Source organism: Anguilla rostrata, chromosome 10 (genome assembly GCF_018555375.3).
Source record: "Anguilla rostrata isolate EN2019 chromosome 10, ASM1855537v3, whole genome shotgun sequence".
Taxonomy (NCBI): domain Eukaryota; kingdom Metazoa; phylum Chordata; class Actinopteri; order Anguilliformes; family Anguillidae; genus Anguilla; species Anguilla rostrata.
This window is the reverse complement of record NC_057942.1, coordinates 588,585-693,748: the sequence shown is the minus strand read 5'-3', so window position 1 is coordinate 693,748 and position 105,164 is coordinate 588,585. Positions and strand designations below refer to the sequence as shown.

General features: G+C 45.7%; 4 protein-coding genes and 1 long non-coding RNA gene across 10 annotated transcripts in view; 4 read left to right on the top strand and 1 right to left on the bottom strand.

The window, feature by feature from the left end:
* Positions 1-4,237: 4,237 nt before the first annotated feature.
* LOC135264566 (uncharacterized) lies at positions 4,238-41,182 on the bottom strand. Of its 2 annotated transcripts, XR_010332737.1 has the most exons (4): positions 41,048-41,182; positions 36,493-36,601; positions 8,557-8,643; positions 4,238-7,892 (listed from the first exon to the last, which is right to left on the bottom strand). It is a non-coding gene; the product is annotated as an uncharacterized LOC135264566 (long non-coding RNA). The 2 variants fall into 2 exon arrangements; XR_010332736.1 differs by having other exon boundaries at positions 4,238-8,643.
* On the top strand, positions 40,995-54,372 carry top3b (DNA topoisomerase III beta). Of its 4 annotated transcripts, none has more exons than XM_064353262.1 (17): positions 40,995-41,134; positions 45,740-45,871; positions 46,854-46,960; positions 47,226-47,300; positions 47,622-47,818; positions 48,005-48,161; positions 48,356-48,469; positions 48,676-48,766; positions 49,182-49,336; positions 49,689-49,794; positions 50,059-50,205; positions 50,432-50,605; positions 50,764-50,892; positions 51,038-51,187; positions 51,671-51,771; positions 52,955-53,156; positions 53,626-54,372. In XM_064353262.1, the coding sequence occupies exons 1-17, from the start codon at positions 41,065-41,067 to the stop codon at positions 54,102-54,104; spliced, it is 2,586 nt and encodes an 861-aa protein (XP_064209332.1). In that variant the 5' UTR covers positions 40,995-41,064; the 3' UTR covers positions 54,105-54,372. The 4 variants fall into 4 exon arrangements, with proteins under 4 accessions (XP_064209332.1, XP_064209334.1, XP_064209335.1 ...); XM_064353264.1 differs by lacking the exon at positions 40,995-41,134 and adding an exon at positions 41,652-41,787; XM_064353265.1 differs by lacking the exon at positions 40,995-41,134 and adding an exon at positions 41,892-42,143.
* Positions 54,373-55,255: 883 nt separating this feature from the next.
* On the top strand, positions 55,256-68,950 carry ppm1f (protein phosphatase, Mg2+/Mn2+ dependent, 1F). Its single transcript, XM_064353271.1, has 8 exons — positions 55,256-55,469; positions 56,232-56,517; positions 60,388-60,500; positions 62,123-62,325; positions 63,249-63,437; positions 65,194-65,337; positions 65,631-65,724; positions 66,085-68,950. The coding sequence occupies exons 2-8, from the start codon at positions 56,345-56,347 to the stop codon at positions 66,420-66,422; spliced, it is 1,254 nt and encodes a 417-aa protein (XP_064209341.1). The 5' UTR covers positions 55,256-55,469; positions 56,232-56,344; the 3' UTR covers positions 66,423-68,950.
* A 1,011-nt stretch (positions 68,951-69,961) lies between these two features.
* Positions 69,962-90,683, top strand: mapk1 (mitogen-activated protein kinase 1). The gene is made up of 10 exons (XM_064297494.1): positions 69,962-70,331; positions 81,829-82,011; positions 83,232-83,421; positions 83,785-83,954; positions 84,040-84,065; positions 84,851-84,931; positions 85,464-85,595; positions 86,266-86,375; positions 86,512-86,638; positions 87,474-90,683. Exons 1-9 carry the CDS (start codon positions 70,186-70,188, stop codon positions 86,626-86,628), a joined length of 1,155 nt encoding a protein of 384 aa, XP_064153564.1. The 5' UTR covers positions 69,962-70,185; the 3' UTR covers positions 86,629-86,638; positions 87,474-90,683.
* Positions 90,684-97,048: 6,365 nt separating this feature from the next.
* ypel1 (yippee-like 1) overlaps positions 97,049-105,164 on the top strand; it is a 21,156-nt gene continuing 13,040 nt past the window's right edge. Inside the window, exons 1-2 of one of the 2 annotated variants that reach the window (XM_064353277.1) lie at positions 97,049-97,774; positions 102,667-102,951. In XM_064353277.1, the coding sequence (XP_064209347.1) occupies positions 97,706-97,774; positions 102,667-102,951 (354 nt within the window). In that variant the 5' untranslated portion in view covers positions 97,049-97,705. Of the gene's footprint in view, positions 97,775-98,989; positions 99,367-102,666; positions 102,952-105,164 lie in introns of those variants that run through there. The other variant, XM_064353278.1, reaches the window with a different exon arrangement.

The following is a 105,164-nucleotide window of genomic DNA, read 5'->3' as shown; positions in this document are numbered from 1 at the left end:
ACTTACCAATTTACTTATGAAGATGTTTAAATGTTACAGTTCAGCACAGTTAAATATAGTTAAATGTTATAGATAAGCACACTGCCAGTTATACTCGCAGTTTGAGGAGGACTGAGGTTGAGTGAGCCTGAATGGCTGTCTTCAGTAGAAACCCCACTCCTGATTCGCCAGAATAAAGAAAATAATCGTCCAATGGTTTACCGCCTTTGAGAAAGTTCCAGAAAGTCTTCATTTTCAATAAAGCCACATGAAGAAATATTATGTTTTAAATTAATTCATAATGCATTACGTTTGAATATGCCTGTTTTGCATACCCTTTTAGGGAAATTCGAATCAAATCAATTTTCCTTGTGTAGAGGTTTTACAGAAAACTTTCCCCAAGATGCTTTACAGCAGAAAAGAGCTAGAAACAGAGCAGAAGGTAAATTAATATTAAGATTACTTTTCTTGCCCAAAATAAAAAAGTGAATTTGCGCATTCCGACTATGTTCTGTCACACAGGCACACTATGAAACATGTTTGCATTTGTTTGTTATAAAATGTTGTATTTACATATGCAATCTTATGGGCCCAGAATGAAAGGAAACAATAGTTTTTGTGGTCCACATCATAACAGCATGCAATTCAGTCTGAATGTGGATATTTTTTATACCATGCTAGCTGTATGAAATAGTTTATACTGAATAATAATTTAAAGGGTTTCTCGCGAAATTAGAAACAGGAAGAAAACAGAAACTTGTCTAAAATTAATTTTTTTTCATGAATGAACTGTCAGAAAATGGAACGATTAGAATTTATTAACAAACAAAAAAAAAGTTGTTGAACTATTACTGAATAAAAATCTAGATATATTTAGTTTCATGATATGGTTTAACAAACAATATTACTGCACAGCTCAGCTGCTTACTGCACACAGATGAGTATCTGTGCAGGAACATGGTCAGAACAGAGCCGTGGTGTCACTGCTGGTGTCGGCTGCTTTGTGCCAGTGAGTGTACTGGGGCAGAACTTCTGATTTGGTTTACATGTGCGTGGATCACATCTTGCCTGTCTTTGTTACAATCTTACTTCTCAACTTAAAAATATAAACACAGTACCGCGAGGATGGGCATTTATCTTGCTAATAGTACCTTAAAAATGGAAAACTATAATTCACAAGGAGTTGTATCCACCCACATATTTGTTTTCTACCTGTGAAAATGAGAAAATTCTGACTTTAAAACCTGTTGCAGGTGTAATGAATGAATTACCATATTTCATGGTACACAGTTTGTTTTCCACAAAGTCCCTGGGTGGGTAAGGGGGGGGGGCACCTGTTTTTGCTCCTGCCCCTCCTGCCATTGTGTGATTAACCTGGATCACTTCAGCACATATACATAGTATGTATGTAAACAATGTGAGCCTTTTTCATCAATTAAATGATCTTTTTATCTTCCTATAATTATTATTCTGCAATTTTATTTAAAATGTTATTTTGTATATATTTTTTTAAAAGTTGTTAAATTTGACAATCACATAAGTGCAAAAACAGTTAACACTCTACAGTACTTTTTTGTATTGTACTAAAACAATATAATAGTGATTCTAAAAAACTACATATATTTATGGGATTTTAATGTATCTACTGCAAGACGGAACTGCATGTTTATCATACAGCATCTCAAAAACAGAAGAAATTGAGCAACTACAGAATGCAGAATACAGAATTAAAAACTTTTAAAGTGAACTACCCGAAGCAGGCTTGCTATTAATGACCCCGCAACAGAACTATCCAGAGCATAAAATAGCAAATAAAATATCTGAGTGGACTCAGTTGTTGAATTAGATCTGGGTCAAGACTACGCAAGTGTTCAAGTATTTGTGTTGGAAGAACATGTTTGATGCATACAGAGTATCTTAAAAGAATCTTGAAACTGTTTATATGTCAAGAGGTGTTTAAAGAGAAAAACTGGTTTCTTCTAGGTTTATTTAAAATATTTAGCAAGTAGGCTACTTTCCAAATACATGTCACATATTTTATCAAGTACTTGAAAGTCAGCTATAAAAACAATGTTTTGACTCTCAATATTTATTTTTAAATTTTAAGCTTTTAAAATATTTTTAGTACGCCTTGCAGCTGATTGACATCCAGCTACGTCGATGTTTTGTGTGGCATGCATGCTTACTCAGCCTATGTAATTGTAAATATGACGGCCGTTACATGTTGTTGTTCAGTAAGTTATAAAGTTGTTTTTACTCAATATAAAATGTATAACATATGTTTTTGAAAATGTCCATGAAACCAAACACCATTTTAACATAGCCAAATACTGAAAATATGTTGCCTGTAATGAAATTAATTCCTTTATTAAATACTCATATTCAAACAACAGTCTGGTAATGTGTGTATACAAAGGACAGAGCGGTTTAATTGTGTATGGAGAGCGTTTCCCTGGGTTCCGAAAACCGCGCCGTTTGTAAGAGAACAAACTGCTCTGGACGTATTACCGACAGGATAAAAAAAAAAAAAAAACCTTTGTCCATGTTTCGTCCGTAGAGTGCGTCACGCTTTGTGTCCGGAAGATGGCGTCCTGCCATTATTTTTCAAGCGACATAAACTATATATAATGACTTCCGCACGCACGGCGGCCGAATTGTTTGACAGTGCTATATTTATATAAATACCCATCGCCTTCCTCCCGGGCGATAATTATTCATCTCGTAGCCAGGGTTAAATTGCACATTTTACGCCCTGCCTTTGCTCAAGTGACAGCATTGCTGCTTTAAGTATTTGTTCTTATAGGGGCGATTTTTATTTTTAAAATATCAAATAGAATTATAATAAAAACACAACACACAATACATTTATTTTAAATAGATCTTAATCTTACATTACTTGGCAAATACGATACTTGAGATAACATTTGATCAGACACACATTCGTTTGTTAGTATCAAATTGCATAAATTATATGAGTGAATATAGGAAATTCAGAAGTTGCAACAAAATCAGTAAGGAATTCATTATGTGTCTCACCGACCGTACATTGCCCTTATTGTGGTAACCTTAACTTAAGAGTTGCGGCAGTTCACGCTGTTATAGGCTACTTAAAGTATAAACCCATCATTAACGGTTTGAGCCGTTAATGAGATGTAAATCATAACTGAACACGCTTTTCACAAGCCCTTCATATAAATCACATTAAACAAGAACATTCAGATTTAGTCTATGGAAACAAATACATTACCCCACACGGCGTAGACAACTGCGTTTTATTCTACCAATAGTGATACCGACAAAGGTGAGACATTGCTGATTAGCCTACTGTGAGTGACAGGCCACCATATTTCTTACTGCTAGCCTAGCTTGTCTTATGTGTGTGCTCACATCATCAAATGACAAACCCATGTAAACATTTACAACGTTTAATCTCACCTGCTAATAATACAAGGGCTGAAATATTATTTTTAGAATGTGTTCTCTCCTTAAGTTTTCAAACCTTTTTTTTTTTTAAAAAGCGGCCAGCTGAATGTGCAAATTCGCATTAGTAGGCGATGTGGAGGAGGAACATGTACAAATATCTCAATTTTATGGGGGGAAATCAGGGTTTAATGATCATTTAATTCTTCTCGAATCAACGTAGTACACTCATTTAAGCGCTGGTCAGACAAACTGATTGTTACTAGAGTTTTACTGATTTTAAACGATGAAATCATAAAAATGTCTCTGTACTTGGGTGCTCTCTGAACAGAACTGCATCACTAAAGACGCGTGATTACCGGAAGGGGGAGTCTGAACCGGTTTTGATTAAGAGTTCCAATTTGATTAAAAATTAAAACGGACGATTATGGCTGACAGTAAATTGTAAAGTTTGTAGTTCCGTATTTTCAAGTGCAGAGATATATTTGCCTCCCATCAAAAAATGTATAGGTCTATTTAAGACCATTCCGGAGTCGTTTTAAAGTGACCCCTTTACCTGTTATTTCATGATGAGCAATAGTTCTAGTTTGCGAACAAGTTAGTAATTTTTATTTATATTAAAATTACTACTACCTCGCCTAATAATAATACTAATATCTGTATCCTATAGCCCCATTCGTCTGACAGCTCAATGAGCCATGTTGGGGTTTTTAGGACTTGGCTTTCTGCGCAGCTGGGCCTCCTTCACGCCTCTGAAAAGGCTGCAAGCGAAAGAGTCGCGCCATCTTGTTTACGTGTGATGTGAAATACAAGAAATTACTAGACTCCACAACTGTCATTTCACCAGAAACGTAAACGTTTTATTTTCTTTGACCAAAGAGTTATGGATATTCGGCTACGACCCAAGCCAGTCATTTGCGTGGCGATTGATGGGCCGCTGTTAACGCATTTTCGGTGATTAATGTAAGTAAATAAATAAATAAAGTGTGTTGATTGCTGTTCAGTCTGATCTTAACTCCTAGATTCACTAAGAAAATGGTTTCAGGATTTCCCCCCCTGAAATTCACAGTCCCCCCACCTTTGCACTCAAGGTTCGTTCAAGTAAACAAAAGATAGCAAAGCGACTCTAGGATATATGCATCATTTAATTCACAGAATTAACTGCCCAATGTGCGTGTCAGCGAGGGGGGAACCCTATAAGATGGAACGGTGGGGTCGAGGGCTCTAGGCGGGGGGTCATAACCTCTTAAATCTTCAAAGGCGTTGCCGCCTCAGCAGCTGTCAGGGCCCGTGCTGACCAGTACTTCAGAAGGTCAGGACACGCAAACAATGCGTCTCTCCGGGCTCCCCTCTGTCGGTAACTGGACGTTTACTCCCACAGAAGCGTCCATTCCTCGCAATACCCGGACTTTGAGAAACCCCAACCCCGCACAGACAAAAAAAAAAAAGGGCGAGAGGGCAGGAGGTGGGCGGAGCCTAGGGGAAGAATAGCGATCTGAGCGAAGTGTTCCGCTCATATCGCCTGTGTGGGAAAGCCAAAAGGACTGCATAGTGTTCACTTGGCCACCCAAGAGTTCGGTCGAACCACTTGAAAAGAAGTTCCGAAGAATAGGAGGAGGGGTTCTCAGAACCTATTGTCAAAACAAAAATGTATACGACCATATGAAATTACAAACGCAAAGCCATTATAAAATGGCTGAATATTGCACAAGCGTGTAGTCCACGTTTGAACTCATTTAAACGGCCGATAGGGAGCTGGGCAGGCTATATATGATTTTGAGATTCACACAGAAGAGATTTAGTTCTAGCCGCACCAGAACTCCCCGAAAATGTATTAATAATTAATTCATTCAAAATGAGATAACCGTTTATGCAACTGTTTGGAAATGGGACAAATATCTTGTTTTTTGTTTGTTTATAAAACAGTCACATTTTTACCATTCATAATTGACGTTACTATTTACATTTGCCTTGACTTTAATGTCACTATTAAAAGCACCACGAATTTTAAAGATTTTAAACAATTTTTAAATTATTTTTTTTAAACCGAGTTTGAAAAATTCACATTGCTTCATCTGGGTGCTCCTGTATATCTACCATGCCGATGGGTATTTGATTCTTGGGGATTTAAATGATCAATGTTACTGGACAAGTATGGAAACACACCATAACAATGAAGACCAGTGACCTGCAATGGCACTGTCCTGGCATGGTTTGAAAAAGTCCCCAACGATAGTTCTTAAAAACAACAGCAAAAACCACGAACCTCCTTTTCCCCCCAAAACCAGACTTCAAGTTTGGTTACTTTGCCAATGAATTGTTTGCAATTTCAGAATAATAACAACAAAAAAAATGTTTACATTTGAGAATTTATTCAGAAATGTGAGAGACTGCACAGTGGTTTACTGAGACACTGCGGACGTTCAGGACGGATGTGACAGACTGCGCAGTGGTTTACTGAGACACTGTGGACGTTCAGGACGGATGTGACAGACTGCGCAGTGGTTTACTGAGACACTGTGGACGTTCAGGATGGATGTGAGAGACTGCGCAGTGGTTTACTGAGACACTGTGGACGTTCAGGACGGATGTGAGAGACTGCGCAGTGGTTTACTGAGACACTGAGCACTCTGGGAACGTTCAGGATGGACTGGAGCGTTAGACGTGCGCCCTGGTGACCGATGCCCTTTCATTATTGCACTGCTAGCTGCTCCAACAGTAGTGCAACAGGGAAAGAGGCTCAGACAACAGGCTAGGGCAGCCAGCCAGGGAGCAGCACCTCCAAACGAGACACACACACACACAGTTATACACACTCACACACACACACACACACAGTTATACACACACTCACACAGTCATACATACACACACACACACACACACACACACACAGTTATACACACTCACACACACACACACACACAGTTATACACACACTCACACACACACACAATCAGACACACACAGTTATACACACTCTCACACACACACAATCAGACACATGCACACAGTTATACACACTCACATACACACACACACACTCTCTCACACAGTTATACATACACACTCACAATCAGACACACACACACACTTATACACACTAAGACACACACACACACACACACACAGTCATACATACACACACACACACACAATTATACACACACACAATCAGACACACACACACAGTTATACACACTCACACAATTAGACACACGCACACAGTTATACACACTCACATACACAAACACACTCTTGCACAGTTATACATACACACTCACAGACACACACACACATACAATCAGACACACACACACACATACACACAACCATGAGCCACACACACACGTACACACATGCACACACACACAATCACACACACACACGCACATGCACACACACAGATTACTCAAGCTCAGATGAATGCTAATGTATAATCTTATCAAGAATCATTCTGCACATTTCACCTAAAAAGCTTTTTTTAAAAAACACTGTTGGTAATATAAAATAGTAATAAAAAACCATGAGCTACAGAAAAAGCTAGAATTCAGGCTTCTGCAGAATTATCCAGAATAAAACATGGCCGTCTCTGTGACTCCAAACAGACAAACACATCCCACACTTATCTGATGTTTTACACATCAAACACAGCTGGTGAATATACCTAAACTCAGCACTTCCACCTAAACTCAGCACTTCCACCCAAACTCTGATCCACGACTGAGGTGTGATGGGTACTACCAGTTACAATATTTAGAGTTTGGCGATCAAGAGACACTTTCAGTCCTCCAATCAAAACAACGGGTCGATGGAACCATCCACATTGCCAATCCAATCAAAAGCAAGAAACTTCCCATAAAACTCCAAAACACCCTGTTGTCTTCATAGTGGAAGAACAGGAGCAGTCACCAAGTGTCACAATTACCTTACAGACAGTTATTAAATACACCCCATCTTCGCACCAAGGGTGGCGTCCCACACATTAAACATCAAGCTCGTTTTTCCCTGTACAGATTATGTCATTCTTCCTTCTTCTCCCAACCCTTCTAGCCTAGTAGTAAATAAATCATATTCACAGTGTACATGCCATTTCAGAGGATAATAATTAGCCCCATATGGCTGCAAACACGTCTTTTTTCATCAGCCACGTAACCGAACAGCATTGACAGCCAACGGGCCCGACAACTGCAACTAACCAGCACAATTTCAGCAGTTCAACCAGCATCAAAATTAAAATTCTGCTTCTCCTTCTCATAAAAGAAGCATCCTTTGAGATTAAAGGTTTATCCACAGAATGTATGCATTCAAGACATGTGCAAAGCCAATTCATGAAGAAAGGCCAGAATCCTTCCCTCTGAGTTTCCTGGAAATGGCTGTACGTAGACAGCAGCCCATCTGGTTTTGGAAAGTGGGGGCCACCCACTGGCTCCCACCCTTGACAATGTGCTAGCGGGTACGCAGAATGTGCTCCAGCTTCCCTGGGCCATCACCTGAGGAGGGAACTCTGTTAATCACACGGTACTGTAGGGTTTGTTGGGTTGAGTCACTCCGAAGCACACCAACGGTGACTTCCTCCTCCACTGGTGCTTCAGTAGCTGTAAACAAGCCGCTCACCGATTGTGACACACCTCCCTCGACACTGGGACAGGAGCATTTTAAACAGTCTCCTCCTGCCCCACTCTGAAAGAGCCACAGCCTCCAGCTCACTCAGTTTTAATAAAACAATTTTGCATGACACTCAGAACACCAAAGAACTGTTGTCTGATTGTGCTTCACAACACTAGAGCTTTTAAACACTAACAGTAATTAGAACACCCAAACAGCAACAAGTACATGGTAACATCTCATAACTTACGTGAACATCTTAGCATGAAAGTTCTAATGAAGCAAATAGCGTGTAGGGCGAAGCAAGAAAATAACTTAAGAATTAGAAGAACATTCCTCAAAGTCAAGACCCTATAAGCAATATTGCACTACTCCATTTATACACAAAAAAGCAGAGGCAATATTGATAGGGTCTCGTCAGCAAGGCACGTAGATATACATTATTAACAAAGCAGCAAATAGCTTGTCTGCAAGTCATTTGAGAGGAAAAACATTAGAGTGGAAAAATTCGAATGATGAAGGTTTCCAATTGAATTGCAAACGTCTTACCACAGCCGTCACGTGGCGAGTTTGCTGACGTCGTGTGAATTCCAGGCTCTGCGCAGCCCTGCTGGTGGGCACGGAAATGGCGCGTGCCTGAAAATCAGCCATTAGTTTAAATTCCACATCTCTGCATTTCAATCTCGAGGGCACTCCACAATGCCATCTTCAATCCCACCCGATCAAATCATTCACGTTTCTGAAGGCGACTAGTTCGTTGCATTTTATGTATGCACAAGCAGTGGAAAAAAAAAAAAAACACAAACCACAATAAACCACAGGTCCTAAAATATATACAGGCAACTATTGCGTGTAACACGTGATAATTCTGGCAATTATAACGAGAATGATACTAAAAAATTAACAGTATACAGAAGCATGGCTGAATCAATTCAACAACACGATCTGACAAATAATTTGACCAAAAGACTGAAATGCGCGCCCATAGCTTAAAAATAGCACATACTGTATATACTCGACGCTACACAAACAAATTCTCACTTACGAAGAAATAATCACTTGACTTGTGTAGTTCCCGTACACATACGTCGTCTTCTCAAACATCAGCACTCCTCTCTGCTTCACACACAAACAGAGCACGAGAGAGAGAGCGAGAGAGAGGGTGGGGGCTGGGGGCTAGGGGGAGTGGGGGTGGCTGAGCGACAGCGAGAGAGACTTCCTCCTTCCTAGGGATTAAAGGAAATGGAAACGCGCAGACAATCCCCCAATTCACGGATTCCTGACTAATTTAAGAATTCCTCATTGATCTGTTCTTTTCCACCAGGATTCCTCACGTTCCACGCGACGGTGGCAGACACACAGCCGTCCCTTGATAAACGTCGGCAGAATGAGTGCTCGAGACAGCGGAGGGAGGGGGGAGAAGGGCCCCAGCTATTTCCCTAGTATATTTACAAACTCTCCATAAACTCAAATGGTTCCACTTAAGAAACAAGATTACTCTTTTTGTATTAATTCTTGTTTAATCTGCATCACCCTTTGCCACTTTTGCCCGTTACTGGTTTCCGCAGTATTCTTTAGAGTGGACTCGCCTCGTGAAAGAGTGTGACGCGCAATACCTGTTCGTTTAAAACTATTAATTACACTTCACATCAGCATTTTGATATATAAAGGCCTCAAAACTTGTGAATAAAAAGGGGGAAAACATTTGGAGGTCCGTGCCTGACTATTTACATTATCCCTACATTACAATCATTTTTGCAGACTCTATCATTCCGATCGGATGAAGCACAATAAAGTTGTAAATTCGTCTTTCCAATTAAATCACAATTGGGACCAATGAAGAATTGTTTTAGAAGTGAAGTAGAATTGTTGTTGGTCTTCACAGGATATGGCGTAGCGACTCGCCTAATATTGTTTTCCTGTATGTTTTCGTAATGGTCATTTGCAAACCACCCATCTTTGCAAAATCATCTAAACAGTCCCATTTTAATCCGTTCTTTTCGTGTTACTGTATCCAATTGTTTCCTCTATATAAACGTGTGTGATTAAAAGCATTCTGGGCAATTTGACAGAGAAACTGTGTAGACACCTCACTGCAGTATAAACGCGGTAAACAGATCAGTGGGGCGACTTGTCCATGTATTTTTTCCATTTAGACTTAGGTCATAAGAGAGACTAAATGTGCAAATCTATTGTTTTGAATAATTAAGAATAGGCTAAAAACATATTTTCCTTTCGGTTTGTGACAGTAGAGACCAGTGTCCAGACGACTTGTACATTTACAGCCCAGTTGAACAGGCGAAGTCGTATTTATAAAGACCAGGCAAAGACGACACACCAAAACTCCTGCATTTAAGTTAGGACCGGGATCCTAACCGCTTCATGGCGGACAAGGTTGTTTTCCCCCTTCGTCTGATGATTTCCACACTATGGGGACGAAAACCCTGAGACCGAAAACACTACACTACAAAAGTAGCCTATTTCCAATGAGTCTGATCCTTCTCTACTTTGATGACCAACGGGTTGGGAAGGTTGCCGTTTGCTCGCGCAAATGACACATTCTTCACAGCATTGGCCTGCACATTTATGCCCAATGGCTATACCCCTTTCCTACGCAGACTTTACGCTGCTGTCGCTTTAATTCCGTGCATTCCAGCTTTTGCCTAGGAGCGCGGGGCAAGCTTCTACAAGCTCGCGCCTGGACTCGGGGATTCCACACTGTCAAGCAAGATTTGACCTGCCTCTGCACTTATCGCATTCCCTTCATTTTCCAGCAACTATTCGAACGGAAACACGCATTCTATCCATAGGTTCGAGAAAGCAGTTAAATATGCTTTCCAAACTCATGCTAAATTCGTGTCGTCGGTCTACCTTTGAACCCTGACATGGATAGAAGACCCTTCGAGAGGTTGTTCGCCATTTTAAACCCACCTCAAAAACAAACCAGCTGATCAGTTTCACGGAGGTGTAAATAAAGCGTTGCTACAACTCGATTTGTATGCACGTTTTAAGCCCTTAGTTGATCTTTTCAGGTCAGGCTAGTGACTGACACGCCATCCCCTCCCTTTCGATGTTTGTGCTTAAATAATACGGTCTGTGAAATAACCCTATGTGATTCACACAGCTGCAAGCAAGCCCCCAACCTGGGGATAGCAGGTCTTTCACAGACACGCTGGGCGCTAACAGGGAGGGCCATCTCGCATTATATCATGCAAATTGCAGCAATGTTACTCATACTTAACTGGTCCCAGAGAAGTTTTCTGAGAAACTTATAGAGACCGAGGATGAAGCTGTCCCTCCCCCTCCCCTTCCCCCGTGGTGTAGGACCTGCCTCCCCACATTCCACAAAAATAGTCCCTTCCCCCACTGACCTGCCACAAATAGGAAGCTCAACCCACCCAACACCGACCACCCCCTCCCCCCGCCGCCACACACATACACACACACACACACAATTCTAGAAATAGTCTTATTTTGTCTAATAGTCTAGCCAACGCACCGTGCGTAAAATATTTTAAACTCCTTGGAAGGTTTTCCATAATGTATTATCGTAACCGAAACGTCAATAAAAAATGTGAATTACATAAGAGTAGTGGTTCCAAATTATGTGTTCAACAACAAATATTAGTAGTTGACTGGTCAGGCGCATGTTGCGTTTGTAGAAAATTAAGGCTCGTCCGAAACTTCCATACTTAACTCAAGCAGCAGAAAAAAAACGTAGGTGAGACAATGAACCCCAATGCTTTCCATGCACTGAAGCAAAACCTCAACACTTATCCAGTCAGGCCTATTTTATTTTGCAAAACAATACAAGCAGTGCGCAATTATGGGTAGATTCAAGAAAGTGAAATATGTTCTGATAAACTTCGTTAATTACGTGCATTGTTTCCAATATCAATAATATTCTAAACCGTTTTCTATATCAGTGTTATTTCAAACAGAACGAGCAGGCTACATATGTTTTAAATTAGAAGGTGGAAAAAATATTTTCCCAAAAATAAAAGCTACTATTGGGCTCCCAATTAAAATGAACGAATGGCTATAAAATTGTCAGTTTCTGCTAAATCCGGTCAATTCTTGATAAGCACTGGAAACCGCTGAGATACGAAATCAAGTATAGGCTACATGTCCACTTTCCGCCCCTCCAATTTAATTTGTTGTTGAAAGCTCACGTTTCTACAGGATTTGCACTGCTATACGACGAATACTGCCACTACTGTTTTCAGCAAATACGAGATGGTATTTAATCTACATCTTTGTTTAAAGTCTGTGTTGTTCGGCTGTAATTCACACACACACACACACGCACGCACACAAACACACACACCAATTTAAGGATATAAGACAAACTCAATTAGGGGGCAAAAACCACCGCGATAATGCATTTTAAAAACGTGTCCAGTACTGGGAATGTGTGAAACTTCAAAAAAGACTGTTGCTCAAATGTTACTCAACCTCACACGTGGGTTTCTAGGAAAACGAAGACAACTTCTACGGTGCTTGTCGAACAAAATGTTCTTTTTTTCGGAGGCGTGGTCTGGAAGGCCTCTCTCTACGAGGAGAAACTAGCATGGTCGGTTGTGTAGAAATGCCTTGCTGGATGAAGGCCTCCATTAGAACGAGTTGATGTTATGAGTTTCGCTAATTGTAAACATTCCAAAAGCACTCGACATATTAAAATACTCGCATCCATGCATTCCCGACTGTGTGAGTGTGCGAATGGGCGAATGAGTGGCCAAGCCCGCTCGGCTCAGCATTAAGGTCCACAGAACTGCAATCACTGTTTTTTTTCCTTCAACCCAAGGCTTCTTAAATGGCGTGTCTCGCGAAGGCCCAATGCTATGACAATACTATTGCACTGCTTGAGTGGGTGGAACAGTAGTGCAACATCGTCAAAGCAGCTGACCTCAGCTTTACTAAAAAGGCCAGAACAGCGCAAAAACAAACAGGCTCACTGGCGACGTAGATTTTCCTGTTAAACACTACGGACATCGTCATTTTCTGCTGGTCCTCGATCAATGCAGAATCTCGTACAAACCAACCGTATGGCTGTGCATAGACACTCATTCTGTCTATTCCTTTATCTCGTTTCTTTATCTCACACACACACATACACACCACACACACACACAATGTGACTGCATGCAGTTCAAAACACGACCTAAAGTATCACTTCATATGTGTCAGACTACCGTTGGATAGATTAAGCTTTGATCATATGCTGAACGGGTAATAGCTTCACTTTTCTCTTTTCATTGTAGACTATACACACTGTGCGTCAAGTTAAACATTTCGTCGTTTATTTCAACGTGGCACTTCCTGTGAAAATCGTTCCAAAGTTATTATTTCACAACATAATTCAGTTATAATGTTTAAGGCCAAGTGAGTGCATTTCATTTAATAACTTTGCCAACTGTTTAAAAATGTTTTGAACCTAAAGCCTTCAGACACCAAAAACAACAGAGAGGTGTATCGAATGCCTGAACCAATACATAGTCCAGGAATTAAAACATCAACAACACTAATAATAATAACAATAGTTGCCTATCTGTATGTCTGGGCCTCAAATGTGAAAGGTTGTTATAATAGCCACTGGACACTAATGCATGCTTGCAAACACACGGAATTGGATTTTACCAGATCATATGGGTACTTAAAAAGAAGACTCAAAAGAAAGAAGCACGTGCTCAGTCGTCCGAAATAACCCGTAAAATAATAGTAAAATCCGCAAAGAGGCGGGAATTTGATGGGGGCTTCTCTGTCACCCAATGCCCTTTTAATATTGCACTGCTCATCTCATTTCCCAGTAGTACAAGAGAAAAAGGGCAACGGACAACAGAATGACCGCTGCCACTCAAGTCCCATCTACGCTCTGGAACCATCAGCACAGGAGCCAAAGTGAATACGCAAAACCAGGCGTCCTTTTAAGGCCTACCTACAGCTCCTATGAAACAGTTTAAAATGCCAAGAATATGCTATATTTTACACGCAGGAGAGTAATCCGAACACGATTCCATAAATAAACAGACTAATTCAAACTAATTCATATTAAAATACCGCGCTTATTATATCGAGAAATAAAAGGTAGGGTCAGTATACATACAGGGAATTTAAGTTCAAAAGTTCAGGAAAAATACAATAAACTTAATCAAATATAAAATATATTACGAATGTTAACAAAAATGTTAACATAAACAATTAGAAACAGAATTTAAAATTAAATTAGAATCGAAGTACGACATTAACATCAACAGTAAGTTAATGGCTCTAATATGTTTTGCCCATTTAAAAGCTTCATGAACAATTTAATTAGCTGCGATGTATGACAGTAAACAAACGACTTCATAAAGTCTTCTCTGGTTATTTTGAGAACTGGGACAAAATCCCAACATTATTTATAATTCATAATCTTGGTTAGGAAAGAATACAGTATCTCACAAGAGCAAATATCTCTTGCCTTATTGTCTCACTACATATATGAACACGATTCTACCAGGAAAAGACGAACCGGAGGGAAATGGGGCAAAGCGCAAATTCCGAGATACAATACCAGAAACCTTAATTTAATACGTACTATTCTTATCCCTTTTGCCAAAGTGGCAATTTGAAACCCTCCCTTCAGCTCGTGAAACGGAATGGGGGCGGGGGCTGTTGTAGTCACTGGCTTCGGTAATCAAAGATTGCAATTAAACCCTCAATCATCAACTTTTATTATACACGATTTCGTTACTTAAAATATAGCAATTTACACGTACAATTTCACAATATCCATTCGTGCCCAACTAATTCGTTTTCCAAAACGTCCTGTTTTGTAGGCACGTATCGAATTACCTTTTTACACACATGCCATAATCAATGTACTTTGACTAGAATTTCTTTTCTATTTCATGCTCGCGATTTTTGCTCTGGTAATAAAATATAGCAACGCCAACATTATTTTAATTTGAAAAATATATATTCATACACATTTTTCCTATAGCCTAGAGGTTACATTTACTGTGCACAGTAATGACACTTAAGAAGCGGGGGTGTGCGTTTTATATTTCCTGGTTTTTTTAGAATGCATTTGATGCAATTTACTTTTCCATAACTTTGCACGTGGCTCGACTAAATACATAACACCACTCATTCTACAAATACTGTTAGTTCATTTACAGTGACACTAAGCAGCGTTTGAAACTACAGTAACATTAATTTGCCTTTCACAGAAGATGGTGAAGCAGCTCTTGAGAACGCCAACAATATAGTTTACATATGGTTATTACTTTCATGGTTATACATTCCCAGCGGACTGAAACGGGCCTTAATGAATGTTCTTATTTGAAATGCATGCTCATTCTTTTGAAGTCTGTTGTAGAGAACAGCAGTATAGTCAAATACAAATGCATTGCCCCCACTCAGTATAACGGCCCCTCGTTCTTTTAAATGACCCCTGTTCACTCCCTCTCCACCCCAACATTCCAGTTTCGCCCTGCGCTCCCGCCATTTCCGCCCAATCACCCGGATGCTACTCACAAACAGAAAGAGGACCCCCAAAATTTCATGAATGGTACCTGGCCAAGGGAGGGTTCAATCCGTAAGGCAAAAAAGAAAAAGCGACAAAGAAGAAAAGTTGCCCAAAGATACGGGGCACGCGCCTTGTTAAAGACTGCAACTCCTCCCCCCACCTTCCTTGGCTTTTACTCCGTGCTGCCTTACATCGAGAGTACCGTTTCAGCTCCTTCTGACAAACTAAAAAAATGAAAACAGCAAATTGTCCATGGCCAGCCTTACGGCCTCTCGGCTCCAGACTCCATCTTTGACTAGTTGACATTCAGCTCTTGCTGAAGCAAATTCCTTATTTGCATGCTCTTTTCCGATTGGTCCCTTCTTGCGCTAGTCTTTGCCGCGTGACACGCCATTGGTCGAATTTCGGGGTCTTTAACATTATTATCAGTTTCAGGATTGGTCGCATACCAGGGAGCGTCACAGTATACTTTTATTTTAACAATGAATACACAAACACCGTCTCCCATTCACAAATTTCTTATTACCCGCCTTTCCTGTCCAAGATTGTCATTATTTCTTCTGTTATGGTTCCGCCAGCCCCCACACATATCGGAAGTGAATTAAGCAGTGCTTTACTCTGCGTGCGAGCAAAAGCGCACGCACACTTGTGAGTAAACCATCTCAGTAAATCGCTCACGTTTTATTCTTACGCGCTTTCCTGTAGTTTCTTAAGAACTGGTTTGATAACACAAAGTCGATCCTATTTCTTCACATCCTCGGACGGTGGCTGTGTTTGTGCTGTAAATTAATTATGCAGTACAATTTGCTGTTTCCCCCCTGAAGGCAGTCAATTAGATTAAGTTGACCGACTGATATTTTCCGTAGTTACATCCGATTGCATACACACATTCGCTGTAACGTCCTCATTTACTATGCTCACATAGATCTAATTGTTTTGGTCTTGAGTTTGTCTTGTTTGAAAGTTTTTCAGTCCCGCGTGTGCCTGTTGCAGGCTACTGCCACTGGTAAAATCTAAGGCTGGGTGACGTCAGGAAATAAATAATTTAGGCGAGTTGGCTTGAAATCAAGATTCTTTTGTTTATTTTAGGCTTGGATGTCCCGTCATTACAGACTGGCCACGGCGCACGTTTTCGTCAGAGGAATCTAGAATTTGAGAAAGCTAAAATTAAACATAGCCTACGTAGCGTAAGTTAAAAACAGAAAATAATCAATTATAGAGATTATTTAACGATTGTTGGGGGCTTGGCCATGTCAAAGAATTACGAAAATATCACGGCCATTTGTATGCCCCGTGGGCAAAGCCGTGTGTGATTGTGACTATTCTAACGATTCCTGCGATGTATGGCAAAGGTAAGCTATAGGTCGGAATAACAGTTAGGGTGGGACCGAGAGGGGCGTGGGGCCGCGGGAAGGCGGCCGCTCTCGGGAAGCGCTTTGGCCGGTGCCTGGAGGTGGGCAGCGGGCTGTGAAATCTGGCATTCCTGGCCAATGGAGCTGAAATAATAGTATTGTCCGGCGGAAAAGAACCCGCCTTTCGCTACCCCACGCTCCCCCTGTTCTGCGGGGATCTGATTGTGCAGTTAATCGGCAAAAACGTTTGATGTAAGGCAGGGCGTGAATTCAAATGTGACCAAAGAATCGAGAGGGATACTTCGGTCTGTCACACAGCCCCTCTCTCTGTAACACACACGGGCACACATACACAAAATTAGTAGGTTATATGCTTGCAATTTACATTAATCGCAGTTTCTGTCGAGCGGCTTGGATTTTACACACACACACACACACACACACACACACACACACACACACACACATATGTGGCAACCCTTCTCTCTGGTGTCGAACATTTGCTATGCAAAGAATGCGCGCGCGCGCATGTGTGTGGAAGGGGCCGTAAGTGGAGGGCGGGGTCGAGCCTATGGTGAATAAATCACTATGTAAGGGGGTGGTAGGTGGGCCCAAGTAAAAGTCGGTGGAAAATATCCATATTAAGGTATGATGCGAAACCACGTCGATGTGATCGATATACGGCGTCTCCCACGGCCCCTGAAGGACGGGGCTGGGGCCTGTAGGCCTCGAGGGGCAGTAAAGTTTTGCATAAGATTGTTTGAATAGCGCTGTGTGACACAAGCACCACTCAAATTCAAAATGTAGCTACTGTGCAGCAAACAACTGCCTAATCCGAGCAAGCCTTGCAATGCGTATGTTTGGTGCCTGTGTGGACAAGCTCACATGCACTGTGCAACGTGCGTTGTTTTAAAAAAAAAAAATCATTCTCGTGCAAACCTGTTTGCTATGGGTTATTAATTAGCCTATTATTATTTCTTTTATTATCTATTTGACAAAATACACAAACCCATCAAAGTTAAGAAAACTAAACATGCCCTGTTTTAAATTTCAAAATAGACATTAGCTTTTTTCTATACAGCTTAAATCAAAAATGCAAAAAAAAAAGCTTACTGTAACGGAAGAAGTTCAAGAAGATATAGAAACGGATATTCACAGCGAAGAAAACAAGGAACACAGAGTGACCCATCTAGTAATTCTCTCTTGTCCGGAAAATTCCTTAGTTAGCAATTACATGCCAAAAAAGGTGTCGATATGAAAGAAAGGAAAAAGAAGAGGAACTTTTAGAAAGGGAAGGGCGGGACGTCCGTTTCTTAGTTCGTGAACTACTATAATGTGAAGTAATGAAGAACCTGAAGTTAATTACGCAACGTAGGTTATTCCAATATTTAATCACCACAAGTTTAAATGCTTTACTAGGACATTTCCTTATGGCTTTGTCGTATATAAATCTTTGGATTTATGTTTGCAAGACTTCTACCTTGCTATGAAATAAACATACAATCATATGCCTCACAAACAATATATTATTAATAGTGGAAAGTCACACGGCATCAGTACAGTCATTTAAATATCACATTAATAAAGCACAGCCTAATTGAAACAAACAGTTAAAGTGAATTTATTTAATTTTGTTAAAAAATTTGTTCAGCTGAATGTTTTATGTAAGTGATGACAGGTAGTCAATCGTAATAAGCAGTAAAAAGACTATGAAGCCATTCTGTTGTGTTCATCTTTGCCGCACACGTATACTGATGACACGATTTTAAATGGTAAAGAAAGTTTAGTCAATGCATCCCAATAATGTCTACTAGGACGCGAACAGAATAAGTAGAAATTCTGATTAAATGACATCCAACACAAACTATGTGTGTAGAGGTTACAGTAGGCTATTTGTGTAGAGGTTACAGTAGGCTACATAGCTACACACTCTGGTGTGTTCATTATTTTGGTTACATTACGAGCAATATCACTCCTATTTTCCTGACCACGCGCACACATGGTCATGAAATGTGTCCGATCAATCTGCCAGGAATCCCCACCACAAGTCTCGTCGTTTTTATAGCATTCTCAGACCTGTGGCGGGCTCCACGGCGCGAGGAGGCCCGGCTGCTCAAGGGGTAGTCCTTCCTCTCCACTTGGTCTCTCTCACCTTAACTCCCGTCTGCCCTGGGGGAAATTTCGGTACGTTTTTTTCTTTTCTTTTTTTTTTTTTTTTAAATAAAGGCTCAACGTTTTCTTCTCTGATTGGCTCAAATGTGTCACGCTTGGCATCAAGATCAGTCGGAGTCTAATGCGTTGCGTATAAATAATTACGCCCACGTCACAATAGACGTTCTCGTCCCTCCCCACAGCACACGTGAGCAGCTGAACACTGGCGATGCCGTGTCTTCAGTGGTCCGCACCGCGAAGATGAGGACCCTGGCCTGAGCCGCCATTCTGCTGCAAACCCCATTACTCAATCAGTGTTTCACTGAATGCTCTGTTTCTCTGCACTAGTAATGAGAAAGATGTTCAGAAAAATTATCCTTTTCCAAAGCGTTAAATTTTACAGCAGGTATTAGACATAATTATAATAATTTGCATTGTTTGAAATGTATGCATTTATATTAAGTATTAACTTTGACATTAAAACTGACAACTTATTTTTAAGATAAAGGAAAATCCAGGCTCTTTTATAAAGCGTTTTGTATAGGCTATACTTTTACACTGTTTAACGTAATAACTTTAGCGTTGTAGAAAATGGCATCCACTGGAATTATGATTTAAGAGATATACTATATTTTTTTTAGAATGAGATGCTTTTTAGATACGTTTAGTTTGTGATTCCATGTAGGTATATTTGTAAATTTCAAAGAGTGTCTTTTACGTTCGGATATGTACGTATGTGTAGTTTGTTAGTCAATAATCCTTTCAGAGAAACACGAAGTGAAGGTTATGCTCTGTGCGTTTAATGAAGGAAATGAGTGTGAGGTAAATAAAGTTATAAGGGTATGCTCTGCGAGGTAAATAAAGTTATAAGCGTGTGCTCTGTGAGTTAAATAATGTTTTAAGTACTCAAAGCAGAAAAAACACACGATTTCTTACTTGAACCAATTTACTTTTCAGCTGTATAGTTTTAGTTCGTGTCAAACATTTATGCCAGATGGGCTTTTAAAATTTTGCAAAATCGAGAATAGATGTTTTGTAAAAATTTAGAAAATTTGTATTAAGCAAAATATATTTGTAAATAAAATAGTTTACGCTTACTATTTAAAAGCTCTTGTGATGTGTATTTATGAATTCATAATGTTTTCTAATTATTGTGTAAGAAGCTCATTGGCAACATAAATAATTAATTTGATAGTATACTTGAGTATACTTGAAATAACTCTTCCTAAACAATTTTCCATATTTAAACTCTAATTAATTTTGTAATAATTATGTCCTTTGAGTAATTCATTTTATATGTTGCACTTATTTAAATTTGTGCACATTACTATATTGTGTTTGCAGTCATCAGAACATACAAAAATAATATGTAATAATTAGAAAATATAACTTTTCAATTCTTCTGAATTTACATACTCAGAAAGCCAAGCATATGAATCTGTGCCTTTTCTTGAATGAAATTATTCCCGAAAACCATAAATTCCTGAATACACAATTTTCAAAACATGACGTTTTGAGAAGATTAAGAAAGCTCTTAATCCTAATTATCCTGTGAAAATTAGGACTAATTTATACAGAATGAAAAACAATAACTTCCAATCCAATTACTCATCCTTTTTGAGGTTAGATACTTATTCCCTTTCTTAATTAGTTAAATTGATGCTATTCATCAAATACATTTTCTTTTAATAATTATAGTCAACTGCTTATTTAAAATGTGAACAAAAAGTGCGAGCGAGACACGTCTGTGTCAATATGATGCTCCGTATCAGTGGAATGGGCTGAGGAACACATTCACACAAGTTTGGGAAAATGGTTGATATGATATCATGATATGGGAGAAGTAGTGCAGTATTTCACTGACTATGGTATTCCAAAGTAATTACAATGATGATGATGCATTTCTGGGACAATGTAAATGTGATATTCTGTAGGGTGATCCTGAAGGACTTGTGTAAGTGTAAGAAGTAGATGAGACTCGCTCCAGTTTTATTCCCCTTCACTGAAAATGGGTCAGAACTCAGACTTTTAGACATTTAGACAACACGTCTGAAGCAGGCGACGTGATATATTCTAACTCCCAAGTCTTCCAAGTTGTTTTAAACAGAAGCACTAGGAGTAATTAAGACTATGATTGTTTTTCAGTTTAGTGTTTTTTTTTACAAATCCAAACCTTGTGGAAATGTGGGTTTGAAAAGGCAGAAGAGTCACTTAAAAAAATCCCGTCTGACCGACGAGAGGCACAGAACCATACAGAATCCAGGGCTTCCGCGGTGAGATTAAATAAATAAAAATTCATCTAAATCTGTTTATCTAAATTTTAAGGTAATCTTTCCTTCTGAACTTTCATGTCTTTTTTTATTTCAGGCTCAGGAAGTGGAAGAACAGGTCTGTGGGTTCATTTGTTTTGGTCAACAGGGCAAAAGCACACAGTGGACAAAGCGGCAAAGACAGGAAGTGAGGAAACTGTGATCATGTGATGGCTTCAGCCATGCTGATTGGCCAAGTGGTCTCGTTGGACAGAACGCCAGCAAATAGCCTTTTGCCCCTCTTAGTTCTAGACCTTCACAGATGAGTCATAATTCATAATCAATTCATCCAAAATGGATCTGATGCGTGAGAGCAAATGGAAAGAGTGTTTGAGGGACTCTGGAACTGGGCAACCAAACCAGTTTAAACCCTTATGGGTCGCTCCACCATTCCTCTCTCTCTTTCTCTCTCTCTCTCTCTCTCTCAGTCTCCTGTTTCCTTCCTACTCCTGGATCTATCTCCCCCTCCCCCTCTCTTCCCCCTCCCTCCTCTTCCCTCCCCCAGCAGAAGGAGGGCTATTGACTGGAGGCCAGTGGCCATTGATGGGTATTGATGACTTGGAAGGAAGGCGTCTATGGATTAGTTGATGGCGGGATGTGCAAAGCAGCAACCATTCTGCGTCTTTTCTCTCTCATCCACTGAGCTGCAGCCCCTCACATCCCCACACACACACACAAACACACACACACACAGACCCTCCCCCAGCCCCCTACACCCCCCCCCCAGCCCCAGCCCCTCACACACCCCCCAGCCCCACTACAAGCTTCACTAATTGCATGCATGGCATTCCAGCCGAGTGGGTGGCATGATCCACAGGAACACACACACACACACACACACACGCACACAGATACACTCTCACACACACGTACATGCAAGCACGCACACACACACACACTCACTCACATACACACACACTCACACAAACACACACACACACATGCACACACACACACACACTCATACACACAGATACACTCTGACACACACACGCACACCCCCACACACGTACATGCAAGCACGCACACATACACACACTCACTCACATGCACACACACTCACTCACACTTGTTAAATAAAGTGGAGAAGCCTCCCTGACTCTTTATCTCCTGTTTTATGACACTTTAAGGTTCTGTTAAAAGCCTCTTAATTCTCAGTACTCTCTGCACTCCAGGGTATAGCGACCGGAGTCCAACAGCCTCATCCAGTCTGTTCTCTCTCTCTCTCTCTCTCTCCTTCTCTCTCTCTCTCGTCTCTCCAACATCATTCGTTTAGTCAAACTATATTCAGTAGTGTCCAACCGGTTAAATACCCAATCCTCACTCAATCTGGGCCAGTAAAGTCCAGCTTGTGTTAGTCATTATCATGAATTGATTGTGTACAAAACCTTTTTGACCATTAAATTAGAGCATTTATTTATCCAAAAACACCTTCCAACTCCAAGATGAAATGGATTGTATGTCCATATTTCAACGACGCAGTTCAGCTGCTGGCGCCGTGTGACTAGTTACCCGAGCTTCATGACTCAGAAACTGAGTGCTTCAGCTGCAATCATGTCCAGCACATTGAGGGGTTGCACATCTGTTGATAGCAGATGCAACATGACACGGACACACCCACCACAATAGCAGCAATCTACCACCGACACCCCCACACCCACCAGACTACAGCCGCCTCACACGCACTCACCCATCACCGCACTCGAACCAGTCAGCTACCGGCCACGCGCACACGTCACAACGCTCACGACTCAACCGACACGCCCATCCCACGCCGCACACCCAACCACACCATGCAGAAACCGCACCACCGGACACACCGCACCGCCTCGCCACACCCGCATTCACCGCACACACCCACCACACCCGCACACACCCGCCACACCCGCACACACCCGCACTCACCCGCCACACCCGCACTCACCCGCCACACCCGCACTCACCCGCACACACCATCACCTGGAAAGGTCCGAAGTCATGTCTGTAAGTCTTATATTTTATACATAAACAGGTACATAAACTGGATTCTTTCATTTTCATTCAGACATTTAGTTGTGATGTGAAGCTGAAACTAAATGCTGGGCATGAAAATAAGTCACATATTTAAATGTGTTCTACTTTATGACACTGGAAAGCGTCCGGAGGGAACTGCAGTCCCGGTGTGAGCAGAGTTCTGTAGAGGGGGACGTGTCAGGACTCGGGGCAGGTGTGCGGATTCCACACACAGGCTGCACGATCATCGGGTGCAGCCATGCAAACCGATGCATGCGTGCACACAAACACATCAAAGCAACAGGAGAGTCTGCGGCTGTCGTCCCGCATATCGGCACAGGTACTCCTCATAACACTGAGGGAAAAGGAGACCATGATGAAGGCTATATACCAAAATACGTAATGTGCTGAGAGTTTACCAGATGCTTTTATCCAGAGCGACAGACACAGCTTACATTCTGTTTACACTTCATTTATACAGCTAAAGCAGGGCTGCCCAACCCTGTTCTTGGAGATCTACCAACCTGCAGGTTTTCATTTCAACCCTAATTTGGCACACCCGATTCTACTAATTAGCAGCTCAACAGGATCTCTAGCTGCTCTAGCTGAATGAGGTTTGCTTTGCTAGGGTTGGAGTGAAAATCTACAGGACGGTAGATCCCCAGGAACAGGGCTGGGCAGCTCTGGGCTAAAGCAATGCAGGGTAAGTACCTGTGCTCGAGAGCGCAAAGGCAGTGCCTAACCTGGGAACTGAAACCCTTTGCAAGCTCAGACCACAAACCATTATGCTACACTGCTACCCCTGTGCTGGTTTCAACAATAAATTATCACTTTATTTTATTCACCTCCCCAATGACGCTGGATTCTCCTCACTGCTGTAGAGGCCTCGGCTATGCACCCTGCTGGGCTGCTGAAGGCTCAGAGTGAGGAAATCAAGGCTCAGAATGAGGATATCAAGGCTAAGAGTGAGGATATCAAGGCTCCGAGGAATCAAGGCTAGAGTGGATATCAAGGTCGTTGAGAATCAAGCTCGATGGGATATCAAGGCTAAGAGTAAGGATATCAAGGCTAAGAGTGAGGATATCAAGGCTCAGACTGAGGATATCAAGGCTAAGAGTGAGGATATCAAGGCTCAGATTGAGGATATCAAGGCTCAGTTTGAGGATATCAAGGCTAAGAGTGAGAATATCAAGGCTCAGACTGAGGATATCAAGGCTAAGAGTGAGGATATCAAGGCTCAGATTGAGGATATCGAGGCTCAGATTGAGGATATCAAGGCTCAGATTGAAGATATCAAGGCTAAGAGTGTGGATATCAAGGCTCAGATTGAGGATATCAAGGCTAGGAGTGAGGATATCAAGGCTCAGATTGAGGATAACAAGGCTAAGAGTGAGGATATCAAGGCTCAGATTGAGGATACCAAGGCTAAGAGTGAGGATATCAAGAATATTAGTAAGGATAACAAGGCTAAGGGATAACAACTCACTTAAGGAGACAACAACCACAGACATTTTCATAATAGAAATGTTTCAACATCTTCCTATTCATTGCAGAATGTTCTTTTATTTATGTACCAGTTCAGCCAGAGCAATTTCCAAGAGTTATGGTGAAAACCCAGGGTCTCATCTTAAACAATTAAAAAAAGAAATGAAAAGACACAAACAGAAGAATGCCACAGAAATGTTCCAGTCAACACATAAGTGGTGTCTTTGTCTGAAGGGTGTTTGTGAAAGCGTGTGCGAAGCCACACTAAGCTTGCATCTGGGAAATTAATTACAAACTGAAGAGCATGTGAGCACATATCCCAGGACCCCATTTTGGTGAGTGTACCTGAAGGAGCAGTCTCAGCAGGTCTGTGATATTGCCTGATGTCAAAGAGCAGTCACCTTGGAAAATAAAGGAAAATGTTTTTCCACAACACCCACCCACTCAAGGTATCCCACACTGAGCTCAAAGTCTAAGGAAGTCTAGTTTATTTCTCCATGCCATAAGCCTGTAAAACAGAGAGGTAGATTGCGGGAACAGAGCAAGGTAGAGCAAATGACATTCAGGTGAGGAAGGAGGGGGGGTCGGGGGTCAGGAATCAGAGTAGAAATGGAGGAGAGGTGTCAGATATCATAAATTAAACCCTGATTAGATCATGACTTTTTCATGCTAAAAGTGCTAATAGATCACTTCTCATCTTCTACTAGCGTGTTTTTTCTCTGCTCACATACACACAACCAAGATGCGAAATGTGAGTTGAATAGCGTGTGAATGTGTGTGCATGTGTCTGTGTGTGATTGTGCCTATAGTGTGAGTGAGAGGGTGTGTGTGTGTGTGTGTGAGTTTTTGTTTTATTTTATTTTTCAAACACATGCGAGGCCAGAGGAATATTAATATGTTTCAGGACTGACGTGTAAAGAACAGAATTCATCTTAATTACTCTCAAAGTTTCAGAATGATTTCCCCAAAACTGAAGTTTTTTTCCATTGGCACTGAAAGAGGAAACTGCTGGACCCCCAGGTGACCTCTGACCCCAGGGGTCAGGGGTCAGAGCCGACGCTCAGACTCTCAGGTTTCCCCTGGGCAGCCCGGCGCCAGGCTCGGGCTAAGCCCCGCCCACCCATCCGCCCGTCACACATACCTGACAGTCATCGCAAGCCCCGCCCCCAAACGCCCACTTCCACCCCCAGAGGCCACAGCTTCACAAACACATTCGCTTGTGACTGCGCACACACGCACGTGCACGCACACACACACTCGCACACACGCACGTGCACGCACACACACACACACACTCGCACACACACAGACCCGCACACCCGCATGCACACACACACACAGACACGCACTCTCTCTCTCTCTCTCACACACACACACATACACACTTCAGCATAAATAAAAGATTTGATACATGGTTTGAAATTTAAGGGACAAAAAACAAATAGTCCATTATGTATTTAACAATATGCTGTCCCTGCAATCCCCTCACATTTGCGTTGTTTTGGTAAATGGTAAATTGTTTTAAGATGACATATTTTAAAATTAATTAGCATTTGCTGTAATGTTGCAGTTAGAAATTAATTTAAAATTCAAAACTTAAAATGTACGTTGTTTTTCTTTCTGGTTTATTATACAAACAAACTTTACCTTTTCCAAGGTTGTTTTCCACCCAAGACTTTAAAGTTTGTTTGCTTTTACACATTAACCAACAAACGTTATTGAGTAGTTTTGAAGTTATCCTAAAACATACATACCGACTGAGGTCAAGGCAAGGTTAAATTTACCTCCTACTCTTGCCCTTATATGGCCACTAATATATTTCCACTCATGAAAACAGGCATTTTTTCCATTATTATCCGTGTTAATTACTAAACCTGGTAAAAATACATTTTAATTAATAAACGAAGAAAATTCGGTACAAAGAAAGAGAAGAAAAAGATATCAATTAAACAAACTAGAAAGGAAAGAAGTGAGCAGATCGTTTTTCCACAGCCTGGCGTGTATTGGGAAATATGTTTTGAAATAGAGCCGAAGCCCTTGAGAGGGAACGGGGCGTGGCCATGGACCTCGGTGGGCGTGACTTCGTTCACGGCGCTGCCAGGCTGTCAAGCGTCTTTCTTCTTAATGCCTTGAGGAAGTTAGTTTGTGTGTGGCTAATGCGCTTTTTATGTTTTGTTAAAGTAGTGAGTTGTCTTATATTTGATTTCAATGCCGAAATTCTTAGAAGTCTATGTATGAATTTGAATTCAGAAATTACAGTTAGTAAAACGATGTATTCACATATAATGCATAGTCGACGTCGTTATTTAAAATATTGATCATAAAAATTAATTTAAACGGAAGTTCGGAGAAAGAGGGACACGCTTCGATAGCTACTTCGGCAGGGACAATTTTTTCCTTCTCAGTGATAACCCACTGCCTCATCTCGTCTTTTCAGAAAATACAGTCATTTCTTGTGCGAGATTTAGGGTTTATGTCATGTTGGGAATTACTTAAAACTGAATCTATCACTAACTACGTCATTGTCTTCACATTATTACAACATGAATCATAACTTATGTTCAAATATTCATCCATTTGAAGTAATTTTAAACAAATCACTCCGTTTGGTGTGCGGGCACATATTGTTATCACTCTTAAAACAACCGTATTTAGCTACCTGCAAGTGGCGTTCTCATCTTCAACTATTAGCAAAAACAGTTTTGATGTTTATTTGTTATAAACGCAAAAGAGAGGGTTTAATCTAAGAATTTAAACAAGCAGGATACTTTTGTTACCTACTTGATAAATTACTGTCCTGAAACTAAAATATACTTCATAAATTCAGAATTGAGTTAGAAAATGAAACAAAATCGAAACGAAAATATCCTGTTAATTACACAGTTCCATGACAAATGAATGAAGAATAATGAAGCAAGAATAACGAAGCATTTAGCACTTTCCTAACTACAATACCCTACTCCCAGAAATTCTGCGAATATTTAGGATCTAGGCTATATTTAGAATGACCAGTTTTAAGAGGTTAATTCGAACTGTGAAAATACGTAAATACCACACATTAGCTTAATGGTTGAATTTACTGTTATCACTCAAAATGTAACCAAGAAGTCTAAGAAAAGCTCTTTTGATCCAAGTAAAAAAATCCACATATATGTACGTTAGGACTAACATGAAAACAGCAGCTACTGCTTCAGTTGCATCAGTATCAGAATGTTTCTTTTTTATATTTAATATAAAACAAATTCTATACTTGCAATGAAAAAATACTTTTTATTAATGTTTTTATTAAAGAACAGGATTACCTTAATAAACAGAAAAGAAACTTGTGTAATCTAATGTTGGTTGAAAATCTTTTTTCAATCTTAAAGCATTTGAATTTATTATGTGTTTCATCTTTAACAATGGTTAAAATAGTAAGAAAAGGTAAGTTAAAAATGCCACCACATTTAATTTAGTTTGCAGCAGTAACACTGGTTTTCTGCAGTAAATGTAATGCCTGTCACAGCATTAACAACAAGAAAATATTAAAACATTTTAAACCAGTATATTTTCAAGATTAACATTTTTTGCTTTAAACAGATATCATCTTGCTAAATAATCAAGCTTTAGAAGAAAGGGAGCAAACACACACGGTTTATCAGTGAGCTGTAAAAGCATCCTAAATTAATTTAGTGTGGTGCGTTTAGGGCAGTTTCCTTGGTTTTTCACTGTGATGACCGCGGCGCAAATCAGAGCAGATCCTGGGACAGATGTGCTGATATCACACAGCAGCCTTAACATGAGGTGCTTCTGCAAATCAACTCAACCATGTCTATTCATAGCACGTTTGTACATTTTACCTTAAAGCCAATCAAATTAAATGAGAGATCGATAGTTCTGATCCAGGAGTGTTTTAAAAATACATTCCAGGTTTTGAGGAATATGTTCTCAGCTTGGTTAAAGCAACGCTAAAATCCTCATTTTATTGTTTCTTGTACTTCAGATCCAAAAACATGGGAAATATAGACATTAATTGAACAGGAAAGATGCTGTTGTTTTGTCTCGGAAATTATTTTAAGCACAACAAATATGGCAAAAAATGTTTCTCTCTCTTATATCCACATTTTCTTAAAGGAAATAAACAACTTGGCTACTGTGAAACAAATGATCATTTGCCAAGGATAAAGGAGTTTTTAATCTGAAGTTAACAGCACAATCCCAGTCTTCTCTCAGGCAAAGCACACCCAGGAATGCTAATGATATATTCATGGCTTGGTATCTGTGTACAAAATCCAGAAATCATTGGTCTAAAAGCAAAGACTTGTATGTGTGCATGAGAGAGCACGTGTGTGTGGATGTCAGTGTATGTGCAAGAGAGCATGTCTGTACGTATGTGTACGTGCACACGTGTGTACGCACGTACGTGTCTGCGCATGTAGGCATGTGTGTGTGCGCGTGCATGTGCGTGTAGGCATGTGTGTGCGTGCGCATGTGCGTGTGTGTGAGCATGTGTATATGTGTGAGACAGAGTATGAGCGTGTGTGTGCGTGAGAAAGAGTGTGTGCGTGTGAGAGTGCGTGCGCGCGTGTGTATGTGTGAGAGAACACGAGTGTGTGCGTGTGCATGTGTGCGCGCGAGTGTGTGTGAGAGAGGGTGAGTGTGTGTGCGTGCATGCATGCGCACGAGTGCGTGTGTGTGTGTGCGCGAGAGTGTGTGTGTGAGAGAGTGTATGCGCGTGTGTGTATGTGTGAGAGATAGTGTGAGTGTGTGTGCGTGCATGCATGCGCATGAGTGTGTGAGTGTGTGCATGTGTGTGTGTGAGTGTGTGCGTGCGTGAGTGCGTGTGTGTGAGAGAGTGTATGCGTGTGTGTGTGTGCGTGTGTGCGTGTGTGCGTGTGTGCGTGTGAGTGTGTGCGTGCGTGTGTGTGTGTGCGTGCGTGCGCGTGCGTGCGTGCGTGCGTGAGTGTGTGTGCGTGTGTGCGTGTGTGAGTGCGTGTGTGTGTGTGTGTGTGTGTGCGTGCGTGTGAGAGACAGGCTTGTTTTCCCAGTCTCCCGGTCCCTCTGCTTCTCTATGCAGTGTGTAAGTACACAAATTCCACTTCAGAGGAGACCCTGCCTTTCCCTGAGCCGTCCGCATACCTAATGCTGCCGGTGTCAGAGGCGGTCAGGCCGGGCCGCTGCATCTGCGCAGCCACAGGGCCTGTTCAAACAATCCTGACATTCCAGGTTGGGCGCTGCGGGGAGGGGCGGGGAGGGGGGAGGGGACGGGACAGCAGGGGGGGGCTGCTCCACAGAGGCCTCTGCCCATAAGAGATAAAAGGGGTGTGGGCTGCTTTTTGGGCTGGGGGTGGGGGTGCGCTTTGATGGCTGGTGTCCGTTTTTTGGAGAGTTCCAGGGGGCCTTGGACAGGTTCCTCTCCCCTCTGTGGTGGGGGCAGCTCCTGTGGCTGACTGGGGCGACCCGGGGGTCTGTGCACACACCCCGTTCACTTTGCAATGAGATAGAAAGCAAGAGAGAGTTTGGGGGAGGTTGGGGGGGGGGGGGTACTGGGGTGCTCATGCTGCCCCCTCCCCTCGTACGGCCGCTCACCTCTCTGGCAGGTAGGTGGCAGAATGCGTACGCGGGTGGTGGAATGTGTGCGGGTGAGGAGCTGAGCGTAGGCGCTGTGTCCCCGGGGCCGGCAGACCTCGTGTGTGGCTGTGAAGCAGGAGGCCCCCAGGGGCCCGGGGCCGGGGCCACGGCTGGAGGAAGCCTCTCACATTCTTTCAGACACATACTGACTCTGGTGCTGCAACCCGCCCCCCGCATCCCACCCCCGCAACCAGCCCCCATCCCCCCACCCCCGCATCCCACCCCACCCTCACAGAGGGAGAGTCAGAGTCAGAGTCAGAGGGAGAGTTAGAGTAGAGAGTCAGAGTCAGAGTCAGAGTCAGAGTTAGAGTAGAGAGTCAGAGTCAGTCGGCCACAGACTCGGTGCTCCTCCACACTGAGTGTGTGTGCAGTCCTGCCTGTTTCTGAGAAATCTCTTTGACATGACAGAGAGAAAGCACAGAAAACAGTCACACGAGGATTAAAATATTTTACAAAAATGCTTTTAGAGGTGTGCCATCCTCAGTGCTGCCAGTTTCCAGACCAACGATGTCAGGCGTGCTCAAGGTTGTTATTTCAAAATGGAGTTGTGTGTTTTAGTTCAGAGTGGAGTTGGGTGTTTTGCTCATGCTATCGACAGAAAACAAATCACTTCTCAAATTCCTCCAACAGAAATGGAACCGTTCTTGCGCTTTCCTCTCTGCGTCGACCCCCACAAATCTGAGCATCCTGATAGGCTGTTCCACCGCTATGTGCATCCTGATTGGCTGTTCCACCACCCTTTGTATCAGATTGGTTACTAACCACAACGCTAAGTACTCTATTGGCTGTTCCATCAGTTCCTTCGTCCTCCTGCTGTTCTCTGTGAGGTGTTCCCAGCACCGCTCTACCTCTACCTGCCAGGTGTCACCGTGTCACAGAGACGACACGCCCTTCACACCACTACTGAGCGAGCGTGAGTCTAAAGCAGGAGCACACCTCAGGTCTTTAACGGCCGACGGACAGCTGCCACGAAATCTGCCCCAAAATCACAAACAAGCAACAGACAACAACTGGACTTCAAAACCAAACTGTAGGAAGAAGCACAGCATGTTCATTCCATACTCTCACAAACGGGACACTCATTAAGCTGCGATACATTTTCATTTCCTGTTCTTGACTGATTGGAATAAGCTGAAGAGGGACTGTAAGAAAGACCACTAAAAGAGTGCACAGTGTTGATAAATGGAGACCAAATGGGTGGGAAAACTCACAAATCCTCTCGTACATCTCATTCAGTATCACTGTCAATGCAGACCACACACTGCAGTCGTGCGAGAGGAGGTCATGTGCTTGTGTGTGCGCCAGTAAAACCTTCCCATAATGCTCCAGTGATACGCTGTTGGGTTCCTTTCTCCTTTTCCCTGGCCAGTGAGCTTATTTAAGCATGTCTTCTAAAAATACGGCCCATATTATACATATGCATCATGCAGTTATTCATAAAGGCCTTGCTAGCTTAACTTCCTCACCATTTACATACCAAACGACAACTCACAAAATGAACTTCAGCCATAGTAGTGACCAGCAGATTAGAATGTTTGTGATTGTTTCAGAAAATATCTCCCAAAGAAAACCAAAAAAACAAAAAACTGGGTGTTATATTTGCAAACATTTTATATTCAGGAAGCTTTAATGTGTAATTCCTACACGGAGAACACGCTTGGAACAGTATGTACATCAGGCCCTTTGGTTGCGTTTAAGTTAAAAATAAACACACTTGATTTGTGCGGAGTTGCACAGGTGTGGGGAAGGTCAGTGATTGACGGGTCCTGAATCAAAGCGGTGTTTATGTTGGAGTAATGTTTAGCCCAGTGTGCTACACCTTAACCTGCAGCCACAGCAAAGCACCGGCGTCTGACTCAGCATTTCCCATCCTCACTGTCTGCGCCCCCCCCCCCCCCAGCCCTAACCCCAAGCATTTGCCTTTGCATAAAGTGCACCTGATCTGGCCTGGGGGGGGGGGACACACCCGTCCCCACAGCGGGGGGGGGGTTCCTTGGACCTGACTGAAAGAGTTTTCCAGAAACCAGACCCATTAAAAACCCCTGGAAGATCTCAGAGGTCATTCCCAAGCACACGCCCCCTTTTCACATTTCCAAACGTGCACGTCAGTGAAAGAAAGATCTCCTCCTAAACCAAGAACTGCGTGCACAGGAAATGACATCACCCACAGACTCTCAAACATCATACTGATACAACTCAGATGTTTACTAGAAATAACTTTACCATCTCTCTCTCCCTCCATCTCTCTGTACACTAGCACTAGTAGTGATAACAATAATAATGCTACTACTAATAATTATTATAATAATGCAAACATATATTATATAATTAAAAACAGATATATATTAATTGGTGGGGGTCACTGCTGTCCCTCTGACTGTGGCAGGTAGCCCAATCTGTACAGCACTTTCCCTCCCCGAGGAGGATTAGTAAGAGCTGGGTCTCAGGAAGGGTTTGGAAGTTAGGGTGTGGTTTTTAATGTATTTTGTAAAAAGATGCTTTCTAATCTCTGTATATTTATCACGCTGGCAGAGGAAGTGGCGCTCTGTCTCTGCTTCCTGCTGGCTGCAGCGGGAGCACAGCCTCTCTTCTCAGGGCAGCCCTGTTTCCCGATGGCGGCCGGCCTCCATGGCCAGGCTGTGGTCGCGGAGTCTGCATGTTGTCAGAGTTTTTCTGAGTTTATAATTGTCGCTGTTGTCAGGTAATCTGCCACAGTGTGTTCACGTTTCAGGGCCAGATAGCATTCCAATTTGTTATGATTTTTTTCCTGAGTTATCCAATAGGTAATGTAATTTTGCACTGGGTTAATTATAATAGATTCAGTTGGTATGTAGCTGTCCTGGCTGCTTGGTGTTAGTGGGGTTGGTGAACTGAGCCTCAGGGCCAGCTGAGAGAGGGGGCTCTTCTCTGGGCTCAGCTCGGCAACATAATGGTATGAGTGGTTTTTGCTGCTCTTTTTGAATTTTGATTAATAGTGGATATTTTCCTAATTCTGCCATGCATGTGTTGTTTGCAGTTTTCCATTGTACTTGTAAGATGTTCTTTTAAAACTCTGCGTGCAGGGATTCAGTTGGGTGTTTGTCCCATTGAGCAAAATCTTGCTTTGAAAGCAGACCCCACACTTCACTGCCATATTGGCCAATTGGTTCAATTACAGATTGAAATAATCTGAGCCAAATTCTAACTGGGATTGCAACGCTGATGTTTTTCTTTATGGCACAGAATTCCCTGCATGCTTTCTCTCCCTCCCTCCCCCTCCTCTCTACTCCTCCCTCTCTCCCCCTCTCTCCCTCAATCTCTCTCCCCCACTGCCCCTCCCTCCTGCTCTCTCCCCCTCTCTTATTCTTTTTCTCCCTCTCTTCTTCTCCCCCCCTCCCCCCCACTCCCTCAGTGATGATGGGCAGGTGGGTGGAGTTTAAGTTGCTGTCGTGGCGACAGCGTTCGGTGACTCAGGGCCTGTGCCTGCAGGAACCGCCTTACACCCTCCATCTACAGCCGTGACTTCCCCCTGACTCACTGCGACCCCTGACCCTTCACCCCTGACCCCCGGAGAGGCACAGAACTGCAGTGCCGGTGGAGATGACACATTCTCCCAGCATTTCTACTGCAGCCCTGAACCCGGGCACTTTCAGAAACGTTAGCAACGCGTGTGTGCGTGTGTGCGCGTGTGTGCGTGCGCATGTGTGCCTATGTGTGTGTGTGGGTATATCTGTGTGTCTATGTGTGTGCGCGCATGTGTGTGCGCGTGTGTGCATGTGTGCCTATGTGTGTGTGTGTGTTTGGGTATATCTGTGTGTCTATGTGTGTGCGCGCATGTGTGTGTGTGAGCGCGCGTGTGCATGTGTGCCTATGTGTGTGTGTGGGTATATCTGTGTGTCTTTGTGTGTGCGCGCATGTGTGTGTGTGTTTGTGCGCGTCTGCGTGTGTGTGTGTTTGTGTGTCTATATGTGTGTGTGTGCGCGTGTGCGTTTGTGTCTATATGTGTGTGTGTGTGTATGTGTGTGCGTGTGTGTTAGGGGGTGCACAGTGTCTCCTGGTAACAGGGATGGTGGTTCAGTAGTTGAGTTTCTCACTGACTGCATTGAGAGTTCTGCTGGGTGTTTATGAGGGTAAACAGAGAAGGGCTCATCCTGAGGTCCACAGACCCCCCTGCAGACAGAATCCCACCCAGCTGGCGTGCCGTACACACCACCGCCAACGCAATCTCCGCCGTTCACTTCTGCGGCCAGAAACAGGAACCACCGGCACCGCCAAATACACAACTTTACAGACCAGGCCTGAGGACTGTACAGACTAGACCTGAGGACCTTACAGACCAAACCTAAAGACCTTACAGACCAAACCTGAAGTGCCTGTGTCTGAATGAAGCTGCAAGAGTGGGGACTTTTTTATTTTTAAAAGCTGCGCATTTATCTTGTGACAAAACATCACGCACAAGAGCATACTTAATTATACTGATGATTCATGCCTCACTTCCATGGAAACTGCTGCCACGGTTATTACTAACAAGAGAGACAACAACAAATAATTAAGAACAATACAACAGCAAGATCCATAATCATTTGTATAACAGCAAACATTTACTCTAGGTGCTGCTTGGAATATTTTGAATGAATCTCAACCCAGAATATTTAGCTAATAAGGCCTTCATTAGCTTATAGTCCATATTAATAACGCGTTGTTCACTCTTTGGCATTTAGGACCGGTCTGTCCATGCAGTTGCATCAAAGCATTGAATAGACTCTTTCGCCCTCTAGTGGTAAACATACTTTAATGCGCTGGATAGATCCAGCTTTCAGTGAGAGTGGCACCTGAGGATATCCTGAAGATGGTGGGTAACGGACAGAGCAACGGCAGGTCAGTGACACGGCCTCGCTGTACATAATGGCATAACACACCTGATTCAGTTCTCTGTGCAGAGAGAGCCCCACCGTGGTCTGTTTTGTTATTTGGAATAACAAACTCTGAAAAATGGCCTTTTCCAGGGGTCTCCAAACTGAACAACTACAAAACTCCATATGCATGCCCATTGATAATCACTGGCCCCTACGTAAACAGCTGGGTGTCTCATGGCTCAGGACAACAGCTCCCCAGCCTGGCGTACCCCAGGGACCCTCCCAAGGGACAATGTTACTCCAGCACATCTGTCTCCCTTTCTACATACAAACCAGCAACAAAATCAATGAATCAAGCAGAAGCTCTCATTGCTCTGTGTGACCCTAAGAGACGTTCTGGCAGACAGGAGGAACCGTTTACTTGTGCTGCAGTTTACCTGCACAGCGATAAAACACACAAAAACAAGGAAAAGGAAACATTTGGTGCCGCACGTTTATAAACCAGCTCGTAAGAGACAACAAATGCTGTTGTGCTCTGGTTTCAGAAACTCCCAGGAGGATGAAAAACCGAAGGTACTCAACACATAAATGCATTTAAACACAGAAATACACAGCTCAGCGCACTCGTTTGGACTTATATAAACTGTTCTGAGCACATATGAAAAGAGAGAGAAATAAAACCGAAGAATAATGCAGCTGTTAAAGCTCCTGATTTCACATGAAAAACATTAAATAATAATAACGGCAGAGCACTTATGTAGAATTCGAATTCGAGTGGGCTACATAACTCCACACAAAACATGAAAACATTTATACCGGAAGCAGGACATTTTCTGGTGACTTACAATCATTTACATGATGAAACTGGCATACAGAATCATTTTACCTAGAAAGTACATTAGACACTTCAGAGTTTAGCATTAAGCACCATTGTGAACAAAACCAGCTAATTTAATTGGGAACAAAACCCCAATTCCAGACATGAGGAATATGTCCAGAGCAGTCTGTCGAAAGGTAGCAGTCTGCAGCAAGTTTCAAAAACATATTACAAAAAATGGAATCCCAGATATGAAAAACACAACTTATGCTTCTACATTCAGAAGTATTTTATGATCATTAGCGCGCATTAATCTCCAGTCAGAACAGCCTGCGCGCTCCTTTTTGATGTTGAGTTATGTAAAAATGTGAGCGAAGGCGTGTATTCAATACACGTTCCCATGGTAACTACAACGTCGGAAGCTCACCTTGGCAGCATATGCAAAATCCTCACAATTTTCGCGGACGCCGCTGGTCTGCCACACACGAGGGGACGGTTGCATTAGTCCGAGAGCTGCTCACAAATCCTTCTGGAAACTGTTGACGAAATGAAATATGGATTTGCCTTTGTCATGAAGGCTGAATTCGTTGTCCTCAAACATTTATCGCGTACGATTCAGCTGGCGTTTCGAATGTATGTTTGTTTTAAATTCTTTTTTTATTTCTCTTGTTCCCTCTAAAGAGGGTTGAAAATTTAAAAATCAGTCAAACGCGGTTCATTCATAAAATTCCGACGCCTGCTGGATGGCTCTTCTGACGTAAAAAGAGTATTATGTTTATAATCCCTGGCCTTGCCGTCCGGATAAAGTTATTCATTGAGCTCGCCATTTGCAAGTGATTGACTGACCACAATGGAGGCTAAATATATGCGTACTCGTCCAAGGCAACAACATAAAATTCAGAGTTTTTACATCGTTCGAAATTTTCTAATGATATTCGAAATTTATTATAAATTATATCAAATCAAATTATAACATGCAAAAAAATTCAACATTAAGTTTAGAGCAATTTAACTAATGTCATATTCCAGATTTAATTTTAAAAATAAAAATTCTAAAGCAGATGAGTCATCAACTGAAATTTAGTTCATTTGAAATCATTTTATATTTTTTTAAAATACAGTTTCAAATACTGATTACTTCTCTAATCATAGTCTGCTTTTATGCAAAACTTTCCAGCTTAAAAACACTTTTGAATTTGGAAGGGATCAGATATTTTGCAGCTACTTCAGTTTTTTAGTTAATAATTGAATTTAGTGTTTATTATGCTAGTTTTGTTTTCCTTGCCAAAGACTATAATTAATTGTTTCATTAATGTCACAGGTTGATGAGAAATGTTTTAAACCTTCACCTTAATCATTTTACTTCAAAAAAGATTCACTATTGTGTCTTTAAAACTAAAACACTTGTTTAGATAACTTTCAGCAAAACTTTTAGCAAACTGAATTAAAAGTTCACACAAGACTGAACAAAGCCAAAATGAAATCTTACATGTGACCATTTGCTAAAATAAATAAACATAACAGAGATTAACAGAAACTATAGGTGTCCCTTTCAGAAAAAGGAGCCCTTATTTCTGAATAGTTTTGCTATCTGCAAACTCCAAATATGTTTTAAACATTTAGACAATGCAACAAAGGCAAATACCGATGGCACAGGAAAACAAACAAAATCAACAAAACAACGGTTTACAAGCACATTTCCAAAGTGTACTGAAAAGGGAAACATTAATTTTTTTTTAGTTTCTCAAACTCAAAAGCTGCTGTACAGCTTGAAAACTACAGAAGGAAATCCAAATTCTACTTTTCAAAAGTATTTTGAGAGGAAACTTTTATTAAAATCTCAAAGTAAGGATTCCCTTAATATGTAGCACAGGAACAATAATTTTCTTAACAAATTCTCTTGATTGGGTGGAGATGACAGTCAGCCAATAACCACAAATAATGTTACTATGTAAAACTAGAGAAGCAGGACAATTGACAGAAAAGGTTGTGCTTTAATATTGGGAAGAAGACTACATTTTTGTTTAGTGAAAGTGCAATTTTTAATTCAATAGTTGTGTGAATGTTCATTTTTTGTGGAATTTGTTCAGTTTTTAATTACTGTGTTACTGACAGTTTTAAAAATCGAAATCAAATCATTTCAGAGATTTCAAATCCACCAAGATCAAATGGTACTGTTATAAAGCAGCAATCTATAACTATTTCAATAAATGCTACTAGTATTAACTACAGTAATAATGAAATTATGAATAGCAAATGCTTATAATAAATATTTGAGCCTATATTTCAGACTGAAGGGCTGAATGCATTTATGGTATAGCTCATATGTAAAAAAACTCTTCTCTTAAAATAATGTTTTTTCTATATTGTGTTCCATCACACCCATTATTTTAAAAAATATTCATCCTGCTGAGCGATGAGTTTCAGAATTTCAGTGCAGCACAAATCAGGAGCAAAGCGGTCGACCCGCAGACAAGGATTATCTCCCAAACATGCTCGCCTCTCTTCATTTTTAAATTTCTAAAAATATTTGATCTTAATATGTTTTTTGCAATTAATTTTAAAAAGTATCCCTGCAGCAGTTCTAACTCTTAAGACAACGGTGAGTATTAAACTATTAGCACAGTTAACCTGCATTAGTCCTTTACTGACGCTGCACTTTACTCACTGGACTGGGAATGCTCACGCGCATTCTCTGTACTGTAAACCCCTGTGGATTACAGCTAAATCTGCTAAATTAGTCTGAGTATTGGTAAAACAGTATGGATGAAAAATCCTGTCTTGATTTATTTTTAAAAGAAGGCCAACTACATGTTAACAGTTTTACCCTGGGGAAGATCCAATCGGGCTGAAATATTGTCTTTAATAAAGTTGTTTAAGGAGCAGTTCAGTGTATGTATCCTTTCTTTCTATTAGCTAATAGTTTTAAAAAGATTGTTAGAATCTGTTGTGTTAGCTGCCATGTGGCTGCCTCCAGGATGTCAGCAGGAAAGAGGTACAAACTGCGTCTCCTTTTTGAGAAAGGAGGTGCTTATAATATTCTCACTTCAATTCTGATTCTTAATATTGAAATGTTTCACACCCCCCTCAGATTGAAAAATATTTCTGTTATATTACTTGTCACAATGAATAATATTCCTGATATCTTCATAATATATATTTCTGCCAGAACAACGGGGTAACAGCAGTAATCACAAACACATAATGACTAATATCAGCAAAAGGGATATAAATCATCCCAGAATAGCTTTGTTTCATTTGTTTGTGTGGTTTAAGATCACCACCCATACTCATAATCCCCCCAAAATATTATTAAAAACATATTTAACATCTACACATTAGTTTAAAGACAATTTAATGACTACAAAGAGTACTACACAAAGCCAAAACTTTTTTTAGTTTTAAATGAAATGAATAATGTAATGTTCACTGAAATGTTATATGGGTAACAAAACATTTTCACAAATATACTCATTTAGTCGTATTTTTTGGAAGACATACACGAGAGCATAAAAAAGCATAAGAGCCTGAGGTTTTATTCAAATTGCAGGCCAAAAGGACCGAAAGGACAGTTGAATGAATTTCCTTCTGAAATGTCAGGTGACTTCAGAGGCATCCAATCCCAAAATGCTGGGTCAGTCCAACCCTGATTAAATGCATGACTGGCCCAATTTTTCCACTGCAAAATTTTGTGTGAGAATTTTGACTACACTGTTCTTGCAGACCACTTTCAAATAGTTACATTCAAAACAGCATAAACGAGCTACATCTGATTCCTGCTACACACGTTAGAGAGGAGGGAGGGGGGAGGGGGCAATCTGCTTTTCTTATGTGGAAAAGACCACATTCTGAAATTACAGATGACCTGAGATCAGTCTTGAGTAGTGAATAACATGCAAGAACAGTTACATGAGTTTGGATGTCTTTACACACCATGAGGTTTTTTTTCCCCCAACTGTCATTTCATTCAGTAAGGATTTGTACTGCAGTCCGTGTGATTAATTCAGTTCTTACAGTTTACTACAGCAATTACAAGACCTAATAATAATCATAAAATTATGCATTTTATTGGTTTACATTTTTTTTCATTACATTTTTTCATGTTGAATTTGATTACTATAATCATGTACACATAATCAGTACATTTTGTTCCCCAAAACTAAACTGAAAACACTTTTATTGATGAAAAACTTAAACGTCTTCAAACGATGCCACGAAAAATCAATAATAATGGATAATACTACTGAAATATAAAATAGTGTGGCTGGCTACAGTTAACTTTATGGATGATGCAGAGACTGGGTGGACAGACACCGTTTGTTCGTTTCTTGTTATTAGTTCCGTTTAAATATGGTTGTCGGAATTTAAAATTATAGAGGTTCAGCTTAACAAGAAAATAACAACTTTGGAGACCAATAAAAAAAGACGCAATTGCTCAACTTTGCTGCAACAGGAGTTTGTTTCAATTACAATCTCTCACTTCTTTGCCAGGAAAATGAAATCCTCACCCGGAAGTGTCTAGGAACTACTACTGAGGTCGCAGGTGTCATGGCCGCCTCTGTGATCAAAAAAGTGTAACTTAAGAGTTTAATGTTCTTTTTTCGCAGTAAGTGGTTGTTTCCATATTTCTCAGCTATTACCCAGATGCGAAACATAACATCTCTTTATAACTTGTCGATTATGTTCCACAAAGTGGCCGGTGTTAATTACTAGCTAGCATCAGAACAACCAAGCCACATCGCGCTAGCTAGGTACCGAATTAGCTAGCAACTGACTGCAGCAAGCGAAGCTTCGGGGAGCTAGATCTTCGGTTACTGCACTAACGCTTTTTGGCTTTGTTTTTTTGGTTACAGGCATTGAAGACATATCGCGCCAACAGAGGACAGCTTATCATAACAGCAACGAGTGAAAACTACGTTTAACTACAGACTATAGCTGGTAAACTACGTTGTGCTGGCCATTCATTGTCCGCCCCATCTCACCTCTAGGATTGTCAACAATGAGGACGGTCTTGATGGTCGCGGAGAAGCCGTCTTTGGCACAATCCATCGCAAAAATCTTATCCAAAGGTGGGTATCCCAATAATTAAATAGGTTAATGTTACACATTGTGTTGACATATTAGGCATTGCTGCTCATTTGGCACAACTGACTGAAAATCAAATAACGCTAAGTTAACGAATTTAACAAGCAGAAGGTAAAGCTACCGCTAAACAAACGTTGGGGTTCCAATTTCCAAGCTCCAGATAAACTGTGTAGGGCGGTTCTAAGTCACACATGCGTATTTGTCAGTCTGGATTTGCGGATCCATCGTCTCCCAGGAATTCCTATCAATCAATTGCCTTTCGAATCCTAATTCAGCGTTATAGCCACAAACACAACACTTGAACAGGTTATAGTGCTGTAATTGTGCTTAAAAATATGTCCAAGTCACAGGTTGTATTTATCTTGTAATTACACAGCTACAGAACTAACTTAGACTGCACTATTTCTGGAAGCATATTTGTAACCAGAAACCCGCATACCCGACCTCAATGAGATAAACCGGTGAAAATCTAAATAAACTGGCAACTGATTAAATTTCTAAATACAAATATGCAAAACTGCACTCATTCAACACACACTGAATGCGATGCTCACCCATCCAGAGTGACTGAGAAAAGTGAAGAAAATCACTGTCCATGCGAAGTTTTTGAAAGGCTAGACTAATGCTGGCCAAATAGGTAGGATATGTGATTGCTGCATATTATTTCCCTGTAGGGAAATTACCACACGAACATTGGGCAACAGCTGCAAAGTCAAAGTAGCTAGAAACACATTTTGAAAACTTAGTATTGTAAGGAGAAAGTAAACAGTAAAATCTTAAAGTAGTTTTCGAGTTTAAATACAGTTCTAAGTTTGTGGGCATCTTTCGTTAGCTAGCTAGAACAAAGGGAACTACACACGAGGCAGAAAGTTTGTTCTGTAACTTCAGGTTGCTCTTGGCTAGCTGGCTAAAGATACCCATTTTGGCTGTAGCTAGTTACATAAGTGAGTGCATTAGGTTATTTTGGAATTAACTGGAGTTTGTAGAAAGCAGGTAATACTTACAGTTATAAAGTATGGCACATTAGCGGTGGTTCCTCTTAAATAGTAAATGAGGCTTGTTACGCAGAACGGAGATAGCTTGTTAGCAAACAAGTGTAGCTAATGCGGATTGGGCCAATATTCCCAGTTCCCATGGTAACTTTCCAGTTCAGTTAAAGCAAGTGTTCAAGCAAAAAACACTTTCTTTTTAAAACTTCATAGTTTAAAAGCTAGAGACATCACAACTTAACAAAACACAAGCAATGTCATATCGGCATGGAAGTTATTAAAAGTGAAATTTAATTGGTCTAAAAACTGTATAAGTTAGGGGGGGAGGTAGTATGCCTTTATATCTGTTCATATCCAAAGTGTAGCAAAGACCACCATTTAATTGATGTATGCCCATTACCTCAGATTTAAGGAGCTCCTGTGGGTACACTAGAGGAACAGGGGTAATTTGAAATAAGGATGTATGCGTGATATCCAGAGTTCTGGAAGGTGTTGTAAATTTGGTATGAGTTAAAATAGCACCCACACATTGTTGCACCAAAATTTATTTTAGTTTATCACGCAGAACAAGCAAATAACCATTTTAACAATTTGCCCTTTGTCGGAACAAGAAAAATGTGCATTCGCACATAGCTATACAATGTGCTATTTCTCCCGTGTTCTTACTGAAAACAGGCTAGCATTGACCCCAGCACTGACTGTTTGCTGGGAACAATCTGCCACACCTGATGTGCTTAGATGCATCATCAGGTCAGTTAATCACTAAAACCACAAGATATCACCGCTTGATTAAACAGCCACAAATACCTCTGCACCTTCCTTTACTGCAGAAAGCTCTTTATTTAGACAGTCAAGCTCTCAGTATATACTACAGTTTTTTCAAGAGGAACAGGTAAACACTTAACATGAAGAGACAGCTGTGTGCTAGCTTTGTGGGCACGTCTGCAGCGCGCTCACAGCTCAAGCGGCCGCAGGTGGAGCTCTAGAGTCTGGATTGCGGTGAGTTGTCGTTTGATTGCCTGGTGGTGGCGCATATGCAGGCGATGGTGACGGTCTCAAACTCCAGGGAGTAGGAGGAGCACCTCCTACTCTTCCGCAACACGGGCATCTTGATGGAGATGGGGATGGATTCCAGACTGAAGGGGCTGTCCACGTCCCTGCAGGAGTGGCTTGTCAGGCAGTTCGCTTCGTAGATCACCTGGGGCACTCTATCCAGGTCTATCTTCTCCCTGGACAGCAGAAACAGCACATTTTTGTGTTTTCTGAGTTCAGTGTAAGTTTTGAGAACGGTGAATGAAAAGTGGACTGTGTTGCTTTGGAATAGTGGAGATGGAACAGAAACTACACAGAACCGACCGATACAGTGCTGCTGAAATTCCAGTAGATAAAATGAGCAGTTTTCAAAGCATTTTACTAGCAATAAAAACCTGTTGGAAGATAAATAAATTTCTCCTAGTAAAAATAAATTTTTCTTCCATCTTTACGTTTTAAAAAGCAAAGTGTTCCTGTAAGTTTTTCTCGTGTGTGAGTGATGTGTGGAGCAGATGCCCCAGCGTGTGGAGCAGATACCCCAGCGTGTGCTCCACACCGCGTTGCTGCTCAGGTACTTACACATATCGCCACGCAGCCACGCTGCGCTCGTTGATCCGATTGGGCACGTCGATCAGGTGGGAGTGGTACTCCTCGAGGCTGGCCAAGCAGAAGGTCTCATCTACACAGCGTCCACTCACAGGACCGCCAGACACCGGCCCCAGAACCAGTAGCACCAGGGCGTACACGGACAGGAACTGAGAGAGGAGAGCGCGTGTGAGAGAGAGAGAGAGAGAGAGAGGTGTGTGTGTGCGCGTGTGTGTGTGAGAGAGAGAGAGAGAGAGGTGTGAGTGAGAGAGAGGTGTGTGTGTGTGTGTGCGAGAGAGAGGAGTGTGTGTGTGTGAGAGAGAGAGGAGTGTGTGTGCATGTGAGAGAGAGAGGTGTGTGTACATTTGTGTGTACGAGAGTGACAGAAGATCGTTTGTGTGTGTGTGTGTCCTACTATTTCAGCATAACTGAATAGTATTGCCATGTGATGATCTTTAATATTCGGAAGCAAGTGAAACAAAGTATTTAAACTGTAAACCCCCCAGTGAGGCTTTTGCCAGAAATGTGTTTTAAACCCTGAAAATGGAGAAGAGGAGTGAACACCAGAATGGCTGAATTTCTTCAGGGTTAAAATACGTTTTTCTTGATGTCTGACATCCTCCCCAAGTTTCATTTATAGCGAGTCATCGGTTACATTAAGTTTCCACATATCAAACAGTCTATATGGTTGGTCTTAAGCACCGACTATGAACTGTCACAGGAGGAAGTGCCCTTACCTGAAACGCCAGCATGTTGTGTGTGGTAACGGCTGAACTGGTGATCCGTGTGGTGAATGATGTAATTCGGCGTCTTCTCTCTGTCCATCGCGGAATCCGCCCTTTTATACCCGAGTCTGAATGAGGCCCCTTTGGAGACCATGTGGGCTAGCTGGCGTCATGTCTGCAAGCAGGCCCCCAGTAATGGACGCGTTAGCCTTGGAAAGGTCTTACATTAGCATAACGTGCCGTACATACTTTTGTCTGGTTATCTCCTCCCTATCATCAGGCTGAACAGGAGCCTTCACTATGGGAGCATGCTTTTTTCCCCCACTCTTAAACTTGTAGGTACGTTTTGTCAGAGCTCTTGGGCTTAATGTAAGTATTTTTTGCTCTGTGGCGCTCTGTTAGCGCTCTTTAGCACTCTGTTAGCGCTCTTTAGCACTCTGTGGCGCTCTGTTGCACTCTGTTAGTGCTCTGTGGCGCTCTGTTAGTGCTCTGTAGCACTCTGTTAGCGCTCTGTGGCACTCTGTTAGTGCTCTGTGGCGCTCTGTTAGCGCTCTGTGGCACTCTGTTAGCGCTCTTTAGCACTCTGTGGCGCTCTGTGGCGCTCTGTTAGCGCTCTGTGGCGTTCTGTAGTGCTCTGTTAGCGCTCTGTGGTGCTCTGTGGTACACTGTTAGCTCTCTGTGGCGCTCTGTTAGTGCTCTGTGGCGCTCTGTGGCACTGTTAGCGCTCTTTGGAACTCTGTTAGCGCTCTGTGGCACTGTTAGCGCTCTGTGGAACTCTGTTAGCGCTCTGTTAGCACTCTGTGGCGCTCTGTGGCACTGTTAGCGCTCTGTGGAACTCTGTTAGCGCTCTGTTAGCACTCTGTGGCGCTCTGTGGCACTGTTAGCGCTCTGTGGAACTCTGTTAGCGCTCTGTGGTGCTCTGTTAGCACTCTGTGGCGCTCTGTTAGCGCTCTGTGGCACTGTTAGCGCTCTGTGGAACTCTGTTAGCGCTCTGTGGCACTGTTAGCGCTCTGTGGAACTCTGTTAGCGCTCTGTGGCGCTCTGTTAGCACTCTGTGGCGCTCTGTTAGTGCTCTGTGGCACTCTGTTAGCGCTCTGTGGTGCTCTGTTAGCGCTCTGTGGTACACTGTTAGCGCTCTGTGGCACTCTGTTAGCGCTCTGTGGGTGGGGGCATTGTGTTCCTCAGACGCTGCTCTCTGCTGGGGGGGGGTGAAGATGAACCTCGCCGGCTAACCTTCCCCCCCCTCTTTCCTTCACAGGAAGCTGCACCAGCCGGAAAGGGCTGAACGGAGCATGCTCAGTACACGAGTACGTGGCCAGCTTCAGCGGACAGCCCGCCCGCTTCAAGATGACCTCCGTGTGCGGCCACGTGATGAGCCTGGACTTCATAGGCAGGCATTCCCCCCCCCCCCCCTCCTGCCCCTAATGCCCCCTCCCTCTCTCCTGTCCCTAATGCCCCCTCCCCCTCTCCTGTCCCTAATGCCCCCCCCCCTCCTGCCCCTAATGCCCCCTCCCTCTCTCCTGCCCCTAATGCCCCCTCCCTCTCTCCTGCCCCTAATGCCCCCTCCCTCTCTCCTGTCCCTAATGCCCCCTCCCTCTCTCCTGCCCCTAATGCCCCTTCCCTCTCTCCTGCCCTAATGCCCCCTCCCCCTCTCCTGTCCCTAATGCCCCCTCCCTCTCTCCTGCCTCTAATGCCCCCTCCCTCTCTCCTGCCTCTAATGCCCCTCCCTCTCTCCTGCCTCTAATGCCCCCTCCCCCTCTCCTGTCCCTAATGCCCCCTCCCTCTCTCCTTCCCCTAATGCCCCTCCCTCTCTCCTGACCTAATGCCCCCTCCCTCTCTCCTGCCCCTAATGCCCCCTCCCTCTCTCCTGCCCCTAATGCCCCCCTCTCTCCTGCCCCCGTCAGCTCTGCTCTGTTGTCTGATAAATACTTGCATGTAAATTCAGAGATGTCCCAACTCAGAAGCCTTAGTGACCGGCATCAGACTACTCTGTATAAATGTGAGGGGCAGTTAAGTGCGAGAGGGTGGGTAAATATGATGCGGTGGGTAAATGTGAGGGGCAGTTAAATGTGATGTGGTGGGTAAATGTGAGGGGCAGATAAATGTGATGCGGTGGGTAAATGTGAGGGGCAGATAAATGTGATGCGGTGGGTAAATGTGAGGGGCAGTTAAATGTGATGTGGTGGGTAAATGTGAGGGGCAGTTAAATGTGATGCGGTGGGTAAATGTGAGGGGCAGTTAAATGTGATGCGGTGGGTAAATGTGAGGGGCAGTTAAATGTGATGTGGTGGGTAAATGTGAGGGGCAGTTAAATGTGATGCGGTGGGTAAATGTGAGGGGGCAGTTAAATGTGGGTAAATGCATCTCTTCAGGGAAGTATAATAATTGGGATAAAGTGGATCCAGCAGAGCTGTTCAGCAAAGCGCCCACTGAGAAGAAAGAGGCAAACCCCAAACTCAACATGGTGAAGTTCCTGCAGGTGAGCACACCTGACTGCACACCAGGCCGCGTACCTGGACACACACCTGACTGCACACCTGGACACACACCTGACTGCACACCTGGCCGCATACCTGGCCACACACCTGACTGCACACCTGGCCGCGTACCTGACTGCACACCTGGTCGCATACCTGGCCACACACCTGACGGCACACCTGGCCACACACCTGGCCGTGCCGGTGCCAGCCCTGCCGTTCAGCTGCAGAGAAGCTTAGGGTTTAAAGCGTCTGTTCGTTTGCCAGGTGGAAGCTAAAGGCTGCGACACGGTGGTGCTGTGGCTGGACTGTGATAAAGAAGGAGAGAACATTTGCTTTGAGGTGAGTCTGGGGGGGTCGGGGGGGGGGGCTTTGCCGAGGTCAAAGGTACACCTGCTCTTAGTGGAGAGTGGTGGAAGAACTATCTGATACTGTTCCCTCTGTAACTGAAAAAAATGGGCAAGCAAAATTCAGATTTTACTCCCGTCTAACAGGGTGTTAACGTTTTGTGTGCCAAGTCTCGTTTTTCATGTCCTGCTGTGATGTGGTATTTTGGGGGGTAGGTTCTGTTCTAAGATTGAATGTTTTGTGTGTAGGTTCTGATATATGATGGAATGTTTTTGGCGTAGGTTCTGGTGTATGATGGAATGTTTTGGGGTGCAGGTTCTGGATGCTGTACTGCCAGTGATGAACAAGGGTTACGGGGGTGAGCAGAATGTTTTCCGTGCAAAGTTCAGCTCCATCACCGACACAGACATCTGCAACGCCATGAACCGGCTCGGACAGCCCAACAAGAACGAGGCTCTGAGTGTGGATGCCCGGCAGGAGCTTGACCTGCGCATTGGCTGCGCCTTCACCCGGTACACACACACACTCGCACGCACGCACACACACACTCACACGCACGCACGCACGCACGCACGCACGCACACTCACACACGCACACGCACACGCACACGCACACATACGCACTATCTCACACACACACACACACACACCGGTTTTAATTTCAGCATTAATCTCTGACTGACGCCTCCTGCTTTCAGGTTCCAGACGAAGTACTTCCAGGGCAAATACGGGAACCTGGACTCGTCCCTGATTTCCTTCGGGCCCTGCCAGACGCCCACGCTGGGGTTCTGTGTGGAGCGGCACGATAAGATCCAGTCCTTCAAGCCGGAGACGTACTGGGTGATCCAGGCCAAGGTCAGCCGCCCTTCAGCTTCACGCGTTCCGCTGACGGGACACTTTTCAGAGTGAAACTCCGTGCTCCAGATGTGGGAGGGTTCCGGGTTTCACTTGGCGCGGTTATCCAGCTCACTCAGTGAGGCTGCTTTGCGATAGAGGGCCCGTTTCTGACCTGCGGGAACGCTGAGCTGAGAGCTGCCCTCTCCCTGCAGGTGTTTAAAGGAAAAGAGAGCCCTCTCACGCTGGACTGGGACCGGGTTCGAGTCTTCGACAGGGAGGTGGGCCAGATGTTTGTCAACCTCACTAAAACTTCGAGAGAAGCCATGGTAAGGATCCCTCTCTCTGTTGAGTTGGGGTCAACGTCCCCAGTGGCATTAATCAGCTTCATGTCCAGTGTTTTAGCTGGACATCAACACCTCTACTGTCGTGAGCGCATATTAGTCACTAGCCAGCTCTGAAGTGTGTGTTACTGTGGCCTTGGCTGTGTTTGATAGCTGTGTAAATTTGCGGTCTTTCTGTGGAAATCCTGCAGGTGGCGTCGGTGAGCAGGAAGGAGAAGGCCAAGCAGAGGCCGCTGGCACTCAACACGGTGGAGATGCTGAGAGTGGCCAGCTCCTCGCTCGGTACGCAGAGAGTTTAGCATCAATGCACAGCCCAGTCACCTTAGTCCCATTAATCTCACCTTATTCACTTATCCCTTCACCATTATCACACATAACACCTTATCCACACCATTAATCACACATAATCCACACTTATACCACGTATCCCACATTCCCTATCTCACACATATCCACCATATCCCCCATTACTACACCATTAATCCCACACCATTAATCCCACACCATTAATCCCACACCATTAATCCACACATATCCCACCTTCTACACCATTATCCACATAATCCCCCATAACTCCACCTTTATCACACTTATCCACACCGTTTTCAATTACCACACCATTAATCCACACTTAATCCACACCATTATCCATTGTTTAATCTGGTTTGTTCAGGTTTGATTTTGGTTTGTGTTTCAGGAATGGCCCCCCAGTATACCATGCAGATAGCCGAGCGGCTGTACACTCAGGGGTACATCAGCTACCCCCGCACAGAGACCACACACTACCCCGAAAACTTTGACCTCAAGGGCACATTGCGCCAACAGGCTAACAACCCCTTCTGGGCAGACTCAGTAAGTATTCCTGTGTGTGTGTGTGTGTGTGTGTGTGTGTGTGTATAACCGGTAAACGGACTGCATTTATATAGCGCTTTTATCCACAGCGCTTTACAGGTCGGGGATCGAACCAGCAACCCTCCGACTGCCAGACAACCACTCTTACCTCCTAAGCTATGTGTGTGCACGTGTGTCCGTGACTGTGCGTGAGTGTGTGTGTGTGTGTGTGAGTGTGTGTGTGTCACAGCTGCAGGTAATGGTGAGTATGTCAGTCACAGGTACTCACAGGTTTGTGTGACTCAGGTACTCACAGGTGTGTGTGACTCAGGTACTCAGGTGTGTGTGACTCAGGTACTCACGTGTGCTGCAGGTGAAGGCTCTGTTGGCGGAGGGGCTGAATCGTCCCAGGAAGGGGGCAGATGCTGGAGATCACCCCCCCATCACACCGATGCGGGCGGCGTCTGAGGGCGAGCTAGGTACTGCACCTACACCGGCACCTGCATCTACACCTGCACCTACGCCTGTGCTATTTACCTGGCCCAGCTCGCTCTATATATCTGCAGGCCCACAGTGAGGATGAATGTGAATCTGGGCTTGTGCTGATAGTCCCTCATCCTTACATTTTATTCTCCTTTCTTGGTTGAAATATTTAAATATGACTTCTATAGAAAAGAGAAATGACCTCGTTTTGGCTGAATGAGCAGCAGATATCCTTTCTGATGGACATCCTCTCTGTACAGGAAGTGATGGTTGGCGTTTGTACGAGTATATCACTAGACACTTCATCGCCACGGTCAGCCAGGACTGCAAGTACCTGCAAACCACCATCGCCTTCAGCATCGGCTCCGAGGCCTTCTCCTGCTCCGGGAAGACTCTGATATCGGCTGGTAAGGCCTGGCGCCACAGACCATGTGACCTGCTACTCATCCATCCGGAGATTTATCTCTGAAGATATGAGTTTAATATCAGTCATTTTTTGATTGACTGTGAGTTGTTCTCTCTCACTGTGTGGGTTGGTCTCGCTCGCTGTGGGTTGGTCTCTCTCTCAGCGTGGGGGTCGGTCTCTCTCACTGTGGGGTGGTCTCTCTCACCGTGTGGGCTGGTCTCTCTCAGGTTTCACGGAGGTCATGCCCTGGCAGGGTATCCCGGAGGAGGAGAGCCTGCCGGACTGTGTGAAGGGAGATGCCTTCACGGTGGACGAGGTGAAGCTGGTGGAGAAACAGACCAGCCCCCCAGACTACCTGACCGAGGCAGAGCTCATTACCCTGATGGAGAAGCACGGCATCGGTGAGGGGTGGTCACTGCCGCAGGGCAACCAGCGCCCCCACCATTTTTATTCCAGTTCATAGATATGCTTTAGTAACAAAACACGTTTTTATCTGTTATTGGGCCTGTGTGGTCATTCCCTCATGAACTTCCTGTCTGTGTGTCTGTCCGTCTCCCAGGGACGGACGCCAGCATCCCTGTGCACATCAACAACGTCTGCCAGAGGAACTACGTCACCGTGGAGTCGGGGCGCAGACTCAAGCCCACGAGCCTGGGCGTCGTGTTGGTCCATGGCTATTACAAGATAGGTGAGGATTCTTAAAGATAAGTAAATATGATTAAAAACATGTGAGGATTAGTAAAGATAAGTAAGCATGATTTAAGATATCATATGTGATAGCGTATGTATGTGTCCGTGTGTGTCTCTTCTCTGTGCGCATGTGTGTGTTTTAGACGCAGAGCTGGTCTTGCCCACTATCCGCAGTGCGGTTGAGAAGCAGCTGAGCCTCATCTCACTGGGGAAGGCAAATTTCCAGCAGGTTCTGCAGCATACCCTCGACATCTTCAAGAGGAAGTTCCACTACTTTGTGGACTCTCTTGCAGGTCTGTGTGTTATTTACCGTGGAGAGAGCGGGAGCATCACTGGCCTGGGTGTACTGTTGGCGCTCAGACTGAGCTGTTCACAGTGTGTTTTTGCATTGTGACCTTGTCATATTTTTAAGTTGTACCTCTTGATGGTAAATGGTAAATGGACTGCATTTATATAGCGCTTTTATCCAAAGCGCTTTACAATTGATGCCTCTCATTCGCCAGAGCAGTTAGGGGTTAGGGGTTAGGTGTCTTGCTCAAGGACACTTCGACATGCCCAGGGCGGGGTTTGAACCGGCAACCCTCCGACTGCCAGACAATCGGTCTTACCTCCTGAGCTATGTCGCCCCTCTTGATATTGTGTAATCCTTGTATTTTCCCTACCAGGCTCAGCTAGTACATAGTTGATCCTAGGTTTTCACATTTGTGGTTTCTGAGTCTCTCTCTCTCTTCCTCTCTCACTCTATCTCTCTCTCTCTCTCTCTCTCTCTCTCTCAGGTATGGACGAGCTGATGGAGGTCTCTTTCTCTCCCATCGCTGCCACAGGGAAGCCACTCTCCCGCTGTGGGAAGTGTCATCGCTTCATGAAGTACATCCAGGTGAGAGTGTTAGGGCGCAGGTGAGAGTGTTAGGGGTGCAGGTGAGAGTGTTGGGGCGCAGGTGAGTGTTAGGGGACAGGTGAGAGTGTTAGGGTGCAGGTGAGAGTGTTAGGGGTACAGGTGAGAGTGTTAGGGCGCAGGTGAGAGTGTTAGGGGTGCAGGTGAGAGTGTTGGGGCGCAGGTGAGTGTTAGGGGACAGGTGAGAGTGTTAGGGTGCAGGTGAGAGTGTTAGGGGTACAGGTGAGAGTGTTAGGGTGCAGGTGAGAGTGTTAGGGTGCAGGTGTGAGTGTTGGGGCGCAGGTGAGAGTGTTAGGGTGCAGGTGAGAGTGTTGGGGCGCAGGTGAGAGTGTTAGGGGTACAGGGGAGAGTGCTAGGGTGCAGGTGAGAGTGTTAGGGCGCAGGTGAGAGTGTTGGGGTGCAGGTGAGAGTGTTGGGGCAGAGATAAGAGTGTTAGGCCCAGTAAATCTGCAGGGCGCATTACTCTGTTGTTGCTGTGACTCTGGTTGGGGAACAGGACGTTCCGACCTTGCGCTCACGTTCCTCTGATGGCGTGTGTTGTGCTGAAGTCGCTCTGGTCCGTTTGGCGTGCGGGAGCCTGCCGACCTGCACACAAGCCAGAGGGTCTGACGCACAGAGACAGCCGACATCACTGGCCACCGCTGCTTCTGCCGCTAATGCGCATCCTTGAGCCGCTGGTTAGATAGAAGCTTCCGGAGGCCACCTTAGTGTCCCTAACTGCCACTTCACAGCTGATGACCTCACTCAATCAGTCGCATGAATAAGTCATAAGTCATGAAGGCCAGAACATGCATAATTCTCATGCATTCTCATCTCAAATTCATTTTAATGCACTTACCGTATAGTTTGAATGTGACCCACAAAGTTCTGAGCTGTTCAGAACTTTGGGTCCAAACATTTTGGGAGGATTGAGCAGTGTTGCAGTATTGCATGCGACGCTGGGTTGAGTTGTGTTGCAGTATTGCATGCGACGCTGGGTTGAGTGGTGTTGCAGTATTGCATGCGACGCTGGGTTGAGTGGTGTTGCAGTATTGCATGCGACGCTGGGTTGAGTGGTGTTGCAGTATCACATGCGCTGCTGCGTTGAGTGGTGTTGCAGTATCACATGCGACGCTGGGTTGAGTGGTGTTGCAGTATCACATGCGCTGCTGCGTTGGTGCCCCAGGCCAAGCCCAGCCGGCTGCACTGCTCGCACTGCGACGAGACGTACAGCCTGCCGCAGAACGGCGCCATCAAGCTGTACAAGGAGCTGCGCTGCCCGCTGGACGAATTCGAGCTGGTGCTGTGGACCTCCGGCTCCCGTGGGAAGAGCTACCCGCTCTGCCCCTACTGCTTCAGCAACCCGCCCTTCCGCGACATGAAGAAAGGTGGGGCGGGCACCTGTGGAGGGGTGGGGGGGCTCCTTAATCACACTGCTGTGTACATGTGTAAATGATATGTGTGATTATAGCATGGACAACATTCCAACTGGGTGCGTCTGGTGTAAATTAATTAAGGGTTGTGTCCCAGTACAGTTCTATACAACACTGTCAGAGTGGACATCCTGTGAGTGTGCACATATGTAGCATTGGGAATACAGTACTGCAGACTCCTGCTCTGAGTGTGCACATATGTAGCATTGGGAATACAGTACTGCAGACTCCTGCTCTGAGTGTGCACATATGTAGCATTGGGAATACAGTACTGCAGACTCCTGCTCTGAGTGTGCACATATGTAGCATTGGGAATACAGTACTGCAGACTCCTGCTCTGAGTGTGCACATATGTAGCATTGGGAATACAGTACTGCAGACTCCTGCTCTGTACTAACCCCCCTCCCCCCCGTTTTTTGGGCAGGTATGGGGTGTAACGAGTGCACGCACCCCACCTGCCAGCACTCCCTGAACTCGCTGGGGATTGGCCAGTGTGTGGAGTGTGAGGGCGGGGTTCTGGTGTTCGACCCCACCTCGGGGCCCAAGTGGAAGATGGCGTGTAACCGGTGCAACGTGGTGGTGCACTTCTTCGAGCACGCTCACAAGGTGCAGGTGTCGGCGGACAGCTGCGAGTCCTGCGAGGCGTCCCTGGTGATCGTCGACTTCAACAAGGCGCGCTCGCCGCTGCCGGGCGAGGAGACGCAGCACACGGGCTGCGTGTTCTGCGACGCGCTGTTCCAGGACCTGGTGGAGCTGAAGCACGCCACCATGAGGCACCCCATGCACCGGGGGGGGCAGGCCCGGCGGCAGGGGGGGCGCGGCCGCGGCCGACGCCCCGGGGGCAGGGCCAACCCCAAAAAACCCAAAGACAAGATGGCCGCCCTGGCGGCGTACTTTGTGTAGCCGGCTCTGCGTACGTGCAGTACGTCATCGAGCCTCCCACTTCCTGTCCTTCCTCCCACTTCCTGTCCTTAGAGTGACCTGTGGAAACAGAACTTATTTTGAAAGGGAAAAAGGGTGTTTATTATGCAATAAAAATCTATAGAATTTCATGCCTTATATAACCAAAGTTCTGTGTGTCCTAACGGTCTCCTCTCTCCTGGGTTTATCTGCATTGATGCCAAAGGCCTTCAGTACCTGTAAACATTCAATAAAAACCTGCTTCAAAGCACCTGAAAGACTCCTGCTACCTGCAGAGATTCTGCATGGTCCCTCTCAGTTATCCACATGAACATTCTGATTGCATGGCTGTGGGGCTATTCGCCCCATTTAGCTGCAGTGCAGGTGTGAACCAGCTGGGTGGGTGTAAAGTCTGGGTATAGGCGAAGGCAGTTAACCTAGGATGTACACAATGTGTCGATGCTCATTATATTTTTCCCCAATCAGTCAATTAAAATAAAAGCTTCACAGCTAATGTGTTAGCATGAGCTATTATGGTTTATGGAACACAGAACCAAACTCTGCCACCTTGGCAGTCCTTATAACAGCACACTAGCACAGTGCTAACTAGCACACAATGACGTCACCGCCAGTCAAATGAGATGTGTAGGTTAGGGTAGGTAAAGTATGCGCTATCTGGCTGTGGGGGTGCTGGGTGGGTGTAATGAGGTACTGATCTGGCCCTCATAGCCTATGAATTTAGATAAACAGTGTTGTGTTGGAGGTAATGAACTGTGGTATTATTTAATGAGATAATGAATGAACAGGATCATTCAGGGACATGATTCAGTTGCAACCCCCATAAGCTACTATCAATGTGCTACATTGAACACCGTCACATACATTAAAGACTAATATTTGTTCCCAAATTTGCCCCCGCGTTTAATTAGTTTCTGTGGACACTGCCTTGTGCCATATGGAAATGTATAAATATAATTATTAAATTAAATCCTTATTTCTTTTCTACCACTGTTCAGACAGTCAAACCGAACATAATGGGGCAATATTGTCGTCCACGCCATCTGCCGGTTGCGAGTGTAATAACAATTTCCTCGTCCTGTCGATTACGTCCGCCAGAGGGCGCAGCAATGAAAATGTGAGCGAGCGTAGCTTTCACTACTGAGCATGCGCACTGTAGTAGACATTATTTGACTCTGAGGAACGGACCGTGTCAGTATTTTCACGTCGCTACAGTAGCTAGACTTCCGTGGAAGAAAGCTAGGCTGAGGTCCCGAGAAGCGACAGGAGGGCGTGCGAGTCTTGGGACGAGAAACATTGTATATTTCACTGGTGAAGGAGTGGAGGTTTGCAACGGACAGGCACGTGAAGGTAAGACATGCATCTATCATAAAATCACATGTCAATATCCAGCCGAGACTTAGTCTTGTACAGATATTTAGAACATTTTACACTGGGTTTGAATTCATAGCTGTTTACGGTGAAACAAAAAAGTATTTGAAGTTACGCACACGCTGTGGCCTTACTGTAGAGGAAAGCCAAGCGGTTGAACCATCAAAGACAGCGATAGCTACTGTTGCTCAAGCAATACCTTCCATTGTTGTGTCTGTCCCGTGTCTGTGTATAATAACCTCGCTCACGCGGCGTATTAGATGTGCTTTTCAATGCACATGAAATGGCATCAGATGGTTATGCCTGTCATTTTCCACGCGTGTGCATGTGCTGTCTGGCGGCAGTACAGTTGCCAGGGTAACTTGTATTTTGCAGCTGGAAGAACAACAGAGACTGTTTCTCTGCGTGAGTAAAGCATGTGTTCAGACAGTTAAGGGATATCCTTTTAGTTTGCTAAAAAGATGCCACATTGTGTGTACGTTTTACCTGTGTACTGTTAAGTCTCCGGTGGACTGTTGCTTTTCCAGACAAGGAACATCGCGTTTTTAGTACCTGCGTACGAAATCTAGCAATGCATTTAAAAGTTGACAGTACAGTTCTGCAATATGAAACATACTAGCAAACAGGTTCCTAATCTTGGCTTGAGGGAGCGGGTTTGTTTTAAAGCCAAAGCCAGCACCCCTGAGGCCCCGAGGCTTTTACTGAAACGCACGTCTTTCGGATCTCGCGCTGCAATCACAGGCTTCGGACTCACGCGGGGGACTTCGCCGAGCGAGGAAGTGCGGAGGCACGGGACGGAACTCGCGCTCGGCGTGGATGAGAGCGGCCGTGAGTCGCGGTGAACATCAGACGGGATGGGCGCGGAGGCAGCGGATGCCCGACGCTTCTTGGACGAGTTTGTGAAGGAGTTTCCGGAACCGCTGGGGCCAGACGACCCCCTGCCCCTCAGCCCGCTCAGCGGCAGGGTTAGCCCAGACGAGGTCCGGGGGGAGAGCCTGGACCTGGCGCTCCGACTGCTGGCCGCGAGGTGGGTGGGGCTTTGGGTGATCTTGGCCTGTGGGTTCAGCCTGTTTGTTGCTTTTCAGACAAAACCTCCAGTGCAGTTCTGACACTTGGCTTAAAATGCGCACAGCTCTCCCTTTCTCCGGGAAGGAAAACACATTTTTCATACCACTGAATTCCTGACTTCTTTCATTAATTTGTGCACCTGAACTGGCACAGGAAATAGAGCTGAAATGTTAAATTTCACGTGGCTGATGTCACTTCCACAGCTGGGTCCTGGCATGCCTGTGGCCTGTGTAACATCCTTTTCACTCCACAGCATCTCCTGCTTACCTAAAGCAGTTCCAGAGTTCTGCCTCATTTTACAGAAACTCGTGTTTGCTGCTGTTCTCAATGAATGCAGCAACCGAAAGTATATCTAACAGTCTCCCCTGTACATACCAGTGTGTATTTGAGACGTACAGGTAGCTTTAAGAGAAATGTACAGTCTGTGCTGTTATATGGCTTTTCAAAGACCAGCATGTCAGATCACGGCCAAGGCATCTCAAATCAGTTATCTGAGAAATGCCTAAAGGACTTTACAGTTCTCTGGTTCTGAGGTGTCTGCAGTGTGCTGATGGTTAGACCGTGACTGTGCTGCTGACATTAGGCCAGGGTGTTTCGGGAGGTAGGAGTGTGTCTGAGGGTCTGAAGCATTTCCACGCCAGCCTGCCGGTTTGTTTTCACAGCGAACAGGGAGTGTATCAGTCTGTGGCAGTGTTTTAATGTCCCCGACATTCTGCAAATTCCTGCTCTGAAAATGAATAACCAGCAGCCTTATCTGTGTCAGCCGCACTGAAATGGCGGTACAGGTCGCGGTTCAGTGCCACAGAAGGATATTTGCTGTTACAGCTCGGCCAGTGTGGTGTTGGGAGGTTTCTGTGTTGCATGAGTCTGAGTTTTCCGTTCTTTCGTGGCACTCAGGGAAGCAGGTTTGCAGAGCGGTCTGTCAGTAAGGTCTGACTTCCTGTCTGGGCAGCCTCTATTGTTCTCAGCTTCCTGCTTTTCACAGCCCGTTTCCGCTTTCTCCCCGGCGTGCAGTACGGACGTCAAACCTGAAGGCAGATGGAATTCTGCCGGGGCTTGTGGGATAGCTCATTCCAAACCCCAGGCTAGGGAAACGGGCGCATCAGCAAGCTGCCCCTGGCCATCGTTAGCACCACGGCTAACGAGCTGCATAGCTCAGCTCTTATCTGGCTCGCCTCTCCTGCTGCCGTTCCGCTGGACTGCCGACAGGAAGTCCCTGAAGGCCAGCTTCCTGTCCCTCGCCCACAGCCAGCCTTGGCTCTCCAGGGCAGGGGCGGGTCTCTCTGTTGGCGGTGGGCCTACGGTCACCGCATTAAAAACGTGGTCGAGCAGAATCCCGTCAGTGGGACGGGGTGAGAAACAGAAAACAGCTGGCGACCGTGTAGCAGCAAACCATATTCTCTCTCTATCTCCCCCCAGACTCTTTCCTCTTTCCTTCTCTTCCCCCCCTCTCTCTGGCTCTCTCCCGCTCATAATCTCTTCCTCTGTCTCTCTCTTTCTCTCTCTCTCTGTGCAGTAGGGGGGGAGTGGGGCCCCGCCTCCACCCTGTCATGTGATCATGCTAATTAGCGGTCTGCCTTTGTGTGGCTGCTTGTTTACTGCAGCCTGTCAGCTGCTGCAGAGGCTGCGGTGAACAGAGAGCTGCAGCCGGCTTGGAACTCTCCGGAATCAGGCCTGGAAACACCCCTCCTGCCGCACCGGGGAGCGCGATAGCTGCGCTAACCGGCGCTATAGTTTAGCGCAGCTCTGCGCTAACCGGCGCTTTAGTTTAGCGCAGCTCTGCGCTAACCGGCGCTATAGTTTAGCGCAGCTCTGCGCTAACCGGCGCTTTAGTTTAGCGCAGCTCTGCGCTAACCGGCGCTTTAGTTTAGCGCAGCTCTGCGCTAACCGGCGCTTTAGTTTAGCGCAGCTCTGCGCTAACCGGCGCTTTAGTTTAGCGCAGCTCTGCGCTAACCGGCGCTTTAGTTTAGCGCAGCTCTGCGCTAACCGGCGCTATAGTTTAGCGCAGCTCTGCGCTAACCGGCGCTTTAGTTTAGCGCAGCTCTGCGCTAACCGGCGCTATAGTTTAACGCAGCTCTGCGCTAACAGGCGCTTTAGTTTAGCGCAGCTCTGCGCTAACCGGCGCTTTAGTTTAGCGCAGCTCTGCGCTAACCGGCGCTTTAGTTTAGCGCAGCTCTGCGCTAACCGGCGCTTTAGTTTAGCGCAGCTCTGTGCTTGTGTGTGTGCGCCTGTCAGTATGTGAGAGAGAGAGTGTGTGTGTGTGTGTGTGTGTGTGTGTCTGTATGTGAGAGAGAGAGAGAGTGCGTGTGTGCCTGTCAGTATGTGAGAGTGTGTGTGTGTGTCTGTATGTGAGAGAGAGAGAGTGTGTGTGTGTGTGTGTGTGTCTGTATGTGAGAGAGTGCAGGTGTACTCATGTCAGTTGTAGGAGGAGGAATGTGTGGGCGTATGTGGAGATGAAGACTTGTGTGTCGTGTGTGGGGTCTGTATGTTAGAGAGAAGAGTGTGTGTGTGGTCTCATCAGGAGAGAGATTGTGTGTGTGTGTCTGTATGTGAGAGAGAGAGAGTGTGTGTGTGTGTGTGTGTATGTGAGAGAGAGTGTGTGTGTGTCTGTATGTGAGAGAGAGAGTGTGTGTGTGTGTGTGTAAATCTGAGGTGCTGCAGGGTGCAGGGTAACTCAAGCTCCAGATTTAGGAGGCTCCAGGGAATTCCAGGAATCCAGCCGGAATGGGGGAGATGAAAAGCACTCTGCTGCAGTCCGGCGGGGGAGGGGCCTCCATTCACCAGGAAAAATAACTCCTCTTACCCTCCGTAGAGCCCCAAATCTGGAGAGAGTCTCAATCCACATAGCCTATATCATCCCACTGCATTATAATGCATAGTTTTACTTCACTGTAATGGCTGTAATTAGCAGCGGTAATTAACGGTAATTATCGCTGAGCCCGTGTGCAGTGTATGGAGTGTGTTACAGGAGGAGGCCCCTGGTCTGTGTGCTGATTGGCTGCAGAGAGCTCTGCTGTAATTGTGTTGCACTGTGCCTGACGTCTGAGCGCTGAAGAGGAAGCGAGGGCGCAGACTCTCCTCCCCAAAACGAGACACAAGGCCTGCGTTCTGCCGCCTGGCCCCGCCCACATTCCCCCATGTTGGGAGGGGCTGGGGCCTGACTGACAGGCACCCCCCTGTCACCCCAAATGGGAACAGCTGTTCCCCCGGTGTGCCATCTGCTCACCCCACTCTCCACTGCCACCCTGCCCTGACCCCTGACCCTTGACTCTTGACCCTGATCTCCAACATCATCTCCATCTTTCCTCTCTGTTTTCCAACCTAAGCCCTCAAAGCAAGGAAGAGATTTTCAGACCCTGAACTGAACTGATATGTTTTGTTAAAAAAAAAAAAGAATGAATTCGATTGCTATTGGCGGTGGCTGGGTGTTTTGTGAAGTGCTGCAGCTGCAGATTTCACTGAGGAACTTTATCCACCAGCGTCATCAGTTTTAGAAGCCATGAACGTGGCTTCCTGAATTTTTGTGGAATTTGAAATGAAAGCAGTTTTAATCTCCAGAGGAGACTGGTCTATTTGGTATTTTACTCAGGTTGTCTGGGCAAGTCTTGTCATGCTAAAACAGGTACAACACACCTTCCTCACATACCTGTACCCCACAGACTCCAGAGAGCTGGAGTTCTGTACAGAAACGCCCCACCCCTCAAAGTCAAACTCCCTGCCCCTCAAGCCCAAACTCCCCACCCATCAAGCCCAGGATGTTGTGATGATGCTATGTGATGTTATGATGTCATGAGGTGATGTGATGTCATAGGGTGATAAAATCTTGCAGGAATGCCCCGCCCCTCCTGAGCTCGGCCCTGTCCCATGCTGCACTGGTGGAGCTCCTAAAGAGTGACCTCACCCCCTACCATCTCCCCACGGACTCTGAGCAGGACAGCTTGTGTGAGTGCTCCCACCCCGCCCCACTATGCCCCGCCCCGCTCATAATCACAAACGGTGATCAAACACATTTTCAGCCGGTTTTAGCACTGCACACGCCATGCTATGGTAATGCGTTAAACTTTACTCAGACTATTCATGCCAGCGCTAAAGAACAGAACTTTCCAGCTTTCCAACTTTCTGGGTGGCTGTACTTCCTGTCACACGGTTTCCATACCTGATGGTTTCATTTTGATGGCAAACGGGTTTCAGCCCTCAGCAGGCTTTACAGCTGTTTAAGCAGAGCATCTGCTGGGTACACATCTTAGGAGGCATGCCGATAGCTGTAACAGCCACTCTGTTTAGAGCAGGAGCTAATTAGCACGATTAGCTGGGTAACCAGGCCACTCTGTTTAGAGCAGGAGCTAATTAGCATGCTGACATACCGTTGCAGGTATTAGCACGTAGTGGTAACCAGGCCACTCTTTTAGGCAGAGCTATTGCTTAGCTGGACAGGCTCGTTAGGCAGTATGAATTAGCTGGGTAACCAGGCCTCTTAGGCAGGTATTAGCATGTTATGGGTACAGTATGTTTAGAACAGGAGCTCGTAGCATATTGCAGTATCCAGCGCTCTGTTAGACGCTCGTTAGCATGATGCTGGTACCAGGCCACTCTGTTTAGAGCAGGAGCTCGTTAGCATGATTAGCTGGGTAACCAGGCCACTCTGTTTAGAGCAGGAGCTCGTTAGCATGATTAGCTGAATAACCAGGCCACTCTGTTTAGGGCAGGAGCTCATTAGCATGATTAGCTGGCTAACTGAGGGCCCCATTAGCCACGCTCCACCTACATCTAAAGGGGAACAAAGCAGGCCTTATGCTGTCCCCCTGGCAGGGAAAACAGCTCAGCCAGTGCTATGGCTAATGCTATCGCTACAGAGCATATCTCTGCTCAGCATCGTCCCCGATCAGTTCTCCAGCAGAAAACATTCTCCACCCAAAATAGCTGCAGCTTCACGGCACGTTTTTACATGTCTTAGTAGCTCACCTCTCCCTACCTCCCACACACACACTCACACCCCCACACACATTCAACCATATACACACACACACACATACTCACAATACTCTCTCTCTCAGACACACACACACACTCACACCCCCACACACATTCGACCATATACACAAACACACACACATATACTCATAGATACCACCAGGACAGTTCCTTCCTGGGCAGACTGCCTGAAGTTGAGTGTGCAGAGGCTTTCTGACTGACCACAGGGTTAAGGTTTCAGCCTGAACCTCATTGTTTGCCAGGATACTTCCCAGCTGCAGACACGTGTTGTGTCAGACGGTGGTCATGGCCGACCTGTGAAGGCAGAGCCATTTTGTCTGGGAAATGCCCTGAGCAGCAGGATGTGGCTGACCTCTAGTGGCAATATCTGGAATTGCACTCAAAGCTGCTATCATTCTTATGACAGATGGTGTTGTTTAGGATATGTCAAGATGTGATGTGTGATTTAAAAAAAATTCATTACTAAGATTTTAAAAGTTGAAAACTTCTTAAAACTCAGGACATTGGTATTAATTTCCTCCATCTGGCTTTTTCTGTCCCCCCTCTCCCCCCTCCCTCTCCTGGCTCTGCAGTACTCCTGTCTGAACCTCTCCAGCGCTTTTTCTTTAATAAGCTACGGGAGGTGGTGTTCACCTGGGCAAAGAGAAGCCCGGCCCCTCCGGCAGGCCCTGCCCGCCCCCTCTGGACCTCCGTCCACGCCATCCGCAATGCGCGCAGGAAGATGGAGGACCGTCACGTGACGCTCCCTGAATTCAACCAGCTCTTCGGGCTGCAGGTATGTGCTTCGCTACGCTAAGCCTACACCACCGCGCACCCTGCTATGCCCACACCCTCACACACACTCTGCTACACCCACACCCTCACACACACTCTGCTATACCCTCACACACTCTGATACACCCACACCCTCACACACACTCTGCTACACTCACACCCTCTGCTATACCCTCACACACACTCTGCTACACCCACACCCTCACACACACTCTGCTATACCCTCACACACTCTGCTATACCATCACACACTCTGCTATACCCTCACACACTCTGCTATACCCTCACACACTCTGCTATACCATCACACACCCTGCTATACCCTCACACACTCTGCTATACCATCACACACACCGCTATACCCTCACACACTCTGCTATACCATCACACACACCGCTATACCATCACACCGCAACTAACACCTCCTCACACACTCTGCTATACCATCACACACACCGCTACGCCACGCCACTGTGCACGCCGCTGCCTGTACCGAGCCTGCCCCCCTCTGTTCTCACTCCTTTCACTCCTGCTAGAACGTTCCGTTTTGTTCTTCTGCTGTGGGCTAATAGGTTAATTGCCTTTTTAAATGATTAGTGATTACAAAATGAATTAGCTGTGCGTAGGCCCTGCAGTCACTCCTGCTTCTGCCTGTACTCTGAGGGGTCAGAGCGCTCGACAGAGAGAAGCTGCTTTCAGGGAGACAAACCTGCTTGAGCTGGTCTCTAATGGGTGCTTTAATTGTGAGATATCAGATGAGAAAACTCGAGATTTAGTTCTCTTCAAATTTCAAAAGTCTCTACAAAGTTCTTTTAAAGCAGTTTTTAATATCAGCTTTCCTATTTTCTTGCAGTTTTTGTTGTTGTCCATTATTCTGCAATTCTCATTGGCTGAATATATAATTAGATTATGCCCCTCTCACAGGACGGGGTGCATCGTGGGTACTTCGCAGTGTTTGACGGACATGGCGGGGTCGACGCGGCCACGTACGCTGCCACTCATCTGCACGTGGTCCTCGGTTACCATGACGATCTGAAGAGCGACCTGGCCAGTGCGCTGAAGAGAGCATTCACGCGTACGGACGACATGTTCAGGGAGAAAGCCAAGAGAGAGGTGCGTCTGCCCCTGAGACTGTACCACACCTGAGACTATAGCCGCGTTTCCACCAAAATTACCCGGAACTTTCAGTCCCAGGAACTACTTTACCAGGAACTAAAAGGTTCCTTCAGCCAATGGTTGTCTGCGTTTCCACCGGGGTCTAAAGTACCGCGAAGATTAGGCAAATTAGCCCACTGACGTTGTCGTCGGTCCATCTGTCATATGATTTTTTCTGTAACCCCATACTACCACAGAAGTAGCCTACATTATTTTCTAATAACCGGGACAGCCCGGAGGGGTTTATTCCACTTATATACAACGGGTTACCAACAATGACTATATATGGTTACTTTTGTATTTATTGATTTTCATATATCCTCTCAAACACATTCATTAACAGCAGAAAACATGCACACGTTGTAAACAATTTGCTGTTTTATTACTTTCTCGTCGTCAATTCCATATAGGCTAATCGCAAAATGACAAGAATAGAACGAAAACTCGGACTTGCGTGAAAATGTAAATTAGTAGTGGTACAGCCACCGTTTGCTTCCTTCGAAGTTACTGCTAGCCGAGCAGCGAAGTGTGCCCTCCAGATGCGAACCATGCACCATAAATGAGTCCATAGTCTTCCTGGTCTTTTCGTGGAATTGAAAAATGGCAGTAAAATTGAGTAAAATTACGGCAGTCTGAAAAAGCTAAAGGGAAGATTACTAGAATTAACCTGTTATTTTACCCGGATAAAAAGTGCGGAAGGTGATTTCCAGTTTGCTTGTACTGTATCACCAATGTTAATTATGCAGAACTACCGCATACCTCACATAACTGTATCAAACGTTTTGAGTCAATTACAACGGGCTAACAAAGAAAATCCGGAAGAAAATATTCAGCAACCGAATTAATCCGTTTGAATGTTTGGTAGCCTACGTAATATGCTGTCCCAGCACGAATGCTTAGCATTTTATAAAACGAATACTAAAGCAAGAAAAGAACAGAAGAGCACACGTTATAATTCCAAGACGTTGACAGGCTATAACCAAAAGTAGGCTACTGCGCCGCATAACATATAAGTTTGATTTGAAGTTATTATGAAATTAAATTGGTTTGCCGCTGCATATTTTCAAACATGGCGGGTAATGGCGGAAAATAAATACAACACAAATGCTACGAGTACTCGACCAATCAGAAATGTTCAGCGCTGCAAGCTCCACCCAAAAGGTTCCTGTACTTTCGGAAAGTACTACCTCCCGAGCAGGAACGTTTTGGGGGGTAAAACAAAGCCCCCAGAACTAAATTTAGACCCTAGTTCCTGCGGTGGAAACGCACTGAGTTCCTCAAAAGGTTCCTAGTTCCGGGGTATAGTTCCTGCGGTGGAAACGCGGCTATTACCACACCTGAGACTATACCACACCTGAGTCTATACCACACCTGAGACTGTGACACACCTGAGTCTATACCACACCTGAGTCTATACCACACCTGAGACTGTACCACACCTGAGTCTATACCACACCTGAGACTGTACCACACCTGAGTCTGTACCTCACCTGAGACATTTAACACTTTAACCCTTTAGAGGGCAGTAAAACTAGCAGTAAAGTGAAAGCTGCATCGGCCAGGCAGACATTAATGAGGAGATTTTGGGTGTAAATGGTGAATACACTCTCTTATTCTAGGGTTTATCTTACAGTGTAAACACAGGAAAAACTCACTCAGTCTGTGTGCATGTGTGTGTGTGCGTGCGTGCGTGTGTGTGTGTGTGTCTCTCCAGCGTCTGCGCAGTGGCAGTACAGGCGTGGCAGTCATGCTGGCTGGTGATTGGCTGCACGTGGCCTGGCTGGGTGACTCCCAGGTGATGCTGGTTCGTCAGGGAGAACCCGTCACTCTGATGGAGCCTCACAAACCCGAGAGAGAGGTAAGAGACCCCGCCCGACCACACCCCCTCCTGAGTCTGTCTGCGCAGTCACAGTCTGTCCGGCTGAGTCTGTCTGCGCAGTCAGTCTGTCCTGCTGAGTCTGTCTGCGCAGTCAGTCTGTCCTGCTGAGTCTATCTGTACAGTCACAGAATTAAGGGCATAAACCAGGTCTGAGTGCACTAATGACTCTACAGTATGAGTGAAGAGGATCCCCCTCCCCACCCCGCCAGTATTGGCAGTATTGTTAGTATTGTTCACAGCCACCCTGACAGCTGTCTGACCCCCCCGAACAGGACGAGAAGCGCAGGATCGAGGATCTGGGCGGCTGCATCGCCTTCATGGGATGCTGGCGTGTCAACGGCACTTACGCCGTTTCCAGGGCGATCGGTGAGTGACACAGCTTATACAATGGTGTTGCTAAGCAACGGCAGCATAAAGCCATTGTTGTGGAGTGCTCTTAAAATAGCAGGAACACTGTGTGTGTTTGTGGTAGGAACAACGTGTGTTTGGTAGGAACAGTGTGTGTGTGTTGGGAACAGTGTTAGTGTGGGTGTATGGTAGGAACAGTATGCAATGTGTGTGTGTGTGTGTGTGTGTGTGTGTGTGCAGTCTGTTAGCTTCTGACACGCTGGTGTTGCCTGTAAGAGCCAGGCTTAGCTGCAGCTAGCGCACAGTCACGGTGTGCAGCGCTGTGGGTGCAGGGCAGCAGTGCATGCTGGGACAGCTTCGCTCTGCTCTGTCCCTCAGGTGACTTTGACCAGAAGCCGTACATCTCCAGCGAGGCGGACTGCGCGGCCGAGCGGCTGACCGGGGACGAGGACTACGTGCTGCTGGCGTGCGACGGCTTCTTCGATGCGGTGCGGCTGGCCGAGGTGCCGGGGCTGGTGCAGGCGGGGCTGCGGGAGAGCGGGGGGCGGGGGGGTCCCGTGGCCCAGCACCTGGTGGGGCACGCCAAGAGTGCCGGGTCCAGCGACAACATCACCGTGCTGCTGGTGTTCCTGCGAGACCCCGCCCTGCTGCTGCAGGAGGCCACGCCCCCCCAAGGCCCCGCCCCCACACCGGACCAGAGTACAGCGGAACAGTGAGTGTGGGACAGACCCCCTCCCCCACCCCCCGATTTTATTTACAGACGTTTTTCTACAGTTCCTCAGAGACTTCCAGGGGGTATTTAAACACCAGCCTGCCCTGGGACTGCACCACAGAGGGGTATTTAAGCACCAACCTGCCTGGTCCCTGGAAGGTCACTGGAAGAGCAGCTTGCGCAGGGAGGGGGGGTGTGGCGTGTTCTAGGGCTTGTTTGTACAAGGGTAAGGTACGCATACTGGTGTTTGCATTGTGGGTGTGTTACTGTTTTCACACCGAACTGACCTGAGAAAAAATCTCTCTCTTCTTCAGCATAACAGAACATTATGTACTAAATCCACAGAAGTCCGGGATAACTGGGGGTTGATTCTGCTTTACCGCTGTGTAAATGGGGATTGATTCTACAGCGTAGCTGGGGATTGACTCTATCACAGTGTACCTGGGGATTGATTCTACAGCATAGCTGGGGATTGACTCTATCACAGTGTACCTGGGGATTGATTCTACAGCGTAGCTGGGGATTGACTCTATCACAGTGTACCTGGGGATTGATTCTGTACTTCACCACAGCCCATTTCCCAGCATGCCATGGGCCTGCACATTTTTCTGGGTCACTCTAAACCATCCATCAGTAAGCCAATCAAACGCTCTGCCACCTGGACTAACCGCGGCCAAGGATGGATGCACGGACCAGCAGCCACTGGGGCTGGTGACCTCAGCTTTGAGAGGCGGAGCTTGGCTGTTTTGCAGGTTTCTCTCTGTCTGCTCTGCAGAATCAGGCGCTGAGCTCTGCAGGCAGGCAGCGGAGCAGCGGGTCTGTTCCAGGAAACGCTTTAATCAGGGGTCGAGCGCACAGCCTGACTCATCTCCGGCCCACAATGCCGTGTGCCTGTCTGACGGGAAGCGTTCGGGTGGTGATGTCACCGCACCTCCTGATTGATATCAGTGCCTGATATCACAGTTCAAACGGTTTGGCTGCTTCCAGTGACAGGAAAATTGCAGAAAATAACCTTAATAAAAACAGTATAAAAAAGCCACTGCATAAAAGAGCAAAGGGTCTTAGCAGCCTGATCAGACAGCCTGTCCCTCATGCAGCCTGTTCCACACCCTGCCTGTCCCACACACTGCCTGTTCCACACCCTGCCTGTCCCACACGTTGGGCTGTTTGATGAGTGTAAGAAACCAGACTGAATACGAGAGCTGATCAGCCGGCCTCTCTGCAGCTCAGTCCTGCTTTCAGTGACCTTCACAGGTGACCACAAACCCCAACAAAGGACAGAAACACCAGCCCCCAGATCTGTGTGCAGCTGGGGCACGTTTCAAAGACAGAAACCCTGGGTTGAATGTCAGGGAGAGCCGTTAGTGTGTAGCTTCAGACTCTGGGCTCAGTCCTGCTTCCATTGTGCATGTTTGCAGAATCTCCCTCTCTAAGCAACTGTGACCTGCATCCAAACACACAGGGAATCTGGGAAGTGATATTAATTTCTAACCAGGACAGCAGAATTTCTGCCCACGTTTGCAAGAATTCAAGCTCCAGTCGGAAGGATTTGTTGCAAGTGGATGTTATACAGTATTAAACTTTTGTGTGTTTTTTGTGCTAATGAGATTGCATGCTACATTTGTACTCACATAATGTTGATATAATGGCTGCTTTCTTTATTAACTGGTTCATTGTTTTTAGGTGACCGAAAATGAAAATCTTCCTTCTGGATAGTGTAGTGCTGAGGAGGAAACAGTTCTTTTTTTTGAGCTTGTGCATTTACTGTAACTGGAAACAGCCCCAGATTGTGTTACTGTGTAATTTTATACCAGCGTGCAAGTGCCTTAACCCACCTCATAAACAACAGTAAATATCCAAATATCACAATCCGACAGTCATTAAATATTGGTTTCAGTCACCCTCATTCCAAATCCTTAATATTGAACATTCTATTTCAGAGACCTTGGAAATCCTGAATCTTTTTTGTTATTATGTTCGGGGGGGGGGGGGCAGTGCACCTGTGTGCACTGGGACTAGGAGCCCTCCTGACCTCAGGTTAGGCTGAGACTGACTGATCTCAGTTTAGGCTAGGACCAACTGATCTCTGGTTTGGTTGGAACTTCGTTGGAACTGCGTTGGACTGAGTTGTCGGACCTCTTGTCCGGACAGACATGTTACAGTGTTACATTTTTCATTTCCATCATTGCTTTGTGATCACACTTTGCTGGGCTCCACGGTGTTGTGATGTGTGAGGGAGTCACACACAAGACAGCGTTTATCTGTGTGATTTATCTGCCTGCCTCACAGCTGTTTTTTAGGTGGGTGAAAGTGTTAATGAAATGCCAGCCTTGGACACTGCCGTTCTCCTTGCCAAAACCATAATGTATTGTGTAAATCTGTATTAAACCATAACTGATAATCCGTCTTGTCATAATGTGTCTGTTTTTTAGGTTTAATTTGATTGAAATGGTCATAACTGTGCAGTATTACATGCCTCTGGATTACTGTGGGATCTGCTGTAATCTGTAATTAAATGCTCAAGATAAATGATTCTAATTTGCTTTCTTTTTTTGTACTACGGTGTGATGAAAAACAGGATTAAAGAAATTAAAGACATGGAAAACTCCTTTGTGTGTGTGTGTGCATGCGTGTGCGCATGTGTGTGTTCACGCGTGCGTGTGTGCATGTATGTATGTGTGTGTGTGTGTGTGTGTGCGCACCCTTCTGTTCATACACACACACACTCATGTGAACACAAACACATAAATGACATCTCCCTTGTGACTGAATGTGTTCAGGCTGTAGTAAATGCGTATGAAAAATATATACAGCACAGGTGTGTCTCTGCACACAGCACAGGTGAGCACAGGTGAGCACAGTGTGTGAACAGCACTGTGTTCAGACTGAGCGCTTTACCTCTGTGACAGGAGCCAGAACAGCCGTGTGTTTAACATGGTCCACTCGCCCTTTAGGGCTTCTATACATGCAGCCTCAGTGTTCGCTGGTGTTTGCTGCCTGTGACTGTCGTGTCTAAACAGTTTGTGTAAAATGGCACAACTAAATAACTTTAAAAAAATAAATAAAAGATCTGGGAAATTACGTTGTAAATGCACAAAACAGTTACAACATACAACAATTATTACCATACTAAAACATACCCTTAAAACTAAAACTATTTCTGTGCTACATACATATTGGTTCTAAAATGTAGTATAGAATCTTAGGCTACATCAGTCCACAAAATGAAAGTGTCTTGATAATTTTGAAAAATTTCACTCAACGCGTTCAAATGTATAAAAGACGTGGGCGCGTTTGGCATGTTAGAATGTCTTATGCCACACAGGTACCCTAACTATTAACACGAATCTACTAATAATACAAGATGCGATCTTTGACAGGGATACCCTGCACACAGTAATGTTTTTAAACAGACTCGTCTGTCTAACAGCAGAAGAAAGTATTGCCTGGAGAATATTAATAGTTTGATCTCCGCGGCAAACCCGCCCCCCTCACGTGACGGATATTTTTTTTCCCCTGGCTGCTCTGTGATCACGTGGTCCTCCCGTTATTTCCTGCGGTACCTCTGCCCGGTCTGCCTGCTGCAGTCTGCGGGTGCACGCTAACGGAGTGGCCGTCGAGAGATTTTCAGCGTTCGCTAGTCTCACCCTGGTCTTCTCGTTCTCGCCATCCTTGCAGGTGTTGGAAAGGCTCGTAGTTTCTTCTTTTTCCCAGGTTTGATTTGACGGTATCGTGGAGAGCGTGTGTACGGGCAGCTAGTTTTAACAATGGCGACAGCTGCGGTATCTGCCCCTGTTGGCGGCGCCCCGAACCCCGGATCGGGTGCTGAGTTGGTCCGTGGGCAGGCCTTCGACGTGGGTCCGCGCTACAGCAACCTGTCGTACATCGGAGAGGGCGCCTATGGCATGGTGTGGTAAGTTGCATTTTTCTTCATTTGCTAGTTGAGCTAGCGCGTAGTTCTCATCCGCGTTGCATTTCGGCAAGTGGTGCATCCCGTCGAATTAAACAACAAATCGTTTAAATTCGAGCTTCAGTACCACTGGCTGGGTGTACATTTTTGCTCACTACGTACATTTAGTGTTTTTTCCCCCGACTTCGCCGTGTGTCAGGTCTGTTCGTACTGACGACAAGTAGCCCAACGCTGGCTAAAGTACACAGTCCGACGCATACTTGTTGATCACTGGAGGCGCATCGTGTTTCAAGTTGTTACCCCAGCGGGCTCGGGGCTTCTTCTAGTTAGCCCGATGGCCTGTAGCGTTCGTCTAATTTCACATTAACTACGGCCTACTGCATAGGCTACACGGTGAAACGCTTTATCTTGACGGAACAGTATGTCCAGTGTTTATTTTACTTTGCTTGCCATTGTGGCTGCCAGACTCAATCCCTTAGATTGCCGATTTGCCAGTGAACATTAAGATCCGTTCGTAACGTAGTGGAAACATTCTTCCATTATTGTTCCAAATCAGTGGACTGTAGTTTTCAGGCAACTCTGCACAGAAAATTTCCTTTGGTAAATTTCACATTGGACAAAGTCAGAAGAGTGGCTTCGCGTGATATGGGCATTGTGTGTATCTTAACATTATACATTTATAGCTGTGGAATATTTGATTAGCTAGTTTGCTGGATAATGTCGGTGTAGTAGGCTGGCTAGCTCGCTTGCTAACAGTTGCGGGGTTAATGGTATTTGAACGCTGGGCGCCTGGTTTAAACGGTGTAATATGCTAGCCGTTCTCCGTGGGAGGTCGCATTGTCTAAGTAATGCTTCTACATATGCGAATTAATCTTTTAAAAACTGGATTCTCACTTGGGGTTAGTTTCCCGGCTACGCCTGGTCCAAGCAGTGCGTTTGTAATGTTACCAAGTTGACGTGTGATTTTCCAGGAAACCATAGCAGACTGAGAGTGTCAAAGCGGAGGGATGCGTTCTGTCGGTGCCCTTTCGACGGGAGTGTGGGTGCTGATGCGAGATGTTAGGAGGGGCGTGCAGAATGCCTGTTCCTCTACACATCCGTGCATCAAACGCACCGAATGCACGAATGCACAGCGCCACGGCACTTACGCCATCCGCTCTTTTGCTATACAATGAGTTGGAGTATCCTTGAGGGTTGATATAGGAACCATTTAAAAATGTTCGGATAATTTGAGAAGTTTTTTGTTTTGTACTGTAAATGTTCATAAAATCGATTTAATTTTGCCACGGAAGAATGTGTGACATTCTCCACATTTTATAAAAATGTTGCTGTGTAGTGAGAAGTGAAAATGCAAGTGTTTTTTTGTTTTGTTTTGTTTTGTTAGCTGATGTCGGGTTAATCTAAAATTCAAATGAGTTATATTTGCCATGTCGTGTACCAACTGTGGAATCTCAGCAGGTTTCTCTTTCAAATTGTAGTCTGACCTTCGACCTTTTCCTCAGTTCTGATGAGCATGTGCAGGTCTTCTTGTGGGATCTGTAATGACATCATGCAGAAATGAATTTGTTAATTAATAATAAATGAGTTTGCTGAGGTCTGTTTTCTGGGGGCATGCACATCGTCACCCTGAGATCAGAGGGACAGAGTGAGGAAGAGTGAGGATGCACCTCCATTTCGATCTTCTCCGGGTCGTAATGTTGAGCATAATTAGCATTTTTAATCTTGTGACTGGAAGACTGGGGGGGGGGGGGGGCTCAATCACCTTATAGATCATAAATTGTCCTTGACAGCACTGAGCGAGGGGGGGGGGGTGGTGGTGTGGGGGGGGGAGGGTTTGAAATGACCTGTTTGCATTGGTGTGCAGCTCCTGATGAACAGCAAGGTGTTGTTTGCGGTTCAGATGTGGATTTGCATGTAGGTAATCCTGCTCTGCAGAACTGAGTAGGTTCAGATGAAGCTGTGTGTGTGTGTGTGTGTGTGTGTGGATGCTGTTTTCGCTGTGTGTGTGAATGCAGTTATCGCTCTGTGTGTGTGTGTGGATGCTGTTTTTGCTGTGTGTTTGTGAATGCTGTTATCACTGTGTGAATGCTGTTATCGCTGTGTGTGTGTGTGTGTGAATGCTGTTCTGTGTGTGCGTGTTTGTGAATGCTGTTATCACTGTGTGTGTGTGAATGCTGTTATCGCTCTGTGTGTGTGTGTGAATGCTGTTATCCAGCTCACAGTCTAACGGCCCCATTTACTACTTCTGCAGTTATAACAGCTTTTACCACTTAAAGGAGAACTCGAGTAACCAAGTCATTTAAATATGTTCGGTTTGAGTGCATTGGCACACTAAGGTCCTGATTCTGACTGTCCTGATTCAGAGTGCATTTCACATCTCAGCCGCTCCTGCTCCGTATCTGTGCAGAAACAGCTATTCCACACACCTGTAGCCCAAATCTCCACTTTGACCTGCATGCACTGTGCTTTCAAAGAGTGAGTGTGCACCTGACCTGGGCCTGCATGGATTTAGTTTCTCTGAAGCCTCCTGCTGAATATATTGGGATGGGGGTCCAGGACGGGAGCAGAGAGCAGCCTTCTGCAGTTATAGAGGAAGCGTAGAGGAAGGGTAGCGGTACCAACGCGTGCCAGTCGCGGTATGTCCGCTACCACCGAGAGCGTTCCTCTGCGCGCAGTCCACCCGCAGGTTCCTCTGGGCTGCTCAGGAACTGCCTTTAGATACATCTTTAACAAGCCGTGCACATTGTTGTAAATTAATAACATTTTTGTTAACCTCACAATTAGTTGCACATTAACACATGAAAAATGTATTATTCTTAACATTTTTCATGTGCTGCTAGCATTTTTGAAACTGTTTAAAGTACTTTTTCTAAATATCTTTAATGAACAAAATAATTTCTCTTGAGGATATCTTGCAGTATTTTCTGTAATTGAAAGGAATACTATGCAGCATTTTTAGTTCTGCTGTGGCTCTGTGTTTGCAATCAAAGTCTCCTCTGTCCTCAACCCTTATTTATTTTATTTGAAACAATATTCAGTGCAAGCATAGGTTTTTCTGAGCACTGTTACTGTTTTGAGTCAGCTCCTAAAAGAGGTTATGCACAAGTTGCACACACCTGATTGCACTTAATATAGGCTGCTTATGTGAAGTATATGATTCTGGTTGGAAGTCACTCTTAAGCTATTTCAGAGAATGCATTATGTATGCATTCTCTGAAATATATCGAGATATGTATTGTATATTGCCAAAAAGCTTAAAAATAAATGTATATATTGAATGTGTGTGTGTATATATATATATATATATATATATTAGCCAGCCCTAGTTTCCAGTATAAATTACTCTCAATTTTATAATGGGGGTAAACAAGAAGAAATATTTGTGCCACTAAGCATGTACCATTAATCAGCAAAATAAAAGCATATTTTGTTTTTTCTTTGGGAAAATCCTGACTATTAAAGAAGGGATGGTGGAATTGGAAAGAGTTTTATTTTTATTTTTTAAGGCTCACCAGTCCATTACAAAACTGATATTTTAGAGGCCATGTTCTCCATTAATAAACAGACTGGGTTGAGGGACGGTGATGCTTGCTGACTTCTGGGAAAATGAAACTTTACCAGGAAATGTTCTGTCTTTTTTTTTTTTTTCTCTTCATAAACTCCAAAGTACTTGAAATGAATGGTGCTGTTAGTTTGGAACAAGCTGAAGAATTGGATTTGCCTTCCTGACATCCTTAACACCATGTTGTGGCTGGTAAAATTCAGTTAGCTGGGGATTTTCTTCATCTGCTAGTCACCTTGGCTGATTCTGAAAAAGCCCTCAGATCACAAAGGAATGTGTTATTGGCTGTGGGGCAGTCGGGGCAGGTATACTGGCTGTGGGGCAGCAGTGGGGGCAGGTACACTGGCTGTGGGGCAGCAGTGGGGGCAGGTACACTGGCTGTGGGGCAGCAGTGGGGGCAGGTATACTGGCTGTGGGGCAGCAGTGGGGGCAGGTACACTGGCTGTGGGGCAGCAGTGGGGGCAGGTACACTGGCTGTGGGGCAGCAGTGGGGGCAGGTACACTGGCTGTGGGGCAGCAGTGGGGGCAGGTACACATGTTTAATTCCCCTCATGGGAGCGGGAGGCTGAGTGAAGTGCTGGATTGGGTTTGGAACACGCGGCGGTGTGGTGTCCAAACCCCCAGTCCCCAGTGTGAGCAGGGTGACCTCACCCCACCAGGCCTCGCTCGCTCGCTCACCCCACCAGGCCTCGCTCTCTCACAGCGCGGGTGAATGGAGCAGAAAGTGAAAGTAACAGGATTGGAATGTGAAGTCAAGCCCGCGCAGGCTGCCCCCCCCATGCTAATCCTGTTACCGATCAGATTCCCAGCGCCTTCGGTGAATAAAGAGATTTGGGCAGAACGTTGTTCAAAATTGTGGGGTCATATTTTGCAGGAAAAAGAGGTTTGTGCTAAATTATGAATGGGTAGGAAGGACACAGAACAGGACAGTGGTAGTTGGGGTGACTACTGCACAGAACTATGGGTAAGAGTTCTTTGCTCAGTGTAGGATGTTATGCTATGTTGGCAGCTGGACTAAATGCAGATTCCTCACTCACCTCGCTCCAGAGGACGTTATAATGAAGTGAATTTATGCTGGAATTCTTCCACAAAAATTGGTTCCAGATAGGAAATGATCCAGGTTTCGGAATCCATGCAGCAGTGAGTCTGTTTGCCAGTGTTGGATTTTCCAGCGTGTTTCCCTGCCTCTCCCCTCACTAAGCAAACACCCCCCCCCCCCCTCACCACCACCACGGGCCAGTCGGTCCTCCCACCCATTCCGTGTGCATAGCTATTCTGTTCCCTCATCAGTGCAGTTCTGCTCAGGCAGAGGCACGGGCAGCCCCATGCCTGGGCCCTGAACCCCAGAGGTCCTGCTGCTGTCAGGCAGAGGTGCGGGCAGCCCCATGCCTGGGCCCTGAACCCCAGAGGTCCTGCTGATGTCAGGCAGTAGGAATGTAGAGTGGAGCTTTTTAAATTAAAAGTATTTGTGCTCTGGATGGTAAAGGCTTATGGTCTGTGTTGATAACGCTCTTCACTGGGGGGTTGCTCTGTGGTACAGGTAACAGTCACTCATTAATCTGCCCCACAGTGCCAGCGACTGTTACTTTGCTGTTTGAAGGAGTTTCCTGGAATCTGGCCAAGGTGCACGCCTCTCGGACAGGAAATCCAGGCACTGCAGCCAAGTGGCTGACAGAGAATAAGCCTTTACAGCTGCTCTGAGCTCCTCCAGTTTACACACTGCTGCTCTGAGCTCCTCCAGTTTACACACTGCTGCTCTGAGCTCCTCCAGTTTACACACTGCTGCTCTGAGCTCCTCCAGTTTACACACTGCTGCTCTGAGCTCCTCCAGTTTACACACTGCTGCTCCAAGCTCCTCCAGTTTACACACTGCTGCTCTGAGCTCCTCCAGTTTACACACTGCTGCTCCGAGCTCCTCCAGTTTACACACTGCTGCTCTGAGCTCCTCCAGTTTACACACTGCTGCTCTGAGCTCCTCCAGTTTACACACTGCTGCTCTGAGCTCCTCCAGTTTACACACTGCTGCTCTGAGCTCCTCCAGTTTACACACTGCTGCTCTGAGCTCCTCCAGTTTACACACTGCTGCTCTGAGCTCCTCCAGTTTACACACTGCTGCTCTGAGCTCCTCCAGTTTACACACTGCTGCTCTGAGCTCCTCCAGTTTACACACTGCTGCTCCGAGCTGCTCTGCTCCTTCGGTGTGCTGCTGCGTTCCCTGTGCAGAAAGCAGGGTTTGTGGGGTTTGACTGTACTGTTTGTTCACTAGTTTTAATGAAATGGGTAAACCAAATGGTTCTCCTCCATTTATGCTGCAGTGTTGTGTAAGGTTCTCCTCACAGTTTTCAGCTGTGAACCAGCACAGGCACTGCACCTGTGCAGACACTGCACCTGTGCAGACAGGCTGTTTTGTCTGCATGGGGTGTTTCTCGCCTGCTGGTGTGTTTGTGAGGCAGGTCTGAAAAATGCTACTGTAGCTGCAGCTTAACGACTTCTCACCAAACGCACAGCGCTGTCACTTCCTGTTCCTGCCCTTTACTTCATTACGCTGATGCCCCTGCACTTCCTGTACTGGAGCTGTAACTCCGCAGCCCACCGCGGTCTGAAATCTGCTCTCTGACCCGGGCCGTCAAACCCCGTTTGGCTCAGAGGGAGTGGGAAGTGTGCCCTTTCAGGAACGTTCTCCAGAACGTTCTCCTCTTTTCCTTCATTCATTGAAACGCAAATGACATTTAATTGAACACGAAATGAAAGACTCTGGGTCTGACTTGAGTTCTTTTCGGAAAAAGCAGAGAATGTGTTTATAAATAAAAGGGGCTTGTTTAAAAAGCTGGAGAGCGTCAGTTAATGGCAGAGTCTTTAAAAGGGGCGTTAAGTGCATGTGTATATTGTTGTATGAAGCCACAAGGGCATACAGGACAGAACTGAAGAAAGCCTTAATAAGCAGAGGGACATATTAAATATATAAATACTCTGTATATTATGTCTATACATACGGTACACTGTCTTGGCTCATAAGTGCATTCCCATGACGCTGGAGAGGTATGTTGTGGAAAGTGGGAGGGATTTTATAGCATCATGTCAGTTGTACAAGTACTTGCAAATGTTTACGGTGGATGTTTATGAAAGCTTTATGAGGATATTTACAGTATTTCCTGTGCTGTTTATACTGAGTTACGTAGGGCTGCAGAAAGTCTGCAGGCACTCTGAATGGTTAGCAGGATGAAATATGTATATAATGTTCTAATATACAGTGGGAAATGTGTGTAAACAAGCTTTCAAGGTTAAAATGCATTTTTTAGGTACCTGGTCCCTACAAAGCAGGATAACTGAGTTAGCTGGATTACTGAGTTAGCTGGATTACTGAGTTAGCTGGATTACTGAGTTAGCTGGATTACTGAGTTAGCTGGATAACTGCAGAGTAAAACACGAACCCTCGGAACATGGACTGCAGTGGAGAGCTGTTCCAGGTTTAATCCAGATAACTCTGTAATCCTGCTTCATGAAACAGGGCCCAGGAATTGGAATTAAATGATCCTGCGACACACATTGAAATGCCTTCTGCCATCAGCCTGTACCACGGCTTGTTGAAATTGTAATAGTGTGATTGGCTGATAGCGGTGGCCGTGATGTGCTGGAGTTTGGGCATGCTCAGTGTGTGTTTGGCCCGTGCCGACCCAGTGCCACACGGCCCGGGTCGGCAGCTCGGAGGGCCTTGAAGTGTCAGATCAAGGGCGTGTGAAGGTCACGGCTGGAGAGACTGTAGGGCCCGGGACCGTGATCGATATCGCCACGACTACGCCAGCACGCTCAGCCGCCATTACGGCCAGCTTCCTGTGCACACGGTGGAGACGCCACGACTTCCTGTGCACACGGTGGCGACGCCACGGCTTCCTGTGCGTACCGTGTTCAGTTCGGCTGCCAGGTGAAGCTTTGACACCAGAGAATTTGGGAAAGGGCGCTCTAGTGCTCTGGTAAACAGGGTGTCGGGGCGTGTCCTGTACATTACCCTGCGGTGATGCCCCTCCCACCCCTATCGCCACCCCCCTGTGAAGCTGTGAATCCACCCACCCCTCTACCCCCCGCGGGGCTGAGCCCAGTGATCCTCTTGCCCCCCGCCCCCCAGCGATCCTCTCACCACTGAATGCTGCCAGGCTCCGGCTTTCTTCCAAACTCCAGCACAGGAACGGTTTCCATGGTAACCACTCCTGCGTTGACGTCAGTGCGCTACAGCAGTGCCAGGGTGACTGAGTGGAGCAGGGAGGGAGGAGGCGGTGTTAGCCTGTTAGCCTAGCGACCCGCCGACACGCTTCTTACACATTAATACAGTTTTAGATCATCAGCACCTGATCACACTAATATGCTCATAAAGATCATTCGACACCCGCTCACTAATACGCTCAAGATCAGACACCTGCTCACTAATACTGCTCAAAGATCATTACAGACACCCTGCTCACATTATTACTGCTCATAAAGATCATTACAGACACCCTGCTCACATTGAAATGATCTTTATGAGCAGTATAAATCAGACCCTGATCTCACATCAATACCGTTTATAAAGACCATGTTAATATGCCATATTATTAAGTCTGTCAAGCCCCTGTGGTCAAATAGCAGTTATTTAGCCTGATATTAGCCTGCTCACAGTGCTGACAACAACAAACAATCCTAACAGGGAAAAAAACTGTTTATTTATTTATTTATTATATATTTATATACTCAGTTCATATTTCAAGAAACATTTTGCATAATGGGTCATAACTGGTTTTAATATACTCCAGTGAAATAATGAACATTGATGAAATGCAGGCTGTACGAGAGCTGCAGAAGCAACAGGCCGAGAAACAGGAAAGTGATTATCAGCTCATTCCTGATAAGATCATGCACAAGTACTTATCTGCACGTTGGTACATCAGGTGTAAACGAACCGCACTAATCTGTATAAAGCACACGCTGAATCCCCAGAACCTTGCCCCCCCCCCCCCCCCAAATCCCTTTACATTTGTTCTTCAGATTCAAAGCGATTCAGATGAAAACTAGAGTTCATATGTAACTAAGTTAATATGCGCTTATTTCACTGCCTAAGTGTGAAATCTGTTGAAGGGGCCCGAGAAACGGCGGTCCTCTCCCGTGTGAGGTGCTGATTTCAGGGGAAGGCTGTGCAGTGTGGTGCTGGGTGATTTCAGGGGAAGGCTGTGCAGTGTGGTGCTGGGTGATTTCAGGGGAAGGCTGTGCAGTGTGGTGCTGGGTGATTTCAGGGGAAGGCTGTGCAGCGTGGTGCTGGGTGATTTCAGGGGAAGGCTGTGCAGCGTGGTGCTGGGTGTATCTCCCGTGTGAGGTGCTGATTTCAGGGGAAGGCTGTGCAGTGTGGTGCTGGGTGGATCTCCCGTGTGAGGTGCTGATTTCAGGGGAAGGCTGTGCAGCATTTGAGGTGCTGATTTCAGGGGAAGGCTGTGCAGCGTTTGAGGTGCTGATTTCAGGGGAAGGCTGTGCAGCGTTTGAGGTGCTGATTTCAGGGGAAGGCTGTGCAGCGTTTGAGGTGCTGATTTCAGGGGAAGGCTGTGCTTCAGGGGAAGGCTGTGCAGCGTTTGAGGTGCTGATTTCAGGGGAAGGCTGTGCATGCTGGGTGGATGTTTCTCCGTGAGGAAGACGCGAGCGGAGCAACGCAGGTCTGCAGCGTGTGTCTGTGAGGACAAGGCCGTTCCAACAGGAAGAGGCGCTGAACGCTTTCACAGTCGCCCATTATTACTGGCTAGAAGAGCAACAGCAGCCCCCCCCCATTGCCATAGCAACTACCTGTTGCATAACGGTCCTCTTGCTGTAATGTAGGTTAAGCGTGTAGCTGCTGTCTTAGGAAGAGGTTTCCCTCTAAACACTCCGACTCCAATCCCACAATGCACTGGGAACACGGAGACTGAAAATTGCAAACAAGTGTACACCTACACCTCTCTAAAGCTGAGCTGCTGGACCTGCGTCGCTCCTGATGGGAGGGGGATTGTGGGATTGCCTGGTTGCCATGTCACCCGGTTCCTGACCTATCTGTGGGGGGGCTGTGAAGCCAGCTCATCTTTGGCCTGTTGGGCGAGGTTTTCACTCATAAACTGAGTTTACAGCAGTGCTGCCTTTCCCCCATATCTGAGCAGAGGGGTGTGTGTGTCTGCGTGTGCTTGTGTATGTGTCTATGTGTGTCGGCGTGCGTGCGTGTGTGTGTGTGGCCTACATCAGATCTGGAAAGCAGGTTTCTTATTGGTGGCTGGCCAAACTCTCTGGCACTGTGGTTTGAGGAAGAGTATGGTCTTACCCACAGAGGAAAGCATTCCAGAGCATCCTCTGTATGTTTTATAGTTGCGGCGCTCAGTGGAGTTTTAATTCAGTTTTACCGTCAGGATGGGACTGCCTCAGAGTGTGGTGTGGGCAGGGCCAAAGGAAGGAGGCGGGGCCTCTGGTTCAGATTGACAGCAGGGTCGTTAAAAGCAGACTTTGTTCGCTGCCTCTGATTGGTGGCCCCCTGCCCAGTGTTCACCAGCCTTGTGTAACACGCTGTAAACGGTGTAGAGGTGTCCGGTGGTTTTGGCAGCTACAGAAATATCCTTGTTCATTGTTTGTACTTGTGCTGCGGTGTAATTTAAGCCCTGGGAGGAGCATTTCTGTCTGAATGCTAAATGAGTAAAAATCTCATTTCACTAGCGAGCCCAACTCGCCTTTATTTCCTCTTCTCTTTCTGTACACACTCAGTTTCTTCAGAGATTGCAACATAAAGGAAATGAGCTTCCTATCAGGCCTTTCCTCCTGAGCTGCTGTGCTCTGTGTGTGTGTGTGTGTGTGCGTGAGAGAGCGCACACGCGTAAGTGTGTGTGTGCGTGCGTGAGAGAGCGCACACGCGTAAGTGTGTGTGTGCGTGAGAGAGCGCACGCGTAAGTGTGAGTGTGTGTGTGTGCGTGAGTGTGTGAGAGAGTGCACATGCGTAAGTGTGTGTGTGTGTGTGAGAGTGCACATGCGTAAGTGTGTGTGTGTGTGGGTGTGTGTGTGTGAGAGTGTGCACATGCGTGAGTGTGTGTGTGTGCGTGAGAGAGCGCACGTGTAAGTGTGAGTGTGTGCGTGAGAGAGCGCACACGCGTGAGTGTGAGAGAGCGCACACGCGTGAGTGCGTGAGTGTGTGTGTGTGTGTGTGTGTGTGTGAGAGAGTGCACATGCGTAGGTGACGTGAGACCAGCCACAGCCACAGCAGACAGGATACTGGGCAGTAAGCTGCTCAGTGCAGATTATGTGTAAAAGTGGATTGGCGTGATCTTCTGTGGGCGGCAGCTCCTCATAACTCTTTAAATTTGGGCCTCCTGGCGGGACTGTGAGGGGGGGGTGATGTTTGGCATGCGAGGGGCAGGGAGGTGGTGCCCCCTGCAGCCTGTCCTGTTGGCCCAGCAGTGGGAGCAGCAGTGGGACTCTCTCTTTCCCTCTCTTTCTCTCTCTCTGTATAGCTGCACTTCAGCGCTGTGTGGGTGGATTGTGAAATGGATTGTGGGAGGGGGGGGATTAGCTCTGTACAGGCACATTTCTGCAGGGTTGCTGTGCCCCGCCCAGGATTCAAACCTTCAAATCCCCCCATGCTTCTACTTGCCTGGGTTGTGTGAGTGTGAAAGGAGGGATCCACAGGGGAGGAAGGGAAGAGTATACTGAAGTATGGCATTGTATAGCGCTCTCTCTCTCTCTGGCAAAGTGCAGTAGTTCTGCTCTTGGGTGGCAGGCCCGCCTCCTGCCAGTCACCTCATGGACACGCCCACTCTGTTCTGAGCCGGGGTTCCTTAGCTGTGTGATGCAGGGGAATGGACCAGTCCTCCCTGGTCCAAACAGGAAGTGGAGCATCTTTTTTAAAAAGCTGCATGGCACTGCTCCCTGCTGAAACAGCTCTCTCTCTTTCTCTCCTCCCCCCCCCCCCAGCTCAGCCTATGACCGGGACAGTAAGGTGCGGGTGGCCATTAAGAAGATCAGCCCGTTCGAGCACCAGACGTACTGCCAGCGCACGCTGAGAGAGATCAAGATCCTTCTGCGCTTCAAACACGAAAACATCATTGGCATCAACGACATCATCCGCACGCCCTCCATCCACCACATGAAAGACGTGTATCCTTCTCCGCGCTCCTGCTGTAGAACACATCTCTTCACACATGCAGCCCTGCTGCACCGCCTGCTTTGCAGTTAGCTGAGCAGTTTCCTGCTTTAAAACTCAGACGCATTAGTGCCCCTGTACCAGCCATTATAAAGCCCCCCAGGTTGCCAAACTTCTGTAAGTATCCAAAATATCCTTCTTTGCACATAAAACTGTCTGGGCCGGTAAGACATGTACACAAACTCTAAAAAGATATTTAATCCTTTGAGGTGTAAGATCAGAAATATGTGATTAGAATGTTCTGAACTGGACATTCTAATGCTGATGTGACGGTCACTACCGGCGACTGAAAGCAGTGAGAGTTCTAGAACACTGACTTAGGATTCGGAGAGAAATATTCCTAAAAACCAACTCTTCAAATGGTTAATAAACTCCAGAAAGTGAACTATCCGCTTAAACTCACTGAAAGTTGGTTTGTAAACATCCCACATTCCAAACATGAAGGCCTCCTCCAAAGGGTCTGATAATGTCGAGCATCTGGAATGTAAATATTGTGTTAATGGTAACATTTAGAGATTTATTATAAATATATTATTATTATTATTATAGACAGACTGTAAATGAAGACATTTTGTGAAGACTCATGGTTGCCCTTATTTCGTGATTCATTTCCCAGTTCAGAGACTTCCAGCTCTTTAGCGAACTCTGATTTGACACAATTTCAGCCTGTAGTGATTCACAAATGAACCATCTCTGAGCCAGACCCCCCCCCCCCCCCCCCAACTGATGAGCATCTGGGCCAATCGCCTCAGTGCTCAGTTAAACAGCGGCCAATCGCCTCAGTGCTCAGTATAACGGCAGCCAGTCGCCGCAGTGCTTGGTGAAGCAAGCGCTGGTCCAGGCGTCCATGTTGAGTAACAGCCAGTCCTCTAAGTGGCTGGAAGCACTAAGAAAAGGGAACTGCTCTGCTGCAGCTGAGCGTTGTGTAAATATTGCGCAAATGCACTGCAAGCTGGACGTCAGTTTGTTTGAGGATGCAGAAACTGTACAAGAGTTGCCAACCTTCAGCATGAACACGCCACTCTGTGGTCTCATTATAACGTTGTTCACACTCTGTTTAGATTGTACTGGACGATGTTTTTAGTGCAGGTGTGTCTGCGCGTTTGGGGCGCAGGTGTATTTTAGGGTATGTTTGGGGCGTAGACGTGTTTGTCCTTAACGGGTTGCCGTACAGGTACATTGTTCAGGACCTGATGGAGACAGACCTGTACAAGCTGCTCAAGACGCAGCACCTGAGCAACGACCACATCTGCTACTTCCTGTACCAGATCCTGCGTGGCCTCAAGTACATCCACTCCGCCAACGTGCTGCATCGCGACCTGAAGCCCTCCAACCTGCTCCTCAACACCACCTGCGACCTGAAGGTGCGCTGGCCTCCCTCACCTCCAACGCTCGAACCCTGACCCCTGACCGCAGCGCAGGAGAGAACCACTAGCACTTTGAGATTTATTTCTAATGAAAAGTGCATTACAAATTAAATGTATTATTATTATTATTATTAACCGCATTTCACCCCCTACCCTTCAATATGACTCTCACTCATGTGACCCAGGGTTCTACACAGGTGAAAACTGTGAGTAACACAGGAGCAAAGTTGGGCCAGTCACACACAGAGCAGGCACACTCAGAGATACAGCGCAGTGGTTTTAAAAGTCGCTCCCGCACAGTCACTGCAGCTCATATCCAGTGTAATGGCCCGTATTACAGACCATAATACTCCCCCCCAGATCTGTGACTTCGGCCTGGCCCGGGTGGCGGACCCGGATCACGACCACACCGGCTTCCTGACCGAGTACGTGGCCACGCGCTGGTACCGCGCCCCCGAGATCATGCTCAACTCCAAGGTGAGTGACCACGCCCGCTGTGTGACCACGCCCACGGTGCGATCATGCCTTCAGTGACCACGCCCACTGTGACCACACCCACTGGGTGACCAGGCCCGCTGTGTGACCACGCCCACTGTGACCACGCCCACTGTGCAGTCATGCCTTCAGTGACCACGCCCACTGTGCGATCATGCCCACTGTGACCACACCCACTGGGTGACCAGGCCCACTGTGCTATCATGCCTTCAGTGACCACGCCCACTGTGTGACTGCGTGTGTGTGTGCATAAGGGTGACTGTTCTCTTTATCCGGAATTCTCCACACTGCCCTCTGTACCGCTGGATTCCCTGGTTGCTAAGCGCAGTGATGGAGGCTGACTCTGGGGACGGGGCTGACGTCAGGGGGGGCGGGGGTGGGGGTAATGAACGGCTGGTCCCTCAGTCCTCCCGGCTGACTGATGAGCTGCAGGCCTGTGCAGACGCTTAATCGATGCAGAGCCTGTTTGCGCTCCGCTAGCTCTGTAAGGCAGCCTGCTTTGCTTGAGTATGTAATTCAGCGGCAAGGGGAAGGTGATACCAGTGAAGGGAACACGATACCAGGGAAGGGAGCACAATACCAGCGTAGGGAAGGCCGTGCCAGCGTAGGGAAGGCCGTGCCAGCGTAGGGAAGGCCGTGCCAGCGTAGGGAAGGCCGTGCCAGCGTAGGGAACGCCATGCCAGCGTAGAGGCAGCACGAGGACGCCGTGCCAGCTGGAATGATACACGTAGTAGCCGTGCCAGCGTGAGCCATGCCGCGAGGAAGGCCGTGCCATCCTGAGCAACCCTGCCAGCGTAGGGAAGGCCGTGCCAGCTCTCTGTATTTCCTGATTTCAGCTGAGAGCCGGGCGGCTGAACACCGCTCAACTCTTGCGTCATCGTGCGTGCCGAGGGCGCTGTTGTCATGGCGATGTGCTTTCCTGTGATTTCAGGTTCCCAATCCCGAAGGTCGGCTCATCCTGCGAGTGCTTCAACAGCCATTCGAACTCTGGACCAGCTCAACCACATCCTGGGTAAATACTCCTCCACTTATACACCCTCCTGCTCCTCGCCTCTCTTCCTCCATCTTTATGCAGTGGAGTAAAGTCTAAAATCTAAAGCTCAATCTAAGATGAGTTTTCTCTAATCTCATCTTGTGCTTTCTACATATTTTTCAATGTATGGATAAATAAAAGGTGAAATATAATTGCAGAAGCTTCATGTCAAAGGTAGACTTGTATATCTGGGCAAGTGTACCTTTATTCTGGCAAAGCAGATTTTACGTGTGTGGGGGGGGAACCGTGAAACTGAACCCTGAAGTTAGACTGACCCGGTTCAGCCGAGGGTGTGTTCTGACCCGAGACGAGCCCGCGGGTGGCAGTGGAGCGGGTCGGAGCGGGTCGGAGCGGGTCTGAGCGGGTCTGGGGGGAGTCTGGAGCGGGTCTGGGGCGGGCCAGGGCGGGTCTGGGGGGGGTCTGGGGTGGGTCTGGGGGGTATCTGGGCAGGTCTGCGGCGGGTCGGGGCGGGTCTGAAGGGCGAGGTTTGATTGGCTGCTCTGTTCCGCAGGGATCTTGGGCTCGCCTTCCCAGGAGGACCTGAACTGCATCATCAACATTAAAGCGCGGAACTACCTGCTGTCGCTGCCGCTGCGCTGCAAAGTGCCGTGGAACCGCCTCTTCCCCAACGCCGACCCCAAAGGTCAGCCGCCCGTTTTGAACCGCCATCAAAGCCTCCGCGCCCCTCTGGGGAGGCAGCCCAGAGTACTGCGTACATACTCTCACCTGCGTACTGAGTACTGCGTACATACTCACTGCGACCGACACTGAGTACGAGTACTACTCCACCTCGTCCCCATTCCCACTGAGTACTGGTACTGCGTACTCATCCCACTGACACTGACTGAGCATACTCCCGCGACTATTCCCACCTGAGCACTGAGTACATACTCACTCGTACCTGAGTACTGGTACATACTCCCCCGATCCCCCTTCACCGAGCACTGCGTACTGAGTACATACTCTCACCTGCATACTCCCCCATTCCCACCTGAGTACTGAGTACATACTCTCACCTGCGTACTCTCCATTCCCACCTGCGTACTGAGTACTCCGTACTCCATTCCCACTGCGCTCCATTCCACCGGGTACGGTACTACTCCGATATCCCATCCACTGAGTACTGATACACCTCCTCGTACTCCTCACCTGCGTACTGTACCGTACTCTCATGTGTTTAATGGTACTTATAGGTCCTGCTAGTGTTCAGCTGCCATGCTAACAGCACTGGGATGTTTTGGATTTTAGCCTTTACAGAAACTGATGCTGCCTCATATGAAATGGACATCTCTCTGTCTCTCTTTCTGTCTCAGCTCTGGATTTGTTGGACAAAATGTTGACCTTTAACCCCCACAAGCGGATCGAGGTGGAAGAGGCACTGGCCCACCCCTACCTGGAGCAGTATTACGACCCCACAGACGAGGTACAGCATTATTTAGTTATTAATTGAATATAAACTGATATGACACACATACAAACTCAAATATCACCTGTTCATTACACCAAACATCACCTGAAATCCACCTGTCTGAGTAACTCTGTTCTTTAACCCCCCCCAGCCTGTAGCAGAGGCCCCCTTTAAGTTCGACATGGAGCTGGACGACCTGCCCAAAGAGACGCTGAAGGAGCTCATCTTTGAGGAGACTGCACGCTTCCAGCCCGGCTTCAGGTCCTAAACCCCCCCAGGTAAATACCGCAGAGTGAACCCCCCCAGGTAAATAAAGCAGGTTAACTAAACCCCACACAGGTCCTGACGGTCTCTACTCTCGAGCAGATCTACTTGGCTGAGCATTGATGATAAAGTGATCCCCATCCCCCCATCCCCACTGTGGCTGATTGAGTATTGGTGACATCATGGGATGAGTCTGTCACGGGTGACATCATCAGCTTCCTGCCTCTGGGGTTTTAATCAGAGAAATGGAGCTTGTCCCCCGGGGGGTATGTCCCTGTGGCCCCCCAGGGGTTGAAACATTGATCCCTGAGCGTTTGAGGGCAGGATGTCTGCTCATGGGTCTGATGTGGCTGAGATCCTTCTCAGGGTCTGCCTGTCATTTTCCCATTAAAGAGGGAAACTGCCCTGAGGGAAGGAGGGCTCTCATTGGCTGAGAGAGTGCGGTTTGAAATCAGTGAGGAACGAGCACACTTTACACAGCTACTGCAGCTGCGCAAACAGCATGCGCATCTCCTGCAGCTGCGTAGCCCGGGAATGAAAGGACAGTTGCTAAGCGCCACGTGCTGAACGCAGCTGCTGAACCAGCCTGCAACAGCGGGGCCAGCCCTACAAACGCGAATGTCTGTGACTGACCGAGTGAGTGATGAAGTTACACCATTGGTCGGCCGGATCACGTGTGTTAGGTCTAGCCATATACTAGGTTTTAACCTGGTCTTGTTTAAAACCATGTAATCTGACCAAGAGGGGTAAGATGCACTTAAATGTTGCACTTAAAAAGGTGAAATGAAAGGTAATATGGGTGCGCCCCGCCCCGCCCATGTGCTGAGTGTGTTCCTCTCTCCTCCACAGACGGGCCCAGGACTGACTCCGCCCCAACGCTGCTGTTCTTCTGCTGGCTTCTTCTAAACGATGTGCTGTGGCCACGGCTCTGCCCCGCCATCTTTACCCACCCTGCCCCGCCCCTCACCCACCCTGCCCCGCCCCCCACTCGCCAACTATACCCGCCCCCCACTCGCCATGCCCCGCCCCACCCAATCGCTCTGGATCCGCGCTCACTATTTCTCCCCCCATTTTATTCTCTCTCTCTCTCGCCTGCTCTCCTCTGGCTGTGTCATGGGGTGTGGTTTTTGGGGGTTGGGGCGAGGGGTGTGTGTTTTGAGTGAGTTGGAGAGCGTAGGGTTTTGGAGTTTGTTTCAATCAGCCTTTTTGTCTTGCATTTCCAGAACAGAAATGGTGATTATTCTCAGATGTTGTCATTATTACGATTATTGTTGTTGTCATTATTAACCTTGAGATAAGACGGCGATGAGGTTTGAGTCTGTGTGTAATCCACCTCTCGTTGAGGCAGTGGGTGGGGTTTGTAAGATGCTCTCAGGCCACACCCACCACTGATCACTCTGTTTCTGCAGCACAGACACACATCCTCCAATCACAGCGGCAGACATGAACACATGCTTCAGCTCTGCGATCGCTCGAAGCCTCCCTTTCTGCCGCATTTCTGTTTGCTGTGAAGCTTGTGCTTCCTGCAGGTTTGATAGCAGGCGGGTTTCTGTCCTGACAGAGATGGATGTGTGTGTGTGTGGGATTGGGGGGCCTGGTCGGGGGGGGGGGTGGGCATGCACCCCACCCATCTCTGCTTGGGGCACAGAGATGTCTTTCCATCTTTTAGATCATCTGCAGCGGGACATGCTCACACAGGCATTATTACCTTCCACGAGGAAGGCCTGGCTCCCTGTGTGCTTCTACAACTCCAGCACCATTTTAGCTCCCTAACCCTTATACCGCTACTGATAGAACTAGAGCTAGTGCTACAGCTAGAGCTACTGCTACAGCTAGTGCTACTGCTAGAGCTACTGCTACAGGTACTTATTCAGATAGAGCTACCACTGCAGCTAGAGCTCTGTGAATTTTCTTTACACGCCCATTTTATCTCCAGTGCCATATTTGCCCAAGAAAGGTTGATCAGGGGAGACACAATCTCACCACTACTGGAGGAAAACCTCTCAATCCCTGATCTCCAGTCACCTTCAGCCCACAAGCCTGTAAGAACTCCCCTCTCAGGGCTAGGCCATGTTAGCCAATAGGAACTCTGGTCTGGTCTCGTGGGAGGTGGTTTATCGAGGTCAAAACTCTATTTTATTTCTGCATCTTTCTTCTCAGGCTGTCAAACACTGAGAGGAGGGACCTGAAGCCTGCCCCCCCTCCCCCACCACCCACTCAGGCCGCCATTGACTTCACCTCCCTCCCTCTCTCCATCTCTCTCCACTCTTTCGAGCGTTGTGCCTCTTCTATTCTCCCTCTGTGTTGAGTCAGTCTCTCTCTCTCCCTCTCTTGCCTTGTAACAGAAGACTGTGCCCTTGCCTGACTGTTAAAAGCTTTCTATACAAAGATGAAGTGCCACATTACTGGGCATTCCACACGGGAATCTCAGGATCCTCTTCCTGTCCCTCTGTGGTCTCACACTTCCCAAACGGCTTTCCTCACCGTTCCTCTATTTTAATGCATCAGCTCAGTCGCCCCCTCCATCCTAGAGCAGCCCATTTCAGCTCAGTCACCCCCTCCATCCTACAGCAGCCCATTTCAGCTCAGTCACCCCTCCATCCTAGAGCAGCCCATTTCAGCTCAGTCACCCCTCCATCCTAGAGCAGCCCATTTCAGCTCAGTCACCCCTCCATCCTAGAGCAGCCCATTTCAGCTCAGTCACCCCCTCCATCCTAGAGCAGCCCATTTCAGCTCAGGTGCAGAGCAGCTTCAATGTCAGTGATGGCTCCTCAGCCAGTTAACACCTGTTTGCATGAAGCGAGCGTACTCGTACAAATCTGAGCATCTTTGCTCCTGAACACCATTATCTTTGATCCATCTGCTGACATCAGTTTAAAATGGGAAAATAGGTGCAGTTGGAAGCTTTATTCCACATATATAGACAACTGAACTTTATAAAGCAGCTGTTTCTCTTCAGTACTGGAGTCAAAGTTTATTGTGTAATCCACCCGGATATGCAACAGACAGACCTGGCCAACAGGCTTTCATTGGCTATTTCGTGCTAAAGATTTGAACACCTCGCTTTGGATAAACTAAAAAGATATTTTCCATGACTTAAATCACAAAAACAGAAAAAAATAATGGGTATTGTAGTCATGGAAGATCGGCCAATGTGTCAGGTTGATAGGCCTGTTGAGGGACCATCTCCTCTGGCAGAAAAAACAATACATTTAGGTAAACCTCCCCTCTCCTTTCTAATGAGCATTCACTGCACTTAATATGTACTCACTGAAACGCCATATTACATGCTGTCTCAGTCCACACCCAGTCAGGTACAGTACTTCAAGGGTCTAAAGGTGGGGGTGGGAATTCTCCGGAAACACTCTGCAGATCCTCCTGTAAGATAGCTTGTGCTGGTCCCTGTGCAGCCTGTATGGTTTTGTGCCTTTATTGGTCTTGTATAACAAGATTTCCTGCTCAGCTTTGTTTAGATGGATCAGTTGTGATTGCAGTCCTTCATTCTCACGGTTATGTAATTAAAGAGAAGTTATATGGCATCAGCTTTGTGATGGTTATTCTGTATTGAAAAGGTGAAAAGATAGCTTTTTATTTTATTTTTTGCTTCTGGTCCCCACTTTATACCCCCCCATTTGCCTTCTTTTCCTTTTGGATGTTTTGTGTAAGCCCTTTTTTATTTGTAAAATGAATGTTATGTTTCTAGTGAATATTAATCTTGTTAAAGAATTGTTTCCATGTATTAAACTACTCCTCTGTAAGTATGTTTTGATTAGTAGAACATTTTATTGTGAATCTCACTTTAAAAAAGAAAAAAAAGAAAAAGGCAGTTGTGAACTTTGGGGTGCTTGCTAGCATTTCTTGCCGATAATAGAGGAAAGTTGGATTGTGGGATTTTAAGGTTCCTCTGAAGGAATGCACTCTAAAGGGCCATTTCACACTGGCCACAAAGATGGGCCTGCAGACTGCAGACCTCCATCTTGAATTACTGATGTCAACATTATTTTATCTGCCATGACCTGTAACCACCTGAAAACACCTGAATAAACACACTCTACCCTGCTCCTTTGCCTTCACGTTTTTACACAACATCACAATCTGGAGAAAATAACCACTTGGCTACATTGTCTTATCTGGAAAGAATTTTGTTATAGTTCTATATGTTATTTAATTTATTATTAATGATAGTTCTGGTCCTGAAGGCTGGCTGGTGAACTAACCCTCCAATAGCGCTGGATAATTCATGAATACATGGGAAAAGTTCATAAGGTTGTAGGATCATTGCGCTTTCCACTAAAACAAGCTACTACAAACGCATTGATATGAACACACTAAGCAGTCAAGCGTAATGAAAAGAACTGAACTCATTCAGTCTACTCGACTCAACCAACTGATAGTCTAAGAGGGCCGTCTGCTGGTTCTAGTATTACTGCACGGAGAACAAAAACAGCCATTAACTGGAAAACATTGAAGGGTGAAACACAGGCCTAAGATTCTGCAGAATGCAAGCGTAGCACGAAAATGGAAGTCTTGTTGCTTAGTAACCAAATGATTAGATTGCGGAAGGATTGACCGTACAGTCCGGGTAAAGTTACACAAGTTATTTTAAACGGTATTGTAGGATTCTTTCGGATAAGGATATCGGTGGTTGAATCCGTTAAATAAAAGGGATGGGGAACATAAATCGCGAATATTAATGCCATGGCTAAGGGGTTGCCACGCGTCGCTTTCTGCCAAACCACAAGCTCTTACCAATATTTATGATATAACACGGATACCAGTTGGACGTTACTTCATATGGCTCTCGGACTTAAAAGTATCGCTGAAATTCAAATCGCACCAGTCCCACGGTCCCATTGATAAACGTGAACCGAAAACAAAGATGTGCTTTTGTGGACAGAACGGAGCGCATAATTAAATCTCATTGTTGTCTTTGTATCACTGCCCTCTAGAGGTCACTGGGGTAAAATGTTAGACAAACTGATCCTTTGTGTTTTTGTTGTTGACGGACTGAATACCCACAGCCCTCTGTTCTGTCTCAGTGTGGGTTTATACAAGGCCCTGATATCATGACGTGTCAGCAGTGATCCCTCGTAGCCCAGCCCTCTGAAAACTTAATTTAATGCAGCATTGGAGCACATAAGCTTCTCTCTCCACCACACTACGCAGCGTGTTCATTATTGCAAGCCAGTGGTCAGAGTTAAATGTGTGCGTAAAGTAGAAGTAAAACCCGGTTCTCTGTGCAACAGTGTGTTTGTTTCAGTGAAAAAAATTCCACCAGTGCAACAGTGTTTTTGAAAAATGGCACCAAGATCCTGTGCTTCGCGTTCTACCCTGAAACCAATCCTGAAATCCTAGTTCTTAAGCAGAATTCAGAATGCCGGTCAACATGTAGACAGTGAAAACCTGCAGCTGAATTAAAGCTGTGTGCTGAGATTACATTACATGTATTTATTTACTGGATGATAGTCTGATCTTCCAGAGAGCTCCATAATGTCCCCCTGCCACACACACACACACACACACACACACAGAGGAACAGGGTCTTTTCTCCAGTCAGGGAATAAGCTGTGGACGGCATATAGCCATAATCCAGACCCCAGAAGCCAGGAGAAAATCACTCAGGCAGTCCTGTTCACCTAAGAGCTTCCAGCTTCAGTGCTGGGCCTCTGAACCCTGTAAGCACTGTGTACCTACTAAGGCTCCATTTTGGGTTTTTAGCTACAAGTTGCCAGGATCAGAAGCTCAACCCTCATCAGTACTGAGCTGGAGGCGTCCCGGTGCAGCGGAAGGCACCAGGACACAAACAAAATCACAGGCAACAGGCTGACATCTCAGCTGCAGTAGGCCCACAAAATGGACATGGTTATTCACCGTTTCATAAGCTTTTAGAACCTGAAAATTCCAGGATGTTTTCTTTCACTTCCTCCCAGGGGAAAGGGTCTTATTACGTGAAGGTCTCGTCATAGTCCTGAGGTTCTGGCTGAAATGTGAACCACCAGACCAAGCTCCTCTGCCATTTTCTGATCTATTTCACACGTGAAGCAGGAGGCTGTCAGTCCTCGAGTGCTCACACTTAACAACTGAAATAAATAAGAATAAAAACGGAGGCCTCGTTGTTGTGGGAGCTGCTGGCTAGCGTTAGCTCCATACATCGCAAATCACACACGGCATTCGCACACGTTACACAACGGCCGTTCCCCGGGGAAACGTAAACACCCGCGATCCCTGAGCCGAAAGAAGGGCTCTGACAGCACAGGAAGCGCTGGCGTCAGATAAAGTGTTGGGTGGTGAACACAACCAAGCGGAAGCATTTGGCATTTCACACAAACCCTATTATTCCAGCGCTGCTGTGAGTAAAAAGAAGCCATTTTAAAACAATAGGCTGGCATTTCACCAACAATGCCTTCAGTTCCAGTAACCGGCCCAGTCTACACTTTACTCACACAATGTAACTCAGAAGCCCCCAGAGGAGAGGCATGCACAGGGCTTTCTGAACACGCATTTCTGCAGCAGAAGCCTTCATGCCCGTGACTGGTTCTGACTGCAGACCAGTTACGGCATTAAATCCTCACCATCTCACCAGCCCTGGTAGCCTGCTGAATCTACCCTGCAGTTCTGCAGCAAGGCCACGGCAATAATAAGAGACTGCATTTGTATGATGCTTTTCACAATCTGATAGCACATTACAGTGACGGGGGACCGCAGGAGTATCTGGTGAAGCTGCGCTCATTGGAAGAAAGCTGTCCCGTCACATTCCTTCAAAGATTACAAATGTTTTAGACGGCAAATGCGTGAAAAACGTAAATCTTCTGGCCGTTTTTTTAGTCGATCTCTGCGAGGCTGCGTTTCCTGAGGCGAATCGTACTCGCGTGCTCATAGGCCAGGAGCTCAGGTTGCCAAGGCAACTGACAAGCTGTCCTCCGCAAGCTTTCTTCAGTGTGAATGGAAAATGTGAAGAAGGGAAGCAAGAGAGAAAAAAGAAAAAAAATTGAGGTTAAACTAATTTGCCCTGGAGGACTACTGTTGAAGACCTGTTGCCGTGGTAGCCTGCAGTCCTTGACTACAGACTGATGCGTTTCGCATGGCAACAGAGTGAGTGGATCTCATCAGGGTACAGAGATGACATCATTTCTCTTCACTGGAGCTCAACAGCTAAATCTGTAAAACATATTTATTACAAACACCAGCTATAATGGTATAAGCCATCAAGAAATGTTTTCTTTTGAAAACATAACATCTTAATTTAACTGAATTGCACAGTGAATAAAACTACAAGATATACATTGTATACAAATGACAGCGTTTTGTGAATTTTTATTTTTTTACGCAAATTGCCCGTTGTTATTAAAAAACTTTTATTATATTCTATTCTTTATGAGTTTAGCTAATAGGTGTGAAGCTAACAGCCTCCATGAAGCGATGGCACCGTGCGGGTATGAAATGTCAGGAGGCTCAGCTGGAAGCTCCCCAGCCAAACGCTCCAGAGTCTAACGGCTCGTTCTATTCACACTGAACGCTCCCAGACCGAAGCCCCGCTGCTGCCCTATTATACTGCCCATTATGCACAAACCTTTGTGTTTAAATATAAATACAGCTCAGAGACACACACATGCACACCCGCACACCCACACACACGTACACGCATAGCACACGCACACCCACACACACGTACACGCATAGCACACGCACACCCACACACACGTACACGCATAGCACACGCACACCCGCACACATGTAGTACACGCATAGCACACGCACACCCGCACACATGTACACGCATAGCACACGCACACCCGCACACATGTAGTACACGCATAGCACACACACACCCACACACGTACATGCATATGCACACACACACACACGCACACCCACACACGTACATGCATATGCACACACACACACACACACATGCACGCACACGTACGTGTGTGTGGTGTAGGTGTGTGTGTATGTATATGTGTGTTTTTTAAATAATTATATTATATTAATAATGTATTAACAAAAACAATGACAAAAAATGTATTACTAGTTGTATTATTTATATTATTATATTATACAACAAATAAGTATGATAAATATAAAACAATAAATACACATATAAATTCATGTTAAAAGGTCATGTAAGGTTTTAAGAATCTTTCCAGGAGATGGCGACAGAGGTCTGATTTTTGCCAGCTGTGTTTTTAAAATTTCAGCAAGTTTGAAGGAAAATTTCACATATTATATGCATCCCAGAAAACCCACATGCTGTAAAAAGGCTTGTAATTATCTACAGTGACTAATAAATGGCTACTGGTGTATTGGCCTTTTGATCAGTGTAAGCTCTAAATACAGGACACCTGTTCCCCAGGTGACCCTGACGGATGCACACACACAGTCAGCCATGACACCCGGGGGGTCTGAGCCCACAATGACAGCTAAAATCTGACTTATTTACAGAATGGAAAACACAAACAATACTGCACAAAGAGCAAGAGCAAAAACACACAGGGACTGAGTTCAGCTGCACACTGCAGTTCTCTTTAAATAAAAGCCTGTATGGCATCACGTCTCTTACTGCACAAAGTTTACACTGCAGAACTGCAGAGGCTTCTGGTGCTGAGCAGCTTTAACATGGGGATAAAGGACAGTGACACTCAGAGTCATTGTTATTAATATCATATCAGCATTCCCTGTGTTCAGCAGAATTCCCTGCTTGTGTTCAGAACAATGCTGTGTTCAGTAGAATGTGACAGAAAGATGTGTACATGTCCATAAACGCTCAAACACACACAATATTCAATGTTTCACTATGGGAACGATAGAGAGGGATTTATTGTTTTGGCCATATACATTTGAATTTGAGACCAAAAGATGAGTATGACGCAAAAGTACAGTTTACCATTTTACAGAAACGGCTGTTTTTGTCCCTGCTACCTCTACCCTACTCCACTGTTTCCAGTTTTGGATGTCCCTGTACTTCACAGTCAGTGTAATGTGATTTATTAATATTAACAGTATAATAACATACTGTATGTGTCAAAAGTGCCAATAACATATTTTGAAATGTTAAAATAATTAGCTCATACTTGGGACTTGATATTTCATTTGTTTTGGTAAGGCTGGTTTGTAACCATCTGCAGATATGACCTCAGATTTTTATCGTGATTACATTATTGTGTGTATGTTGGCAGGTCAGTAGCTTAGCGTGAGCACTACCAATATCCTCCCATAGAGAGCAGTGAACGGCAGGAAATCGAGCTAATGCTTTCTGTCAGGTTTTTATCACAGCCTATTTTTATGTGAAATCGGATTATGATGTAGGAGAACCAGAGCCAGTAACATAAAGCGGCTCAGCCTGAATTCTGGCGGAAGACAAATGAGTTATGTGCGTACTGATGTAATTTACACTGTGTATGTCTGCATTGTTCCTCGTATGTCATATTTAAAAAACTGACAGATAAAAGAATGAATGCAACCAATAACCACCGATGTGCAGCTGTCTCATTCCATATCCAGTGAGAAATATTACGGCCAGTGTTCACAACATCGAGTTAACAGACAAGAGGCACAGACCTGTCCTTGTTTTGCAGTAACGGTAGCTTCCATTACAAAAATACACTTGCATGAGGTCTACAAAATTATCAATGACAATTATGATTTCATATTTCAACAGGCAAATGCATATTTATATACATTATACTTTAGTTAGCAATGGTATCTTATTAAGTAATTTTATTTAATTCCTCGCGCAGTTAACGGACAGTAGCCTACGTAGCTAAACAGACTGTAAACAGACACAGCACTCTAAAGGATGTTCAAAGTGTCTCTCCTGGCCGATATTTTATGAATGACTTAAGACAACCCCCCTCCCCCCTCCGCATATCTAATAATCCAGTGAAGGAAGGAACCGTCGTTGTAAAACATCCATTTCCAGTAAACAGTTAAAAGAGGGTCCGCATTAATGCAGATTCAGGCAACTGCGCAAACAAAGTGACAACTATTAAACGCGCTAATGATTAAATTCAGATTATACACCCTGTGTGGTTTTGCGGTACTCGCGGTTATTGATGGTGAATGGTGTAATGTAGGCTATTTATTTATAGAATACTGGAATCACAAAATGAAATTTGTCTGCAACAAATTGTTTCGGAAAAACCGCGGCTGCGCGCCTGTTGTTTACTTCAACCACGTGCCTACGTAATGCGCGCTCACACGCACCCTGACTGGAGAATTGGCACGTGTCTTTTTGCGGAGGCGCGCCTCACCAAAAACAAGGCAAAGCGCGTTCTGGCTTTGTCTCTCCCTAGGAGCTGTCGTGATTGGCTTTTGGTGACAACCGGAGCGGAGTTTACTAACCAAGTATTGGCTGCGGCTGGATTCTACTCGCTCTAATTGGTCACAATTGCGGTGGTGAGGCTGGACTTCTGCGTCTGCCTGTTTCGTTGTAACAAGTTCGAATGTAGCTAACGATTTTCAGGCAGTAACAAAACAAAAGACGCGACTCGGCAGCTGTAGCGTAGATCAGAAAAGGTTTGGAGTAGCTATCAGTTTATGCTTTTAATACACGATCGGGGGAGTTTACAGGGATCCCTGGCCAAGAAGATACGACGGAACACGCTGCTGATTAAAGGAAATATATAGGGGAAATAATAAAATCTTATTTCATGAAATATTTTTGGAAAAATCAGAACGGAGGGGATTTACGTGGGAACGAATACAAACGTTCATATCAGACTCTGCGTTGAAAATTTTGAGGGTTTCAAATGGTCTAGTTGGCTAGGTTATATGCAACTCCATACGTCCTGGAGTTGAGGTTGGTGTTATTGTAACAGCGCGAACCAAACTGCAGCAGCGCTAATCGCGTGCTGCAATTAAATGGAAAATATAAAAGCTAGCTAGTTTGCGTGGAATACGCGGTGCTGGAATTGTGCACTTTCACAGCTGAGGAGCAGTTATAAGTTTAAGTGATCTCAGTCAGTTACACAGTCGGGCGGCGGAACGGGAGAAATATGAAATGCTATAAAAGACATTGAAGAAAGCTCGCTATCTCTGGGATCGTGGCACCCCACGCGTGGACCACAACACACTACTTGTGAATGAGAAAGACAGCTGTCGTGGAGAAATTATATTCTCCACCTCCGTCCGTAAGGGAGAATTATTTTTGCGTAAGTATCGACATGATATAGCTTGCTCAAGCAGGTCATGATAGTTAAGGATTAATTTTATTTTAATTTATTGACAATGTTAAAATGTGCTATTAAAAATCTATTTTGTTGGATTTCATTAAAGCCTTGTCACTGGCTTGGAAAAAGGTCACATTGAGGGGATGCAGCTCTTCCCCTGGCTAGCTTGCTGAATGACATAGCATAATATCAGTAATGTGTTTGGCAGTTAACTAAATAAGACTGCATATGTATTGGTTCGCAGAATGTGGGGAAACAGACGATATAACCTGACTAGTCCAGGATTGCTGCTAGCGAACAACTGGGTCATAAAAGCGACGAGGTGCGGAATGCAAACATATGACATCATCAGTGCATCGATTCGACGCAAAGTTATTTTTCTGGACAGTTTTTTACAACATGGTTGTGTCGCTAAATTGAACACTGCATTGCGCGTTTACACAACAGCAAAATCAAGTTAATATCGCTGTCAGCTGTAGCCACTGAGACGCATTACATAATTTCATGAATGAGTCTGGATTCTGTGCAGTGGAAATAAAAACAAATCCCAGCGAAAAATGGCTGAAAAGCTTTGCGATTTACCATTGGTATTATCAGCAGGGCTACGTTGCAAACGAAAAGCGTGCAGGATGTGTTGTGTGCTACGTTTTCAGCCGTTGTCTGTTTGCTCATAGTCTTGCTTATTATTTATAAGCTGTGGCAGATGTGCTGGTGACGCATGCATCGGAGAGGGTAGAATAATATCTTATCCAGGTGAAACGGAATTTTCAAGTCAATTTCGGTGATTACCGTTTTTATAGATTTTGGTGATAGTCATTTTATTCTGGGCCAGTTATAGGCTATATTAACACAGAATATGGTTGACATTGCTGTTATTTAAATTATTAATCATATTAACGATTCATCATTATTAAGTTTTAATGATAGGCTATTAAAATTGAGTAGGTTAATTGAGGATGTTATGGTAGCAGTCATAACAATTGAGGACAAGTTGAATTAAGATTCTGGTATTCGAATAAAATGTAGAATTTAAGGTGGCACTAATAAATTGAAAAGCAATTATCAGGTGCTTCTTTCCCAGATTATTGTCTTAACCCTAACCACTCTGTTTATCATAAGTTAGTATGTTCTTATTCAGTATTTAACCCGTTGAACGAACCGATATTGAATTATGATATCAAAATTGGTTAACTGTGAAAGCTCGTCATGCTTTCGTGTATTTATTTACACATCCGGGAGCGTTTTTGCAACTGCCGTCATCGCGCCATGTCTGCTCATTTAGTGGTTGCTGTAAGTGTCAATCAAGTGTAAGGGCGTCCTCCAAATGACGTATTCATCACAAAGCTACCAGGCTAGTCTATCACGAACACAAAGGCAACGACAAAGACGAGACATGTACATGGCAGTCTACACCAGCCTAATATATCGCATCAATTCAGAAGGCTTAGGACAATATCTACATATTTCAGACAATAAAGCGTCTATTGCCCTAGTTTGCTTTTAATTTTTACATCTTAAGCACATCAAAATATATTCTGTGCAAAAACTGGATTCGTGGAGACCTGTTTCAGGTGGTAAGTGCTGTGCCAAATGAAGAACGCATGACTTAAGTTGTTTCGTGTTGATTTTGTGATGGTAAAAGTTCGATTGTCCAAGTGTTGCTAATGGCTTTGGTATATTTAAGATAAAACCACAAGTATCAACGACCTAGGAAACCTGTAGGAAGTAGCACAATGGATCATAGTTTAAAAATAACGCATGCCGTCGATTAATCGTTAACTGTTAATATGCCGTTATACGAAAACATTTCTAAACTTTGCAGAAAGTGCATCGTATAAAAGTACACGGAAGCGTGTGTCAGTGCCATTTGTCCTGTAGGCTACTGTAGCCTACCCCCGATGATAAGACTGAGCCATGGCGAGTCCACAGGAGCCGTGAATTACTCTCGTGCAATATAAATATACTTTTGCGATGTTTCCGTTATATTTAATCTGTAAATGGACATCGCAGTATGTTGTTAATGGTGAACGAGAAGGAACAGAAATGCTATACTACATTCTGAGTAGCCTGTATGTGCACAGCTGGTTAACAGGCGATAACAGGGAGACAGACTCGCTTCTTCCTGTTTCAGGTACAAAGAAGCGCGTTGAGAAGTGGCTGTTCTCTTTCTGGCATATCCATTGTTCTTTGATACGTCCATGAGCCCCAGTCTTACCTTAGTTCCACCGTGTAGACCAGGCTCACGCAGAGATTCCACGTCTCCCCAGGGATCTGTATTGTCTAATAACAGAAAAGGAAAATAGCTGCTTGTACAGGAACTGGCAAAACCTGAACAGATTGTACTGTTTTCATCTGTCAAGGATTTAAATGGCTTGTATATTCAAACGTGATTCTGAAACGGGTTACTGTGCCACACAGTTGCTGTTTGTACAGTATACTTAAGGGGCAGTGGCTTCTGTTATGAGTTGCAGGTGACTCAAAATGTCCCCAGGAAACCTTACTGCTTGAGGTTGAGGTAGTGACAGTGAAACATGTATTCCTGTGGTAGTGGTTTCCAAACAACATTGGCAGAAATTGCACCTGATTGGCCTGTGTTGGCTTGTGTTGGCCTGTGTTGGCGATTCAGCCTGTATGAGACGTGCCTTATCTGAGACCTGCACAACAGGAGATTTTATCGCTGCTTTAATCTTCTGTGTTAACTGCTGCTGTAGATTAGCCCTATTGAAAGCACTGCTGTTTGTTACCTTTAACAGGTTCATGTTAAACGACATCCAAAACATGCAAAGATACAAATTTTGCTAACTGATAGAGTAATGCAACAGTCTGTGTTAATGCTTGGGTGACTCCCCCCGTTTCTTGCATGGAGCTGGCATATTAAATTCTTAAGTCAGACCGGCTGTAGGCCTATGGTGCATTGAGGTTTGAAATGGACATGGCAGCGTCCTGTCCTTAAATTAACCCCTCGTCAGTGTTCTGATGTATAGTCCTATTATCAAGTTGTTTTTTTGTAATGGCTCATTTTCAGTGCAAAGATTATTAAATGGTCCAAATCCAAGCTGTTTTTTTCAGGCGTCAGGTGGTCTGTCTGTTGAAGTGAGTCTATGATTCTTGTCTTTAGTTAAATATCTTGTCATTGCACTTACATCTGTGATGCCTGGTGTACCCTGACCACTAAAACTTTCTAATTTTACTGTTAAGTAGGTCGAACTAATGATACCTGCTAGCGGTAAAGTATGCACAACAGCTAAGAAGCTTCGTCTTGAAAATAGGGTCAGTTTAGCATATTTCAAAAGCGGTCTCCGTTTTTGTTAGCGAGGCTGAACTGTTTTCAGTACAGCTCTCGGCTTTGAGAAGAGGAACTGCGACCAAGTTATCACTGGGGTAGACGTGTCGAGCGATGTGTGAATCCCAACTTGACGGCTGTTTTTACCTTTCCGACCCTGCGCTCTGCGTTGGACCTGTTCGTTTTCACGGCGAGCCTCGTGTGAAAAGCATTCAGGGGACTCTTCTGCCACGGTCGCCATACTGGCGGACAGCCAAGCACAGCATACGCTGCCGGGTTTCGGGTGAATTTCTAGGCAAACACGGGCCTTCGGGGTAAACAGCGCATTTGGCTCGCCGTTTTGAGAATGTGCGCTTCTACTTCTCTCTCGCGCGGAGTGAGGGAAAGTGTTATATTTTGTGGTTAGCAGCCTTAGTAAAGCATTCACAAGGCGACGGTGGCAAAAACGAAACAAACGGCGGGAGCGATAAACTGGCTTCCTGTTGAGCTGCCGTAGAGGCGAGCAGAGATTGGCTGACCGGCGCGGACCAGAAGCACGCTTTCCATGGCGCGCGCCGTGGCGACCCCTGGCTTCCTGTTCTTTTGCGGAAGCTTCTTTTGTTATTGTTTGCTGCGCGCGACTCGTGTGGGTTAACCTGCGCGCACGCTTTCCTGTTTTGCTCTTGCGACACTACGTTCTGAGATGAGATGGCTTCCTCAGCGATGCTTTGAAATGCCTTCTTTGGTCTTTTCTGCCTCTATTGTTTAATGCTTTACGCAACATTTTATAGTTTGTGCACATGTGTGGAAACATCAGTGTGGGAGTTGGTAATAGGGGTTTCTGTGAGGGTAATAAATGGCCTTTGAATGGAGTCTGATACTGTTTCTCGATTCTCACCATCATGATTACCCCTCATGCAAGTGAAAGTGACATAACAGTGAATGCATTACAACAATCACGGTAAATCATGAGAAAGTGCTGTTAGTGTTTTTCATTTTCTAGGCCTGTTTGGGTAAATGTGTGGTTCCTTCTTGGGAACAATCAGCCATTACCTGCAATAGCTGCACCTCTCTGAATGTGAGTAGTGGGTAGTCTGAGTCTCTGGAGTCAGCCCAAGCGTGTGTCGTCTGATCAGCAGGGTTTTGTCGTCCCAGAAGTGCCAGGTGCACCCACTTACTGTACCATGCAGGGAACTACAGGTGCATTTAGCTGTGCTTTCAGTGTAAGTTCCAGTCTGAGTAACATGCCACTCTAACACCTGTGCTGATGTTTGAAGGGGATTGACAGTGCAGAGGCTCACACAGAGCTCAGTCAAACCGTGCTCCTGCCGTAGCAGATGCTTCTCTGTGCTCCCTGGTTAAACCATGGACAAATATTTAACTCACTGAATCCACAAACAGGTTCGTTCATTTGAATACGTTTGGAATGTATGAATGGTTTTTTTTACGAAATCCTTTCCAAGGAAGCAAATGTTGTTTGTGTGCAGTGGCAGCAAGCTTGAATGTGCTTGTTAAAATGTTCTTTATGGATGATCATGCACCCTCATTAACCTTCACCCCTGTTTCTCTCTCACTCTCTCTCTCCCCCCCTCCCTCTCTCTCTCTCCTCCAGGTGTGTATTTCTCTTGTGGTGCATGTGTGGAGCGTGCCACACACCCACTCCAGAACAACGACGGCTTTTGCTTGCATCTTCCAGTGTTTCTTCTGTCAGCAAGTCCAGCAGAGCTGCAACTCTTCCAGCGCCAGCCCGGAGCCTCGGGAGGAGCCGGCCCACAGTGAGATGGTGAAGATGACCAAGTCCAAGACCTTCCAGGCCTACCTGCCCAACTGTCATCGCACCTACAGCTGCATCCACTGCAGGGCACACCTGGCCAACCACGACGAGCTCATATCCAAGGTAGAGAGCTCTCTGCCCCATGTCCCGGAAAATCTACCAATCAGCACAATAATCTGAGAGGGGTGGGTGGATGGGCGGGGGGTGAGTGGGGGGGGGTACCTCTCTGTTGCATGGCCAGGTAATTCCTGTGTTTTTATAGAATAGTTTCCTGTTTCCGTTTTGCCTGAGAATTGTGTCAGCACCTTGTGAAAGGTCAGGGAATGTGAGCCGCCGGGGCAAGCAGCATCAGCTTTATCTGGATTTAGCCTGTTAGCCAAGCGCGGCGATTTGCCCCAGCCAGACCAGCATGTGATATGTAGGCCACAGGTAGCCTAGCCACTGTATGATATACAGGTCACAGTTGGCTTAGCCAGTATGTGATAAACAGGCTGTAGTTAGCCTAGCCAGTGCAAAATATACAGGCCATTGTTAGCCCATTCAGTGTATGATATACTGGTGGCCAAAGTTAGCCAGGTGAGTGTGTGATATACAGGTCGGTGTTAGCCAGATGAGTGTGTGATATACAGGTCGTTGTTAGCCAGGTGAGTGTGTGAGATACAGGTCGTTGTTAGCCAGGTGAGTGTGTGAGATACAGGTCGTTGTTAGCTGATTCTCTGCCTAACCCAGCTGCACAGGAGGGTGTGTTTCAGCGGGTTATTAATATGAGGCACGCATCACCTTTCCAGGTGTCTGCACCGATTACTCTGAGCCAGGAAGACGGCTGGCCTCGCTTGTCACGGTAAACAGCGGGCCTGTCGAAGCCGATGAGCATCGTTAGCGCGGTTCGGCCCGCTCGGCTGCTGAAGGGGTCGCAGTGTCAGGTCTGCACTGGGGGCTGAGGAGACGTGTTGCCCATTCATCCCGTACGTTACAGCATCCGTGTGGGTCACTTTAATACCTTTACAACAGAATCCGCATAATGCTGGCTTGAGTGTTTCCTCAGACTGCAGGGCATTCAAAAGAACCCTGACTACCCAGAATATTTTTCCCATAGATTGAAAGATTTGTGACAGGCGAGAGGTTGTGGGAGAGTCTGCAGAGAGCTCTGTGGGTAAAACAGTGTTCCTGTGATGTAACCACATCTGCTTTCGCTGAATTAAGAAAAGAAAATGGTTAGGGTTAGGTAACAGACGCCAGATGGAAATAAAACAAAGGCTGGGCTGCGTTTTAAAACATCCAGGTGAAGTTCAGGTTTTGGCCTTGCTGCGCTATAGATAGACATCCATGTACCTGAAAGTAGACACTGATAAACCTGCTTCCATGAGAAGTGTGATAGAAGGACACAGATTAATTTGCCGTGTGATCACCTCGCTTTTCAGGATTGTAACTTTGTTTTCATGCATCTGTTCAGGCCGACCAGTAACATAAAGCTGGCTGAAACTTGCTAGAACCAACCAGTGGGAAACCAGTGGTCTCATAAACAGAACATTCCCTTTCCCTGTGCTCTTGTGTCTGGGGTAGACTGGCATAATGATATTCTGTGAAATTTAAGGTGATAAATCCAAGCTGTGTTGTGTCTCTGTTGTTTTTCCTGTTAAGCAGAAAGGTCATTGTGTGCAGCTTTCTGAGCTTCTGTTGATCTGACGGAGGCCAAGGAATGCTGGAGAACAGGTAGAGGCTTTGTCTTTGTGCTGTGCTGGGTCACATCAAACTAGATGTGCAACCTTTCAGAACTCATCAGCACGTTGCTGTGATGGGGTGATGTCGGGCCATAACTGATCATCAGCAGAAAATTCCTTTGTGACTTCAATGTTCTTCTCCTCCCATACTGTGGGCTGACAGACTCGTCTAGCAGGAGTACAATACAATTTACTGAGCAGCTGACCTTTTAGGCAGTAGTTTAAGTGAAGTTTTAGTCAGTAGTTTAAGTTTAAGTTTAAGTGATGTTTTAGTTCAGTTCAGTGTCTTGTCTGTCTGAAACCTGGAGGTGAGGAATGCTAACTTTATGTAGACAGGTTTGTTGGACTACTTTTAAACAACTTTCAGCACATTGCCTGGGAGACGATGCACTTCATTAAAAGTTCCTTTGATGCTTATATGTCAGCTTAAACAAAAAAAAAAAATCTATACCTTTTTATGTTTTGTCCATCTTACTACAGTCTGTACATGACAGTGACTTAAATTGTATTTTGCAGATCCATACTGAGTTGTGGTGCTTTAAGGTCTGCACTGCATGGTTTTTGCAGTGCAGGAGATTCTAATTTCAGAAAGATTAAATGCATTATGGAAGGTAA

Excerpts from the sequence above, each read along its gene's own strand:
- top3b (XM_064353262.1), top strand. The coding sequence starts at position 41,065 with ATGAGGACGGTCTTGATGGTCGCGGAGAAGCCGTCTTTGGCACAATCC. Across the intron at positions 45,872-46,853 it reads GATGAGCCTGGACTTCATAG|GGAAGTATAATAATTGGGAT; the intron begins GCAGGCATTCCC and ends GCATCTCTTCAG. Across the intron at positions 48,470-48,675 it reads AAACTTCGAGAGAAGCCATG|GTGGCGTCGGTGAGCAGGAA; the intron begins GTAAGGATCCCT and ends GAAATCCTGCAG.
- ppm1f (XM_064353271.1), top strand. The coding sequence starts at position 56,345 with ATGGGCGCGGAGGCAGCGGATGCCCGACGCTTCTTGGACGAGTTTGTG. Across the intron at positions 65,338-65,630 it reads CTCACAAACCCGAGAGAGAG|GACGAGAAGCGCAGGATCGA; the intron begins GTAAGAGACCCC and ends CCCCCCGAACAG. Across the intron at positions 65,725-66,084 it reads CGCCGTTTCCAGGGCGATCG|GTGACTTTGACCAGAAGCCG; the intron begins GTGAGTGACACA and ends TCTGTCCCTCAG.
- mapk1 (XM_064297494.1), top strand. The coding sequence starts at position 70,186 with ATGGCGACAGCTGCGGTATCTGCCCCTGTTGGCGGCGCCCCGAACCCC. Across the intron at positions 70,332-81,828 it reads GGCGCCTATGGCATGGTGTG|CTCAGCCTATGACCGGGACA; the intron begins GTAAGTTGCATT and ends CCCCCCCCCCAG. Across the intron at positions 82,012-83,231 it reads ATCCACCACATGAAAGACGT|GTACATTGTTCAGGACCTGA; the intron begins GTATCCTTCTCC and ends GTTGCCGTACAG.